The sequence below is a fragment of the Pungitius pungitius genome, chromosome 5 (genome assembly GCF_949316345.1).
Source record: "Pungitius pungitius chromosome 5, fPunPun2.1, whole genome shotgun sequence".
Classification (NCBI taxonomy): Eukaryota; Metazoa; Chordata; class Actinopteri; order Perciformes; family Gasterosteidae; genus Pungitius; species Pungitius pungitius.
Genome location: NC_084904.1, coordinates 8838337 through 8977122, shown reverse-complemented (window position 1 = coordinate 8977122; position 138786 = coordinate 8838337). Strand labels below are relative to the sequence as shown.

Sequence of the window (138786 nt, the reverse complement as noted above, 5' to 3'; positions counted from 1 at the left end):
GTGGAGGTTACTTGTCGAGCTCCACAAGGTTGAGTGTTATGCTCACTTATTTATTATCTTGAGCAAAAAAGATAAATGTGGAGGTTGCCAAAACCTAAACATTGGTTTGATTTGCAAATCATACGTTTAATTTTTTGTAAAGATATTTTATGCATACATCTTGTGGGGAGAATATAACAGGAATTTCAGTTGGTTAGGGTTATTAAAAAATCTACCTGATTTTCACAGAGATTACAATTCTGGGAGTGATAATAGATACTAAACTGAGCTGGAAATCATCTGATAACTGAATTAATGCAAATCTAACATAATATAATTTATGAAATGGGAAGACCATGCCATAGGACATTTAATTCAAGTACAGTGCCTTGCAAATGTATTGACCCCCCTTGGCGTTTTTCTTTTTTTGTTGCCTTACAACCTGGAATTAAAATTGATTTTTGAGGGGTTTGTATCATTTGATCTACACAACCTGCCTACCACTTTGAATATGCAAAATATGTTTTATTGTGAAACAAACAGAATACTTGAGCGTGCATAACTATTCTCCCCCCCCCCCCCCAAAATCAATACTTTGTAGAGCCACCTTTTGCAGCAATTACAGCTGCAAGCCTCTTGGGGTATGTATCTATAAGCTTGGCACATCTAGCCACTGGGATTTTTGCCCATTCTTCAAGGCAAAACTCCTCCATTCAGAAATGATACAAGTAATTGCAAGTAGCAGAACAGGTGTACGGCAGGACCACTGCAGGGACAACCACCATCAGGTCGAACCACCATCCACAGAGGCTTCTGTGGGGAGGGAGAGCAGAAAGATGTTGGTTTATGATGACAGTAATATGAATCATATTTAAAGTAATGATGATGGCAGCAGCAGGTGTCAGCAGAGCCATGCCAGCAGTCAGAACCAGGGTCCAGACGGAACCACCATCTACAGAGACCTGCTAGGCGAGAAAGCACAAAGAACTCCCGGAAAGAAGCTTAATTAGTGATGTACATTAATAAAACATGGATTATTGTGGAAGGAGAGAGTGAGAGTGAGAGAGGGGCTCGGTGTGTCCTAAGAAGTCCCCCGACAGTCTAAGCCTAGAGCAGCTTAACTAAGGGCTGGTCCAGACTAACCTGAGCCAGCCCTAACTATAAGCAATATCAAAGAGGAATGTTTTAAGCTTTATCTTAAATGAGCTGACCGAGTCTGCCCCCCCGGACTGAAAGTGGAAGCTGGTTCCTCTAAAGAGGAGCTTGATAACTGAAGGCTGCTGCCACCACCATGCTTCACTGTGGGGATGGTGTTCTCGGGGTGATGAGAGGTGTTGGGTTTGCGCCAGACATAGCGTTTTTCTTGATGGCCAAAAAGATCAATTTTAGTCTCATCTGAATAGAGTACCTTCTTCCATATGTTTGGGGAGTCTCCCACATGTCTTTTGGCAAACACCAAATGTGTCATTTTTTTTTTTAAGCAATGGCTTTTTTCTGGCCACTCTTCTGTAAAGCTCAGCCTTGTGGAGTGTACGGCTTAAAATGGTCCTATGGACAGAAACTCCAATCCCCGTTGTGGAGCTTTGCAGCTTCTTTGGTCTCTTTGTTACCTCTCTGATTAATGTCCTCCTTGCCTGGTCCGTGAGTTTTGGTGGGTGGCCCTCTCTTGCCAGGTTTGTTGTGTTGCCATATTCCTTACATTTTTAAAATGTAAAAAAATGTTTCTCTTAATCTCAAATATAAATAAAAGATGTATCTTTCTGGAAAAGTGAAATAACTGAACTGCTGTCATAGTCTCCTTCAAAGAACAGAGAGCAAAATAAATGTCAACGTAAAGATGAATCAGCTGGCACCGATCTCCATGCTTTTTTATTAGGGCTCCTGTTGGGTTTGCTCTGGCAGGGTCTTTCTACAAACACTTCCATCAAGGCGCTGCTGATGTTCAGGAGCTCCAGGTCCAACTTCAATAAAATTAGGCTTTTTAAGCCTGTGACAGATGTTTCCAGGTTGTCTGTCCACATCGTTCTTGAGAAATCTGTATCTCAGGAATCTGGCGGGAAGTTCTTCATATTTGCCACAAATGTCCACTTAATTGATTAAAATGTGCTGATCAAAGCCCCTGTAACATTGCACCAATATCTGTTAGGCATTCAGACATGAGGCAGTAATTATGTAATTCAGTAATCTTCTTAGTCTAATTACAGATGGGCAGGCGAATGAATATATATATTTTTTCTCCTCCATAATACAGACAATAAACCATTATCTAATTTAAACAGTGTGCATCTTCGGACTTCCAGGAGACTTGAAATCGGATTGAGTATATTTTCTTTAACCAAGCTAGTCTGCTAAACTTGTTGTTGCTTCTGCTGTTTTTAAGTGAAACTTGACTGCTACTGCATTATCTGTTACCGTTTCTTGTTTTAAGCTAACTTGACTGCCAGTTGTTATTGTCCACTGATTAGGGTGTCAAAGTGCTCGTCACATTGCATTTGGACAAGTATCGGCTGAGGGCAATCAACCTGTTGTTTCCTAACGACGGGGGAGTGATCAGTGCAGCCTTAGCCGACTTCCACTAACGAGGGAGTATTTAACAGGAGACTAGGTGAAGCGTTAGCGAAGACCCTCCGCACGAAGACAAGCAGAACAAAGACAACTAAGGAGTCTTTTGTGGAGTCTTCGGGGCGGCTGAGTGCGGCGCCTTGCATATTTGTTTATAACTATGTGTTTTATCACTGTACCTGTGTCACGTACGGGCACCGGAACAATTGTAAAATGTACAAGCAGGGCCGGGTCTAGGCAGGGGCAAGAGGGGGCCTGGGCCTTTTCTGTAACATGTTTTGAAACTGCTTATTGATGAAAATTGTACTTTCTTGTTACTTGTTCTTCTGAGTTTGTATCTCTATGTGGAAATGCACTTATTGTAAGTCATCAGGGCTCCGTCCTGGGTCCCCTCCTCTTCTCAATCTACACCAACTCTCTTGGCTCAGTCATTCGCTCGCATGGTTTTTCCTATCACAGCTATGCCGACGACTGCCAACTAATTCTCTCCTTCCCCGACTCGGACACTCCGGTGGCGGCACGGATCTCTGCATGTCTGACTGACATCTCCCAGTGGATGTCCGCTCATCACCTGAAGATCAACCCTGACAAGACTGAACTACTTTTCTTCCCTGGAAAAAACTCTCCCACTCAAGCGTTAGATAAATGACATGTAATGTAAACATACGTCTCTGAAGGGTAATGAGCTAATAATAATGCCACAAAACTTTTCATTTGTTTCAATTTAAGTTATGGATTATATATGAAGTACGGTGTTGGTCTTGCCCAGTTACCACGGTAATGATGTTCACATTTTAAGAATTTGCTTTATTTAAAAACGTTATGGGGACACAGGAAAAGAATACTGATCATAAAACAGACACAAAATCTGTGAATCACAGAAAAATGTAGGTTCCACGGGCTTAAGACTATGGAAATATCTAACAGATCGATAGTCAAATTTTACACATCAACTCATGTTAATTTTTTAAGATCACATACTGTGGTATGGAAAAGTTTGGGGACACCTGATCATTTTCAAGATTTTCCATGCATCATTGGTTGTTCGGAACAGCAATTTCAATTAAATATATCATATAGCAGACAAACTGTGATATTCAAGTGAAATGAAGTTCATAGGATTTACAGAAAGTGCAATAATTACTTAAATAGTATGATATATTTCAAAATGCTGTTCCAAACAACCAATGATACATAAAGGAAAATCTTGAAAATGATCAGGGATGCCCAAACTTTTTCATACCACTGTAACAGTAAGTGTGCCTGTATGTTGCCTGTCATTTGTCAGAATGGATGAAATTGTTTTGATATTGTTTAATACATAACAAAAAATATATAACACTGCACTTGCAATTTGCTGAGCAGAGGGAATCTCTATAAAGTAAAATCCAGATTTATAAATATGAACATTTGTGTGTCACTTTCTCTACAACAATGCAGGGCACTGCGGAGCTTTTACCGCAATATCTCACTGTGGCAAAAGCTGCAGAATAACGACATTAAATGCCGAAGTGGAAATAACAATTGATAGTTTGCACCAAGAAATGCAATGTTAATACTCTTTAACTGTACAAGACGAAGCTCCTATCGGATCCCGAGATCTCAGTTTGCATCCCGGCACTGAACAGATGGTCGGGTTCTTACAGGAAATAAGGAGTGGTGGTTCGAGGTGGAATGACCCTCTCAGAGTCAGGCACTGCTCTGAAGAGCTTGGGCTCTCTTGTGTTAGCGTCTTTGAAGACCATAATGGAGGCAATGTTGCCGCAGCGATAGCAGTAGTTGGGAGCCGACCACACCGTGACCAGCTTCTCATCAAACATGAACTTGAAGCCTTCGTGGACAAGTTGATGCGCCCTGCAGATCAGCTTCAGGTTGTTTATATGGACAAACTGCAAAAGAAAAAAATCATGGAGAGGCGAGAAATGTTGAAAAGTTAACAGCCAGTGAGAATCACGTAATTGTCTTTAGAGACCCTTGAAGACAGTGACAATCAATTGACACTTTCATAAGTCCCACCCTCAAACATAGCCAATCATAGCGCAGCATCAGCCAGCCCTGGCCAGGGTCCTACATCTAAATTACATTACATTTAGCTGACGCTTTTATCCAAAGTGACTTACGATAAGTGCATTTCAACCACATGTTGACAATATATCCTGCTCTGCTCCATAGACTCGGTGCAGAAAGGCTGTGCATATTTTTGACATGCTGCTTTTAAATGCATGTATTGTGACTAGGGTTGCCAACTCTCCCAGCCCCAAATCAGGGACACTTTCGCTGGCTGCGGGCTAAGTCATTGACTTTGGAGGCTGTGATTGGAAATCGGGACTGGAGCCGTCCCGGATGGGACAAAACAAAATTGCCCATAATTCGGGATGTCCCGGGTAATACGGGACGGTTGGAAACCCTAATTGTGACATAAATATTATCAGAAGCATAAAGTAATATTAGTATCTGTATTGTAATGGACGATACATGTAGTAACTTTGCTAGTTGCCACATAGCTGTTGTCATTGGTAACAGCTTGTTGTAATGCGCTAAATTTATATCAATGAAGAAAAAAAAAAAAAAAAAGACTAATATCTACATCAAATAAAATAAATTAACGTGCCCCTTTTACCTTCATGCAGTGTCCCATTCATTGATCAGTGTTTTTTGAAGACATGTGTGTTGGTAAAAGTGCTCTTGCACGTCAATATATATATGACATTTAACATTTCAGAAGCACAGTCATATTGCCTGGATCATTTGTATAGGTCTTTATTGTAAATTATAGAGCAACACGGGTATCTATGTGGTCCACTCAGTGTGTCCTCTGTGTAGTCGAAGCAGCCTACCTCGTTGGTCACCTTTGCACCAAAGAGCCAGCCAGCTCCTCTGGGGCTGATGGCCCACGTGTCCACGTCCTCAGGGTCCGACCACACCAGATCACAAAACGCTCCTTTGTGGGGGATCTCCTGGTTCCTCTCAATGGTTCGGATTTGATCTAGGGTTTTTATGTCTGGGGAGAGGCCCCCATGGACACACAGTATCTGCTCGTCCATCAGCTGACCACACAAAACGTTAGAATTAGGACGTCATATAAAACCCATGAATCAATTACCATGGTTACAGACTGTACAACTATATGAAATAAAAGCATTGGATTGTTGTGCAACATATGTACCAACAAAACAACTCTAACGGAGGAAAGAAATATGGACAGATAGGTCAGTTCAGCATCTCTCTGCTCGCTAATAACTGAATATCAGCCTAAATGTAGGCTTTTAAAGGACAAAGAAATGTCATTTAGAAGGTCACCTCCTCCATCTTGGTTTTGAGATGACAACAAATGAACACAAAGCCCAGTAGAACTTGAGTACTTACAGCTGCTACAGTTAGCATATCGAACACTTTGGTACAATAACGCCAGGCATTTGCGTTCCCATACTTGGTTTGGCACTCATCTGCAAGACAAACGGGCACTCACTTATTTCAGACTCAACGGAGTGGTGTTAGTCCAGAGAAGGAGGTCAGTGAAAATGTAGTCATCATTGAATGATTAATCAAATCTCACCATAAAAGCCGTAAACCTGGGTGATCTGTCGGCTCTCGTGGTTTCCACGAAGAAGCGTGATGCGGTCAGGCCATTTGGCTTTCAGCACCAGCAGGTAGGTGAATGTCTCAAGGCTGTAATACCCTCGGTCAACAAAGTCTCCCTGCAAATGGAACATTATTAAAACACTGTCAAAATATCAGGTGAATAGAATGAATAAAGTAGTGCAAACAAGTTAATGTACAGACCATGAATATGTAATTTGTGTCAGGAACCTGGCCGCCAGTTCGGAAAAGTTCACAAAGGTCATAAAACTAAGGCACAGACAGAGAGAGAGAGAGAGAGAGAGAGAGAGAGAGAGAGAGAGAGAGAGAGAGAGAGAGAGAAGTCATTGTAAGATACTACATTGCAGACACATGTTATGGAAACTGCAGGCTGAAGAGACAATGTTTTTATTTTTATACCTGTCCATGTATGTCCCCACAGACTGTCACAGGGGTGGACACGGGCTGGACATTCGACTCCTCCAGCAGAAGGTCACACACATAGTCACATAACCTCTGTATAGATAAAAACACAGGAGTCAGCATTTGATAATAGGTAATATTCTATCAATACAATGTGGGCCCAGGCAATTAATACCTTTGAAAAAGGTCAATGCAGGTGTACTGACAGGCCAGGGACCCCAAGTGTTCACTCAGACAGTGAGAATTACGGTGACTTTTACGAGCTCGTCCGGATATCACCAAATGCTTTTGGCTGACGATGGATTCAACACAGTAACACAAGCATTCAGAGTTAGAGGACGGTCATTTGGAGGGTTTCCCATGTGAGGGTTTAGGGACAGAGGATGTCGCATGTGTACAAAGTGTAAAGCCTTCTGAGACAAATTAGTAATATGTCATTTTGTGTTATACAAAATAAAAGTAAATTACACTCGATCACCTGGTGACCACCCCCCAGCTCACTGGGGATGAGACAACGGGGGACGTCCCTCTCATCTCGGCTTCGATAGCATCTCGTTTTCTAACGTTAGTTGATGTCGCGTTTACCTGTCGTTGCTAAACTGAACTTATCACTAGAAGGGGTTTGACTTCGCGGTCAAGAGACGAAGGCAGAAGGCTAACGTCACTAGCTAGCTATCCAGCCTAATCGGACAGTTATTTACGTTGTGACAGCGTAAATACCTGTTAACATTAGCTTACCTAACCTAAGCTACCAGCTAAGTTAGCTAAGGTTACGTGCTAGCTAGCCATAGCTGACAGTTATTTACGTTGTGACAAAAATAAATACCTGTTAGCTTAGGTTAGCTAACGTTAGCTAATGTTACCAGCTAAGTTAGCTAACGTTACGAGCTAGCTAGCCTCAGGTGAGTTATTTACACCATCAGCGTCAACACGGCGTGTTGAGCTTGCCACATGTCTTCATTAGAAACATTTCTTTGAATTCACGTTTACCTTGAGGTCATTTTCTGGGAGGTATTTGCACTGTTTTGCAATCTCTGCGTATTTATCCAAATCCAGAGGCGCCATGGTGCCTAGCTAGCCGTCATGCGCAACTTCCTGCAACAATTGAGCGAGTGTCCCCCTACTGCCACCTACCGTCTGTATTCACAAGCACAACGTAGGAGACTTTTTTATTACGCCAAGCTGCAAGTTCAGCACCATTCACTGATTAAAGATATAACCACCCCAACCCATGTGCTATTTCTTCCCCATTTATTAACAATAGAACGTCTGTTGCAGAAGTATCATAGTGAAGGATGTACTTTGAGAGGGTGTCAGCCTGACGGTTATCATTAACCTAGCTTACTGAGAGTTCCTAGAGGTGTTTATTATGACAACTTGTGTGTGACGTCGACGGCAGCCTAGAACACTGTATAATCAGATAGGATTTAGAAGACAGGAAAACAGTAGATAGTGAAGTAATTATATTGCTGATTAAAATAAAGAAAGTGGCTACACTTCTATTGAAAATGAACGGCGTTTAACGGAGATGAAAATGTATCGTATGACCACAAGAGGGCCCAATAAACTAAGTCATCTATTTATTTTATTTATTTATTTGCACATTTCAAGCAGTACGAAATTAACAACAAACAAATAAAATATGTATATACAATATATCTCACTTTGCGGGTAGAAGCAAAAAGCAAACTGGGGTTATTTGAAACCTGTACTATTAAAGTTTACAAAATTATAATATTAATATAGCTAGCTTATGTTTTGAACAGGTATGCTACACCCCAAGCCCTGGATCTGCTTTACACTTTGACATTTTAAAACAAACTATTTGCAAAAAACTTCTATATACCTATATCTCCAAGACCAAAAATACAAAAGAGCTGTTTGTATGACTGTTGTTAATTAGTAAGAGTGTAGAGTCTAAACTCCATACTCTTATCTATTTCATATAAGACATTCAATACTAAAAGCCTGTGTGTGTGCGATTTTCTAATCTATGCTATTGAAATACCACACTGTATTATCAAAACATCTGCACCCAGAATGCACCTGTGTAAACACCTGGAACCTGTTAGATCCCAGATAAATCTGAGCTGACGTAAATTACTCTAATTATATACTCGGCACTATATAATGTGATGTGCAGATAATGTGTTGTAGGCTACATGCGCTCCCAGACAAAGATCACGCAGTCCTCACTGAACGAACGGGCAGCCGATGGTTCCAGGCCTCCCATTGGCTTAGCAGTACGTCACTCTCCTGCGATTTACGGTAGGTTGCAGAGCAGGGGAAGTGTTGACTGTGGTTCATAGGGCAGCACACAGCAGCGTACGCCGCCGGCGACATCAATGGTGGAGTACGCGTCCATTGAGGGAGAGGTCTGACAGAGACCGCTGCTGGGGGTTACATGGAGAGCTGAAAGTAAATATGAGGCTAACGTCCTTAATGATGTACACATCCTCGGCTCTCATATTTATTTTGTATGTATATATTGGATTTTCTGAAGCGGCTCCGCGCATCAGTCCTTACGATGCGTTGCCTGTCTCCGGGAAGCCCGGCTCAGCCTCCGACGCCCGGGAGACCTTCCACGCCGACACGCCTCGCACATTCCGCGAACCCGCTCCCGGGCCTCTAACCGACCTCACACCGCCGCCTGCTATTGTTTCCCCCGGCCCGAGCACCACCACCACTAGCCCTGCGACTAAAGCTGCAACCACGGACCCGAGCGCCACCTCCGCTTTCACCACTACCGCCGCCCCCGAGCCCGGAATTATTGCATCCGTCAGGGGGCAAATAACCAGATTAACCAGCGCCCGCAAAAGATCCACCGATGCACAAACGTCACTTTTCTCCCCGGAGAAAATGCTGCAGACCATGGGGTCCATGGTGTCCCAGCGCACGGCCAACGACGCCTGGGCAGCAGATCCCATCGGCGCATCTGTTACCTCGGTAGAGAACAGTCAAGGTGAGTGACGCGGCCTCCCGATCCAACATCCACCGGACCACTCATCTCTTGTGTAATAACCGGTCCTGTCATTAACTGATGGCCTGTATGTATTTCTAGCACGTTAGTGTTCAGGGTAGGAGTCTGTGAAGGAGTCATCCGTGTCTGATGTAGAGCAGGGGGGGGGGGGGGGGTTGACGCAGAGAAATACCGAAATGAGCCAGAATTCAGCAGAGGCATCAGATCACACGATGTGTTCTCCGAACCACCCGGAAAGCAACAAACCAGAACCGCAGAAATGCGCCACCGGTCCTTGTGGGTAGCCTCGTGTTCCAGAGGACTTGTATTATGCCACATATTCCAGTGGGCATGGATAGGGCAGGGGGGTTGTGAGGGGGCGCATCCCGTTGTTGTTGTTAGTCAGTCTAGTCAGTTGGACACTGACAGGGATGCAGCGTTGGACACTGACAGGGATGCAGCGTTGGACACTGACAGGGAGCTGGAGGAAGCTGCTCAAATAGCTGCTCCCCCTCCTCTATTGTTGTTTGCATGGCACCCACAACAAGGCCCTTCACCCAAAATGGCCAGGCAAGCCAAGCCGTGAAGGAGCGCTGCCAGAGGACCCCCCACCCCACCCCCTCTCACACCTCCCTCATCAGGGTCTCCATTGGGATGTGTTGTTTTCTCCTGCGGGTGCAAGATGCTTCTGTGATGGATGGGGACGGCTTCTGAAGCCATGTTGTTCCCACTTGCTATCAGGAGCCTGTTCATTCTTGCATATTTGTTTGCGTCCGTTGGATAAGGGTCCTCTTCAAATATTAAGATGCATAAGAGTAAAATCGGTCTGATATTAAGATGTAACAAACCAAACAGGCATGTTTTGGCAATGGTTAAATATTGCTTTCTGTGCCATCACAGATGGTTTTAATGAAGTTCAAAGCCTATTTCAGTTCTATTTTGAAGTTGCACCTTGTGCAATGTACAAAGGGCATGGGCCACATATTGTTTGCAAAATCAATTTTGTTGTATTTTTAACTTGATGAATATGAATAAACCATAGAGTGTTATATTTGATATTGTAGCCCAATGACCCTTTGTTCTCCCCACTGTGCACTACCTTCCTGTCGGCATTAATCCAGTGATTGGAGGAGGATTAGGTTTGGTGTGCTGTGATCATAAATCACTGGTTGTAATGTTGAAGAGGGAGAAGCAGGGTTCTCACTGATCTCCATGCTGCATCCAGACGCTCCCGGCCCACAGTGGTTAAACATATCCAGGGGTTCAGTCCACATTTTAATGCTTGTGAACAGATTTAATTTACATTAGCAAGTTACTGTTTTGCGTCACACATGTCCTGCAATGAAATGGCGGCGTGTTAGTCCGTTCCCTTCATAGATCTCTCAGTCTTATTTATTAGCGTTTCATTGGACCCCAAAGGGAAAATATAATCCCAACCCTTGTGTGAGACCGCACGTGCCTCGCCGTAGCTCATTGAAAGCATCTTCAGGAAGCTCAGGCCGCTGCGTTGCTCTGGTGTGGAGGCCGTACGCTGTGAAACACCTCGCCCAGCTCCAGCACACATTCTCTGGCAGGGCCGACACGGGATGTGTCCTTACCTGCTCTCCTTCCTTTAACATCGCTCTCCACTTACTGGAAGCCCATAATGTGCTTTGGTGCCCAAAGCAACATTTTGAGTAGAGCGATTGTCTCCTTCTCCGCTGTGGTTCTGTCCGCTCGGCCGTGCATCGGTCTGGAGACGTGACTTGTTCTCAACAGCTTCCATAGCGCTGCGGCAGGCAAGTAGATCGGAGAGAGGTGAGCTCAGTTTCCCCCCCTTGTCTCTCCACTACACACAGGTCCGGTCCAATCCACATCCAGCTGAACACCCCCCCACCTGATACGCAATTCATATGCATTCCCTCACAGTCTGAGGCGTGATCAGGGCCAACCGGTCCTCAGAGAACGAGGGGCGTGACAGGCTACTCCACAGGCCCACATAATCATGCCCCCCCCCACCCCAGGTTGAGGAGATTAATCCGAGGGGATGCCGGCCGGGACGGGGACGCTAACATTCAGCCGTCCATAGCTCCTCGTCGCTCGCTGGCTGAGGTTCGGTGTGCTGTCGGTGTGCACACAACAGGCCTCTATTTACCAGTGTGTCTCTCTGGTCGGACTGGGAGGACACGGAGGAGACAGTGTGGCGTTCAGTCAACACTGGCCACACCTAACCTGACATGGGATGAATAATAGATGGGCAGCTCTACTCTACAGGGTCATCCATGTGTCTGTCATTGGATCCTCGGGTTCTTTGAGGGCGCCTTTGTCTTCTCACCGTTAAACAGTGGGGTTTTTTAGGTGAAGGGGGGGGGGGTTCCGGTGCTGATCTGAGGGTCCTAGTTTTTCAGATTGTAAACCCCTGAGTTTGGGCTATACATATCTAATATATATAATTGAGCCTGTTTGACCTGTACAAACTCCTCCATGTATAACTCTGCTCCGTTCACCATCTTTGTTTGAGGTGAATTAATGCGTAAGCATCGAAGAGGAAACCGTGACATTACGTGTGTTCTGAACTGCCTGGGTCAGTGAACCTGGGACACCTGGCTGTCCTTCTTGGGTCACCTGCAGCCTCATTTCATTACAGGCGCAATATTCCCCCCATGACCAATCGGATCAGACTGGGCTGAACTGGGAGGGGGTCTTAAAGAGACAGGCTCTATGACTGCTCAGTTCACACAAAGGCCGATGCAGTTAAATTCAAACAACTGTTAGTAGTGTAATATAATAGTATGAATAACAATGAGCATGATATGTCTCCTTTATTCATCTACTAAAGAGGCTCAGGCTCATGGTGAATTGCAATTGATTGCTCACATAAATAAGGTCAAGGAAAGTGAATTAGCAACTCCCACTTTGTACGAGGCTGCTCCCAGGGGCCCATGATACATGCAGACCGAGTGGGCCGAGCCCATAGTGGTAACTCTAGTGTTACTGTGTCTGCACTCCGCTCTATATATATATATATATATATATATATATATATATATATATATAGCTATATTGCTATATTTTTGGTCATTATGGAACTAGCCTGAATTGAACTGAAACCCCTTGTGTTTGTCTTAGAGAAGTATAAGGACTATTCCATTTTCAAACACAGTGTATCACTTTACATGTATTATTTTATTGATGTGCACCGTCCCTCCCCAAAAAATAAATTCTAAAATAATAAATGACTGAGATAGAATGCAAAGAATAGACTCTTGCTGTCCTGGCTCCCAGATGGTGGAATGAGCTCTCTGGTGACATCAGGACTGCAGAGAGCCTCTTATGGAAGTAAATCTGTGCCATCGGGGGTTGAAATAAAAAGTTGATTGAATTTCTAGCACTGAATATTTATGCATTGAAATTATGTACCTGAATGTTTTTCAACATTAAAACACCGCAAAAAAATTCAACCTAAAAAAAAAAAAGTTGAAATATTCGAAATGGAGGCTACAATATTCAACCGCAAAAAATTCAACCTTGGCACACCAACATCCGGGACACTAAGGAAGAGCAATCGATTCTAGATTCAAGATCAGGAGCGTGCGTCAAGCAAAAGGAGCGAGCACCCAAAACACCTTCGGCTTTGGATTGTAAACATGTCCAATAATAACGGGGCTTTAACTCTTCTTCATGTCATCAGTGTGGTTTGTTTCTGTAAGATTCCGTAATAGACAGCTGACATTTGTACATTAACAGACTGTGTTGGACATGAACTAAGCGGAAGTTAAACGAGAGCGTACAGCCGCTCACAATACGCCTCTTCTTCTAGTTTTGAATTCATTTAATAATGCTGAGATCCTTGGACAAGCTGTTAGGAGTGATTGGCGGAGTTTTGAATCCAGGAACGCGCTTGAAGAGGCACATGAGCACACTGGTTTGACTACCGGTGCGTGTTTGTTTTCCCCCGGCAGGCAGGTGTTGTCTGCCTCCGTCACTTGAGTCGTCACACATTTGCAAACATATTGTTCTGAAAATGTTCAAAAATGCATCCCATATCCATTGCAGCGATTACGATTGTATAAGTGAGCACTACGTCACTGCCACGTATGAAGAAATACATAAAAGAACATTTATTAAAAGTCCGCCACAACCGGGATTCGAACCGTGTCGCGCAAAATAACGTTGTGCCACAGAGCGGCTGTGCTACACACTCGGCCAACCGATCTTAAGGGATTTTAGTCGATTTGTAAATTTTAATAGAGTTGTATATCGTCAGTGGCAAGCAAACGTTTTGGTTCAGGGTGAGCATTATATGTTCTTTTATGTATTTCTTCATACGTTGCCACACTGATGGCATGAAGAAGAGTTAAAGTCCCGTTATTATTGGACATGGATACAATCTGAAGCCGAAGGTGTTTTGGGTGCTCGCTCCTTTAGCTTGACGCACGCTCCTGATCTTGAATCTAGAATCGATTGCTCTTCCTTAGTGTCCCGGATGTTGGTGTGCCAAGGTTGAATTTTTTGGGGTTGAATATTGTAGCCTCCATTTCGAATATTTCAACATTTTTTTTTTTTAGGTTGAATTTTTTTGCGGTGTTTTATTGTTGAAAAACATTCAGGTACATAATTTCAATGCATAAATATTCAGTGCTAGAAATTCAATCAACTTTTTATTTCAACCCCCGATGGCACAGATTTACTTCCATAGCCTCTACATCTTCTGCCGAACACACCACTTTAGACTCTACCTTGACTAAAACACTAGCAAACCGTAGCACTAACAAATTGTAGCACTTAAATTGTACTTATAATGACACTTATCTATAACATGTTTTGAAACTACTCATTTTGATGAAAATTTTCCTTTCTTGTTACTTGTTCTTCTGAGTTTGTATCTCTATGTGAAAATGCACTTATTGTGCATTAAGTCGCTTTGGATAAAAGCCTCAGCAAATGACATGTAATGTAATTAATAGAAAAGAGAAAATATGAGTGCATATAAAGTGCGTACAGATAAATACACTGATCATGCTAAAAGAAGCAGAGTAGACTCTGATGACGTGTTGTTCTGACTACCTCTGCTAGCACGTCTCATGATGTGACGTTTCTCATTTCTTGTTGTCTTTCTTGCACTCTGACCCCCCCTCCCTCCCCCATCCATCCAGCAGAGGCTCTTTGTAACTGCAGCAGTGGCGGTGAGGGGATTCTGGACCCGGACGATTGTGACCTGAGTACCGGTCAGTGTTCCTGCATTTCGGGCTACAGCGGCCTTCAGTGTGAGGACTGTGAGGAAGAACACTTCACCAACGGCACCAGCGGCTGCCTGCCCTGCGCCTGCGACTCCTCCGGCGCAGTGAACCTCCTGTGTGACAGGTCAGACTGAGGCAGAGCCATGACGCCCTGTTTATGTGTTCTGTGTTTGGCTGGAAAGTAGATGAGTTTATATTTGAATGAGACAAGGTGATACGAGAGATACGGTGGGGACAAAAACCCAGCTGAAAGCAGAGTGAATATTGCATTATTTTGCCTGAATTGAAAATCAAAGCTCAAGTCACACTGTACCTGTGTACTAACATAGACTTAGTGTGGTAATAATAATAATCAATACTATTTCTTCCTAACGCTAAATCAAAAACATCCAGGCATATGGACTAACCTCCCACGAATGAGAGTGGAAATATGTCTGGTCTGTGAAGGAAAAGCCTTTTTTATTTTGAGACACTGATGTGAGAGCACCCAGTACTGGAAGGACCTGCTATTCCACCTGCTCTAATTGGGCCAGTAGCTGCATGTGGGTCCTTTACGCATTATTCATAAATCATGTGATAAGATGGAGGAAAGGAAACCAGTTAGTCGGGTTGCCAAGTCTTGATGTAAATCGGGAGTGTCCCACCCACTTTGATTCGAAAGCAGGCCAGACCATTCAAATCATAGGGAGGGGTGACGCGGACGGTCCGGCTGCCGAGGGACGGGGGGATGCTGTACAAAACGAATCCTTCATATAAAAAAAGTAAAGCGGCCGCGCATGTGTGGGGACTTGTAATCCTCACAATAGCAAAGTCATCCACGAGTTTGACATATGTGATGCTATGAAGTTCCAATAAGTGTTTTACTGGATTCTTGCTGCTGACCCAAGACACTGGTTGAACGTGGACTTGGTTTGCATTAAAAGCAGCTCTTGGATTAGAATGAATGACGGTGCATGCCAGGACAACACTAGACTGTTCAGCTATCCTTCAGCAGATAAGACGGCCCACACTGCACTCTGCAGAGCGTGGGAAAAACCGTGTCACGGTGATCTAAACAAATCCTGTTTGTCACAATGTTGAGATTTATTTTGAGCATTACTGAATATTTTCAGGTATCTCGCTGTATGTGCAGTGGATTATGCTCCCAAAGGCTGATCAGTCTTCTTAGAGAAGGACTGTCTTTCACGTCCAAGACTGTCTGCTGTGAACATGTGTTTGTTAGCTCATGAAGTTCCGGGGCTCAGACATTATGTTTATCATAACACCGTGGCCCTGCCGAATGGAGCAAGCTTCCTTGAAGGAAGCTAAATTAACCTCAGACCCGGCTTACTCCTGGAATTCCGAGGAGTAAGCAGAGCTCATGTGACGCTTCATGCAGTTTGTTCTGTACTTTCTGCACTTAACCATGAAAAGGAGTGCAGCAGCTTTCAAATGCTGCACTCAATGTCCAATGTGTGGAGGATTTGTGTTGTCATGCTCTAGAAAGCAGACATCAGCGTATAGTTTACATAAGGTCAGTGCTAATAGGTCCTGTTCCATGTTGACGAAGCCTGAGGAGCTGTGGGTGGAGCTCAATGCGTAGGATGTAGGTGAAGGTGCAGCCAGCTTTCACACAGTCCTTCTCAGACAGTCTGAGCCCAGCCTGGCTAATGCTAACCCAGCTAGCCTAGTGCAGCCATTTCAGGAGCTTATCACCGTGAGTTACACAGAGATTAGCCAGCTTTCCAACCCCCCCCCCCCCCCCATCTTTCCCATTAAGTAATGAGCTGTCCAGCCGAGATTGAGCCGGTCACATTGCAATGCTATCGATGCTATGACGGTGAAAATGGAACCAATGACCCAATAGCATGGAGACAACCAGGTGCAGCTTTTCGGGACCAGGTGCACGTAGAGGTGCGAGTGATGTCTTGTACTGAAGTCTGGTAGAAGGTCCGCTTGGCTTTTGCCTTTAAGCTGATGGAAAATCAATATTTTGGTTGTGGTAAGTTTGCTTAAGATTAGTTTGACACTGTTACAGAATCAGAGCTATTGTGAGTCATAGAATTTCATTCTAGCCGAACGTACGCAGGCTGCACAGTGTGAGGCCTTCAGCTGCACCTGTAATTCATGGCACAGGATAAACATCCATTCTAAGCGTTCTCAGGGAACAGCTGACTAAGCCGGTATGCCGTCATGGTTTGTCCTTTACACCCAGTTGTGATGTCAGGGCCGTTGATCGGCTCACATAGAAGCAGGTGCACGCTTAGATACCTGAGCAAACATCACAATGTGCAACACATGATTCTCTAAGTTCATTGAATTCATTTTCAAAATGAAAAAGAGCTAATTCCTTCCCACAATTCCTTGCGGCGGCAATATTTTGCAGCGTCCCTAACATGTGTCTCCCATCCATCATAACTACATAGCTTAGTGGTAGTGGAGTCAAGTCTTTTCCTAACTCCTCATGAACTCTCCTAACCATCTTTCCTTGACCCTGTGACGTTTTCCACAGAAGTCAAGGAATAGTGGGTAGGAAAAGACGTTAGGAGGTTTTTAGACTTTTTGTGTGCGTTGTTTGCTCGACTATCAATCACCTGCACCCAAAATGCATCTGTGAGAACACTGCTAACCAATCAGAAGTCAGAGCATGAACACTATCAGGCTTTCTCTTGGGTATGGACAAAGAAAAGGTGTTTTAGGAGTAGCAACCACTTGTATTAGGTTATTCTTTTTTGGCATTCCACAAGTCTGATTTGTTGCTAAAGTATTCTTCGGAAAAATATAATGAGGATCGAGTAAAGTTAGAAATAACTAGTTAGCAGTTATGACGATATGGGAAATACACTTGGAAAAAAAATCGATTTATAACTGATGAAACAATAGTGCATGAAGTTCAAAGCTGTGAGGGGGGAGGCTTTACCAGTGTATGAAGCCTTAATGTCAAGCCTCATAGGAATAATAATGAAGTAATGTTTAGATTATTGCAAGAACTGTCATCTTTGTTCGAATATACAGTAGTGCAGTAATGTGGAGCTCTCTCCCTCTTTGTGTTATCAGTTTCTCCCTGCTTTGTTAACGTTGGAGTGCATGTTAGTGCACGTGAGCGTGCCCGTCTGGCTAGCTCCTTGCCACTGCTCTGCTCTTAATGGAGCAGTGAAGACCTGATGACGAGCCTCAGGTCTTCACTGGTGGCTCTGTATGCACTGTTGTTCTTGTTGGCATGGTAGCGCTGTTAGCACGGTTAGCTCCTAGCAGTGGCCTCAGCTATTGCAGTGTTAAGAGTTTTGAACTGAGCTCTATTAACACTTTCTAGAAATCCATTGTTAAAATCTTTCCTATATCCTTCCCATATTTACAGATATGTTAATTCATCAGTGTTATTCATTTGAATGAAATCTAACCGCCTTCTTCCATTGTTCTAAAACAACCCTTCTGGGTGTGATGTTTGGTCCAGTCTCTATTTGACAATGGAGCTTATAGAAATCATGTGTGGCAGCACTGTATTTGGGTCAGCTCCAGTGGGCTTTGCCTGCAAGGCATTGCTTGTCACAATATACTATGGAAGGCGTCACGGTCTGTAATGAAATATTGATTTTGGGTGCAGATGTTTCCGCCTCTGCATCATGTGTCACTGCAGTGGAGGCATCATTGCCATTAATGTATTTTGACTGACAGTGTCTGTTTGATGTCTAATTTGATGTCTAATATGTGTACTGCCCTGCAGTTCAAAGCTAAACCGTACAGCAACTGGAGCCGTTTTCATTCATGCATTTGAGGAAGGGGCCCACGTGCCAGACTGGACAGAGGGCCTCTCTGAGGGGACCTGCAGTCTGAGCCTCAGTGCCCCATCTGTGTGAGACGCAGTGCACTTTGATTAAAGGCCTCTCAGTTAAGGTGGCGCGTTAGAGGCTTTCCCTCTCACTTCAAGAGGACCTTGTCCTCGTGACGTCACTCGTGGTTTGTGGAAGCCTTGAGGTCATCAGGTGGGAGCTAAACACAACTGAACCATGTAAAATAGAGTGAACTGTAAGGCCAATTTGAAAGAACACATATGATGACCAACAAGCAAAGACTGTTGGTCTTTATAACAGATTATAATAGATTAGTCGAAAATCAACTCTCAACCAAACCCAGCTGACTCTAAAATGAATGCTTGCAGGCAAGATACAACATCTAAATCAGACAGGTTTGAAATTGTTGGAGAAGTTAAATCAACAAGGCTCTCAATGATGATGAATGGGATCAAACTGACCAGATTCTTTTCATGTATAATTGTATATTTCAACGCTGCTTTAAAAAGTCGACATAATATAATCGAAAACCTCTGACTCGGGCTAAGATGTTAAAAAAAGCATTTCCCCAAACCCTGGATTTCTTCATTTCTCAATCTACGTTTTGAACTTGTGACCTGCACAGTCGGCTCCACTCATCAATCCTTCACCATATAATGGTGGTGAGCAAACTAGAAAACATGCCCCTGTTGACTACACCACTTGGAATGTGGCCTGACAACATTGTGTGCGTGTCTGTGCATGTGTCCTGCTGCGGTCGGGGAGGGACCACCAAACCTGCTCCATGTTCTTCTTGTATTTATGCCAAGCATTTTCCCCTTGGGAATGGAACCTGGGATGACTTCCCTTGTTGCAGGCGGTGTGCTGTGATGTGACGCGTGTTGTAGCCTCAGAATGGGGTTAAGCTTCGTGGCCCATGTAATACTGACCTATTTAACACATCTGATGCACAACGGCTGGGCCAATCAAGTGAAATCACAGTGAAATGGTATCAACCAATCCTCTCCCAGCGGGAACAAATGAACATGAGATTAACAACAGTGGAGCTGCTGGGTTTATGGCCTTCATATTGGATGACACACGTGTTGAAAGTGACAGCCTCCGTCTTTACTAATGTACAGCGAATAAAGGCATGAACAAAAGCTGCTATGGGGAACGAACATATCTAAAAGGCATCCTACAGTGTTAGGAATGGTAGCCCAGAGGGGCCAGGGTTCTGTCTTGGTTCTCCTGGTTCCTCCCACAGTCCACACTGTGCAGTCTGCCTCCATCCACTGTCTCTGTGACAGTTGGACAGTGACTGACTGCATTGCATTCGGGTCACGACGCTGCAAGTGTGTATTTGTTATTGTTGATGCTGAAGAAAGAGGACTGTTGACCCCCCAGCAGTCCCACGCCCCACTAAGCATCTCCGTGGGCCTCTTCATTTGCATTAAGCGCAGTTGTTTAACAAAGCCTGGATTGTATGTGGACCCACACACACGCTCATGGCAAGTGGTTTCCCTGTCAGTCTTGATTAGCTTCAATCGTTTGGAAGTTATTGTCCTCCCATCATGTTCTGAGTCCATTGTCTGGGTTTAGGGCGGAGCAGGCTTGACTTAGTGCCGTACTTTTCCTTGGAGATTCCCTTCAGATCAGAGCGCCACGGGGGAACAAAGTGAGTGAACAGAATGTGTGCCAGGTGGTTCTCAATGAGCACAAACCCCTCATCTACACGCAACAGAAACACCTAAATATATACAAATCAAGAGCGGAACAATTGGTAGAGCAAGTGGCTCTGGCCCCATATGGTCACAATGTATCTGAGCCAAAATGCTGTTTAGTTTCTATGGTAACCGATCAGACGACTAGCTGAAGACTAACACAAATACATGAATGACTGACACAAAGACCCCCCCCCCCTGTTAGTGTGTGTAAATCAGTGGAGCTGCTAATTAAAATCACTGGAGCAGCTTCTTTCCTGCCGCTTTAATGTGACGGGGGGACAGACGGTTAGTTTCCATGTCAGTCAGCTGCAGGAGCAATTCCACTGATTGCTCACTTACATTGTCACAAGTGGGATGAGTGAATATTGCGTATGCATTGTGGAGAGACTGATGCATTTACAGCCTTCTGTTTGGGATAAAATGCTGTAGGTAGTAGGCGTATTTTGATATAAAAGACCTAATAAGGATTCAACACATGTTGGTACAAAGGATGCAAGGTGTTCCCCACATTCTGCATCCCTGCAGCAGAGTTCTCTGTTGACGGGTGAAACAGGAAGTACAGTGTGCATTCAGATGGCTGAACTGGTATTTTCTCATCTTCTCGTGGCTTCTCTTCTTTCAGCTCGGGGATATGTGTGTGCAAGACGGGAGTGTACGGACCTAAGTGTGACGAATGCCACCCGGGTTTCCACCACTTTAGCAGCACCGGCTGCCGGCCCTGCCAGTGTCAGAACCACACCAACTACTGCCACCCGCAGTCCGGTGAGTGCCCCTTGTTGTTTAACAGGCTCACTGCTTTTCTCAGAATGTGTGTTAATAATCAGTTAATAAATAAAAGCAACAACATACACATTGCCTCAAGTTGTGGTGGGGGGGGGGGGGGGGGGGGTGTGACACTGCAGCTCAGCTTTAACAGCGACCTTTGGAGACTGACCCCTGCCTTCCCCACCTACACAAAAACAAACATTGTGCAAGTGCAAATGCAAATGGCCCAGGGTCCCAAGCACTGTGGGCCGTAGACAAACATGACAAGGACCTGTCATTTCAGACAGCACAGAGAATATTTGTCCCCACACTGACCTGTTGTATCAACTGACTTTTTTTATGAACACTTTTTCTGAACCATGATTCTGATCAAAATGAACTTCAAGCTAAAGCTGGTTCATTAATCTTCGTACTTGGTACATGAGCAGCAGCATACTTCTGTGTGTTACTTCTCATCTCTTTGTGTAGTCCGAGGGACTTCCATTAGGTGCACTCAGCCTTGTGGGTATTACCCAAACATTGCAAAAATCACACAAGTCCATCAAATAACAACCAGCTCAAGTGGCACTTAGAGACCAGGTGTATTTTGAATGGGTCATAGCTGAACCGATAAGTGGGCCGTCTGCAGGGTTCTTGATGTCAGGGTGAGTATAAAGGAATGGGTCATCCAAAATGACCATTTCTCCCTTCACTTTACCTCACATGCCTCCATGGTAAACAGGTCGAGGTGAAGGGAAGTAACAGCTAGAGAATTAGTTGGCAGCTGGTGTTAGGGCCAGGTAAACATCCCAGTATGATTCAATGCAAAAAGGTATCAAACACACATTATTACTTTGCAGTTAAATATTTAACATGTATTCCAGCAGTTTAACATAATAAGGACATCTTATTCAAACAATTCAGTATAACAATGAATATATATATATATATAAAATCTCTTTTGTTTCTGACTGAAGTAAATCTCTTCTTTGGTTCTCTGATGAAAGAAATCTGATGTTGTCCCCTCCGTTACATTAGTATCTGAAATGACATCATTGGATTTGGCCTCTTTCTCTGGACTGCTGTGGTGATGCACTTCTCCTGTGTCCTGTATCACAACGTGTAGCGATTCACTAGGCTGAGGTCAACGGAGCTTGTAATTTGATAAGAACAATTCAACATGTTATGTTTCTGTTATGAAGTAGTCAAATTCAGAGGAAAGAATCAAAATATCCCTAAAAGCTGTTTGCCACACAAAGACAAAAACTACACAAAAGCCACACTGTGGAGGGATCAAGAGTTATATAACCCACTTGTCCTTTGTGTCGTGTGCAGATGGAAATGTCCATTAACCATGTTGCTTTTGTTGTATGCAGGAGTGTGTCTGAACTGTGAAGGCAACACCCAGGGAGCCAACTGTGAGGAGTGTAAGCCTGGATTCTACCGCAGCCCCGGGGCCCCCCCGACCCAGGCCTGCGCACCGTGTCCCTGCTCCACCGCCACCTCCACCGGGCCCTGTCACAGCGGTCAGTGTCACCACCCCCCCTCCCCTCACACACTGTCACTAACTGCGGTGCCTGAGTAAACCACCTGAGGACACGTGGCCTCTGAGCTGGAGGGGCCGGGGTCTGGTCCTCCTCTGTAACCCTGGGTTCCCTCTGTGTTCTCCTGTTTCCTGGTTATCACATAGTACATACTTCTTTCTCTACAGTGATTGGGGGAAGTTTACAGGATGGGAGCTCTGCAGTGTCAGGTTGATTTGTTACAGTTTGCTGCTTGCTTCCTCTTAAATGAGCAGTGAATGTTGTGTCTCTGTGTGTCGGCCCCCGTCAGAGCCTGGCCACCCTCCTTTGCCCAATATCAGCAAGAAGCAGCAGACAGAAGGTCAACATTTTGCGTCCTCAGCATTTAAACACAGCTTTGGATTTTCTCTCACTTCTCAGTACCCCCAAAGGTTTCCAAAGCATCTACAAACAACTTTGATCGATTCATGAGCCCATTTTGTAAAGGGCGCGTGTCACTTGTTTAGAATGATTGACCCACCAAAAGGAGCCCCCTCTTTATTTAATAGCGAGACAGGTAGGAAACTACTGGTGGTTACAATGACATGTTGTTGATGTGGGAACTAGAAAGGTTGCCATGATGTCATGCTCTTTCAAAGTATTGCAACGCTAAAAAGGGTTGCAATACTTTGAAAGAGCAATTTACATAAGAGAGTAGGTGGATTTTCTTATTAGGAGGTTACTTGCGTGTTGAGTGCTTGTGGCCATAATAACGAAGAATAATACATTTTATTTATAGAGCGCTTCCCCTTTCCATCCACACACTGGTAAACATTGTGGGCTTCCTGTTAGATAACGTTCATGACAGTGGTCAGACACCACAGAGGTCCTGTCACATGTGCCGGGTTATCTCATTGGTTCAGAGGGACCAACCCACACACACAGGGAACACAAAGCCATCGGAGTGCACAGTTCACTACACAACAAATGCACTCTCTGCGTTGGTTGTATGGATACTGTTTCCCAAGGACAGGAGTATCATGGGGGCCACTAGAGCCCCCTGTGCACACATCACTGAGTGCTTCTACACACTACGCTGCAACGTTTAAAACAAAGAACTCCACTCGTATCTTTACTAGATAAGACATTACAACCCCAAGCCTGTGTGTGTTTGTTTTATAACCTCGCACATTGAATACCACACTTTATTACCACAACACCTGCGCCCAGAATGCACCTGGAACCTGTTGGAGGCCTGAGAAATCCGAGCTGAAACACTATAAATAGGAAACGGTGTTTGTAAAAACGACAGCTGTTTGTTACTGCGATAATACAAAAGTGAATTAACGTTTTGTTAATGCTAACATAGTAACCTTCGCACACCGTAGTCACAGCTACGGGAGGTATTTGGGGCTCAGCCTCTTGCCCAAACTGACATGGACTGGAAAACCGGGGATTGACCGATCCTGTGACTATGTGACCCTGCTCTCCACTCAGCCACACACACCCACATCCATCCACTACTGTCCGATTCTCTGAGCCCTGTGGTTGTCTTTTTAAAATCCCCCATGAATTCTTGATTTTCCTGGACCCCATGAACATCCAGGTTCTGTAAACGTGGTTAGGAAATACAAAAGTCGTTATTATTTGACTATTTATTGCCGCTGTGCTCCCTCCACTATTTCTATACCCCCCAACGGTAACCCAGTTATCAAGTAATCTAGTTCATGTAAAGTTAAGTTCATTAGGCTTTCTGATTGCTCCTGTAAAAAAAAGCCACTGCTCATTCCTATTATTCATTCTATGTAGAGGTAAATAGAGGTTAAAGATGTGTCTGTAAATAATCAAAAATATATACAAATAATCTCATGCAACTTTTACCAAATGGTGATCTCACAAAAAACAGTTTTTGATTCTTTGTTTGGTCTGTTAAAAGAGGCCAAAATGATTGCCTTAATTTTCCTCTTATGTCCAAACTAGTCTGAAACTCAGCAATATCCAATTTACAACTAGGTGAGGTAACACATCCAATGGTGTTTCATCTCTAGATCCCACTTCAGATTCAGCTGAAAACCAGTTGACGCAGATGATGATTATTGCTGATCATCCGCCTTCTGGGGGTTTGATTCAACCATCACACCGTGAAACAGTGGCTCAGGTCACGGCTTATCCACTTCAAACTGCTCCGGAAACCCTTTGTGCACACTACCATTGCATCAGTGACTTCACTGCCTTTCCTCTTTCCAGACCAATCATTAACAGCACGTCCATGTGCTGACGTGACGACCTGCCATTGGCAGCCGCCTGCATGGCAACATGTATGAATGCACTTAGGTGGGCAGGTTAAGTTGGCTCCTGCCGGGGGGGCCTCAGTGGAGGTCATGCAGCGAGGGAACCAGCCAGGCGACAAAACAAGGCTGAGCTGGGACAGCGTGGGCACAGCTGGCCGTTTCAGTGGCAGTCAGGCAGCAACAGAACGAGGGGAGGGAGGGGGTGGGCAGCATCAGGGCCTCTGTTCAGACAGTAACACTGTGGAGCAGAAACATGAATCATGTCCACTGAGCTGCTGGGCTCTGAAGGAGGCTTCATAGGAGATGTTTGTCAAATGCCAAGATGATCATTGCTTCACAGCTTTAAACTTCAGTTCGTCACAAATCGATACTGCCACAGGCTCTTTGAGAATGGTGCTGTTGCCCCCCTCAAATGGCAACATGAAGGAAGTTCGCTCCTTGGTATAACCCTCAAACCCGGAACTTAAAGCAAACTGCGGAAACTTGAACGGTTATTGCGAACTGCACTCAGCTGGTTTAAATCCTATTTATCGGATCAATCCCAGTTTGTGTTTGAACGGTGAATCATCAAGGACCACCAATGTTGGTCACGGAGTCCCACACGGTTCTGTGCTTGGACCGATTTTTTTTACCCTGTAAATGCTTCCTTTGGGCGACGTTATCAGAAAACACTGCATAAACTTCCATTGTTACGCAGACGATACTCAACTGTATCTATCGATCAAGCCAGAAGATACCAACCAGCTTGTTAGACTTCAGGATTGTCTTGTAGACATCAAAACTTGGATGACCTGCAACTTCCTGATGCTAAACTCGGAAAAAAACCAAAGTTATCATGATAGGCCCAGAGCGCCTTCAATGTCACGTGATACAGTCTCTATGGATGGAATTGCTCTGGTATCCAACAGCACCGTCAGAAATCTTGGAGTTCTCTTCGACCAGGATATGTCCTTCAACTCTCATATAAAGAAGACTTCAAGGACTGCCTTTTTCATCTATGTAATATATCAAAAATCAGGAACTTCCTGTCTCAAAGTGATGCAGAAAAACTAGTTCATGCATTTGTTACTTCTAGACTGGATTACTGTAATTCATTTTAATCAGGGTGCTCTTGTAAATTGCTTAAACCTCTCCAGTTGATTCAGAATGCTGCAGCACGTGTATTAACAAGAACTAAGAAATGGGATCATATAACTCCTGTATTAACTTCTCTGCACTGGCTCCCTGTTAAATCAATAATAGCATTTAAGGTACTTCTCCTCACCTATAAGGCACTTGCTGGTGAGGCACCGTCTTATCTTAAAGAGCTTGTTACAGTTTTTTTTTAGAGTTTTAAAAAGTCCTCTTTTATAGAACTTTCAGTCCAGGAGCTGATTCGGTCAGCTCATTTAAGATAAAGCTTAAGATTTACCTCTTTGGTACCTTTTATAGTTAGGGCTGGCTCAGGTTAGCCTGGACCGCGCGAACCCTAGGCCTAGACTGTCGGGGGGACTTCTTAGGACACACCGAGCTCCTCTCTCACTCTCTCCTTCCACAATAATCCATGTGTTATTAATGTACATCACTAATTCAGCTTCTTTCTGGGAGTTTTTTGTGCTTTCTCGCCTAGCAGGTCTCCGTGGATCGTAGCTCTGTCTGGACCCTGGTCCTGACTCCTGCCTTTATTTACTTTAAATATGATTCATATTCCTGTCATCATAAACCAACATATTTCTGCTCTCCCTCCCCACAGAAGCCTCTGTGGATGGTGGTTCTATCTGATGAGGGTTGTCCCTGCAGTGGTCCTGCCGTACACTTGTTCTGCTACTTGCAATTACTTGTATCATTTCTGTTAGAGAAATTGAATGTATTGTACATCTTTTACATTGTTGAATTCTGTACACATGACATCCATTGCAGTCTGTCCATCCCGGGAGAGGGATCCCTCCTCTGACGTTCTCACTAAGGTTTCTTCCCTTTTTTCCCCATTGAAGGGTTTTTCATATTTTGGGGAGTTTTTCCTGTGCCGATGTGAGGGTTTTGGGACAGAGGATGTTGCATGTGTACAGACTGTAAAGCCCTCTGAGGCTAATTTGTAATTTGCGATTTTGGGCTATACAAGATAAAATGAATTGAATTGAGGAGAGATGCTTTCTGAATGTGCTGATGGGGTCTGTTGCAGTAATTAAATAAGACACACGGTGAGGTGGAACAGAGCATTGCACCGGTTCAGAATGTGGGTCACACATATTAAATCATCCATGTATGAGCTTTACTCAGTTCCCTGGGACGGCTGGACTCATTCCGTTCAGCCTCAGGTTCATCAAATATTTGTATTCCCGTTTTAATTGGTCTTTCACTCTCTAAGTGTATTACCGTGGCTACGTAGCCAGAAAGGTAGAGGGTGATGGTGGACAGGTAAGGTCATCTGGACCTCATGTTTCCTCCTGGTTTTATAACCCAGAGGGCCGGCTGCCTTTGACCCCACAGCCCGACGCAGGCACATGACCACAGTAGATAGAGACCAGCATCTAGGCCATGCCACCTGTAAATCATTCATCACTGGGAGCATTGGTGTGCAGAGGTGTTTAAAATGAAGACTAGCAACTGGGTTAAATAAGAATCAAAGGGGGGAGGGGGAGGGTTTTGGTTGGCCTGATCCAAGTCAGTGTCTTGTTTTGAGCTTGATGCAAAGGCCTTCAAAAGTCTAGCAGCTCTCCTGTGAGAGCTCTAGTCCTCAAAAACATCCATCCGCCTCCTTGCATGAACAGGAAGTACTTGAAGTGTTCAGGGCGCCAAGAATGCCATCGTGTGGAGGGATGACCCAAAACATGATCAAGAGGGATTAGAGGTCCCATCTGGCTTGAGATCCCCCAGGAGGAGCTGGAGGACATAACTGGGGAGAAGGGCATCTCTATTCTGGATGATAACTTCATTTTCCCCATTGGACATGGACCTAACACACGAAGGTGTACACCTTCAAATCAAACCTTTTTAGAATGTTTTAGATCAGCCCCCTTGGTCCTTGTCAGAGCGCTCCGATCAACTTTATCTTCCCACTCAGGAAAAGGAGTGGGAAGATGCTCCAGACATGAGGACAGAGTAAAAAATACATTATGACCACAACACATAATGAAACACATTTACACTGGGACAGAACAAACAGGCAATCCACTTTTAAATCCAATATGATGTCAAAGTGCACATGATCACAGGGTATGAGGCTAAAGTTGATCACAATAGCTATGGTATCTGTATTTACGTTGCTCCAGTGGCATGGGGTGAGCCAGGGACGGACATGAGCTGGTCAGAAGAAGGCGCTCACACTGGGCCACCTGGTGGTGCAGTAGGAGCTGATGCATCTGTCACTGCCTAATTCAAAAGGAAACGAAATGGCAAAATTAGACACATTTATTAAATCAACTATTTCAGTCTACTTAACTTTGAAGGACTTTTGTTGTTGTATCAGGTGCTGTTATTATTATTAGTTCTTTAGTCCTATACTTTTAACTTATGTTTTTATTGTCATGTTTAATGTTGGGTTTGGCTCGGGAAAGTGTTTTCAGTACATCCATCAGTTTGGTCAGCAGACATGCTCATGTGGTCTGGTATCACGTGTGCTGGTCTGGTCTAATTTGTGCTGGTCTGGTCTCATGTGGTCTGGTCTGGTGTGTGCGGGTCTGGTATCATCTGGTCTGGTGTGTTCTGGTCTGGTCTCTTGTGTTCTGGTCTGGTATCTAATGTGCGCTGGTCTGGTCTCATGTGTTATGGTCTGGTGTGTGCTGGTCTGGTCTAGTGTGTGCTGGTCTGGTCTCATGTGGTCTGGTCTGGTGTGTGCAGGTCTGGTCTCATGAAGTCTGGTGTGTGCTGGTCGGGTCTCTTGTGGTCTGATCTGGTGTGTTCAGGTCTGTTCTCATGTGTGCTGGTCCGGTCTCACGTGGTCTGGTCTGGTGTGTTCTGGTCTGGTCTCTTGTATGCTGGTCCGGTCTCATGTGTGTCCCCTTGTTCCTGTGCAGATCCCAGTGGCTCCCCAGCATGTGACCAGTGCCTCCCCCGGTACAGCGGCCTGCTGTGTGACCAGTGCAGCGCCGGCTTCTACAAAGCATCTGGGGTATGTGTACCATGTGACTGCAACGGGAACGCCGACCCTCAGGGCCCCCCCCAGGTCTGTCACCCCGACACTGGCCAGTGTCTCCGATGCATCAACAACACCAGCGGCCCCCAGTGCCAGCACTGTGCTCCGGGCTTCGTGGGGGACGCACAAGCCCACAACTGCACCCGCCCAAGTAAGACTAAATTATGTCATCATTACAAAATGTCTCCACTGCACACATCCTTTTTCTCTGAGAGCAAGAAGAACTACCTGAAGACCTTCATGTTCTAACTGTTGTCGGACACAGACTACAATCCCTCGGTTGTAAAGAAGCAAGACTCCCATCAGATGGTCAAGTAATAAACTAATTATAAGACTTTGTGAAATGGGTTAAGAGCACCTTCACTAAGACTGAAATAGTATTAAATAAGAACTAATACAATGAACACGGTCCCATGTGTAGCTGTGTGGCAGTGAGTTAGGTACAACCAGTATGAAGGGTTGTATATTAGGTTTGGACTCACAACTGATGTACTGTGCTGCTGTACGAAGCAACAGCATCGTGTCCTCACCACCTTTCTCACACTGCGTAGTGTGTGATGAGGCAATAGAACGATGATTACACCTTTTGGTCGTTGTGACATCACTAGTTCCTGTAGCTCACCAAGTAAACAGAATCATAAACACTAACTGTGCTTTCAAACTAGACAATCACCAGCTTGTACATTGTAAATAGGATTCAGGTATGTGTTTAAGTTGCATGGCTGCCTTAAAACACTCCCCTCCGGGTCAGATCTGCTGGGTCAGGTGTCAGGTTAAAAGGATCTTCCAAACCACCTGCACACTCACATTTATAGATTATTTTTACGGAAATGTTTTAGTTCATCTCTTTCATCTCTGTTGAATTCTAAAAAAACTCAGTTTTTTTGTGAGGCACTTTGTATTATTCATCATCTCATCTTCAACCACTTATCCGGGGTTGGGCTTTTGAATCACTAAGTTGTAGTGAGGACAGTTGTACACATTACTTACTTATGAAGATCAATCATATGTAGCTTCATAAAACCTCTTAATAGGAAAGGGAAGGTGTGTCTCCACCAAGGGGTAGTTGTGTCCTTTTGCCACATGGTGTCACTAGTTACTAGTAAGCAGCCTTCTTGAAGCAGCATTATGCTACCTGTTCCTCCCATTGGTCTGTGAGGATGATGAAATAAAACCATGACGACTGCTTTTTCTCTCCTCAGCACCTCGGCTTCTGCCCACACCAGCACACACGACCACATCGGAGACGGCCACTTTGAGTACATTGTCCCCGCCCACGACAGCCACCACTTTGACCTCCACCACAGCCTCCAACGCCAGCACGGCGCTGAGCACTGCTGCCACCACCCAGGCGCTGTTGAGCAGCCCGAGCAGCCCCACCGACAACACCACAGCCGCCCTGACGGAGGTCTCCTGGACTCAGTTCAACATCATCATTCTGGCCGTCATCATACTGGTGGTGCTGGTGCTGCTGGGTTTCGTCGGAGGCGTGTACACCTACCGGGAGTACCAGAACCGCAAACTCAACGCCCCCTTCTGGACCATTGAACTGAAAGAGGACAACATCAGCTTCAGCAGCTACCACGACAGCATCCCCAACGCCGACGTGTCGGGCCTGCTGGAGGACGAAGCCAATGAGGTGGCGCCCAACGGCCAGCTGGCGCTCACCACGCAGGGCAACTGCTACAAGGCTTAGCGCCCCATCCACCCCCGAACTTTACCGCTGACACACAGCTGATGGAAAGAACCAAATCCAAATCTCCTTCATGTCTGCCTGCTTGTCGTTATCCTGCTGGTCTGCGGCTCTTCCCAGCACAGTGCAATCTAGCTGATTGGATCAATGATGTGGAAAAGAGATGCAGTTTCCACTACCAACGTTTTCCCTCTTTGATATGATTTTGCGTGGGATGGATGATCAGTGAAAAGGGTCCAGAGAAGAACCGTGTTGGGTGGGGTTGTGGCTGCAGAGAGTGTGCACACCAGTGAGGTCATCGACCTAATCCCGACACTGGTTAGAGGACTTACAGGAGCCGAGCATTTTGAGATATTTTTAAAAAATGGACTCTCGACTGTTTAAGTTATAACTGGGTCACCTGAACAGTAATCCAAAACTGAGACAATGATTGTTATTTAATGCATTTTTATTCCATTCTTATTTATTGGTTGACGTTGCATTCTTGGGAGAAATGCTGCACATGTATGGTGTTTTTATTTATGGTGTTTGATCTTATGTGCTGTCCAATGGTAATTTGAATTGCCCAATATGTTTCCATGTATAGTTTGGTGTGTTTGGGAGAGAATTGTAGGGGAAGATTAAGGGGGCTGACAAAGCATTTGATTGACCTCATCTTTTGTTTATAGCTTCCTGTCTTTTGTCAAAGCGTGCCAACTCACTCACGAGTTTTTATGAGGAGTGTTTGTTTTTGATGCAACTGCCGTTCAAAAAAGTCACCACCTAGCACTACTGCACCGGAGTGACTCACATAAAACACCATAATCACCTTGGGATCTAATCTTTGCGACTCAACAAATAGTTAAAGAAAGCGTGTATCCGGAGGCGAGTTCAAAGTGTCACAGCTGATCCTGGACACAGGTCACATGGTGTTTTCTGTGTTGTCTAAGCTACCATTGGATAGGTGCACTTCCTTTTAACATAGATATGAGTGAAGCTAATTATAGAAACAAACTCCTCAGGTACTGGCTCTTTCCCTAATGTGATCACTGTAAATATGGTTATTGTACAGATGAATGTGAATAGTCGCACTATTATTGTACAGGTGGGATACTATGTGTACACTGCCACCCAACAAGCCCCCGCCTTTCACTCTCCAAGGTGTGATTCTGCAGTCAGCCCACAGCTTTTGTATTGATTTCTTTTTCTCAGTAAACATGTACGCAGCTGCAGGATGTAAATAATACCCCCAAATCAGAGGTCAACTCACAAATAAAATGGTTCCTCCCTCGCAAACCTTTTAATGTAAATTATTGCCACATTTTATATGATATATATATATATATACACACACATACATATATCAGGTAAAGCACAATTCACAGAACTTATATACACTGCTTAAAAATAGTAAAGGAACAATCGTTCATCGGAGTATGCGATGAATTCAGTTGCACTTCTCTGATAATGATAGTCAGGTAAGTACCAGAGGTTTAGCTGCATTAGTGGAATTAATAACCTGTGCACTAGAGGCGCAACAATAAGACAACCCCCAACACTGGACTGATTTTGCATGTACACGCGTCCTGTAGTGTGCTCAGTGCTCAGCACCGTGGAGCTCCAATGGCATTTGCTATAGAACACCAGAATCTGCACGTCCACCAGTGGCGCCCTGTGGTTCTCACAGAGAAGAGCAGGTTCACCCTGAGCTCCGGTGATAGACGTGAAAAGGTCTGGAGAAGCAAAGGAGAAGGCAAGCTGCCCGCAACACGGTTCAGCATGACCGGATAGTCTGGGGAGGCAGACCTCCACAGGCTAGAGAACGTCCGACTGCCAGTAGGTATCAGGATGTCCTTGGACCCATGGTCAGACCCTGATGCAGTAGGTCCTGGGTTCTGTTCTGTTCAAATAATGAAGAAACTCCGGACGGACGGGAGACATCTTGGAATAAACAGTTAAAATCACTTTATTAAAAGTATTATAATTATAAATATTATAATAAAAGAAAAGGTGTTGTGCTAAAAAGAACATCTCAGCTGAGGAGTCGCTGGTCTCCGCAACCAACAGGCCACAGGACCATCTCACGACCATCCCTAGAACATGCTGTTGTCTACAACCAGCGAAACTGAGAACAATGGCTGCCTACAAGTATTTATACCGATCAGTAAAGGTGTGAAAGTCAGTGTCCACGCTCCCTGGGAGTAGTGACCACGCCCCCTGGGAATGGTGACCACGCCCCCTGGCAGTAGTCTCCTGGTGAGTTCAAAGTAGCTCACTGTTGGAGGCCTCTCTGTCAATATCATTTGTAGTGTTATCAAGTATTACATGAATGCATTTCGGTAGATTACATTACATTGAATACAATCATAACTGTACATTGGTATTATTCTATTTTTAGTTTTTGTGGCTGCCTGGTAGGTCTATGTGTGAACACGTGACGGGACCCTCATGCTGAAAACGTGACTTAATTGTCGCATCTACGTGGCTTCACTCCCAGAGATGCAAGAAATCAAATATGTATTTTACTATCAATGACAAAGTAGTAACGCACAGTGACTTGGACGAGTAACTTTAATCTGATTACTGGTTTGGACAAACTAACGCGTTAGATTACTTGTTACTGAAAAAGGTGTTCAGATTAGAGGCATCATTGCCTGCCACATCATTTTTTCACTTTCACGGTGTTAAAAGCCCGCTGTAGGCTGAAACTTTTCCTTCCATCAACGTGGCCTCCTTTTGTCCCTTAGCCATTGAACTGTAGATATCCAATATCATGTGTGGAGACGTGCCTTTAATCTTTATGAGGCGTGTGCATGTGTGTGCGTGGATGGGGCTCCACCTGACAGGAAACGGGTTGCGGGGGCGGACAAGGAGTGCTCACCATAATCCCGTCGTCTTCGGAATGATAACCTCAAAAGAGGAAGTTCGTGTTTGGGTTTCATCTGAGTCAAACTCGGGAAAAGACTCTTTGCGGATGCATTGGTTTTGACGTGGGCGACGCCCGCGCTCATAAATAGAGATGAAAGCACGTGGCTGATCTGTCACAGGGACACCGCCTGCATGGAGGACGGAGGAGAACTGGGACTGCACCGGGACGCGTTGGTCCAACTCCTGCTCCGGAACGAGACGCGACACCGCCGCATGGCGCGGCTGCTCGGCCTCGCGCTGCTGCTGCTCACCGGAGCGCTGGCTTTACTCACCGCGGTGGTGTTCGGAGGGCGGGCGCGGCAGTCACCGGAGAGCCAGGTAAGGTTTAACGATCCGTACCCGGGTAGACCCCCGGGGGACAGACTCGGACTGAAGGCTTTGCTTGCTGCGCAAATCGAAATCAAGAGTTACAGTTTTTACAGCTAGGACACATTCCTCAATACAGGGCCGGCGCTAGCCATTTCGGTGCCCTAAGCACAAATGCTTAGTGGTGCCCCCTCCAACCAACCACCACCAAAGGAATAACAACCATTCAGAATTTCTTAGTTAGGTTCTCTTTATTCCCCAAATAACTTCTAAACATAAATAATTTACATAAACAAACATTAAAAGAAAAAAATATAAAAATATAAAAGATACAATTATAAATACCAAATACCACCACATTTACTAAACACAGATTTGGAACTGAACATTGTAAACGCAGAAAGTATTCAAGTATATAACCGTGTAAGCAATGTGCACATTTCTTAGTAAATATTATACACAAGTGCAAATAATAATAAAGTGCAAATTTTACAAACTGCACAGTAGAATTTATTTACCATCTCTATAAAAGAGACCATTCTGCTATCCGATAGAACTATATTACAAACATTTTCACTACCATCAGTTGTCAAAGGCCCTACAGAGGCACGCGCCTGCATTTCCTAGCTGCAAAATCAGCTATCAGCTATGTAGGTGAGGAGAAGTACCTTAAATTCTATTCTTGATTTAACAGGAAGCCAGTGCAAATAAGTTAATACAGGAGTTATATGATCCCATTTCTTAGTTCTTGTTAATACACGTGCTGCAGCATTCTGAATCAGCTGGAGAGGTTTAAGCGATTTACAAGAGCAGCCTGATAAAAGAATTACAGTAATCCAGTCTAGAAGTAACAAATGCATGAACTAGTTTTTCTGCATCACTTTGAGACAGGAAGTTCCTGATTTTCGATATATTACGTAGATGAAAAAAGGCAGTCCTTGAAGTCTTCTTTATATGAGAGTTGAAGGACATATCCTGGTCGAAGAGAACTCCAAGATTTCTGACGGTGCTGTTGGATACCAGAGCAATTCCATCCATTGAGACTGTATCACGTGACAGCTGACTTCGAAGGCGCTCTGGGCCTATCATGATAACTTCTGTTTTTTCCGAGTTTAACATCAGGAAGTTGCAGGTCATCCAAGTTTTGATGTCTCCAAGACAATCCTGAAGTCTAACAAGTTGGTTGGTGTCTTCTGGCTTGATCGATAGATACAGTTGAGTATCGTCTGCATAACAATGGAAGTTTATGCGGTGTTTTCTGATAACGTCGCCCAAAGGAAGCATGTACAGGGTAAATAGAATCGGTCCAAGCACAGAACCTTGTGGAACTCCGTGACCAACATTGGTGGTCCTTGATGATTCACCGTTCACAAACACAAACTGGGATCGATCCGATAAATAAGATTTAAACCAGCTGAGTGCAGTTCCTTTGATGCCAATCAAGTGTTCCAGTCTCTGCAGCAAGATACGGTGATCGATGGTGTCAAATGCAGCACTGAGGTCCAGCAATACAAGGAAAGAGACAAGTCCTTGGTCCGATGCAAGTAGAAGATCATTTTTAATTTTCACCAGTGCCGTTTCTGTGCTATGATGCACTCGAAATCCTGACTGGAAATCCTCGAACAAAGCATTGTTTTGTAGAAAGTCACATAATTGATTCGTGACAGATTTCTCAAGGATCTTAGCGAGGAAGGGAAGATTAGAGATGGGTCTGTAGTTAGCCAACACCTCTGGAGCTAGAGGAGGTTTAATTACAGCTACCGTGATAATATCCAGTAGGGATGTGCTAATTAACGGAATAACTTCCTTAAGCAGCTTAGATGGAATCGGATCCAGGAGACAAGTGGAAGAGTTGAATTTCAACATTGTGGAAGTCAGTTGATCAAGGTTGATGGAAGAGAAACCATTCAAGTAGGTATCAAGGCCCACGGCTGCGTCTAAGGTTCCTACATCCGAGGGCGGGTTGGCTCCGGTTGGGGGTAGTAGACCATACATTTTCTCTTTGATAGTCAGAATCGTATTATTGAAGAAGTTCATGAAGTTGTTACTACTGAGGTCCACAGGAATACACGGCTCGACAGCGCTGTGAGTCTCTGTCAGTCTGGCTACAGTGCTGAAGAGAAACCTGGAGTTGTTTTTATTTTTCTCAATTAATGATGAGTAATAAGATGCTCTTGCGTTACGGAGAGCCTTCTTATATGTTTTAACGCTGTCTTGCCAAGTTAGCCTAGATCCTTCTGATTTGGCGAGACCAACCTCGGTGGCAGCTGGTCCATAGAGGGCAATGGGGGGGGGGGGGGGGGGGGTGCCCCTACCATGAGTGAGGGGGGGAAAATAGGGGAAAAGAAAATGTCTTTCTTGTTTATTGTTTTAAAATACATTTTAGAAATAGTCAATATTTATGTTTATTTTTACGTGGATTATATATACACATATGCAACGCACACAGGACTGTGGATGAAATTGGAGACATCTAATCCCAAATACTTCATTGTGTGATGTTTTGTGGGGCTTTGAGTTGGTCTTTCCTCAACACACTGATCAGGTGTTTCCCCAACAAACTGGGTCTCAAAATATACATATACATGTTCTAATTTTATATACATATATTTATATTGTAATATATATTATCCTATAATAAGTATTATATTGGATATTTATAATAGTTTTTGTATTCTGAATATTATATATATATAGTTATATAGATGAGATTATATAAGATGTCCTTTATGTTAAACTGTACAGCTACATGTACAGCTTGTTGGTACATAAACGGGGCAGAACTGCCTCACGTTATTTCAGACTTTTTCAGGGTGGGAGGGGGGGGGGCACTGATCCGGTCTAGTGGTTCTGGTGGTCTTGGCGTGCGGTGTCTGCAGAGGGGAGGGGTCTGAACAGGTTGTTCCAGTGTGTGGAGGTCTGCAGGGATCTTTCCTGCCGTCTCCAGACTCCGCAGGTGCACAGGTCCACGATGGCATGATCCCTTGTAGTCCCTTCCTATCCTGTTTAGTGGGCGATCCAAACCACACAGTGGACAGAGACTAAAGGCCAGCCCCCCACTCATCATCTGTGACAGCTTCTACACGCTGTCTAAGCTGTCACAGATGATGAATGGATGGACACACACTGGAGAGATGTCAGAATGATCGGTTTTTCTGTGTGCTATTTATTTTTAATTTAAACAAAGCAATTTTGAATCATGTTGTCTGAATATATGATTTCATCACAATATGATTTCATTGAAGGGAAGATGATTTATCACATTGATGAAAATCAGGTGAACAGAGTAAAAAAAACTGACTGTGACTGACCTGGTCATGTTACGTATTAAGTATAAACCTGTGATCACTGAGCAGTATCAGTCATGCGTGTAATATGTTTTATATTTGTGTTTGTCTACTTCCAGCCGATGATTCATCCTCAAACGTATTCACCAGGTAAATATCTCATCAATATTCTATATTTATTGTGGTCACTGATTAATGTGCTGAATGGCCCTGTGGATCTCGGTCCTAGGACTCAGCGTCCAGCAGAAGCAGGACTTCAGCAACCCAAGCGCCATGCTAACAGGTAAAACCTGGATCAGGGCTGTCCCCACTGCTGCACTTCACGCTTCATTGATTGGCACTATTTAGTATAAATTACACAGTGCAAGAAGCCCACTGGGCTGATTTAAAGCCTCCATCTAAATAATATGTTATTTATGTTACAATATTGAAGAGAACATTAAATGAATCTGCATGAGATATGATCAAATAAAAACGTATACAAAAATATTATTGGCAATACATCCCAACAGTTTCATAGTTTCATTCATGTTGGTGTTCCATTATATTTAGACTGATGTCACAGTAATTAGTTGAATGAAAACGTACACACTGTTAATGTCGTCTAGTCTTCCCCAGCTGTACTCAGAGGGACACAGACAACTGCTCCCTGCTGGCTTCGCCTCTCATTTACCAGCTTTACAGAAGAACAAGAAAGTGCAACTTCATCAAATGAGCCGATTTACAACTTGTTACAGATAAGAGCCATTAGAAGTACAATTGAAGTGTGTCTTTACCAACGCTTCACCCAACCTCTGGTTAGATTCTCCCTCGTTAGTGGACGTCTGGTACGTCAGCACTCCCCCGCCGTTAGGAAACAAAAGAACTCATCCAAATGCGAAACAACGAGCGCTTTCACGCCCTAATCAGGGAACATACACCACGTGAGAGTTTTCCATGATTCACGTCTGCTCTGCTTCAGTAAAGAAGGCACAACAGAGTAAGATCTGGTCAAACCTAGCAAAGACAGTCAAAGACTGCGTGTACTCTGAGCTGTTGGCAGCTCAGATCACGGAGGTTTCCTGCTGCAGCCTGAGCCAAATACTGCTGAAGAAATGCGTCATCCACAACTCTGTAACAACATTCTCACCAGTTCAGGCACATCCGTCTGAAAGTCAGCCCTGTCAAAGTGACACTGAAGGTGGAACACTTGTAACATCATGTACCTCTCCTCTCCTCTCCTCTCTCTCCTCTGCAGCTCCCTTAGGCAACAGCGTTACCAGGAGTTATCTTGAATGGGAGATTGAGATTGGAAATGCTTTCTGTCGGGGAGGTTTCAACTACTCCAAGGGGAGACTCGTGGTGCCCAGGAGGGGCATCTACAGAGTCTTCCTGCAGGTCACCTACGAGGAAAAGGCCGACTTCATATGTAACGATACGCTGAGACTCACCAACACTGTGTTCTACTTCCGGGATACTTACAAAAAGAACGTGCCTCTCCTGACGTCGGTGGACACGGTGAACTGCAGCCAGAAGCTGTGGATTAAGACGCTCTACACGGCCGGCCTGTTCTCTCTGGACGCTGGCGGCCAGCTACACGTGAACTCCTCGCACCCCGAACTCATCGATAATAGAGAAACCAATGTGTTCTTTGGCGCTGAACTTCTCCCTCAGTGATCAGCTAGAATCCCCTGGATCTCATCTTGAAGTCCATGGAAGTTCAACAGTAGTTCAATGGTGTCCTTTACTATCACGGCTCAGGATGTTGAAATAGAAACAGTAGGGCTTGCTTCATCTTGAACTTCATCTATTGAAGTTCTAAGCTGCTTAGTTTAGAACTCGCTGTTATCAGCTCACAGAAGCGATGGCTACCAGTTTGTATTGAACAAAGCTGCAGGATTATGCTTTATGTATCTAATCTAAAAAAGCCAGCCCCGTGTTGCAAACTGTCCTCAAATGAAGGTAGCCGACAGCCCTTCCTTCTCCTCCAAATGATCATTATGAACATAATCAACGAGCACGCCTGTTAGCAGCACTCACAGCCAAGGCGCAAGCAGCTCGCCGAGGACCCTGGTCACGTGCACGGCCAAGTGAAACTTTCCAGCCTCCACGCCTAAAAAAGGAATCCAAAAGTTTGGCCAAAATGGGCAACAAGGTGGATGGTCTGCAGCGAAGGTGAAGCAGCAGGGCAGACCTGTGTAACTTTATGCCATTGTGTCATTTAAACAGTTACGTCGTTGGACCACATTTTAGTTCTGTTGTTTTACAGACCGTCCAAGAGGAGTAAACTTTTCGTTGATATCCATAAAAAAGTATATACTGGTGTGATCTCTAGCATGAACTAACAGTTGTCATTCATACATTTAAAGATGTCATTATATAGAATTGGTGGAGCTTATACAGACTCCGCAGTGCGGGGAGTAGCGGTGGAAATGTGTCAGGAGTTTGTGTTCAGATTTGTACACATACACCAAATGGGTTTGTATTGTAAGCTTCGCTGATTTGAAATATTTGGGATTTTTTTGTCTGTGTGTGTGTTGTGAAGATTTTGTGAAATAAAACGTTCAAATGAAAATGACCAAATGGCTGAGCTATTTCCTTCTGTCAGTACAAATGTGGGCCCTGGCATTTTTGCTCAGACCGGCCCACCACAATCGGTCAGACAACCACCGACCAGTACACTATCCTTGCGGTCCCTGTAGATATGCATATCTACTATTCCGTTCCCAAAAACCCATACAAAGCAAAGACTTCCATAGTAGGAAAAAAAAAAATACTATGGAAGTCAAGGGGGTCCATCAACTGTCTGATTACCGACATTCTTCAAAATATCTTTCTTTTTGTTTAGAAATTCATACGTTTCATAAGTTTGAAACAACTTGGGGGTGAGTAAATGATGACACAATTTTCACTTTTGGGTGAACTATCTCTTTGAAGAGCACAAACCCCTCTTTAATATGACACCAAACAACATTTACCTCTAATTGTTGAAATACTTCCCATAAAAAAACCAATACAAACAAATTACTCACACAAACGTCCTGATAATATATATACTGTATATAAGATTTAGAGTATTCAATATTGCATATTGATGATATTGGAAATTCAGAAGAAACATTAGAAATATCTAGTTAGTTGAATATACAGTTTTCAAAATGCAAAGCGGGTTTTTAATAACATACGTTAGCTACCTCTTCTAAGGTGTAACTCGTTGTGGGCGAGTAATAATTAAAATAATCAAACGGCATCATTTACGTTTTTTTCTAGAGAACAAGAGCCATCGACGGCCGTTATGAGTTTTAAATGGTTAGATTAGAATATCCCAAGTTGCAATTGACTAAGTGAACTCTCAACTCTGCTAGCTACAAAAACAGTGCAAAATAGCTTATGCTGTGTTATTTTACTTTAGCTGAGTGGCCATTCCAGTAACTTTGAAGTGACAATTTGACAAATGACAACCTGACACTCAGACTTTATAATAGCAACAACCGACAACAAATATTGTTTGTTGCCTTATTATAATATTCATTAATTGAGGTAACTGTTAAATCGTCATCACCTTCGTTGTGACCCAGCCACACACACTATCCTCATGCACCCGCCCTGATTAACACTCCCTCCCTGTTCATGGAGCTACCTGCTTGCTTACCGTTTCAATGACACTCTCCTGCTCACTCTGTCCCTCCTGGACTTCACTGTCACACAGACACCTGCTGCACCTTCTCCTCTGCTGCACCTTCTCCTCTGCTGCCTGCGAGCCGCAAGCACCGCTATCGCTGTGGCTAGTCACCTCTCCTCCTCCATGTGCTATGTTCACCTGCTGTTTCTGCAACATGTCGTCAGGTTCTGTAGTAGGTTTGGAAACTGAAGCTACAGCACTAAACATGTCGGTTATTTTTGAACATGTTGAGGCATCAACCTCTAGATTTTTTTATTTTTTTTTGGCCCGCAATTTCTCCGCACCCCCCTTGCTCTTACATTTTTGTTTCTCCATTCTGATGAACTGATTTCTTTCTGGCTCTGAGCCATTGACTGCATCTGACTGACACACGGAGAGGAAGGGGTGGAGCCTGCTAAGAGATGATTGGGCCAGTCCAGTGTCAGTATGGAAAATGAACCAATGGGCCGCTGTCCCTGCTTTATGGGCCGGTCGAAAGCAACAAAAAAAAAATGATTTCGTCCTATCGACCGGCCCCCAAGTGCGTCGGCCCACCGGACATTTGCACGGTATGCCAGATTACCAGTCCAGCCCTGTGTGTGGGTACTGTCACGGAATGACCAGGAGACCGACTGGAGTAAGTAGAACCGAGTTAATTTGACCACCATCCAACAGAGTGGAGCAAACCGGCTGGACTTCAACAGGTAAGAAAGTGAAGCTCCAGGCAGCAGCAGACGACAGGTATCTATCCAAAAGAGAGCGAGTCTAAGTGTTGTGGATCAAACAACACCAGACAAGGGGTGAATGTGCCTGTGCTCTTTCTAAAGGGGGTGACTGGTGACATGGCGTGTAATCAGTCCTGAGGCGATAGTGAACGACTGAGAGGAGTGGGTGATGAGGAATGTGAATGAGTGGGAGGAGTGAGTGCCGGTGGAGGTGGGACCCTGACAGGTACATTTTGGGCCCAACTGTGGACACATTGACACATTTCCCAAATGCCCCTCTCACTTGCTCACTGACCAATTAATAAAGGGGAATATTGACTGTGACGCTTTTGAAACGGCTCCAGAGATATAATAGAGAAGCATGAATCTCAGTAAAGAGATAAGAACAATTTATGTGGTCTTCCTGAAATCCACAACCATCTCCACTGTCTTCAGAGCATTGAGCTCCAAGTTATTTAGTCAGTAGATGGTCAGACTCACACCTCCAATGAGGGTGGTGTTATCCGCAAACTTCAGGAGCTTAAAGGAACAATCTTTTATCAGGCTATGCATGAATTCAATTGGACTTCTCTGATAATGATCTGGTTAGGTATATACATGTATAAATATATATGAACTTAATCAATGTGAAGAAAGGGAGCATTGTCTGACAATCATGGAGATGTTTTCCAAATTGAACAAGAGCATGAATGTTTTAACAAAAGCAGAAAGCCTCAACAGAAGGGAGTAGACCGAGGGTTGAGATACCAGGAAGAAGGTTTGGTTTTTCACAGCACACACTGAGTCAACAAAATCGTATCTCATTTAAATGTGATTAGAATATGAAATATTATTGCTCTTATTACCCACAGTCAGCAGGACTGATGGAACAAATAAATGGTACAATTAAATAAAAATGACTTACACAGAAATTAATTGGGTACAATTCATGCTGAGTAGGTCCAGTAAGTCACAAACAAGTAGCATTAGAGGGCTCTAACTTTAATCTGGCCATGAAGGCCACGGAGAGCCTGACGTGAACCGAGCACACCAACAATAAACCAGCAGAGAACCCTATTAGGGTCACTTTTAGAGGGGATTTTTGTTTTTGTTACATTAATGGTAATGGAATATATATATATATATATATATATATATATATATATACACACATATATTTAACAGAAGTGCAATTCCTAAAACAGAAGGATATATAGGAAAGAAACTGTAAACAAAGTAGATCTAGAATCGATAGAAAATAGTAGACTGAACTTGTTTGTGTTTTTATCTTACTAGGAACATGTTCCAGTGGATCCTGGACTGCGTTCCTCTTCACCACCAGCTGTGATCTCCCTCGGTACCGCCAACCTTCCACCACACCACACCAAGGATGAAGAACCAACAACTACAGCCCATCAATGAGCATTAAGAACTGCACAGCAACCCAGACTCATTTCGTGAGTCTGTAAATACACAGAACAGAAGATAACTTTTCCTCCTTTGGATGTTGTTATGAAATTAAAACGCCAAGGAAGCAGAACTCTTGGAGAACAAAGATTGTCTTGTCAGCACAAACGATTCCAAGCTGACAAAGTAAAAGGCCTGAGGAAACCAGCTGAGCAGCTGTACCAGGGATGCAGAAAGAAGAAGAATTCTCAACAGGACGATGAGAATTGGGAAAACTGCAGCATCCTGGGGGGAACATCTTGATCCCCTGAACAATTATATCCAGGCCAATTATTTGAATAAAATTATGAAACAATCATTTATGAGTCAGAAATTGAGATACGTGATAAAATAATGAATATTGTTGGCAAAAACAGTAGACAGCATGTTGTAAGTTTTTTAGACACAAAGTAATCCATGTGACATTCTAGCTTTCCTTTATGTCTTGGCAATCATTCAATTAGTTTGGTTGAACATTCTTTTATTTTAATTAGTAGTTAGTTAGTTCGTACTTAGTATAAACCGCCAATCTGCTGGTTCAAGGACAGAGTTGCTCTCCACTCACACAGTTAGCCATATAGAAATATGTAGATATATCAACGTGTAACGTTACCCTGAGCGGCATACAGTCTGCAGAGGACACCACGGTGTCCCTCAAAGCTTGTGGGTTGAAATCGTCCTGCTAAATGTGGGGACATTGTTGGCACTTGAGAGCAAAGTGCAGAGGACAGCAGGAAGAGTCGCTAGTTCAACACGTTCCACCAGGTGGAATTCTGCCTCCAAGAGGATCCAATGTGGGCGATGGTGGTCATGGAGTAGTGTGATGCGCTGGGAGCAGCAAGGTTGGTGGTTTGAATCCCGGCTGCCTCATGTGCCATGTTGAAGTGTCCCTGAGCAAGACACCTGACCTCTAATTGCTCCCCAGTCAAAATGTAACGCATGGGTAAGCAATGTAAGTCGCTTTGGATAAAAGCATCAGCCCAATGACTTGTGTTAAAAATACCATTACCAGTTAAACAACAGTGTCTAAAATACACGCTTTATGAAGTGATTACTCATTACCTGTAGGACAAACATTGTTTAAAAACACATTGTAACAACAACAACATTCATTTATTGCATTAATGGAGATGAATGATTTTCAAAATGTGTGATTAATTAGTTACGTTTTTTAAATCTATTGACAACCCTACTAAAAACTTCTCGCTCATTAAATCCAGATTCAATAACTTTCTGATACCCAGCTCCCACATACTAGTGTGAATACTAGAAGAATACTTGAAGCAAACAATTAAACAAAAGGACGGGATGTTGTGTTTTCAACTGTATTTAAGCGTGTGATGATGACATCGCAGGTGAGTGTGTTGTCTGTGAATGAGGATCTTCTACTGATTGTGATCACTAGGTTTCACTTACACCTACAGTATTTACAGTGTGGGTTGTAAAAGGAGAGTCAGTACAAAGGCAGTTTGGGGACTTCGTTTCATCTCACGGAAGCACCAACATGATTAAATGAAGAGGAATGTACATACCTTTGTGAACCGGATGTTCATGAAAGTTTGTGTGGCATAGATTGTTTGGATGAGTTTTGTTGAATTCCTTTCATTGTAAACCTCCCACAACATTCTTATCTAAACAACCCCGAAACAGGATGGCATTCAAAACATTTGAACCAAAACAGCAGTTGGGTATCTGTGCCTCTAAGATCAAATGTGTCCTGGGGCGGGGTTGGCTCAGCTGTGGAGGGGGAACCGAGCGACAGGGTGTGTGTGTGTCTCTTCCAGATAAAGGGCAGTAGCGATAATTCATAATATCCAGTAAAGATGTGCTAATTAAAGAAAAACTTCCTTAAGCAGCTTATTCTGAATCGAACCAAACTCGTTAAGAACTGTGAAAATTCAGATCAAAATTCAGAATAAGTAGGTACACTATTACAAAGAGAACCGGCTGGATTATTTGCAGGTTGGTTGTAAAAGAGTGAGAACCAGGCTTTGAAATGACTTATAATACACCTTAGGTTTAAGGTTTATTAAAAGTCCTGAATAGCTGCCTCGGCCTGTGCCTCGGGGGACAGGAGTATTATAGTTCTTTTTGAATTGCTAACAAGCCTTGTTCAATACTGAAACCATACGTTCAAAACTCTTCACACAGTCTGCATTACCAAGATTCATTTTGGCCAAAGAGTTAATAAAACCTACAAACCTCACCCAGACCAACAAAACACTTACGGGTCTCAAAATGAGCAACAGATCCTCATTCAGAAATCATGTCACTCATAACACACTGACCTAAAAAACACTAGCAACCCGGAGCATTACATCAATTATGAACTTTTGTTGAATGTTGAATGTGAATTAATGAATTTTCATTTTGGCTGTAGCCTCAGACTCTCACAGTGAGACCATGTTCACAAGATTTAGTGTATTTCATCAGATATCCCCGCTCTTGGTCTCCCTCTCCTTTGTCCTCCACACACTCTCCCTAGTACCACTCCTCTGCTCCTTGTTTCCAAACAAAATCAGTTCCAAGCTTCACCTTTTACTGAAACATGGTTATGAGACTAAAGCAGGACACCTGGTCGGCTTTGAGCTGAAATTGCTTTTAGCTTCGACTGATAAATCTTTGATTTTTATTTTTATTTCAAAATAATTATTGCAGAAATGTTTGAAATTTGATATATATATATATATCATATATAATATTTGTCATCATTCTGAATTGAATGTGGTGTTATCAGTTTTGAAAGCAGTGTGTTAGAATATGACAAATATCCTGTAAATACACATTGTTTTGCAGTTTGTGGAGTTAAATGACAAAAGTGTTTGTGGATGTTGAAAATTGTGGTGATTGATGCATTTTGTCTGAAAGCAATAAAATATTATTCACAGTTTTGTCCGTTTACACTGGGTCAATGAATGTGTGAAAAGTTTTGAAAAAGTGGTTTGAGTATTGAACAATGCTTTTTAGCAATTGAAAAAACTGTAACATAACTTAGAGGAGTCGCTTCATTTAAGCTAAAATACTCCCATTCGATAGCCATGTTTCAGTAACATGTATACAGTAAAATATATCAACATGGTTGTCAGATATTAGTTCATTTACTAAAACAGCTTCAGAGCACAGAGATCGTCTCTCGAATACATATGTAACCTTCGTTCCCTGAAGGGCACGAGACGCTGCGTAAAAACGCTGTGGGAACCCAATACCCACTCACCATATGAGCAAGTGACCGTGGTGTGAATTTAAGACGCACACTTGGCGAGCTGGTACGTCATAGGCGTGCGACGCCGGGACCAGGGCGCTATAAAGGGACCCGAAGTGCAGGACCATTTATCTCTGAAAGGCCGAATCAAGTGCCACGGGCAGGCCGGGAGTATGGCAAAAAGTTTACGCAGCGTCTTGTTCCCTTCAGGGAAAGAAGGTTACACACGTAACCGAGAGACGATCCCTCTCAGGGAACTCGAGCTGCGTAAAAACGCTGTGGGAACCCAATACCCACTCACCATATGACCAAGTGACCGTGGTGTGAAGTTAAGACGCACACTCAGACGAGAGCACCTGTGCTCCAGGCGTAGAGTTAAGGTCAAGGCGGTAAAACCTCACGAACGTGTGGGGAGAGGACCAGCCTGCCGCCATGCAAACGTCGTGTAGCGATACTTTTCCCGACAACAGGGCTTTAGAAGCCGCCATACCCCTAGTAGAAAGGTGCGGGCTGGCCAGCCGATTCATAAGCGTGTGATGGCCTCAACCACCCACTTGCTCATCCTCTGCTTAGTCACCGGGCCGCCAGTATTGGGGTGCCCGAAGCACAGCTGTTCGGAGAGCTTACACAGAGAGGTCCTCCGGACGTACAGGTCTAGGGCTCTGACTGGGCAGAGGAGGTTAAGCTTCGCCTGGTCCAATGCTTTTCTTTCAGGAACGGGGGAGGACAGAAAGCCTGCAGCACAATAGGCCCGACCGTAGTGGACGGAACCTTAGGAATATAGCCGGGGGAAGGTAGTAAGAACGCCTTCACCATACCGGGTGCAAATTCCAAGCACGATGGGGCCACCGAGAGGGCTTGCATATCTCCAACTCTTTTGAGAGAATAAATAGCAAGCAGGAAGAGGGTCTTAAGAGCCACATACTTCACTGCGACCTCCGCCATGGGCTCGAAAGGAGCACCGGAGAGACCCTCTAGTACGATGGCCAAGTCCCAGGACGGAACTCTAGTGCTGGCTTCTGGCCTCAGCCTCAGGGTCCCACGAAGGAAGTGGGATACTAGTGGGTGTCTCCCCAGAGAGCGCCCGTCTAGCGGGGCATGGGATGCCGACAGGGCTGGTACATATACCTTGATGGTGGACGGAGATAAACCTGTGGCAAAACGCTCCTGCAGGAACTCCAGTACTGAACCGACTGGGCAGTTAACTGGGTCCAGCTGTCGTTGCCCACACCAAGTGGCAAAGAGCTTCCATCTACCGGCATACGCCTTCCTCGTGGCGGGGGCTATGGAGTGGAGGATGGCCTCCACGACTTCAGTCGAGAGACCGGCTCCTAGGAGGCGGGTCCCCTCGAGGGCCACGCCAACGGTTTCCATAGCTCCAGGCGAGGGTAAACAATGGACCCCGACGCCTGAGACAGCAGGTCCACCCTGATGGGGGTCTCCAACGGAAGACGTGCGAGGAGCACCAAAAGGTCCGCGAACCATACTAGGCCAGAGCGGGGCTACAAGCAGTAGGCCACCTTCCTGACGGACCTTCTCCAGAACCCCCGGGAGCAGAGCAACCGGGGAAAAAAGGCGTACAGACATGACTTCGGCCATGCCTGCACCTGCACTGCATCTCCCTCACGCATCCTGCCCAGGCAACAGGTCTACCTCGGTAAGACCGTCTTTCCACAGGAGCTCCACCACCTCGGGGTGGAGTCTCCAGTCCCCGGGCCTCGGCCCCTGTCTCGACAGGGCGTCTGCCCCCATATGGCCAGAGCCCGCAGGCAACGCCGAGTGACTTTGATCAGACGGCGCTGGTTTCCCCGCGGGGAAAACTTCCTGTGTCGTGGGAGGATGGAAATATGAAAGTAAGTGTCCTGAAGCTCTACCGTGACAAACCAGTCCTCGGACCTGATCTGTGGCGCGATCTGTTTGAGAGTGAGCATCTTGAAGCTCAACTCCGCAACAGGGTGGTTCAAACGGCGGAGATCTAGTATCGGACGCAAACCCCCATCCTCCTTTGGAACGGTGATGTGGTGGCTGTAATAGCCCGACTCTCTGTCTGGAGGAAGAACTCATTCTGAGGCTCCCATCCGCAGCAGGGTCTGTACTTCTCGCTCCGATATCCGAGCCTGCTGGGGGTCTACCAAAGTGGGTAATACCCCGCGAAATCGAGGCGGACGCCACCTGAACTGGGTGGCGTAGCCTTCATCGATTGTGCGCAGGACCCATTGAGATGCATTGGGGCGTGCTCGCCACTCTCCCAAAATGTCTCTCAGGGGCACCGGCCCCTCTGAGTCTCTGGACGTCTCGGGTCTACAGACACAGCGCCCTGTAACAGCGTACTGGCAGTGAAGCGCTAGTGTAGTAGAGCCGGAACCCTCCTCGGAGGGGGCGAACGGCCCTCGGGCTCGCGCTCGCTGGACCCGGTCGTGCTCCGAAGCAGCGGCGGGGACAACGGACCGGGGAGAAGGGAGCACTGAAAAATGCGGTGACACCCTAGCCCCTCCGGTGGGGATATTCTCCGGGTAAGTAATTACCTGAAAATTTCAGGACAATTGGAAAGTGAGTCTGTGAGAAATAAGCTAAAATGTGTTTTTTAGTAATTTCGAAATGGCGGAAAATTTGAATAGGCGCATTTGCACACCGTGATTGCCTTTTATGTCGAGCATACGCATTAGCACCTGTGTGTAAAATTTCAGGTCAATCGGTGATCGGGGGAGAAAAGTAAGCCAATAGGCAAAAGTGCAAAAATTCAAGGGGGCACTAGAGAGCGATTCTTTCAAACCCAAACCTGACTGTTAACTTTGGCAACTCAGTGTTAACGCCCACTCTGACTGCTAGGAACCTCACTGTGACACTTGACAGCCTCCCAGCCTCCCAACCTCCCTGCCTCCCAACATCACATTACATTACATGTCATTTAGCTGACGCTTTTATCCAAAGCGACTTACAATAAGTGCATTTCCACATAGAGATATAAACTCAGAAGAACAAGTAACAAGAAAGTACAATTTTCATCAAATAAGCAGTTTCAAAACATGTTATAGAACAGTGCCATTATAAGTACAATTTAAGTGCTACCATTTGTTAGTGCAACTAGTTTGCTAGTCAAGGTAGAGTCTAAAGAGGTGTGTCTTGAGTTTTCGACGGAAGATGTAGAGGCTCTCTGCAGTCCTGATGTCATCAGAGAGCTCATCCCTCCATCTGGGAGCTAGGACAGCAAAGAGTCGCGATCTTGCCGAGTGCATTTCTCTCAGTGAGGGAGGAACAAGCAGCTTGGCAGATGCAGAGCGGAGTGTGCGGGTTGGAATGTAGGCTTTCACCATGTCCTGGATGTAGACTGGTCCCGATCCATTCACAGCATGGTACGTCAGTACCAATGTTTTGAACTGGATGCGGGCAGCCAGTGGTAACCAATGAAGAGAACGGAGAAGTGGTGTGGTAATATTTCGGAAGGTTGAAGACCAGTCGAGCTGCTGCATTCTGGATGAGATGCAGTGGTCGAATGGCGGTAGCAGGGAGACCTGCCAGGAGAGAGTTACAGTAGTCAAGACGGGAGATGACAAGAGCCTGAATCAGTACCTGTGCCGCCTTCTGAGTGAGAAGGGGTCGTATTCTCCTGATGTTGTAGAGCGTGTATCTACAGGATTGTGTTGTCGCTGTGATGTTGGCAGTCAGGGAGAGTTGGGAGTCAAGTGTCACACCGAGGTTCCTGGCATTCTGAGAGGGCGTTAACACGGAGTCGCCGAAGTTAACAGTCAGGTCCTGAGTGGGAGAGTTTTTTCCAGGGAAGAAAAGTAGTTCAGTCTTGTCGGGGTTGATCTTCAGGTGATGAGCGGACATCCACTGGGAGATGTCAGTCAGACATGCAGAGATCCGTGCCGCCACCTGAGTGTCCGAGTCGGGGAAGGAGAGAATTAGTTGGCAGTCGTCGGCATAGCTGTGATAGGAAAAACCATGCGAGCGAATGACGGAGCCAAGAGAGTTGGTGTAGATTGAGAAGAGGAGGGGACCCAGGACGGAGCACTGAGGAACTCCAGTAGTAAGAGGACAAGGTTCCGACACCGATCCTCTCCAAGTTACCCGGTAGGAGCGACCATCAAGGTAGGATGAGAGAAGAGAGAGCGCGGAACCTGTGACAGCAAGTTCCTGAAGGGCGGAGATAAGGATCTGGTAGTTTACTGTGTCGAATGCTGCAGAAAGGTCCAGAAGGATGAGGACGGAGGAGAGAGAGGCGGCTCTAGCAGCGTGGAGTTTTTCTGAGAGAGCAAGGAGAGCAGTCTCTGTGGAATGGCCCGCCTTGAAGCCTGACTGGTGGGGGTCAAGGAGGTTGTTACGATGGAGATAGGAGGAGAGTTGGTTAAAGATGGCTCGTTCAATAGTTTTGGACAGGAAGGGAAGAAGAGATACCGGTCTGTGGTTGTTTTCTTCAGAAGGGTTGAGGGTGGGTTTCTTCAGGAGTGGGTTAACTCTTGCCTCCTTCAGAGTGTTGGGAAAACAGCCAGATAGCAGAGCATTGTTAATGAGACAGGTGAGGACAACACAATCCTGTAGGTACACGCTCTACAACATCAGGAGAATACGAGCCCTTCCAACTCAGCGCAGGTACTTATTCAGGCTCTTGTCATCTCCCGGACTATTGTAACTCTCTTTGACCGCAGAGTCTTTACATCTCCTGCCCCAAACTAAAGTCACCCCTCTTCAGACTATAGTTTGACTAAAAAGTGTAGCACCCACATTGTACTTATAATGGCTCTTATCTATAGAAAGTTGTAAATCGGCCTATTTAATAAAATTGCACTTTGTTTGAGTTTGTTTCCCTATGGTTGAAAAGTCATGTAATACAGGAGTAATATGATCCCTTTCTTAGTCACTGAAATATGGTCTATAAATTATTTGTCGATTCAATTCAATTCATTTTATCTTGTATGGCCCAAAATCGCAAATTACAAATTTGCCTCAAAGGGCTTTACAGTCTGTACACATGCAACATCCTCTGTCCCGAAACCCTCACATCGGCACAGGAAAAACTCCCCAAAATATGAAAAAACCCTTCAATGTGGGGAAAAGGGGAAGAAACCTTAGTGAGAACGTCAGAGGAGGGATCCCTCTCCCAGGATGGACAGACTGCAATGGATGTCATGTGTACCGAATAAACAATGTAAAAGATGTACAATACATTCAATTTCTCTAACAGAAATGATACAAGTAATTGCAAGTAGCAGAACAAGTGTACGGCAGGACCACTGCAGGGACAACCACCATCGGGTCGAACCACCATCCACAGAGGCTTCTGTGGGGAGCGAGAGCAGAAAGATGTTGGTTTATGATGACAGTAATATGAATCATATTTAAAGTAAGGATGATGGCAGCAGCAGGTGTCAGCAGAGCCATGCCAGGAGACAGAACCACGGTCCGCACGAAACTACAATCCACAGAGACCTGCTAGGCAAGGCATCCAAAACATGGATGACTGTCGAAGGAGAGAGTGAGAGTGCGAGAGGGGCTCTGTGTGTCCTAAGAAGTCCCCCGGCAGTCTAAGCCTTGACCAGAAATTGATGAAATATGATGTTCTTGTGGGAAAGAATGATGAAGCACTTCTGCTTTGGCTTCAGTTGTTTGTGCGGAGGAAAAGACCATGAACTCAAATGAATCGGACTTTTTATTAAATCCCATACATTTCCTCCATTCAGCATGGTTAAGGAACAGGCGATACATATTTTGACAAAATATATAATAATTATAATAATAATAATAATAATAATAATAATACAAGATGAGATAAACAAAGTCACAAGAGAATAATTGAAAAAATAAATACAAACTGTGAAACGAGCACAAGACCAGAAACATGACAGAATACATCCTTCCGGCAACCAGAATAATTCTCATTCCTTCCCTGATCACAGGGACCTAAACCTTTCACCGCAACCAGCACATATGCAAGCAGTGTGCTCATTTACAATAAGCACAAAAAGGCAGCAGATGTGAAAAAAGCATGCATGTACATATATGTGATGTGGGAGAGCACATCATATTTCGTGGAGACAGACTGAGCTACACCATGAACCTGGTACGGTCCAGCAGGACAGGCTACTAGGAGAAGCACATGCAGCACCAAGACAGAAGACACTTTGGATCATTGACAGACAGAATAGCAACAGGCAGGAAGGTCACCAATGCAAAGGACAGGATCACACATACCGAACAAGCACACCATTAAAAGGAGTCACAGTCTTGCATGCTGTTATGTGGTCTTTGGACCTTTTGGTCAGAGGAGCACATTCTCATCATTTTAAGGCAGTTAGGACAGGGGTGTTTATTTACTGCACAGGTGTTCATATTGGATCTTCTGTACTGTGGAAAGGGCTGACAAGTCTAAAAATCGAGTACAACAAAAGATCAAGAGGACCACATCCATCAATCAAGCCAAAGAGTTGCTTGCAAAGCTTGATTGTACCGTCTACAAAACATTGGGGTCTCTTTGAAAATCATGGGAGTTACATTCTTTTAGCAGCAGGTTGATCTGCTTCCCACGAGTCTAGGACGATAAAAACAACATTTGTTGTTTTATGGTCATTGGTCTTTAGGAAGCTAATGTTTTCTTACTAAAAAACAAGAGATTAGCGATAGATAGCATTGGAAGACAATGGAAGAGGACTTCTGCAGGAAAACTAGGGAGCAGCCACATCTTTCATTTTCATTAACGTAAGTCAGCCCAACAGAACAGCGAGTTTGTCCCAGTCAGTTAGCCCGGGTTAATTTTCACTTCTTTGTCATAGTAACAGAAACTGCACTCAACTGGCTCTCTGATTGAGAGAACCAAGGAGGGGGGTTATTGCATGCTTTATCCATATGGCTATTATGAACACCTCTCAGAGACAATAATGAAACTTCTTAAGAACAAATCGGATCAACAACTCAGATTTGATGCAAACAGGCATTTCCTCACATTAGTGGAATGCACAACAATAAATAAGTAATAAATAGCAAAGAAAGAAAACATAGTAATCCACCAACCATATCGTAAAGTCATGTCTCCATTATCACTGCTGTCAGTGTCATGTGACTATACTTCAGTGTGATGAGAGAAGCACACAGGTGAGTGTGTGTGTTTCACTTAACACGTTTGATAATGCTTACTGTGGAGGACTGCTGTGGAAGGTTTTGTTAGTGGAACACTGTGAATTTGAATGAAGCGAATGAAAAATGCTCATGGCTTCAGTAGTCATCACACATGTCGCGTGCTCTTTAGCTGAGAAGCTCCAGGTATGTGACAGGCACTTTTCCTTTTTGGTTTCCCCTCTCTCCCATCAGCCAGTCGCAGTCCATCCCTGGCACGGTGTACACTGTGATGAGCTGCAACACACAGTGAACAGACACCAGTAAGACATTCAATTCAGCCCCCCCCCCCACCCCATCCTCTGCCTGGAGCCACAGAGTACATGGAGAGGTTGTGTTGATGTCACAACAAAACTATTTGTACAATGACTGATCACATCCCACAGGACAAGCATATCATTGCACAGCTAATCTATTGGGCGGTCAGGCAATAAAAATGTGTCTGATTTCCTTGAACGGCAAATACCACAGGGGTAAGGAAAGTTTTAGAGTGTGAAACAATTGAAAAACAACCAGCCCAAGACAACGGCCTTGAAAAGGTTATTCCAGGGCAGGATCCTCAGAAACTCCGCTGGGTTTATCAATAAATATCTTCTCCACCATTACAACAAATGCTGTGTACACTTCTAAAATAAAACATTAACCTTGCAGGCAAAGGGCAAACACACTACTTGAAACTGTAAACCATCCGTGAGGCTCGTCCTTGAACCTGGAGCCATTCTGGCCAGCATCCAGGAGCCATTATTTCACCCGGCAGCTGCAGGTGGATGATTAAACTTTACCTCATCAGCTAAAAGGGAGAGCTCACTGGAGTCAGCGGCATCGTAGTCGTAGAGAACTTTGGCCTTGCGGGTTCCTGTAGCTGGGGCCTGGACTTCCTCGATCTTCAGTGTGTCCGTCTCCACGGGGCCGCCCGGGCCTTCTGATGCACAGCACGCTGTGGCCTCACAGTTAGTGGAGTTCAGTGCAAATGCATCAGGAAGCCTGAGGGAGAGCAGACAGGTGGTGCTGTGATGATCAAAACATGTACATGGAATAGAAGCATCACATTATGAGTCATTCATGACAAGTGTTAGTAAAACGGTTGTAAAGACCAGTGTTCAGTTCCCAATGCATCTAAGCCTGACCAGAAACTAAATGGGAGCTTATCTCAAGTGCTACTTTGGTTCACAACAGTGCAGCAACACAAACCAGATGGAATATGGAGCAGAGGGTGTGGTGATTGATAAACATCCTCTGACACAGCTGAAAGGAGACCAAAGGAAAAACAACAGCTCAATAAATGCAGCCATGCGTCTTCAGGGGGGGACATATTGTTGGGAGACAGGGAGACACATGATTAGTCTTTTTACATTGAAAATAGCGAAATATAGTTTTGACAAGTTATTATCTGGCTAAGTTATTGGCCTCTGAATTGATTTAGCCCTCAATTTACTCTGATAAAGTGTTCTCATGAAATTCAAGAATAAAACACAAACACAGTACAGGAAAAGCAGAAGTGTGTTTTTCTGTGGCAGCGTGCTAGGGTCTGATGAAGGCGCACACTGTGCTAAGACACACCCAACATGTGTGTCCTGCTGCTTTCAGCTGGCTGCAGGCCTTTCATGAAACACCCTCCAATCAGTGTTTCTAAAACCTCATCAGATCTTTATTTGCATCAATGCATTGTAGCTACTTGGGTAAATATCTAAGCAAACAATGAATTTGGGTGATTTGTATCTGCTTCATACTATATGAGAACAGGCATTCCATTTAAAAAGGGCCATTGTGCAACATTTAGGGGAATTTATAGCTATTAAATAGAATAAAATATCAACAACTTTTTAAATAAGACACGTTGTGAGGGGGGGAGCTGCACTCATCTGATTGGCTACAGATAGGTCCATGTTGAAAAAAACAAATACATACACATACACAGAAATATATATAAATGTGATTAATATGTGTATTGGAATGTATGTGTAAATCCTTCTGTGTGCATTATTAAATCAAATATATTTGTGAATTTTCTGTGTGCGTTTGCAATTATTGAGACTGATCTGACCCTATAGTAATGTAGTTCTGATGCATGAAAACAATCTTCACCACACCACCAATACTCTACATGAGCTCTGTGTGCGTCAAAGCATACACACAAAGAAAGGGGCCCTACACATCACAAGTCCTCATCAGAACCAACCGAGGGCGTCAGACATTCAAAAGGGATTAATAACAAAACCCAAAAGTGACAATGACCGGCCAATCATTCATAGGACCTCTGAACTGACACACTTTATCTCATTGAGAAAATGAATATCCTATAATAGAATATATAATTCCATCATTTCTGTGCCCTTCATGCTAAGCCTGCTGTTACAAAATGTAAAAGAATATTACAAATTATACAATCATAGGGTGCCACTTTAAGGCTTCACTACTGGACATAAAAATGGGGTCAAGCTAAAAAACAACGCAGCCTAACACTGCTAGTAGCAAGGAATCTAAATAGAAAGTGAGCTTGATAAATGAAGCAGGAAAGCAGCCAGTGCATTCTGGGCAAACCCAACCAACATCTTCCCCATGCCATCTCACGCCGAGGTGGGTAGTGCACGTTACACACTGCTCACATATCCCAACGCTCAAATTAACCAATTCTCTTCTTGATCAATCCCGTTTTAATAGTGGTGATCGATACCTCTTGGTTAGCATGTTGTGTTTGGCCTGCAGCTTGTGTACTCACAGACCCGTCCGTATAGATATGGAATACTGTTATTTCGTCATCTGATACCATTACACAGTAGGAGGTATCTACAGGATGACACTTTACCACATTCCCTCACATCTCACCTTCCAAGCTCTTTCTGGAGTTCCTGCATGTGGAAATGACACTGCTTATAATAAGCTGCTTGGGCCTCCACAAACTCATGCAAGCAGCGTAGGTGGTTCACCTGCAGAATAGGAAACAACATACTGTATGAGCCATTATTGATGGAACACACACACACACACACGTGTGGCTGACCTACATGTGTACTACTGATGCCCTCCAAAAGCAGCCGGGTAACCTCCGCTTGGCGGTCAAACTCGGTTTGTGCCACTCGGAGCTCATGTTCAGCCTGAAAGCACAAGAAGGGTGTTAGTGAATCACAAACAACATATGGTATGACCTAGTTCCTTTGGAGACAAGGCAGTAGGACAAAGATCACAACCGCAACACTACTTACTTTTTCCACTTCCTCACTCCAGAGCTGAGAGGCCAGAGCATGCAACAGGAGAAGCAGAGAGAGATGCAATAAGTCAGAACAAGGACTTCCCAGGAGACTTTCACTGTTTGTATTTTATTTTACCGCTATTTAAATCACGCACTGGATTCGTTCAGCTGCATTTCCTTTCCCTGCTCTCCCTCCGTCTCTGTCACTCACGCGTCTCACATACACACACACACTGTGGCGGCAAATATGGCGGCATATCACTGTCAAAATTTGAGAGCGCAAATCAGGCGTAAATCAAACATTCGCTTGTTTATTATCTTATGTTTTGATCCTTTCAAATGGAATTTGAATGGCTAAGTTGTTGAAGTATGCTCTACAAATAAACGTGCCTTGCTGTGTGTGTGTGTGTGTGTAGGTGCCACACTTTGGAGATGCTGGGTGTGGTCAGAGCTGACAGGCTTGAAAGACTGCTTTACAGGCTTTGTACATATACATATGCATACTTGAACACTGAATTGAGAAACAAAAGGGTGTGTGGTTTCACCTCCCAGGCAATGACCTCAGTTAAGCGAGCTTACTGTCAGAAGTGCAGTCTTCTGAACACACAACGGGGCACGGTTCCATAATGAGAGCACTGTGTACGTCCAGCTGTGTTTGGTAAAAGACAATTGTCTCCTTACCGCTGAGGCACTGGCAGAGAGCACGTAGTTGCGGGGTCTGGTTTCCTGAAAGTCAGGAGCCATCTACGGAGACAGTGAGGTTGTTTCCCATTAACAGCACACACATGGGAACATACTCCAGAATACACTTCAATACAACAATCAGAGAGCACAGCAGATGTAAAACCAAGACCAGGCCACTTTAAAGGAGACATATCATCTTCCACGTTCACATGCTTTGCTGTTAACACAGCATATCCTTTTCTTTGTTTTGTCTGTGTGACTATCCTGTATTCTGTCTCAAACATTCCGTTTTAGCGCCGGTTTCCCCCCCTCAGTCCGGCGTTATATTGGCACAAACACAGCTTTTTCCCAATGCTTGATGGCACACGGTCTCCATTTGGGAATCCATTTGGGTGCCTTTTAAGGCTGTAGAAAAACATGTGGGACTGTGCAGCCGACTACAGCGCATTTTGAGGGTTGAGTGCTCCGGGGGTGATGGGGTGGGGGCCATGAAAAGGACTCTCCCTTGGTCTGATGATGGCGGCAAACCCAGAACATTAAACATGTTGTATTTATTAATTCATTGCAAAACATGCATTTTTTTGGGGGGGTGGGGGGGTTGGTAACATTAACGTGTAAAAGACCTATCAAAGTGGATCTTTCATAATATGTCCCCTTTTAGCTTCACAACACTAATCACTAGAAAATGTTCAGTCTGAAACCAGAACTTGTGGCATATTTACTGATAGCTCTAACTCACATTATTGCCTATACAAATACTAACAAACTTGACAAACTAAAAGCCTGTGTGTGTCGTTTTGAAAACTGGCCATTTAAATACCAGACTGTATTATCACAACACCTGCACCCAGAATGCACCTGTGATAACACCTGGAACCTGTTAGAGAAAAGTGATTGTAATACGGTACGTGGTTTACAGATCAGTACCAAATACATAGGGTACCTATGCACCCTATGTATTTGAATTCATTGTCTAGATTTACCACATGCTACAAATTATAACAAAGAATACAATATTTATAAATTTGTTTGGTGAATGGGGGGGGGTCTGTGATGTAGTGTTTGCTTTTGCTATTTGGTTTTTGGGTGTACAGATTCGACAAAGATACAAAAATATATAGATGTTATATTATGAATCAGTAGTTATTACTGTAGAAAGTCAAGTGGTCCACTTCTTATCCAGAGGCTCTTGCAGACAACACTGAAGACTTTGACTCAAAGTCAGATGTACTAAATAATAATACATTTTATGTATCCCAACCAACTGCAAAGAGAATGGTAATGCAAGTGTATCTACACACCCCTTTGGAACAGGATCAAGCAGTCATCATGCACATGCCAACATGCATGCAGGTTGCAAAAGTCTAACGTTGTTATTTTCACACTGAAAACTAAAGTTCTGACACAAGTGAGACTTTATGATTCGGTTAAACAGTTCCACAAGAAGCAGGCACAATTACTCACAGCATACAGTGGAATGGGAAAGGAACTTCATAAATTAGGACTTCTATTCAACAATTCTAACTTAATTTGTACTCGAGCAGCAGAAACAAAGTTGCATGATTCACAGCAGTCAGACATCAGCTCTAAAGCTGTTGGGGCTCTTGCAGTGCTGCACAACCACCTGCTGGCTAAACAATAGCATGTTAACAGCTTAAAGGCTTCTCTGCACCACAAAGAGTTAAAAAGCTGCCTAGAATCACACCCACTTTCCTTTGGTAAGTACCGTTGCGTTACTCTACATTGTTGATTAGTTTAGCCTCGAAGAACGGACGACTGTTGTCGACCATTCACAGCATTCTTAAAGTGCCACCTGAGCATTAATCAGAAGGAAGCTGGAGAAAGACAGAGGGTCCACTTTGTCTCGGTCTCCTAGGCCTGTCATTACTTACATCCCAGTAGGAGAGCATGGGACCATGGGCCTCTCATTATTGTGTGCATATTTACAAGCAGGGGTGGATCAGTACAACTCTTTGCTCTGTGTTTGTTGCGTTTTGGCCTTCTGTCGGCACTACATCCATTTCTTCATCTATGCCATCATAATGGATCATTCTAGGGCCGGTTTGTACCATCATGGTCTCACTTAATCGATGATAAGTTCTATTTAGACTAGCAAAACTAGGTTAAAAAACAAGTCTATCTAGATTTAAATACAGCTTGTATTTAACACAGCAATGTTACATAATTAAAACTCATCTCTGTTTAATAAATGGTAGTGTTTGAGCAATATAGATATGTTTGCTTGTCCAGAATGAAACATGAATAAATATATTTGCGTGCCGTTGGGCCGTAGTAAATTGGCTAGAATTGGTCCGGCTACTTTATGAGCCTAAGGTTACTCACGTGGCTCTAATGGGATCTTCAGATTACAGAGCAATATGACAGGGTGACAGAACCAATGTCCAAACATCCTGTTTTAAACCCATGTCAGAAAAGACATTCAGCACAGTGTTTGGTCTGTCCATAAAGTCTTTCATTGGCTCAGTCCATCTCAAAGTGAAAAGTTCAAAAGTAATAGGTTGTGGTGTGATGAAATTCAATAAAAAAAAAAAAACTAAAGTTAAAAAAACATTTATATGTAATATTAAGATGCTTGTAAAAGGTAGCTTGAACATGATTGAATATCGTCTTAAATCTCCTTGTTGCTGCAACCTACACCGCAAAATTTAGAGAGTTAAATTGACTCTGTGATATTCAGTAATCTCACACACATCTCACACCAGCCCAGTATTTTGATGAATTTGTTCAATAGGTCGATAGTCGACTTGTTTTTCCAGTCTATTGCTCAGCTTTATGAGTGATTAATTGATCAATGATTAAACGTTTCTTGTCACCAATTACTGAATGGCACAAAAACTGGACTCAAAGCAAGAGAGACGGGAGAAACTGGCCAACATGTACATCATACTGAAAGTCTTCCAAATGTGTTTGATACTCACTTCACCATCGCACTGCAGAGGTTATGAACACACAGACAGACAGACATGGTTAATCTCAGCACCACGTTTGCTGCATCATGGGTGGGGCAGTGGATCAGGAGGTACAAAGCACTCACCGCGGCCTTGGCCTCGGCCACCTTGGCCTTCTTCAGACGGGTTTTACAGGCGTCCAGGTCCAAGCGGAGGTTCTCCAGAAGACGTCTTTCTTTCTGTAATAGACAGTGGAGAGCAAGGACCATGAAGCAGGTACAGATACATATGTGGGGTGGACAGCCACAAGTTGTCATGACGGGCTCATATCCAAATAACCGTTGTGGTCAAGTTCACATTTCATAAAACATTTTCACTTGTATTTAGATTCATTTAAGCATATTGCACGTAGGGTTTAAGCATGTCTTGGAGGGGGATTTATACTTTTCTATGCTTTCTAGCGATGTCACAACTCATTAACACATAAAGATAAATACAACTTCTTAATCAGATTTTTCCATAAGGCTGCAAAAAAGGATTTGTCCCATTCCTGGTTTTGCATATTTGTCCAACTTAAAGGTTTCAGATAATTAAACAATTTTTATAATTGACAAAAACAAACCAAATAAATACAAAATACAGTTTATAAATGATAATTTCATTTATTAAGGGAAAACAAGCTATTTGAACCTATCTAACCTTAAAAAGCCGTTCATGCTCAAACCTTCCATGTGGCTGAGAAAAAGAGATTCTGCAGTGAAGAGGACCAAACATCTCCCACAGCGATGAGAGACTCGTGAACAGTTATTACAAACGCTTGATGGCAGTTGCTCCCGCCCCAAGGGGGCACAACAATTACCCTTTCACATGGATAGCTTTTGTCCGTCTGCCATTATTAGAGCGGATGTACTCACTGAAATGGTCCTCCAATCTCCTTCAAGAAAATTCCTGAGAGGGGTGAGAAAGCTGATAGCTGACGTCTGGACGAACTCCCTCTCTGCTGCTCCTAATCTCCTCTCACATTCGCCCACCTCGATCAAAGTACCCCCTGCAAGAAACACATTGGATGCATTCACCACAAAGGCTGGTGCAGCATCCATCTGCATGCCTTTTGAGGGAGGAGTCCCTAAAGAAGTACCATAACTTCATCTTCTCTGTCCAATGACTCAACATTATGTTACACACTTCCTTGATATGTTTTAGAGTTTCCCAGCAACAGCATGTAGGAAGGTTTTGGCACAAACATTGTACAAAAATAGTGATGCAGCAATCCCAGTTAATTTTTTTAATTTGCATTTATTGCTGGTGAAAATGTTTTTCTCATTGTCTGGCAGACAACCACAAAGCTTGGGCATGTGCACTGGGATTATGAATGGAACGAAACATATCAAAGTTATGGGTCACAGCTGGATGCATATCTACCGTATGGCGTTCCAGGACCAAACTCCTTTGCTGCATCCATCATGTATTGACCCAGCAGCTCTCCATTGGTAACTCTGGACGGGGCCTTCCTGTCCAACTTCTCATAGAGGAACTCTTCAATTCTGGCACCTACAGAGAAAGTCAAGAAGAGCTCAACACGTGGTGCAGCAGTGAAAGTACTAGACACTTTAGGTTCCTGAGTTTCTCATAATGATTAAATAATAGAGTGTATGTTATGTCTATGTCTGTGGGTGCTTACTCTTGATAGGGCCCTAGTAACATGGCCGGACAGGTACATTGTATGCTAGCTCCTGCCTTCACTGTGTGGATGCATGAATGATGACATGTGTGTTAAGAAGACCAGAAAGGAGAAATACCGTCTGTTTGTCTTATTCTACTTCTTGTGTTTCTGTCTTATTTGTGACACGTGTGTAGTTGAGCCTGAGCCACACACAGCACATGAGCTCTGCAGGGCAGAGACAGAATTACAAGGTGGCAGATGAAGACCACGAACCAATGGACTGAGAGAACACAGCTAAAAGGAACCACTTTTATCTTGCTTTCCACATTTGAAGTACAGTAAAAAGTCAGGCGTTAAGTCCAAAACTTAACTTGGATTAGGCAGCTAAAGAAGACTAATCCAGGGCACATTCAAAGAGAGAATAATATAGCGTGTGATGCTTTATAGAAATGAAATACGCTACAGATGACAGTATTGAAAGATCTAGACATCCAAGAAAAGCCATCAGCATGATCGAGCAATCTAATCGGGTTGAAAAAACGTGTTTTTGACACATGTAATTAAATGGTGGGGCACAAAAGTTTAACCCATAAACCTAAAACTAAAGATTCAATCATTAACTCATGTTTACAGAGGAGTTATTTTCTCCAAAGAGCATGGCTCTTGTTTACTTGTTTTAAACCAGAGTAGGAGACGCTGCTGTTTAAAGCCCTTTGCCCCCTGGTTTCCCTTTAAGTCCATGAGGTTGAATTCCACTGAAAGTAACCAACGCGTCATGTATTAAACTGAGACCCCGACATGAGTAAGTCTGGAATGAAAAAAGAGAAAGGGGTTTTTTTACAGGTCTGTTTGCCCGCAACAACCCTCTCCCACGAGACGCAAGGTTGTAAACCTACGGGAAACTCTGAAATTCAACCTATGCACACATTGTTTGATGATACTTTCAAACAGGTCATGGAAAACTTTATACAGGAGTAGTAATTTAACAAATCAATACCAAATAATCTGGTCCAGTAATGTTCATCAATGACATGTCTGTCCTGATAATACAGAATCACGAAGGGTTTCCACAGCACTAAAATAAGGAGGCAGAATACTTACCAGTGTGGTCTACTGTAGCATGGAGAATCAAAAAGTCACATGTTAGAGCTCCCTATTCTGCAGGATGTTATTGCATTTCTCTGTGCACCTATGAATTCTAATGTGGTACACCACTTTGAATCAAAGGGCCATTTCTAATACAGAACTCTTTAATATTTTCAGTTGTTTTTATATTATGTTGAGAATTGTAATAGGTTTTTTTTAACTCCAAATGAATTTGCATTGGTCATTGTGCACAGAAAAGTGCAGCGGTGTATCACAAAAGAAGATTACTTCTAGATAGTAAATATGGAATCTAGAATAAGCAAAAGAATTGAGGAGGAAGAAGCCTTCAACACGTTCGTCAGACCTTAAATTCACACTCTAATAACATAAATAAAACGAACGAAAACGCGACTGAAGTGTTAGACAAAAGCGGACTACAGTTGATACAAATGTATCCGGACCACATGTGAGGACTTCAGCTCAACGGCAGGGAGTCCAACTGTCGCTCTTTTTGTATAAGAGAACGTGCATTGCAGAGGGGACAACCTCTGCTTAACGTTTTTTAGTGTCTGCGGGTCCTCTCAGCATTATGTGATAAACGCATGAACTTCCTTTCTAACAATGAAAAGAATCTAGCTGGAGATGAAAAAAGAGGAATTTCTCCACTGCTGCAACAAACAAAGTAAAGGAACTCTACTTCCACGTGGTGGATCAAGTCTCCCACTACACTGCTGCTGCTGCTGCTGCTGCTGCTGCTGCTTGTTGTTGTTTTGTGGAAGCTCATGAAATAGTAAGACAGTCAGATAGAAAATACACTCAAAAATGATTCATTAAATAAAGCTATGTGTTGATTATGCTGCAGTCCTTTAGTTCATTGTGCGACCATAACGGTTTAATAACAGATGCCTTGTTTTACTTTTTATCTGTTCAGCTCAGAACTACTTTGTTGAACTTTATTCTGTATTGTTGTTTCACTACTGATACTCACTATGAACTTGTTAAATTGTGTAAAATGTTTATAGACGCTTTCCCACTATCTACTTACTTAATTTACAATTATCAGTTGCAACTACCCATTGTAATACATGCAGTGTTTATGGATGGTTCAACAGACACATAAAAATAAATAGTTATAAATATCTGGTCGATCTATGTTTTTTAATACGTTTTCCCAATACTGTCTTTGGTAAAATGTAGTGAGAGGAGCAACAAGCTGCCTCTCTAGGCCTCGGGAGGCAGAAGGTTACTTGGGTTGGGCTGCAGCAGGGCCTCCGTCTGCCTGTAGATCTTCTCGGTCCACAGCTTGGTGCAATCTGCGCGGCTCAGCAGGTTCTCAAAGTGAGCGTCTAGCTCGGTCTTCTCCGCCTGGCCCAGCTTCTCCTCTGTGAACTGAGCCAGAGCACACGCATCATAAGCACGCGCAGGAAACCAACGACATGGCAAGACGTCACGGAGGCTCCGATTGATCACCTGATCTGGCTCACCTGGCGGCGGCGACCCCCCAGTTTCTCTCTCTGACACTTGTCTGAATTATGTGAAGTTAATACCGCGGTACCATTCCCTGCGCTTTGAGCGAGTCAATAACAAATACATACTAGCAACTGCTCGAGTATGGCTTTGGCTTATCACGTGACATTCAAGAGACAACATTGTCGTGGTGACAAACAACGGCGCCATTGATCGCATGTAGACCCCTACGTACCGTTAGGCCTCGGCTACGTCTATGACGTGCTAAACTACGATGCGGAGACGTTACCCCGACAACAGCTAGCTGTCAAAACGGAATGAAGCGTAAGCGGAACCGAATACTGCGCTCGTTGGGGGGTGGGGGTACCTGCACAGCCCGCGTGAAGAACAGTCCGGCCCCGGAGGCTAACTTCTTCACGTTGAAGTCCATTCTGCTGGGGAGGTGACACTCGAAGCGGACGAAGCTGGCGTACGGCAGCGGCTGGACGTTGTGGCTCACGGCGAAAACCACGTGACCATTACCACCTCGTTACGTCAAACGTAACGTTAAATCAATCTACCAAAAATACACGATTGGACGAATTGGACAAACTGTGGGCAGTGTTGGTAATTTTAATAACATTAACATTGACTTCACTTTCGGCCTGGGCACCTATTTCAGGTCTCATGTTTCTTTTATTTTTCATTAATCGAAGACTACAGTTGGCCACTAGATGCCGCCACTTACCCAATGATTCAAAACTAAAACGGGTTGAAGCACAATTTAGTTCAAATTGGAACAGTACCTCGTTTCCCGAGTCCCCATTGACACAGACCTAATAAAACCCACAATAAAATCACCACACGAGGATTCAGGGTGTACCTGTCTTCTATCGTTTAAATAAACGTGCATTGTCTTTTGTATTCAGACGCTGGCATTTGTTCTGCACTAGTACTGTTTTGCAGTGAAGGACAAATTTGTAGAGCCAAAATATTTAATGTGTATTTTATACGTATGTATGTAAGTTGTCAGAATTATTGAGAAAAATATTTTTATTGCAGCTCACATATTGAGAAATAATATTTTTGAACCTGCAAATATAGGACTTTTATTTTTCACACGTTGTGCTAAACCGCGACTGGTTTGATTAAAATCTAGACCAAAACAAGATTACTCCGCCAATCCGTGCCGTTTATTCCCTTTAAAATAAAATATGCAATTGTCAGCGAGAGTGGACAAAAGTAGTTAGATGTTGTCATTTGTAATGGATTGATTGGTTGTTGCAGGTGTTCGTATCGTTTAATAGCTAAAGGAGTATAATGGTAATCCAGCTAGTAATTGTTGTTGTAATGTACCCAGAATTGATCTTTATCTCTGTGGCCGTCATAACAGTTGATATTCATGCTTACGTAATCGATAAAAGCACTTGTCGAAACATAGACTATATTAAGAGTTATTCGGCGATTATCAAGTAATTATGAGCTCCAGTTTTCTACGTATTGTTATTGTTGTGCAGTGGTCCCTGAACGCACCCTTCCGCCCAGCGATGACGTAACGACGCATTTAGTCCGGAGTCGGCGGTGGTTCCCATGTGAGTTTTGTTGATACGGATTTGTTCTGTGGATATTCTGTGTTAAACATGTTAAACCTTGACATTGCACGTGTTCTTCCCTCGCTGAATATCTGTTCACTCTATGACGTGTCTAACTGTTGATACTTTGGTCTCGGAGACTGCAGTTAATTGTAGTTTGCTAGCATAGAGATTAACGTTATTTAAGCTAACCTTAGCTCAGACTGGAGGTTGGCAAACGTTAGATGGGAATGCTCATGCTTTACGTAACGTTAGTATTTTATAGTGTACTTGTGAATTTACAGTACATCATTCTGTTTGTCAGTTATTACACCAGTACAGGGACGTTATGTAAAGCAGAAGGTCATGGCTTGGAAGTCGAAGACCCGCAACCTACAGGTGGTTGACACGGAGCTGAGTGCCGACACGGTGGAGTGGTGTCCCGTTCCATCGGGCCACGACATCCTGGCCTGCGGGACATATCAGCTTCAGAAAACGGTGAGATTACATTACATTACATTGATTCTGCACGTTTGGTCCACTGCGGATTACCCAGAGCAGAAATAACGGTAACGTCACGTGCTATGCTTTAACGACTAGGATGAGGCTCAGGGGGATTGGAGCACCCAGAGAACTAATAACTAATCTCCAGGTGCACCCTAGGTTAATTGGTTTGTGAAGGTTTATTGACTTAAAAGTCTGATGGAAACACAGAGTTAACACAGCACATTCATTATTGTACATCTGACTTTCATCCTGTGGGTGGGTGAGGAGCATGGCCGTCCTCCGATCAGAGGATTGGCGGTTCCTGTAGCTGGGACTTCTGTGTGTGACTGTGTGTGACTGTTAGTGAGCATAAACGTGTACAGGCAGGAGCAGGAGTTACTCGAGCTCCTGTTGGTCTCAGATGTTGGACTGATGGTGTCCCTTTTACCTACTTCCAGAAGATAGGGGAGGATGATGCCCCCCCGAGCCGGACTGGTCGTTTATACCTTTTTGAATTTCGGCAGGAGGGATCTGTGCGCCCTCCTCTCACACAGCTGCAGCACATAAACACAGCAGCCATTTTAGATTTGAAATGGTAAGAAGTCAGCTTTGACCAGTGTAGCGGTTGATGTAACTGTCTGCTTAATTCTGGTAGTCTTTTCCTGTTCACAGGTGCCATGTTCCGTTCCCAGAGGGGCCCGTGCTGGGAGTAGCAGCTGCCACTGGAGAGCTGCAGCTGCACACACTGTCAGACAGCCAGGTGAGAAATGTGGCACACACAGATGATGTTTGTGTACAAAATCTGCACGTAAGGCATTTGAAAGGACACATGATCGATGAACATGTCGGCTCCGACATCAATACTGCTGGAGGACTGCCTTTTCTACCTGTTACGCCCGGCTCAGTAAGCCGCAACATAAGGATGGACAACACGCCATGGTAGAGGCCAAACCCCCAAAGGGAACAGTTTACTGTAACACAGGACCAGCATAAGGTGCAACTCGAACTCGAGACCAGGGTCTAGTGGCAGGCAGAGGAAAGAGTGACGGCAGAACACGGAGGCACTTCTCTAGGTGAAGTCCACACCTTCACCCAGGTGCCCTCAATCACTCATCAGGGAGCTGCACCTAGGACTCAGACATCAAATACACACGTATGCTCACAGACACACATTCACAGCAGGACATAGCATTACACACAACATTACCACAGTACCAACTGGGCTATTTTCCTATCATAACCTATAAAGAAGGAACATAGAAAACAAGCACTTCATAGTTGATACTTGGTGTAACTGCAGCCTAATGTGAATAGTTATTTTTGAAGCTGTTGATTTGGTTTGTGCACAATCACATTATGTTCTGAACACGGAGGAGTTGGTTCCAGAGGAACCAAAGAACGTACAACATACTATTGTCCAATAAAACACATAATCCTACGCTGTCACAGCCTAAATGAACCAAGACACTTCTTCCAGTAGGCCGCAATCAAAGTAGGAAAAGCTAAGCTGTTCATTTCTCAGATGTGTTTTAACCTCTTACTACTATAAAACTGTGCGCCAATCGATGACCGCATGCATCCAGCAGGAAGGCGGCCGTAGGCTGCACCCTCTGTGCAGCGTGGAGGTGGGAGCAGAGCGGCTGGCTCTGTCATTGGACTGGTCCACTGGAAGAATGGACAGGTAACAAACTCGCCACTGTCCAAAGTTTTTCCTTTTAATGGTTAATACCACATTATGGATGACTGATGAAATTAACCTTATGTAGGTGCAGAAGAGACACGCTCTTATAGATAAACCAAATAATTGGGCTGCTGTTATGAGACGTGTACATGCATCATGTGAGTGTAGCGGCGGCTCTGTGGGGCTTCTTTGATTGATGCTGGTCACGGATAACGTCCTGTTTGTGTCAGCAGCAGTGACGTGCGGCTGGTGGCCAGTGACTCTGCAGGCTGCATCAGTGTGCTCTCCCTGGCTGAAGGTTCTCTGGCGACTCTGTCCCACTGGAAGGCCCATGACTTTGAGGCCTGGATATCAGCCTTCTCCTACTGGGACACTCAGATGGTTTACTCTGGTAACTTTCCTTTGAACCGTTCCGTTGCCACTTTGTATACAAATGATCAGGTCTGTCCCAATCATTAGCTGTGTGTTAGGGACTGTGTCTCCATACCGTAAAGTTAGTGTTGAGGAACTAGCAAGAGTACTCTCAATTTTTGGAAATAACCAACTAGCTAGCGCTACCAGCTCCAGGTGTTGCTAGATCTAGGGAGAAAGTTTCCAAGTGAGAAAAACGTACTGTTCCCCCCCCCCCCCCCCCCCCCCCCCCCGACTCATCATTCTGAACATAAAGAACAGAAGTCTGGGGAACGAGAGCCAAAGCAGGCCAGCTTTCACACCCTCATACACTGACGGCCCAGGCTGCCCTATGAGGTGGTACCTGACTACTTTATACACTCACACAACCATGGCACTTTTCCAAGGACACTAACACATGAACCCCAGGCTTTCCCTCGACACCTTAACCACAGCGGTCACATGCACACAGATTTCTGTATCGCTTAAATTTGTTTGGCATTGATCATTTCCTTAACTATTGTTGCCACGATATGTACTCCGTAGGACACTTTAGACAAATGACCTAACAGTCCTTCCTGACATCTTTTGTTTTTTGTATCGGTTTTAACACATGAAACTATGACATTTCCTTGCAATAGCAAGAAATGTTGGGATTTTTTGTTTGGATCTTCTACCAAACTTCTTCTTATTTTCCTAAGGGACATCCTGGTGAGGATACTCACTTTGTACAATGTTTGTTTGAACATGTCAGATGAAGTTAGCAGTAATACAGGAGAAGTGAGTGGCTACGGTACTGTTTTCACTTAGTGAGTCATGTTCAAATGGCCGACTGCAGCAGAACCACCACAGAGGAAGCTTGAGTCAGTAAGTGGAAGTGTTTATTTAGTATAGCCCAAAAACACGACTTGCCCTCGGAGGGCTTTACAGTCGGTACTCATGTGACATTGTCCCAGAATCTTCACATGGGCACAGGTAAAGAAATAAGGCTCAGGAAGAGAAACTGAGGAGGTTCCATCTATCCGGATGGACAGAAGAGGGAGAGATGCCCCATGTACAGAATGAACAACATTAAAGCAGATGAAAGAAAGGACTCATATTGACAGTAGCTAACATAATGATGATGGGAAAATGACCACTACTTACAACAGCAGCGGTTGATGTAGTAGAATAACTATGGTAACAAAGGCCGGGCTCTAGGACTATGACTAAGTACTAATAGTAAGCTCTAAGAATACTCCAATACAATTAAGGTATGACCGATTTACTAAAGAAAGTACACAAGTATTGTTAGCATATGTACTAGAAGTATCGGGGTGACAACTGTCTTTTATTTCTTATTGATGAATGTTTAATAATTGTCATCAATAATGAGTACTGAGCATTTTTAGATGGATATGAGGGAGATGTCTTAATGGATGAAATGTGTGTGTGTGTCTCAACAGGCGGTGATGATTGTAAACTCCGGGGCTGGGACCTCCGCGCTGCCCCCTCCTGCCCCACTTTCACCAGTAAAAGGTTGTGTCCACAGCAGCAGTCCGCTCTGTTGCTCTACATGGTGCTCACTGTTCTGTTCTCTTGCAGACACTCCATGGGCGTGTGCAGCATACACAGCAGCCCCCACCGGGAGCACATCCTGGCCACAGGCAGGTACGAGGACTCTCTGTGTTGAGTGAGGAGCACTGTTTAGCGCCCCCTGGTTGTCGTTAAGCTCTTGTGCGCTGGCTTCCTCTGTGTGCAGCTATGACGAGCAGGTGTTGCTGTGGGACGGCAGGAACATGCGGCAGCCGCTCAGTGAGACTCCGGTGGGCGGCGGAGTGTGGAGGCTCAAGTGGCATCCGACCGATCCGCACCTGCTGCTGGCAGCCTGCATGCACAACGACTTCCACATCCTTCACTGCCAGCAGGGTCTAGGTTCTTCCTCTTTCTGTGTCCTTCCGTTAGCTAACCCAGGCCCAATCTCCCTCTTCTCTTTGAAACCTAATGACACCAGGTCAAAAACAATCACTTTATTTATGTAATGATGCTTTGATTTGGGGTGAAATAAAAACCTTATTTTTCAGATGCCAATATTTGAGAGATGTTAAATGAAGGAAAGAGATACAACAAAGGCTCTTAGGGAGCATAGGACTGTTGGTTAGTTCATCACGCCTCCTCAACAAAAATCTAGTGACAGTTCTACTTGAAGTGGGAGTGAGGGCAGAGTCACATTGACCTGGTGTTGAAAGAGTAACTGCACACAGGGTTGGTCTGCCCCGTCGAGCTCAAGAACTATTAAATTAACAACTTTAAATTGTAAACAATATAAATCCTCTAATTGAATTCTGCTCTATAATTCACCCCACTGTGGCATCTTGGAGCCCATCATCTAGGACTAAAGAACAGAGTCAGTAATATCCTGTCACATAGTACGGTTTCAGTTCTCATGTAGTTTATCTAAACAACTTTATTCATGCTGAACACAAACAGATGTCCGAGGAGACAACGTGCTGACTGTCACGCCGCCTCCCCCGGTCGCACATCTGGAAAATGCTCTCATAAAAACATACTTCATATTCAACCAAGTTCAACCGGTCCAACGTGTGTATTCACATGATATCCAGCATGCAAGATACTGATTGTATTGATCGCTTGAAGCAATCAGTCTGATTGCTCTTAACTTCTCATTCATGATGGATGCACTGCCTTCAGGAGCAACCTCTCTGTGTCTCAAAGAAATTCCATTCCTACTTAGTCTTCCTCTTGGGATTTAAAGAAGGATATTGCACGCTAGCTGGTGAACAGAATGTTTTATAGATCTGAATCTACATTCTACTAACTGTTCACAAATGAGACCTTTGCTTCTGCCATAAGAGTTGGTTTCTCATACAGTGTTCTCCTGTCCTTTTCCAGAGGGCGGTGGAGGAGCGAGTCGTGTCGTAGCCTCCTACACCCTCCACAACTCCCTGGCGTACGGAGCCGACTGGTCCCAGCTGGCTCTGGAGGAACCGGCCCCCTGCTCCCCCGTGGCTGCAGAACCAAAGGAAAGCCTTGCTGAGAGCGGGGGTCACTTGAGGATTCAGTATGAATCTCCCACTACCAGCTTTGACACTTCCCTGGAGGATGACTCAGGACGATACATCCCAGAGGGCATTGCAGCGCCTCCTGTAACCACCACTGCGGGCACAGCCCTGCACCCCAATGCTGATGCCCAATCAGCATCTTACGTGTTGGCGAGCTGCTCCTTCTACGACCACATGCTGCATGTGTGGCGCTGGGACTGGACTCCAGATCACACTGCACTGAAACCCGATCGATGTTGACCAAGCTGGAGCATTGGCACAATAGAAACATATTGTATCCAATATGTACTGACCACAGTCACACAGACCTGGCACTTAATATGCAAATTAGAATAATCCTGTATTTTCCTTAAGGACACTTGATTTTTATAAGCTTGGATTTCAACATACTGCTTACAATCATCCCCATTTGTCTTCTAGCAGAATGATCGATACCAACCTTCACCCTCATCACAGCTGTCGTAAGCTGTGGTACTTTGTTAGCATCTTATGAAAGATGGTTCTCAAACATCGGGCTAGTTTCCATGTAGGAGGTGAAGTATTGATGATGTAGCCCAGACCAGCTGGTATAAAGGCTCCTCAATAGTAAAAGATGCTGATCTTCACTACAGTAAAACCAAATATAAAGAAGCTACTTAAATGTACTTACCATTATACTTCCTGACCAATAAAGCTATGAAACTGAAAAGTTAATGATTTGATCCTTTCAGAGATGCTCACGAGTCCCAAAGCTCGAGTCCGAGTCGAGTCTGAAGTCACGCGTGTGTGCGACTCGAGTCGCACTCGAGTCCGAGTCTCAAACTCGAGTCCCCATCTCTTATCAACGTCCCTTTTACCGTAAAAAAAAACATACCAACAACGTTTTACTCCTCCTTTACTCTTTACTTAATGTTTTTTTGTGGTTTTTCCCATAAAATGAAAATACGAAGCGTAGCCGCTAAACCGGAAGTACGCAGATTTTCACATTAAGAATCGACGCAACCTTCTAATGACAGCGGTTACCAGGGTAACAAGAGGAGAAAAGTTAATTAACGGATATAAATAAATAAGCCTGGTCTGACGGGATGTGTTAGCAGCAGTAGGTGACAACACTCGCTGCTCTTGTCCACGTATTGTTTTGCTTCAGTGAGCAGAGCAGAGACAGTTTAAGGAGATCGCAGAGTAAACGCATACGTCCCGACGTCAGCGAACCGTCGGTCGGACCCTCAGCCCCAGCCCCCCCCCCCCCCCCCCCCCCGTCAGCGCCACCCAGCAGCGGCTGCTGTCTTTCTCGTGTGAGCTCATCAGATTTTTCCTAAAATGAAACATTGTTCACGAGTCCCAAAGCTCGAGTCCGAGTCGAGTCGGAAGTCACGCGTGTGTGCGACTCGAGTCGCACTCGAGTCCGAGTCTCAAACTCGAGTCCCCATCTCTGGATCCTTTGTATAACAGTATGAACTATTAATAGCCTCAGCACAGTAATCCTTTACAATGAGTAACACACAACAGCATACATTATAGACCCGTAGGATTTATTTTGCCTGATGATCACGTAACAGAAAAAAATCAATCATTTGTACAGGAACATTTTAAAAGTATAATACAGTCCTATTGTCTTGGGGATCAGCCCTGGTTGGACTGCAGCGTTCAGTCTTCACAGCAGACTGCCTTTCTTTGCACGTACAACACTGAGTCCATCTTCAGCGCACATAGTTCTTGGGATACAGCTTGAAGAGCTTCCCTTCCTGTTTGGGATTAAAACCATATTTCTCCAGCTGTCCCCTGCTGAAAGAGCCCTCTTCAAAGTCTTTCTGTATACGAGGGGCCACAACATCAGAAAACACGCTTTGTGCCGTGACTGGAGGCTCAGTTCCTTGAGGAGCGCGATATGATACGTAGGGCTTAAGTTTAAATCCCTCCAAGTTTGGCACCACAAACTCAGGAATCATGCTGCGTATGGACAGGAACTTTCCACTGGAGAGCCTCAGTCCAGTGGGCCTTGCTCCTCTTCCTTTATTGTGAGTCCTTGAGCCGCGTTTGCTGGTGAACTCCGACATTCTGTCTGCTCCTCGGACCAGACCCCTCATCAAAGTGGATAACACACCCATCCTCCTCCCTGGACAGAGAAACCCTGTGGAGGAGAAAGCATTGTTCAACACATGTGTTCCAGTGAAGACCGCATTGGAGGCCACAGAGGACCAGGACTTTGCAACCAGCTGACGTTTAGTGTACGTCATAGCTGACCTGTGTCCTGGTAGATGCGTGGGAATAAAGTGTGACAGCAGGGTGTTCATGGCGTCCAAAATCTTGCACATTATTTTCTGACACGCTTCACTAGATTATCTCCGTTACTTTGATAACACGTACCGGTAACGTTACTGAAACGATGAAGACTCGTTATACACGCGTCGTTCCTCGTGTAGTAAAACGGGTTCACGTTAGCATCACTATTTTAGCTGACGTTCTTCAGCTAATGTTGCTACCTAACGATAACGTTCGAGCCCGATGACGTTGTTGTGTCGTCCACTTGCTGACTAAAAACATGCATCGTTAGCGTTTAGTTAATTGTTATACATTTTAACTGATCTTTAGTTCAAACAATGTTACAAAATGCCTCTCCTCTCACCTTGAGCTCACTGTCGGTCCGATGAAAGCAATGTACAGCGCTTTCCAAGGAGATGCTCAGTGATTGGACGAAAGGCGAAACCATTGACCAATCACAGATAAGGATACTAGGACTGAACTGTCACCGCTCGTGGTGCATCAAGCTAATCATAGCGAACTAGAACACATTTCTATTACCCTTCAAGATAAATGCTGAAAAGGCGCAATTGGTATGCATAATGTAAATATGTATCTAGTTCTGTGTGATGTTGAACTATGGCTGTGTACCACTAAATCATCTAATCTAGAAATTGAATGATTACTTTCCGCCCTTCAAACTCAGTCCATAATGCCTACATCACGTCTGTCACGTCTCTCCTACATTTTACTACGTATTTTATTTTGATGGGCAATACAGGATTTTGAATTTTTGTTGTGTTGTCTTGACACTCTCAATGCATGTAGCGACAGACTAAAACTTTGACACAACAAAGGTACGTGAAGAAGTTGCTTGGTCAATTCAGTTTAAAAGCTCTGTTTGTTCGTGTGAATGTGTTGTCAATGCATACTTGTTTGTTCAGCTTTTTGCTCGCAAACTGTAGCGTGTGACATTTAACGGGCAGCTACAACAAACTTTAGGTAAACATTAGGTAAATTTGAGCTATTGTGGAATTGCATGTCAGTTCTCTGCGTAACGTTGCTGTTAAAGTGGCATTATAAGCAACAGAAGTGTACGTTGTTTTGCTCGCGCAAGCCAGCAACATGAGACTCTTTAAATATCTGTGTCCCCTGACCGACACCCCCCCCCCCGCCGACCTCTGTTTGTGAGGCGCAGCACGTGATCTCTAACCCAGATATGTGGGACCCTGCCCCGCGTGGCTCTGTGTCGGTCCGGTGGGAGGAGCGGTGCACTAGGGTCATCGGTTCGAGTCCCGCACTACGTCGATCACAAAAGTATTCCCATTAGCAACAAATTATCTCGAGTTAAAGCACATTAACATCCTTTGTGAAATATACATCAGTAATTTCAATTATTTTATATCACTCTTACAGATTGTAATGTGCTTTACTGCTGCGTTATGTTTTCTGAACAGAAATGAAAGACGATGAAGAAGATAAGATCTGCAGTATATCTACGGTAGGTTGTTCCTATTTAATGCACGTCCTTTGCCTAAAGTGAGGCTCCATACCCCTGTGTATAGTATTGGATTATTGGGCCCCTGGGAACAGACATACAAAAGGCCCCAGCATGTCTCCTATAGAGGAGCAGGGCACCAACAATATGATTATTTAGCTTTCGTTTGTTGTTGTTTTTTTATGTCTTTTTGTAGTTGTTTTGGTCTTTTTGAAGTTATCTTTTTTCCCACATCTCTGTGTAGACATTTGGTGTCTGGTCGTCTCTTAGCAGTTGTTTGTCTCTCTGTACTCCTTTGTGTCTCTGGGGTTGTTTTTCCTCTTCTCCTAGTCATTGCGAGTCTCGTTCTTGTCGTTTCAAATCGCTTTGAGGTCATTGGGACACTGTGTAGGGGAAGGCCAGGGGTGTGAGACTTTGAGCCCCTGTGCCGGTGAGACCCATTCAGGCACCCATCCCTTCCGTGTCCTTGTCCTCAGAAAGACCTTTTATGCACACCATTTTTACAATCCCATGTCAGGTCGATGTCCTGCTCTCAATGTTGTTCTGTCCTGCATGTTTCAGGGCTTGGTTCCACTCGGTAGTGAGATCAAGGCCAAGATGATGCAGCTGATGGAGGAAAGGACAGAGGCTAACATGGTAACCGCCGACACTCAATGTCTCACCTAACCCATACCCTAACCACTTCTTAAGCGGAGAACTAAATATATTTATATATATATATATAAAAGATTTAGAAATAGATAGGGTGATGTTGAGGAAGTGCTGTGGGGAAAATAGACAGACGGGTAACACATACAGTAAATGGCTCCTGTCATTCAGCACGTAACATGTGGATTGCTTTATTTAAGAGGACATGAATGTGTTTTTCTTCCAGTGGACGGCTGTGCTGATTGGAGCTGCAACACTTGTTTCGGTCCTTGGAGTCGTTGTGTTCCTTCTTCATAGAAGATACAAACGTACAAGTCAGTGCCTTCTGAATCGGTGTTCATGAGTATCTAAAAGGATGCAGCATGTAAAATGTGCACAGTTAACGTGGCAATAGTGGTTATGTCAGAGGAATAAGTGTTAGCATATCGGAGGTTATTATTCTTTATTATATAATTATGTTCACATTACATACGAGCATTCATTTGAAATATTATGTTAAGATTATTTGTTATTACCAGTATTAATAATGTTGCAGTAATAAGAAGTTTATGATGCTGAAGTTGTCAGTTCAGGGATCATAGCCCATGAACCGCTGGGCGATGTAGTGCATGAGGTCGATGCTCGTAGAGTGGACTGCAGGGTCCTTGGGAGGCATCAAACGCTCCTACAGAACCCGTGTGGTGTGTTTCAGAGGAGGAGGCCGGCGTTCCACACTACCGCTTCAGGAAGAGAGACAAGGTGATGTTCTACGGCCGAAAGATCATGAGAAAGGTCAGTGTCTCCTTCAACGTGCTGCGCAGGGTGGCTCCTTTTACGGCCAATCACACACTCTGCAGGGGGCCACGTCTCAATTATGAGTCCCAAAGGTCTTACTATATAGCAACCACATAGGTCCCGTAAAGCTACAGATTTAAACCAAAGATGACTTCATTACATCGGGGGCTCAGTGGAGAGCAGGGTCGTTCTTCAACAAGAGGATTGGTGGTTCCCCGGCCAGCACCACTGGTCCATGCCAACGTGTCCTTGGGCAAGACACCTTATAGCTCCCACAACTGTGTCCACGGTGTGTAAATGTTAGTACATTTATCATATCATATCATAACAATAAGTGCATTCAATCATAGATGGTGTGATTGGTCGAGGTGTTCAACAAGGACCTTTGTCCTCTTCTCTTATTGGCTGTGTTTCGCTGGGTGCAGTGGAATCTTGCAAAAACCTTTCCGGAGGAGGTAGAAGAAACTTGTATATTAACTGTCAGAATATTGAAACAGATTAAGCAAATATGACAAATAACTTTTTATTATAGTTACCAACTGCAGATTTAATTTTTTAGAATCCTCAAAGACCCCTAAATTTCTTAATATAAAAAAAGTTAATTCCTCTTTTTGCTAGAGCTTATAATAACAGCTTATTGTCCTATGTACATTTTAGGAGTGTAGCTTGAGCCCACTGTCTCCAGCTTATCATAATCATGACCTGAAAAATGATAGCAAAAATAGTAAAATATTGTGTTCAATTGTCTTGAACATGTGATAATTCTGTGAGTTCAATAAACTGTGAATATCTGGTGATGTTTTTACATTTAAAATGACAGAAATGTATGTCCATATTTGTCTTTGTTTAAAATACATTTAGGATGTTAATCATCACTTGATGCAAACCCCTCCTGATGCAGGTGCAGACCTTGTCCTCAGCTCCTCCCTCTACTTCAAACCCCGCCTCCCGTCAGAAAGTGAGGAAAAGGACCAAAGTCCTATCTATAGCTCGCAAGTGAGTCTCGTTTTCAGCATTTGTTTTTCAACATTGTTGTAAGCAACAGTTTGTCGAAGTAATCTCAACCCGAGGTCCAAGTTAGTGGACCTTGAGTTATTTTATCAAAAAAGATAAGCTGGTATTTTAAGATACAAAGGAACAGGGAAAATTTCCAAATCAGAGCCAGCCAACACTACATGTTGGATATCTTTTCAATAATATACTATTTAAACCCTCATTAAACAATAAGAAGAAGAAGAAGAAAGTCGAATACACAGAGGTGATGTGTTTTAAGTCTGAAAAGAGCTCCGTTTCAGTTTAGATGTGAGAAACCTTTTAGAAAGATACAAATCAAAGTAGTTCATTTTGACAGGATGAAGAATACCTTTTCTAAATGTGTGTGTGTTTGCTTTAGGATCCTCCGCATTCGGAAGGAGCCCCCCACCTTGCAGCCCAAGGAGCCCCCCCCCTGTCTGCTGGAGGCCGACCTGACGGAGTTCGATGTGAAGAACTCCCATCTACCATCGGAGGTGCTGTACATGCTGAAGAATGTCAGGTAGGTCAAAAGGCCGCGGTTTTATTTCCATCAAAGCACAGTTTCTTACTAACAAAATGGAATCTTTTCTTTCTCTCTTATCGTTAAAGTCCTACAACTGCATTGTGTATGCTCGTGTGTTGTAACTAGGGTGCTCGGCCACTTTGAGAAGCCTCTTTTCCTGGAGCTGTGTCGTCACATGGTGCTGATCCCGCTGCATCAGGGAGAGGCCCTCTTCCGACCCGGGGACATTGACGACAGTATCTACGTGGTTCAGGACGGCTGCCTGGAGCTGTGCATCCGCGAGAGTGTAAGACACCTACCGATCCACTTACTACCAGTAGATCAGTGCTTCCCAGCTTGTGGGTGATGGTGGGAAGCGCTCGTGTGCTCTTGCTGCAGGATGGAACCGACGCTGTGGTGAAGGACGTTCTCCCAGGAGACAGTGTTCACAGTTTGCTCAGTATCCTGGACATCATCACGGTACGTCTTCCTCCCCATTAGATCTCAACTGGCCATTATATCAAGTGATATGAATGCCTTAACTGATGCATCTTTCTAGTTTATACTACTAGTTCAGTTTTTCTTTCAATCATTCATCTGCTAACATTATACAAATGTCTTAAAGGATCAAATCAAAAAGGAATGACATTTTGAATAGACATGCGCGTACATTTCAAGCTCATTGGTTTGTGGAGGCACACAACTGAGAGTGGATCATTGTAGCTTTTCATTCAACAAGGACCTTTGGGCAAATTCTCATCATTTTGTGTTCCATATATTCGCTATTGCCCTTCTTGTTATTCATGTCTATATTTTGAGCATATTACCACTGAATTTAGTAATGTTTTTTATAGAAGATTTGCATCACTCTCAATGGGGCTGTTTCTTCACCTCTTAAATCAGGGATACCCGGCACCTTACAAAACAGTGTCTGCCAGAGCTGCAGTTCCCTCCACCATCCTGCGTCTGCCAGCTGCAGCCTTCCAGTCCGTCTTTGAGAAGTACCCTGAAACCCTGGTCCGTGTCATCCAGGTAAATCGATGTTCCTTTTAGCATGGCATTAGTAATACCTGGGGGGCCTTTGTAATTCATAGCTGCCGTTCCATCAACAATTTTGGAGGTGCGTTCACTGCGTTTCGGCTGCAAATTTGGAAGGTTCATACAAGACCCATTCACACCACAGTGTTCAATAAACACAACTAGTGATGATAAGAACAATACTATCTGTAACATTACATGTAATTATCATGTAGTATAAGGTTCCTTCCCGTCTGAGTGTGTTTGTGTTTGTGCGTCTGTAGATAATCATGGTGCGTCTCCAGAGAGTGACCTTCCTGGCCTTACACAACTACCTTGGCTTGACCACTGAGCTCTTCAACCCGGTACGTTTTGGGCTGATTGGGCTCTGTGAACCTCCCTCCTGGTCCTGCTGTCAGATATGCAGCACTGTCCTAAAGCAGAGTCGTCCTGAGAGCAACTATTACATTAAGTCCTCAAGACAATAACCGAGTTATTGTACTGGACAAAAACCCAAGCACAGTCTGAGTTTGAGCTGGTCTACAAACTAAATACGGCTGCTGTTTGTGTGTTCCAGGAGAGCCAAGCCGTCTCCTTGGTGTCGCTGGCCCATGTTCTGGGGGAGGCTCATCCACAAAGAGTCCTCCGCAGGGAGCCGTCCCATTCTGATGAGCTCGCCTCTGAAAAAGGAGACGCGGGTCAGAAACCACAGCCTCCTCTCAACATTTCACCGATAGCCAGCGCTTTTGTGTGTGTGTGTGTGCGTGTGTGTGCGTGCAACGTTTTCTTTTTTCACACTTGAACAGAAAGGTCCAACTCGTCTGACATGTCCACGTCTGCCTACAAAAAGTCTCGCTCTGCCTCCACCCCGCTGGCTGTTACAGGTACACAAGCATACACACACTAAATATCAGCGTGTACTACTATACCACACTTCAATGTAGTCATTATGTAGAAGCCAATCCACAACACATTATGTACACCATCAGAGCAGCATCTGAATTTCGTCCTCATCTAGATTAGAAATGCTTACATGAGATCTGAGTTGTAAAGAAACCTTACAAATCTGGGTTGGGGAATGTTTTAATCATTTATTTTATTTATTCAAGACCAACAGAAGTATCATCAGTTTTCTATACAGCACATCGATGGATTCAGGAGCTTGTCCATCTGTCAATAATAATAATCAATGAATATTAAACCCTAATGAGATATGTGTTGCCTGTATGTTTTTTTTATTGCAGCTGAAATGTCAGCCGAACTCAAGGGAGTATGTGAACAGACTCAAGTTCCCAAAGAAGACACTCTGCCTCACGCTGTGAAGGTCTCTGGGTGGAGATGTTCTTTCTTACATTTGGAGTCCAGTTTCAAACATCTTGGAGCAGTTAAACAAAATGCGTTATAGTCTAAATGGGCAGGTCTTCGGTTTGCTCCTAGTTCAGGGTAATACATCTCAACAAGGCTGTAAAGCAGTAAGACAAGGGAGCGGGTTTATAAGCACAGCAGTAGGCTGCAAACCCAAAGCAGTACAACATCAGCCATTTTCCTTTGTCCAAGGAGCCCATGCATTCTGCTACCGGCACACTACTCCCAATGGTGCCAGTGTACTGGCTTTGTGTTTGTTTCTATGATTGAGCACATTAAAATGCCAGTTTGATGTAGACTTGGCTTAGTATTTATTCAAGCTGTACACAACAGCGTTACACAATAAAACATCCCTTTAGTATGGTGCATAGGTACAGACCTGGTGGATGTCGTTTAGCCTGTGCTTCTCTTCTGTCTTCCAGTCTATCCTGAAGAAGACTGTGACGATGCAGCCCGCTCCATCTGCCGTTTACCACTACAGTGATGCTGGAGGAGGCAACGCACAGAATAATAAAATTAACGCCATTTTCCAAGCTGCCAAAAAGGATCTGCTGAAGGTCATCCAAATACAGGTAGAGTACACATACAATTCTCCTTGTTTTAGATATGGAATAATCAGCAACCATAGAATAAAAACTATGCTGGTACGTTGGTTTTGGTGATCTGGCAATGAATCCATTCTTCTTGATTTAGTTGCTTTTAAAATGTTCTGTTATATCATCAGAACCCCGGTCTACTGGAGGGGAGAGTGATCCTTCGACAGGTCAAAGCCGGTTCTGTTGTGGCCCACCAGGGAGACCAGGTCAGTGTGTGCCGGAAGTGACGCGTGGGTTACAGCTGATGTGAAGTGTAGTGTCAGGCTAACACTGTTAGTGACCTTAGCACCGTGGAAACAGAAAAACTTCCACCTTCACCTTTACTTTACTAGATATTATTTTCTTGGCAACAAAGATTGTGTTCACATTCACTGTTTCTTAAAGGAAATTGTGTTTCTTTAATTCTAGTGAAACACGTTGAATGCATTTCTTTGCACTTCAAAATTTGCAAAGCTGATTGTTGTTAAATGGTTGAAACTTGCTTTTTTTTGGTAGTATACCTGTTAAAACGATTTCAGTAGGTCGGTAGAATGATGTTTCATCAGCACACCTGACTATGGATAGAAAGGACTTTTGTAGCCCTCTGAGGTGCTCAGGTGTTCTCACTACACAGGACATGTCAGGAAGCATAACTATAACATTCTCTGCACTCATTGAACACCATGCAAATAACATTAAGGGTGGCACCATGTCCTTCCCATTTCTTGCAGGATGCGAGCGTGGAATTTGTCATCTCAGGGTTGCTGCATGTTTACCAGCGTATGATAGACCGCGAGGAGGACACCTTGCTCTTTGTCACCCACCCGGGGGAGATGGTGGGTCACCTGGCTGTCCTCACGGGGGAGCCCCTTATCTTCACTGTGAGAGCTCACAGAGACTGCACCTTCCTCTCCATATCCAAGGCCCACTTCTATGAGTAGGATCAAGCTCACACACTAAACATTCAGCCGTTCTATGGGCATGCAGAGCAGCTTTCCATCACAGCTCTAGGATGCAATGACATCTGTGTTTTGGACTTGGCAGGATGATGCGGGAGGAGCCCAGTGTGGTGTTGAACATAGCGCACACTGTGGTGAAGAGAGTGTCACCATTTGTGAGGCAGATTGACTTTGCCCTGGACTGGATGGCTGTGGAGGCTGGCCGTGCCGTCTACAGGTATCTGCAGTGGATAGCAAAGCTATTAACACATTTATTGTTGTGTTTTGGAGACAATAGAAAAACAAGAGAACAGGAATAGAAATACGTCATGTTATGTGAAAGAAAATTGAAAAGTGTTACGTTTGACTTTCTGATCTCCTGCTTGTTTGTAGACAGGGGGACAAGTCAGACAGCACCTTCATCGTCCTCAGTGGCCGACTGCGCTCCGTCATCGCAAAGGATGATGGGAAGAAGGAGCTGGCTGGAGAGTATGGTCGTGGGGATCTAATTGGCGTGGTGAGTGGACACAATCTGCTCCACTGGAGCAATGGGCTTTCAGGCGGCGCATATTGCAGTACAACAGCTGTTCTGGATTGTCCAGGTTGAGGCCCTGACCCACATGAACCGAGCCACCACGGTGCACGCTGTCAGGGACTCTGAGCTTGCAAAGTTACCTGAAGGGGCTCTGAACTCCATCAAGCGGAGGTATCCTCAGGTCGTCACCAGGCTCATTCATCTGCTGGGACAGAAGATCCTGGGCAACATGCAGCAGGGCAGTGGCCCCCTGGCTGGTGATTACACACCCTTTTCCACAGTGGGTTTCAGGATGGGGCTGGTGGGATATGTTTAATTCTCTTTGTGTTTGCTGAACCGTCCTTTACACATTGAACTGGAACTGGCACAGCTGTTTGTATGATTATTTAACAGCACAGCAGCTGATTTGTGTACCCAAATGACACAGGGTGAACATGTCAGAGCCTCATTCTGCTGCACTATAGAAGCATACACAATATGCATTATAGACAACATTTATATCTGTGCCATCCAATGAGAAACCCCCGTTCCGCCCTGCAGCTCGAAGTCTGGCTCTCCACACCCCCACCAGTAAGTGGGATGCTGGCAATCCGGCGTCTAACCTGTCCACTGTGTCTCTCCTGCCGGGATCTGAGGAGGTCCCCCTCACTGCCTTTGCTCTGGAGCTGCAGCATGCTCTTAGTGGCATAGGTACACACACACACACACACACACACACACACACACACACACACACACACACACACACACACACAGTGCTTACTTTGTAAGTTACCAAAGGAGACAACTTCATGGAATATGAACACTAGTTATTTTCATAGCACATTTTACGGGCCATGTGTAAATGTATTTGATAGTACATAGAACAAGTAAGTAGATGTTTGTGTTATTATGCCGCCTGCAAATGTTGTGGCCAAAGGTCAAGGTCACTGGGACCTCACAGAACTTGTTTCGGGTTTTAACTCAAAGTGTCATGTTAATTATGACATTTTCCCACAAAATATGAAGTAATTACATTTTGTCAAACATGATATGGAGGTAAACTACAACTTGACAGGTTCTGCAAAGACAATATTTCTCTCCTCAAGAGCGTATTTACAAATGCACAAAGGAGGGAAGATTAAGAGTGCTCGTCAATTAAAGATAAAGATATTTCCTTTGATAAAACCTTTTCCAACATCAAAATGACTATAAGGACCAGGGCAGAAGGGAAGTGAATCAAATGTATTGCCAAACAATACTAGTGTGACAAATATGCAAAAACTTTACAACCAGGAGGGGGGGGCGGCAAATGCCTTTTCATGGCGCTGTATGTCTTAGGTCTACTAACTAAATGATGTGTTTCTGTTGTGTGGAGGTCCCACTCTTCTCCTGACCAGTGACATCATCAAACAGCGCCTCGGCTCTGCTGCTCTAGACAGGTACTTGTTGTTTGAGTGATTAAAAACGTAAATACTGCATACAGTACCAGTCAAAAGTACAGGTTTATGTTAAAGTTCATGACAAATGTCTTGTTCCTATGTTTGGCTCTTTCTGAAAGAAACTCTCTTAATCTTACGATCCACAGCTCATGAGGAACAGACATGATTTGTTTAACAGAAGGTATGTAATGTACATAGTGAACAGGTTAAACATTGTTTCATGTCTTTGTGTTACAGTGTCCACGAGTACCGTCTGTCCAGTTGGCTCGGGCAGCAGGAAGACATCCATCGCATTGTCCTCTACCAGTCGGACCCTCGGCTCACGCCGTGGACCCAGCGCTGCATCCGCCAGGCTGACTGCATCATCATTGTGGGGCTGGGTGAGCAGGAGCCCACTGTGGGTGAGGTCAGTCCAAAAACCCTCCCGACAGGTCAGCTGGGAAGAATGTGATGTGCCAACACACAGCCTGGATTCATATAATTAGTACAACAGTCACCTCCCAACATTGAATGCCATTCCCTCCTGTTGTGATTCAAAGAGGTTATGGTTATTTAAAGGATTTGGCTTTTTGTAGTGTTCCATGTGTTGGCGGATAGGTAGCTCAACATCGTGTTTTGTTAATCACCATAAGTGATGAAGTGCTGCATTGAAGGTATTGTTCATCTGTTACGCTGTTCATTCTGTACACATGGCATCTATTGCACTCCCTGCTGTCCTCCTGACGGAGGGAGCCCTCCATCAGGAAGCGTTTTCTCTCAATCTAAACAACAAAGGTTGATCACCTTTCATCACAAATGCCTCTACATTGTACTGACCAGCGTTGATGTTGATCCAGGTTAAGTCGTACAGCGCCTATGAAAACGCATTCCTTTCATACAGGACTTTTTAAAAGTCTACCGTTGATACATATTCGTACCTAATTTGGTACTTCTGAGTAAAATGTGCCCTCAGAGATGCTTTGTGAAAATATTGTGGGAGGTATTAGAGTCCGCTTTAAATGTGTGTGCTAGGTTTGTAGCGCCTTTAGAAGCACCTTTCTTGCTCGTGCCGAAGAATGTTGCTGTGGTGACCCTGATTGGCAAAACATCAAAAGCTTGATCATTTCTAATTTAAAGTCCATCGAATTTACTTACTTAAAACAAGCCAAAGCATAGAGACCAGTAGGTGGCGCTATGAATTAAATATTTGCTTGTAGATGTCTTTAACCTTTTAACGTAGCATTATAACCTTCACCAAGAAGCATCATCAATGTCTTAATGCCTGTCTGACCAAATTAAGGATGCATTTGATTCATCTGTGGGCGGAAGGATGTGACCAGAGACATTAAGAGCTGATTAAAGGACGTATGGCCCACTTCCAAGGTCTCTAGACCATAACGACCTAATTTCAGACTTTAGTGCTTCCCTCCAAATATAAATATATACATTCCAAATGTCAGCTAGCTGAAAACCAATATTCCTAGACTAGTAGTCTCACCTTGAAATGATATTGAAATTCGAAAGAGAAAAGGTTCTTTGCTAAATGAAATGAGTTAATCTGTGTAACTTGAAAAGCTACATCACAGTATTTCTGACCCACAATGTCCACAATGAGCTGAATGGAAGCTATAGTATGTCTTCTTCTTCCTCCTCTCCACCTGTAGTTGGAGCAAATGCTGGAGGGCAGTGCGGTGCGTGCTCAGAAGCAGCTGGTGCTGCTGCACCGGGAGGATGGCCCTCCGCCCAAAGGGACGGCCGAATGGCTGAACATGCGGAGATGGATCTCCAGTCACCATCACCTGTCCTGCCCCCGCAGAGTGTTCTCCCAAAGGAGCTTACCCAAACTGGTACTAACTGACAACCAACCAAAGTGTTCATTGGAAATTCTGCACCACTTTGCAAATGCCTCTTTGTTTCCAGAGAGAGTTGTACCAGCGCGTGTTTGAGAAGTGTCCAGATCGGCACTCTGACTTCTCGCGTCTGGCCAGGATTCTGACAGGAAACGGCATTGCCCTCGTGCTGGGTGGAGGAGGCGCCAGGTACACACACGTCCAACATCAAGGAGCAATCACACACTCTGCAATCCCAAAACGGAATGCAGTACCTTAGTACCTCCACATAGTAGCTAAATCAATAAATATGTTATATGTATGATCCAATAAGCAGGAATATAGTCAACGTTTGCTTTCTGATTGGCGTGTTTCTGTGACCTGGAGCTTTGATGAGGTAGGTAGCAGTAGTGTGCTCCTCTCAGCTACGACCTCACAGCCGCTAGACACATGACTACCTGAGACACTACGCTAATCACGTGTTATATGTGTTACTACATATGTTTACTACTAGCCGACTTGTAACCATGGTACAGGTTCTGTCAGACACATCTATATGTATATGAGATGGATAATGATTGATTGAGGACCGTCTGTTCTTAGAGGCTGCTCTCAGGTCGGTATACTGCGGGCTCTGAACGAGGCGGGGATCCCGGTCGACATGGTGGGGGGCACCTCCATCGGCTCCTTGATGGGAGCGCTGTATGCTGAGGAAAAGAACAACAGTCGCATGAGGGTCCGGGCTCGAGAGTGGGCCATGGTGTGTTTCACTGCAGATAAGAAAACACACAAAACATGTTTGAGTCTATTTGAAAACACCTGTTTAATGTGTATCCTCACAAGACTTCTCTCTGCAGAGAGAATTTCACTTTTGTGTTAAATTCCTTTACTTCTCAGGATATGACGTCTTACTTTAAGAAGATCTTGGATCTGACATACCCGGTTACTTCCATGTTTTCTGGGGCTTCCTTTAACTCGGGCCTCAGGTCGGTCTTCAAGGGCAAACAGATAGAGGTAAGTGAAGGCTTCTCCAAACAAACAAGGAACTGGAGGCACAAGGGATTAGCAGACTTTAAGGGGATGTGGTTCCAAAACCCCAAGGTTTCCTGCCTCTAACACATCAGCTGTGATGTGTGTTGATCATTTGGATTCAGTCACCACAGCTGTGTGTACAATGTGGCATTATGTATTCCCCCTTTATATTGAGCCCTGCTTTTTATTATTCTGGGGGAATATAAATATAAGTGTTCTCCCAGTTGTTGTTACAAAGTATCAGTGAGCACTTGTGCGATCTTTTCATAATATTAGTCTGATACTTTCCACTGATATTTCTGCCTTTGCTAGGACCTGTGGCTGCCGTACTTCAACATTACAACAGATATCACAGCTTCCTCCATGAGAGTTCACACTGACGGTCTGTGCAACTTTGGACTTTTTGATTCATTTCTTGTTTCTTTAAAAGATACGTTTTTTAAAGATTTCAAAATTTCCCAATTGTGGAATCCCCTCTTAAAATAAACATTTTTAAAAGAGATTCCTGGGGATCGGGGAATGATGGGCAACAAGCACATGTAGATGTAAATGAACCAGAACACAAGAGAAGTAGCTGTGATGTGTAATCTTTTTTCCCTTTGGTTTACCTTTCCGCTCTCTCTCCTTTTCTAGGGTCGTTGTGGCGCTACGTCCGAGCCAGCATGTCCCTGTCTGGCTACCTGCCTCCTCTCTGTGATCCCAAAGACGGACATCTCCTCATGGACGGAGGGTACATCAACAACCTGCCTGGTGAGAGACACGAACATGCTGCCACACAATATAGCAACACCACCTTTTTGTTTAAACATCGTCAAAGGTGAGTGGTCAGTAATCCATTAAAATGTTCCTCCATTTGACCCGATTTACTATTAAATTCGGGTTTGCACTGACCTATTTCTATTTATTTTTTGGTTTTAGTTTTTGGGAGGAGAGAATTATTATTAATATAATTTGTTGCTCTTACATTTGATCTAATTTGCTTGCAAAATTAAAATACTTGGCAAAATTGAAAAAATTGAAACGTAAAAGAATGTCAGCAATGCCTGCCAAAAAATGAAAGTAAAATATCTTAATTCAAATAACAAATCAAGGTTGCGCAAAGCAAGTTATTTTACCGCTTTTTCCTGTATTATTCAAACCACAGTCACCCTGTGTTGTCACTACGAAACTCATCACTCCTGCTTCTACTCTCTGTCTGGACTATTCATGGTTTTCCTCAGTTTACTTGTGTCAGACTCACAGTGCTTTTACTCACTGTGACATCACTGACCGGGTCTGGGCCAAGAATAGGATCATTTTTTACACTGTAAATTTGAGGACTTCTTTAGTCTCCAGATTAAGAATTTTCCCAGAACTATTTTTTCCCTGTGCCGTGGTGCACATTTATGTGAAATGAAATATGCCTACATGTCTCCTGTCCACGATTACTTCCCTCCTTCTCTCATTATTTTGATAGATTTTTGGGGTTTAGCGATGCAGGGACTCCAAAAAAGGTTGCCTTATCAGCAGGCAGAGCAATCTTCTTCTGAAAATGCCTAACCAGTACAGTGCTACTCGCTACAGAGAGTCCTGGGTTAAGACTCATCAACACCAGAGATGTCAAATAGATCACGGCTCATTGTGTGAACCTCTTTGCTCGTAATAAGAAGCTGATTGGTGAGATGTGCTATGTGGGCCCCTAAAACCTGGAGTGCATGTGTTCCTCTCATTTGGGGATCTAGCTGATGTGGCGCGTTCTATGGGGGCCAAGGTTGTGATTGCAATCGATGTAGGAAGTCGGGATGAAACCGACCTGACCAACTATGGGGACTCCCTGAACGGCTGGTGGCTGCTGTGGAAACGCTTCAACCCTCTGGCAGAGAAAGTGAAGGTACACCTTCCTGTCACGTGTCCTCTGTACTTATTCCGGTTCTAAGATTATTTGGACATCTGCTGAACTTATTTTGGAGGAACTGTGGAGAGTCTGTATGTTTCCTTCCAGGTCCTGAACATGGCAGAGATCCAGACCCGGCTAGCTTACGTGTGCTGCGTGCAGCAGCTGGAACTGGTTAAAGACAGCGAATACTGCGAGTACATCCGGCCCCCCATCGACCACTACGGCACGCTAGAGTTCGGCAAGTTCGACGAGATTGCTGTGAGTTTCCATGTATCCATGTGACTGCCCTGTGACGGCTGGAGCCTCCCTGTAAGCCTGCTTCACTGTGTCCCCAGGAGGTGGGATACCAGCACGGAAAGACCTTATTTGATGTGTGGCAGCGCAGCGGCGTGGTGGACAGCATGCTCAAGGACAGACATCAGGAGGAGTTCCACAAGACCAAAACTGGTCATGTGAGTCCACACTACGGACACTACTTTCAAAGCCATGGCCATGTTGTTTGGTTTTGTCTGACCTGTTTGGACTTTATGTGTAGACATGTAGTGTAATTTCACTATGAAGCCTATGGCTCAGGGGGTAGAGGAGCACTAGGTAGGGGGTCCATCCTGTCCTTGAGAAAGCCTATCGCTCCCAGCTCGGTGCCATGAGGTAAAACGTCTTTTCATTATTGATATTATGATTTTAAAAGGGTTCACCATTCAAAAAACAGTAAGTAATCTAAAGTAGTTACTACAGTACTGAGAAAGTATTCGCACCCTTCCTGGTTTCTTTTTTTGGCAAATTTGTCACACTGAAATGTTTCAGATTCTGTGAAAAGGTTCTTGCCCTTCCTGCACAGCGATATGAGAGACTCATGACCGGGCATCACAAACCAAGTTGTTACATTACATTACATCACATGTCATTTAGCTGACGCTTTTATCCAAAGCGACTTACAATAAGTGCATTTCCACATAGATACAAACTCAGAAAACAAGTAACAAGAAAGTACATTTTTCATCAAATAAGCAGTTACAAAACATGTTATAGATAAGTGCCATTATAAGTACAATTTAAGTGCTATCATTTGTTAGTGCTACGGTTTGCTAGTGTTTTAGTCAAGGTAGAGTCTAAAGAGGTGTGTCTTGAGTTTTCGACGGAAGATGTAGAGGCTCTCTGCAGTCCTGATGTCATCAGAGAGCTCATTCCACCATCTGGGAGCCAGGACAGCAAAGAGTCGCGAGTGCTTTTCTCTCAGTGAGGGAGGAACAAGCCGCTTGGCAGATGCAGATCGAAGTGTGCGGGTTGGGATGTAGGGTTTCACCATGTCCTGGATGTAGACTGGTCCCGATCCATTCACAGCATGGTACGTCAGTACCAATGTTTTGAACTGGATGCGGGCAGCCACTGGTAACCAATGAGGAGAACGGAGAAGTGGTGTGGTGTGGAAGTATTTTGGAAGGTTGAAGACCAGTCGAGCTGCTGCATTCTGGATGAGATGCAGTGGTCGAATGGCGGTAGCAGGGAGACCTGCCAGGAGAGAGTTACAGTAGTCAAGACGGGAGATGACAAGAGCCTGAATCAGTACCTGTGCCGCCTTCTGAGTGAGAAGGGGTCGTATTCTCCTGATGTTGTAGAGCGTGTATCTACAGGATTGTGTCGTCGCTGCGATGTTGGCAGTCAGGGAGAGTTGTGCCCCCTTTGTTGCTGCAAAGGGGGCACAACCGGTTCTTAGGGAACAAGTACAATAACAAAGGGCCACGTAGGTTCAGACAGTCAATCAATGAAATGATCATTTAATATAAAAATGTCTTTGAGAAGAATGCAATGTAACATAGCTTTCTAAATCATCAGGAACTGTGAGATTAAAGAGCATTGTGGCTGACTTAAACTAACCCTTGAATGACGTGTCTCTTTCAGGTTGTTACTTGTCCAAATGCCTCCTTCACAGACCTGGCAGAGATCGTGTCGAGAATCGAACCTGTGAAGAATGCCCTGATCGATGGTAGGTTATCAGTCAAATATGGAAATATCGACCCAATGCCCCAAAAATGAAAAGGTGGAATCCTTCTCCGGCTGCCGGTAGTATAACTAAACATTGTCTCAATCAGAGGAACCGTCTGATGAGTACCAGACGGACTACGATGAGGAGGCTGTGGAAAGCGCTCTGTCTGACTTTGAGGCGTTCGCCGCCGGCAGTGGACCCACAGAAGGAGAAGAGACTGCTGACACTGCTGAAACTGTAAGCACAAGCCAACACGTCCTCCATCCGCCGTGAAACCCCTGCACAGTCCTCCCAGCTCACGGAACTGAGCACTTTTGTTTTCCTGTTCCACAGGACGAGGAAATTTCAAGCCGAGTTCGACGCCGGCCGAAGAACGCCCCGCAAAGTGGGCGGCCATGACACCCATCGAAGCCGGGACCTTCTGCGTGGCCCCTGAAGATGGGCCACAACAAGCACATCTCAGTTCAGTGATTCTGGAAACCTGTGGTAGTTTCACTGAGTTAAAGGGACAATCCCCTTCCAAATCAACGTCTCTGGATGCTCGGAGGCGGGGACAGTTTTTATTCACACTGCTGCAGGCTCGCACCCGACTAGCACTGCAGAGTAGAGAGGCAAAGTAAACATGAAAACAAACTGTAACCACTGTAGTGTTGGTAAAAAGTGCAATTAGGAGGCTGGCTTGGACCCTTGTCCTCCTGCCCAGTGGCTCCGGAGAAGGACATGTGTTACCTGGGAGTCTTTTCTGCGTGTTGTACGTGTGGCAAACAGAGCCTTGTAAAGAACCGTAGCTTCATTCAAGCATCACCGTCATCGTGACAAATTACATATTATAAAACGTACCAATGTTTTATGTGCCTGGAATACTTTAGGAAAGGTCCAATGATGAAGGGATTTTATTTTTATACAAGCAAAGTGTCCGTATATCACAGTCCAACTATTTGCAAAAGCAAGGCACAGTGTGTGTTTTCCTGGTTCCTTCATGGCCTGTATTTTAGCTTTCTCCTACTTGAATACTATATTTCATACGTATTCTCCAAAATCCTCAACAAGGTGAGCAGCAAAATGGGATTTTTACAAATAAATATATATTTGTTTGTCTTCACAAAACAAGTAACTACATATGTTTTATGTGCAGACATTTTTATTCTTATTCATTGGTTGTTTTGGTTTGAGACAGCCTGATGTCTCCACACGTCCTCCAGGATAACTGGATAACTGACGTTACACATTAAAATGAGCTAAACACGTTAATCTGCCTCAATGTCTTACACCAGGTATTGTTACTGAACTTGGATAAACTTGTTTGCACATTTTGTTTCTATATCTATGACCGGAGAAATGAAGATCAATGAAGAAGAACAAGAAGCCGATCAATAACGACACCAGCTCCAGTATTGCTGTAAATAGACACTACTAAAAACAGAGACCTTTTCATGTCAAGCTGCTGTTAATATGATCATCATTTAGCCCAGAACTATCCAACACTGATACTGATAACCCTTTCATCACCGTGGTTACAGAGCTCCAGTGGTATTGACTCAGTGATCCCTTGTTTTAGGTTTTTATGGCTGTGGCATAAAAAAGAAAAGGGTTAAGAATATTGTGTCGTGGATCATAAATATACAATGTTTGTTTGTGTTAATGGTTTTGTGCTGAATGTTTGAATCTTTGAAAAAGACTTATCTCGGTTTGTTACCTACTTTGTTACTTTTTGTTAATTGGTTACACTGGATTATTAGTATTGTATCTAATGAAAATTATAGAAAAACTGAATGGAAAAGTCTGTAAATAATTTCCCATCCATCATCTTCAAATCTGTGAAACCTAAAATGCTGATAATACTGTTATTAATTCAATTAAATAAATAACCAAATGTTATTTACTGAACATCTTAGATCAGAGGTTTGATATATATACATATATGTGTATGTACACACACACACACACACACACACACACACACACACACACACACAATTGTGGTCAAACATTCACATTCACTAGTCATGAACATGTATATCATTTCTACAATTAATTTTACTGTGATGGAATGATTGGAGCACATACTTATTTTACTTATTTTCCACTAGACGTCAAACACAATCAGTTAATGAGCCATTAATTGATCTGGCTCCACACTGACTGGATGAGCAGCAGTAGTTTCCAGAAAACGGATCCGTAGGATGAAGTCATTACTTCCATTTTTTCCATTTGGTAAGTAAAGTAAAGTGACAGACAAGACATTTAGACATTTATTATACATCTACTAATGTATTCATTTACACTACTTTTGTGAACTTCAACCACGAAAATAATTCATCCACATAAGTGAATTCATGTTTTCACAAAAGATTAGAGGAATTTTACAAATCTGACTTCAAAAAATATTTTTTGTCGAGTTTTAAAGAGGAGCCATCCAAGCATCCAAACTGCAAACATCCCAAAACTATCATGGGGTGTGTACGGTCCAGCACAGGAGAGTGCTGCAAAGGGACCCAGAACATCATTGGTACCATGTACTGATCATGTGAGAAGAGGAGCCTGAGAAGAGCCCCAAGGAGCCTGATGTCATCTGGAAGGAGGCACAGAAGGATCAGCTTCTCTCCTCTGGCTGCCACACATGCTGTACATCTACTGCAACCTCCACCACAGGAAGCTGAGGGTTCTCTACACGTTCTCCTGGTCACTGTGCATTTAGTACATTAATGGATTCATGGAGATTATTAGCTGTGTGTCATTAAGATGTGAAAAACAATACATTTACCATTTGTCTAATTGGAAATAGCTGGAAAAGGACTAATTACTTTTATCAATAGTTTTTTGAGTCTTTGAGAAGTAGGATTTTATTTGATTATTTTCCTTGTAAAAGGTGTGAGGCAGGTCACCTGACCATACAGCAGCTGCTTGTTCAATCTGGTGGTGGGATAAAGTCTTGCATGTAAAACATAGATAGATAGAATCCTTGTTCTTCTGAGTTTGTTTCTCTATGTGGAAATGCACTTATTGTAAGTCGCTTAGGATAAAAGCGTCAGCTAAATGACATGTAATGTAATATAATGACTATATTTCATTCAAATAAATTATGAAATGATGAGTGTGTTGGTGTGTACAAAGAGTATGTACAAACCTTTGGACACACTTTGTCTGTGAATTGAATGAGAAAATGTGTCCAAACTTCTGACTGGTATGTTTCTTTTCTCTGACATCATCACCCCGTACTTATTTGGCCTGTTTTCTTGACCACAGTTTGGCTGTTTATTTCTGGACATGTTATGCGCCTTACATGCACTTTGCTGCTGTTATTTTGGTTCATTGTCTGCCCCACTTTCTGTCACAGTTTTTCCACATTGCTTTTGCTCAGAAAGAGGAAGTGAGAAAGAGGTGCTGAAAGCCCCACAGAGGGGAAGTGTGAACAGCAGCAGCACCAGTTCCCGCAACAGAGACGGCCTCAGCATTCTCCCAGCCGGTAAGAGCAATGTTTATTTCATAGCATTTACTTCTCTATTGAAAAATAATGTGATGGCGTCGTATCTCCAGAGACCACTGGTGAAAGAGGAGACCCGACAAAAAGGATTTGAAAAACTGGCTTAAAATAAGAGACATATTTACGTATTTAAAAGATTATCACATCTGGAATTGTCATCAGTCAGCTATGATACATGTCCTGTTCCACCCTGAGGTGTCTTTGGGCGTCTGCTCTGAAAACTCTGTAAATACTTTCTGGACAAGATTAAAGGGGAACCACTGAAAATCAGAGAAACAAATCAATAAATCAACATAACACACAGATAAAACCTTTGAATTATGATAATTTGCTAAAAAAACAAAACAATAAAAAGACTGTCTTGAACAGTGATAATTATCATTAATATAATAATAATATCATTACTATTTGTTCGTGATGAGTACAGGATATTCCGGTTGAAAGTTGGTTCTGTTCAAGTTTGGCCCCAAAATTGGTGGAAAATGTTTTACTAAACGCAAAATGTCTTCGTAAACTGTGAGGAAACACAGGAAGTGAGATGTTTCGGTATTTTACGCAATACGGTCAGCGCTGAGATCCAAAACAGTGTAATTTCGTTGACGAAAACTATGACGAAGATTTTTCGTTAACCTTTTCCCGCGACTAAGACGAGACGAAAACGGATCCTAAAAAATAAAAACTATGACTAAATCTATGTTAACTTTCGTTAATGAGACGAGAGGAAAATGTTCTTATTATTTCTTTTTGCGTGCACCAAACAGAGATGGGCAACTTACGGTCCCCGTACGGCGGTTATTAACGTGACATAATGACGTCATCCACGGACCCAGACCACTCGGTCACTGTGGGGGCAGCGGAGGTTCTTGTCACTGACACGGACCACGACGACTATTTAACGCTTCGGTGACTGTGCGCTTCCTTGGTTTAGCTGCGCTGTCTCAGTTTAGCTGACTGTTAGCAGGCTAAAGACGAGGAACTCCAGACCGATGTGGTGGAGATGAAAACCCGTTAAACAGTTCGGGGCTGGTCGGCCAGCAGAGATGTTCATGTGGACCTGGCTGCTCCGTTTTCTGGTGACGGAAGCCAGCGTTTGGAGACACGCGCACTTCTACCAGTTCACGCGCCACGTCTTGAGAAGACAGTGTTAAACCGTCTCGGCCACCGTACGTTAGTTGGTCGCGTCAAAGTTCTTACGAGTAAACAGACAAAGACTTTAAAGTGTTGCGTTAGGTTCTTGTTTCTCATGAAGTCGGCAGACCTTTACACTTCCTTTCATTTAATGATTTTGCACGTCATTTATATTAGCTCACACAAACACTGCATCCCTCTGTCAAATTTTAGAACCCATTGTGCCCCCTGCTATAGATCGATCCTAGGAGGGATATCTAATGGACAACTTAAGTACTGTAAGCTAGACTATTATGCACATGTAGACACAACACAGGGGGTCCCTGGGCCTGAGAAGGGAAGAAAAGGAGTTTAATATGACTATTAAATGTGATTAAAAGTAGACTAAAATGTAATTAGTTTTCATCGACTAAAACTAAGGATTAAAATGACTAAATGTGACTAAAACTAACATACATTTTCGTCTAAAAGACTAAGACTAAATCCAAAATCGCTGCCAAAATAAACACTGCATACAAGGACACACAGAATATGAAATGTGAATGTTGATGTGTTTGTTTCTTACTGCAGGTCTGATCAGAGCAGCGACAGAATGGCTCAAGGGTGCCTCAAGTGTTTGAAGTACACCATGTGCTTCGCCAACTTCCTGTGTTTCGTATGTATCAATCATCCGCCGCGGCCTTAGCTCACTGGGATACGTGTTGTGGCTGAAAGAGAACGTGAGGCAGTGGTTGAGAAAGTATTCCGATCCTCTTCTGAAATGGGCCTTTGACATTTCTCAAGTGTGTCTGAGATGAATGTGGACAACGTGTTCACAATGTGGTTCTGTGGGAAGGAGAAGGCTGGAGACTCAACTCGTCCCCTTCAATGTCCCTCCAATAGACCCACACCAATGGAAGCTTGTTCTCTGCTTTGTAAATGGATTTATGATTATGATTACAGCGGCTGTCCTCAATGCAACTCTCACTCCCATTTCCCAAGTCACATGATGCGATTTAAATGGTGGTTGGAAAAAGCTTCTTCTGTAGGGGTCCAGTGGCAGAAGCTTATATCTTAGTGGCTGTACATTACTGCCTGTTAACCACAACACTTAAAACTGATCTCTGAAGGGTCCTCATTAGTCCCACAAAGACCAGGCTGAAAAACACCAGTAAATGATGAACAGAACACGGCTCTTTGTCACAACATGACAACACACAATATTATGTGGTAATAAAATCTGTCTGTGTAATAATTGTAATAATCCCGTCAGATGTTGTTGGGCCTGGGATCCCCCCATCAAAGGTTTTTTTTCATTTTTTGGGATCTGTTTCCTGTGCCGATGTGAGGGTTTTGGGACAGAGGATGTTGCATGTGTACAGACTGTAAAGCCCTTTGAGGAAAATGTGTCATTTGCGATTTTGGGCTATACTAAATAAAATGAATTGAATTGAATAGTTGTGTGGCGTGGCGGTGCTGAGCTTCGGCATCTACATGATGGTGGACTTCCGGATGGCCGCCCTCACCCCGACCCTGGCCCGCTTCAACCTGGCCAACATGCTGCTGGTCAGCGGCATCGTCATCACCTGCGTGTCCTTCCTGGGCTTCCTGGGGGCTCTGAAGGAGAACCGCTGTCTCCTGCTGACGGTACGACTCACACGTCCACCTGCTCAGCTGTGGCGCTCTTTGTCGGGAAGATGACGACACTGAGAAGATGCTTTCTAACCGTTCTTCACACTCGTTGTGAAGATGTTTGACATTCCACATGAACCCGTTTCACCGCGTGTTCTGTTCTCTTTTTCCAGTCTTCTGATAATACACCCGCAGGGCTCGACATCACTAGAACAAAAGAGTTTCACACATGCTCGATTGTCACAAATCAGCTCTCCCAGCGCTACGAGAGAAGTGGTCAACATATTTAAAACACAAGTCTAGTTTGAGATCTTCTATCACCAGCAGTTAGAACCAAGTTGTACTCTGGGGACAAACCACAGTAGTAGGACATACTCTTGTACTTTGTACAGACATTCCTGGTCTCCAGAGAGCAAACTCTACAACTTCCCATCATTCCTCTTTTCTAGTCTTTTGACCAAAGCTCTTAAAAACGTCATGTCATCATTCACCCATTCGCAGCCATTCATACACTGATGGGAGGAGTCACCTGTCCATCAGTAGCACCAGTTTCACCAGCTCGGGGGTTTCGCCTCAACAGCTTTGAAAGTTAATTCCTAATAAAAGCTAATGACCATTTTAGGATTCCAACAGTAAAATCAGGCGGTGACCACGTTAATCCCAGCTTTATGATTTTACTTTGTTAAAACGCTGGTGTTTGCAGGAAGTTGCTCCGCAGAGAGATGGATGCCGCCCAGGAACCACTTGAGTAATGTTACAAACTGTCCCTCCATGTGTGTGTGTGTGTGTGTGTGTGTGTGGAGGGTTCTCGTGTGTCTCAAAGAGTAAACATACGACTGCTTTTGTGTTGACAGTTTTTCCTGCTGCTGTTCCTCCTGATGCTGGTGGAGCTGACTGTAGCGTGCTTGCTACTCATGTATGAGAGCGAGGTGAGGTCCCGTCCATCGGCGCTCGCTCAGAGGAAGCACGCTTAGACCGCGTGTCCAACCTGCACATGTCTCCTCTCTCTTCAGATAGGTAAAATGGTGGATGAGGACCTCAAAAAGGGTTTGGAAAAGGCCAAAGGAGAAACTAGCAACACAACCGATGTGATGAGTGAGTGGGACCTGCTTCAGGTTCAGGTGAGTGGACCGGAGATCTCGGACAGCTCACATAATGTCTCCATGTGGACGCTGTCCACAACGTTTGTCAAAACCTGTTTCAGTTGGATTGCTGTGGAGTCCACAACGCGTCAGACTGGGGAGAAAATGTGCCCCCCTCCTGCAAGAACAAATCCTCTCAGATCAGAGAAAAGGTACACACGCTCGTGTGCTCCGACTCACACCTTTTATAGACGGATGCGTGATCGTTGGTAACGGTTCAACGTCATGCTCCCTCCTTGCAGGGTTGTTTGATAAAGTTGAAGAACATGTTTGAGGACAACTTCCTAACCACTGGGATCTCTGTCATTGTCCTCTGCATTATTGAGGTAAACTGAAAACATCGAATAGCAAAGGAACACTTGAACATGTGGAACATGAGGATTGAATGCAACATTGACCCCTGTTTTCCTCTGGCTGGTGGACAGGTCTTGGGGATGTGCTTCGCCATGACGCTCTTTTGCCACATCAGTAGATCCGGACTGGGCTACAAGTTATAGACACTCTCTCCCAGGCAATATATCCCGTGTCAGCAAATCGTAAAACAGTTAATATTGTACAGTTCTTGTGTTTGCATGTGGCTAGAAAAAGATTTGATTTTAGTCTGCTTCTCCCAAAAATAATGAAAAGCAGCAGTTTCTGTAACAGTATAAACATATGGTACAACTATACAAGCTTGATAACTTTTGAATGAAGTATTTTCTACAGAATTAAAGACGGCACTCCTCCATTTTGACTAACTTTATGAACACATGTTCATCACTTCCTGTTTTGTGCCTCTGAGCTGTTCACTGATCTGTGGTGGAGCTTTTTTTATTCACCACTTCCTCTTCTGTTCCACCATCAGTTAGTTCCTCTAACCTCGTCAGGTTTTGGTTTGTCTCCATGCTATTTTTTAAGAAGTGATAAACAATATTATTGTTAAAGACCTTTAAACAAGGGTTGGAAATATTGTCAAGAGACAATCATATTTTCCTTTTTTTTTCAAAAGATTGCACAAAAAGCAAGTAACACAGATGTATTTATTTAAAGAATAAATCCTGCATCAATATTTTAAGACAAAAACCCTAAAAAAATACTAAGATTTCCTTTACACATTAAAATAATTTGTTCTTTGAAACCATAACACAAAAAATAGACAATTACAATTTTTGTAATTAAAAAAAAAAAAAATGTAACTGTACACAGAAGAATATACCATTTATTGCCGACTCAACACCCTGACACCTCAGAAACTATGAACACGTATTTCAATTCCCCTAAAGATATGAAAACAAACTACTCTGATACAGCCCCCCCAGGACGTCTTCAGGAGCAGCACGCTATCGTGAATGTGACTCAGTGCCAATATTGGTTCCGAACTGGGGACTAACCAAACCTTTGGAGAGGTGCCCTGAGAGCATCGACACTGGGAACCTGGGGCCATTAGGCCATTCAAATACTGCTGCACAGGTTCCTTTTTCAGGGGTTTGTGTTACCAATAACAAATCCTGTCATAGTGAAACCCCATGAACAAAGTATTGCTAACAGGTTTGATACCTAGTTTGTGCTCGAGATGTTTAAAGACAAGCCACTAGAAATACACCTGCAGGGGACGGCATCGGGACAGACGTCATTCGGGATGACGTCGGTGTTGCAAAGAGCGATGTCTCTCTGTAAACATGTACTCGAGAACATCTGCAAAGACATCAATAAATAAGAGAGACAGAAATAAAATATTTCCAAACCCGAGTTCACACACCCACCTAATGGACTGGAATGAGTAACAGGAAGGGAACCCAGCCCCCCCGTAACCACGCTGACATATCCGAGTCTAAATGTGTGATCTGCTGACACAATATAGAGAAGCAAGGCCAGTTCAAAGAACACCCCCCTCACCTCGACCAGGTGACTCAGTAGTATCTTTCAGCAAATACTTCCATGATGACCAATTATGCCCGAGAGCAGAAGATAGAGGGCAACCCACACTGATGAAGAGAAAAGGCTTGTTACCGTCAGATCCACACCAAGTTTCATCATGGACAACAGTTAGGAACCTGAAGCAACACAACCAGACGGAGGACACGGTGCCACAGATCAAAGCAGCTGGTTCAAGTGAAGGAGACACCAGCTCACCGGCCCCTCTGTGGGATTCCTTTTATGAGCCATGAATAATAAGAAAAACCGATATGAAATGACTACTTTGGTTTTTAAGCAGTATTTCATAAAGGACGTAGCACAGGTAATCACCCCACCACCTGAGAAGCTTCTCGATGTCCACCGTGGCATCTCCCTACACGGCTCACCAACGCCTCTCTGAGTGACGTCCTGCTTTGTCCTCCGGGGCCCCGCAGAGGGGAGAGTCTGCTGATGGACGAGCTCGGGACCACAGTCAGAGACGGCTCCCGTCGATGCTACTCAACTAGCCAGCTAGCTACATGAGCTCATTCAACTTGTAAGGCTTCATTATGCTTCAAAGCAGAAGCTGCCCACTCATCTGGAGCATCTGAAGCTTTGTGAAGGAACAAAGCTCAACTCCACTTCTCACACCTCCCAGTGTGTCTGGAGTGACGCAGTGTCCTCCATGTCCAACAGCCACAGTACTGTATGGAGTGTGGGCGGGTGACTGTGAAACATCACTCAGTGGTGGTAAGAACACACTTTGAAGACCACAAAGGAGCGGTGTGTCATCTCTGGATGGAGCAGCAACGCAGCTCACCATGTGCATTAAGACTCAAAGGAACTATGGCCTGTCAGTTCCACTTTAGGCTGGAATATAAGCATATATACACACGCCTCAGCAGCCCCCCTGTGGCCTGGAGCCTGAGGACATTCTGGGAGAGGACTGGACCTCACAGAGCGTACTTTGCTTCATTGACCAACACAGGGAGCTTTTTACACAACGTTGAGCAGTTGCTGTGCACTGAGTCTACTGAGCGCCTCAGAGCACATACATCACAATGTCATGTTCATACTCTGCTGCGTGGGAGTGGCCAGGAAGTTTAAAGCATTTTTCTGAAGTGGAAAAAAATAAAAACTTATCAATATCTTGAAATTGTGTATTTTTGGAATGAGATTGACAAGTTCAATTATGAGACCAACCCTTCTGTATACATTGTCAAAATATTGGTAATCCTGCATTCAGTGTGAACATATGAGAACAAGCGTTGTGGTGGGATACCATTTCAGGGATGTCCTAGTTACTGTGAGAATAAGAGAACCAGATGATATGCATTATAGGCCCTGCAGGGCTAACTGCTCCACTTCTACCAGCCAGGTGCTCATTCAGACTTTAACTCTCTTTTCAGTCCAACAGTTTTACTTTTTCAATAGATGTGGACCTTTGGAAACACTTCTACAAAGACACTATTGGACTCTAGTTGTAACAATCATTTGAATTTTCATTTAGAATTCCAATGTCAACGTTTTGACTGCAGCCTCCAACTCCCCTAAACAGTCCCAAGGTGCAGAGAAGCTGTCTCCAAGGTAACAGAAGGACTTAACGTTAATGTGTCGTAGTTTCAATATTTTGGATAAGATTACAGTCCTTCTTTAGAAGGGCTGAGTAAGACTACGTTACTACTGAAAATGGCCAACCAAATTTGACAGTATGTGCAAAGCATCGGTTTGATAGAGTACGTGCAAAAGGTCCTTCTAGAGACAATGATTTCCCCGAATGAGTAGATCTTTGTGGAACAGAGGATTCACTAGGAGACGGAGGAATGCGTTACAGTGACTGAGTTTTACTGAGTGCTACAGTCGCAGGGCTCCGCGGGGCAGGGAGTCGGGCCTCGTGGTCCCTCTGTGGTTTGGACAGGCCGCGCCTAAAGGGGCATCAGCCTGGTGGTGTGGAACAGGAGGGGGTTCAGGTCCTCAGCATGGACGGCCCGGTGGAGCGACGGCTCAGAGCGACTCCGCTCAATTTTTGGCAGCAGGTCTTGAACCTGCTCGATGGCCACAAGGATCTGATGAAGGAAAACCGGATGAGAGGCAACTGTTACAATGGTTTAAAAGGCCGGATGGAGACGAATGACATCAAGTGATATTTCAAACACTGCAGTTGGTGCTAGATGATGTGTGTTTCACATGGAACTGTACGGTAGTAGACTAGGTATAATAACTAAGCTATAACATTCTGAGTTGCTACTCACCTGTGGGAACAGGGGCCTCTCGTCTCGTTTGAACTTTAGACAGTCAACGATGAGCCTCTTCATGGACTTGGGCGAGGTACAAAAGAGCTTACTGAGGTCCGGGGACAAGTAACCGCGTCCAACCATGAAGATTATCTGAGAAATACAGAGGGAGTTCATGGATGGAGACCAACTAAAATACTGTTAATTAGTGACTTTTTGTATTTTAAAAGTATTCATATTTCTGACCAGCAGGCATGGGACTTGATAACAGGATGATAATAATAATAGGCAGAATGCTAAATGTTCAGTGATTGGCGAGCATTGACGTCAAGTGCTGCTTTGCCTGTTGGTCAGGTAGTGGAGAAGCTTCTACAGCTTCACGTTACCAGAGGAGTCATGCTGCTCGCTTTCCATCTCACTCACCAGTAGATCAAAATGTACACTTAACTAAGCCTCAAGTTAAAGACTCAACAACTACAAAAGACCAAATCATCATGAGATTGATGAAGCATGAAAGATTAAATGATTAAGGCAGACTAGCGCTGTATGAACACTGCTTGTTCCTCCCTCACTCTTTGCTCCTAAATGGTGGAAGGAGGTCTCTGATGACATCAGGATTGCAGAGAGCCTTCAAACTAAAGACACATCTCTTTAGACTATACCTAGACTAAAAACGCTAAAATTCTACTTCTAATGGCTCTTTTCTATAACAAGTTGTAAATCTGCTTATTTGATGAAATTGCCCTTTCTTGTTCTTCTGAGTTTGGACCTAATGGTTGAAATGCACTTGCATGTGATTGTAATGTAATGAACACAGAGGACTAGTGTCTCTTCACCTGGTCTCTGTTGTTGATATTGCAGTAAGGCAGAGTCCCTGACATCAGCTCAAACAGAACCACTCCGTAGCCGTATACGTCTGACTGGAAGGTGTAGGGGTTGGTGTCCTGCATTCGGATCACCTCGGGAGCCTCAGGAAAAGAAAACAGCTCAATGAACAGACTTTTTGTCATATTCAGTCCCTTCTAAAGTCAGAACCTGGGAAAACACAGTTCTCTCATTTGTATCTAAAAAACATTGAAAGCATTAAGCGCAGACCAGGAAGTCAAACAAATATTCCATCACAAAAAGCAGACCAACTAATGCTAAAGTTACTAAATCCAAACAAAAGACCAATTTTATGTTCATCAAAACTAAGAATGCCAAAGATGTTTGATTAAAGAAGTTGAAGTATGTTTTGGGTGAAGACCAGTAAGCTGTTAAGCCATTATTAATGTTCAGTTCTGTTTGATGGACGTCTCTTCACCAGATGAGTAAGAGGCTTACCATCCACAGGATGGATCCACTGGGCTGCTCCACCTGCTGAGAGCCGCTCCACCGAGACTTCACCGTGGCCAAGCCAAAGTCTCCGATCTTCACAGTCCAGCCCTCATGGAGAAAGATATCTAGCAGGACAGCTCAGGACACAGTACAACAAAGGTCTGGTGGACAATTCCATAGTAGGAGTAACCACAATCAAGCAAAGAGGGTGGAAGTGGACCACAGAAAGAAAAGGATACTGTTTGATTTCAGGTCTCGATGAATTATGTTCTTTGCATGAAGATAACTGAAACAGTGAAAAAACATCAGTGAATTCATGTGTGTGAGGGACGAGGCTTAGACACGACTCCACTTATAGCATGGTGCACGAAAGCAGAAAGCCACAGTGTTCAGCCCTCAGCTTCCTCAGAGACTACAGTATTAACAGCCTTTACGAAGCTGAAACATAGCAACACATTAAATCTCATCAGAGAAGGTTACGGAAAGTGAAAACAACCTAACACAAAATTGCCCCCAGCAAAAAATATATATTTATTTAAAAAAAAAAATTATATATATATATATATATATATGCGCTGTCAAAGTTTATGCGTTACTCTAAGATTATTGTGGCCGAGTTCAAATACTTTAATGCGGTAAATGCAACTTGGTTTTTACTCGCAGTGTTTGCTGACCCCGCTGCGTGCTATAGTCAGTTCAATGGAGAGAGCGAGGCGGTAGTGGAAGATGAAGAAAGCTTTTTGCATTGGAAGTGAAACAAACGGAAGAACTGTGCCGAGGGATTCCTCCATGTGTCTAACAGAAAGAGGATGAGTACTTCACACACTGATAGGCTAAACTAGCTGCTAGGCTACTTCCATCTCAACATCCACCCTAAAGAGGACCATCAGTGTCCCTAAAGAACCGTAGTTGGAAAAGGTCTTGGATAAATATCAATAGGTTGTTGGCACAAATGATGGAGAGTTGAGAGCACAGTGCACGAGGACAGCAGGAAGAGTCGCTGGTTCAACATGTTCCACCGGGTGGAATTCTAGTTTACAAAATACAAAAAAAATTAAACGACAGTGTCTAAAATACCCGCTTCCTAAAGTGATTGCTGATTTATTTATCAAATGTAGTCTTTAGAAGAAAAAAATCAATTTTAATTGGGATTAATGGATTTCAAAATGTGAGATTAAGAAATAATTTATTGACAGCCCTGGACACGTGCACACGCTCGCAGTGTGTCCACCCGGAGCGAACACTACCTCCCCCCTTTGGCCAGTTGCAGTTGTGAACCCCGGGGAAACACTGATGTGTAGTGATTGGTGGACTTACTCCATGCCCTGTGCCGTTTGTCTGGCCACATCGATGCGCCGCATAGTGTCAAACTTGGTTTCTGTGACATGCAGATGGCGGTACAGGCTGCTGCCTTCACACCACTGGGTGATGATGGCAAAGTTGGGCTTAGTCATATAACCCATGAACAGCAGGATGTTGACGTGGCGAGTCTTCCTGCGAAGAACAGAATTTACAGCTGTGTTAGAAATTCCACAGGTTAAATTATTGATTACATTCAGCGGTATTACCACTACCATTAAGTTGGGAGACGCGCGTGCACGCACACACACACACACACACAGAGCATGTGTTGGAAAATTAAAATGTGGCACTAAATAGGTTAGGAGCCTGTTTCTTTGGCAAACACCCAATAAAGTTTGTCCCTGTCTGAGGTGGTGATGATGATGAGTTTAGTGGACATTAGGAGTTTTGATATTAGCCGAGCTCTTTCAAAATGAAAAGTACCACCACAAAATCTTATGAGGCAAAAGCGGGAATGAACGCAGTGGTGATTGGCAAGACTCAAATCTCCTGCTCCCGCTTCAAATAAACAATCATAAATGGAATGGAAGCAAAGACTGACTCACAAATGCTGTGAACTGAAACACAGAGCCCAGTGTTTGTAAAAATGTAAAGAATTTAATCGTGGATGTAAAGAAAGGGGCCATAAGAATATTTACTCTGGAAGGGAGTTGATGGTCCCAATAAAAACATTTTACATTACATAAGAAACAAGAAACCTGGGGAACTTTGGTATTTTTCAACCAGGGCATAAAGTTAAAGTAACTAATAAAGGCAACTACTTGTGTACGTGGCCCAGTATCACGATGTCAGGCTGTGTAGTCAAGCAGCATCCTTGGATTAGGGCCACTGACGTGCTTTTTGCACAAAATAGTTGTAGCCACCAAACGTTGTGCATCACATTTCATCAGTCTAGAGACAAATGGTCCCCTACGTGCATGTAAACAGCGTTGGGTCCCTCACCATCTCATTCACATCATAACGTCCACCTTAATGTCCGGCTGTGAAAGCTCACATTGCCTTAAAACGATCATTTGTGGGATTTCAGGTCTTTTTTCAGCGATCTCCACCGAGCTAAAAGCTAAAATGTCAACGTGTTGGTGTTCAATAACCAGGGCGGCACCACTCTCTCGGTTGACTCCCTGACAGCACAGGGTCCAGCCATGTACCAGCTTTTGATCTTTCATGAGTAAGACTTCTCACCTTAAGACCTGCATTTCATTTTTGAAGGCCTGCAGCTGTTCGGGGGTTGGCTCTGTGACTTTAAGGATCTTGATTGCCACGTCTCCATGCCACTTGCCCTTGAAGACTGTTCCAAAGGAGCCGGCACCTATTCTCTTCTGGATGTTGACTTCTCTAGAGTGGACCTCCCAGTAGTAACTCGAGTCTCTGTAGCCCCCTCGGTGCTGAAACATTGCATGAATTTAATGTTTTGAACTACTGCCTGAGCATAAGTCAATCTCTTCATATACACTTGTCAGTAGAAACCCGAAGGTCAAAGTCTACATACCACTTTCTTTTTGTCGTCGGATGAGGAAGGCTTGCGCTCCTTGTGCTCTGAGGGAGACTTTGGCGGTCTCCTCCCCGGAGAGCCCAGTGAAGACGGTGGGCTGGTGGAGGGTTTTGGTGACGGTTCAGGGCCTGTAAGGATGAGGAAGCGGGACAAGAGAGTACTTTAAAAAACGTTTAAAAATGAATACAAATTGAAATATAGGAATAAATACAAAGTTCACGCACCCAATATGTTGTTGAATTTCAGCGCTTCCTAAAAAGGACGAGATACCCTGCATATTATAATCCTTTTTGGCTTTTAACAAGTAAAAGTTGTGGACGTCAGCAGTTTGACGACTTTATTTGGAACAACATTTTCAATCAGCTTGGTGTCGGGATGTTACCTTTTCACTCGTTATAAAAGGTAGGTAGGGTAGATTAAACCAAAACATGAAAGACAATAAAAGCGAGCAGCAAACACCGACCTCTATAATGCTGGCACCAGCTGGCCCCACTGTGCTGACCATGTGCACGTTGGGAGTGGAGGTGGAGCGGTGCCTCTGTAGGGACTGGCCCTCCCCACTCGGCATGGGGAAATGAAAAGCCGAGGTTGGGGACAGGAGGTCCATCCTGAGTGATCAAGTTAAATAGTCACAATTTGTACAGGAGTGGCACTGTCACAGACTGAGAGTACACTTCCCATTTGGGCGTAGTCTAAACTGTCGGAGGGGAGCCGGCACGGCTCAGCCAGCGCCTGTCGTACTTAGTCCTGTAACTCGGAATGTTTTTGCCTTTGCCCGCGCTGATGACTGTCACAAAGGGTTCCCTGGTAAAAGCTCTACACTTATACTAAACGGGTCAGTTCGCTTTGAGATGCTTTAGAAACAGGAGGTCTCAAAAAAGGTCATTTAAGTAAATATTTTGCAGCCAAATCGAATCGTTTACTCGATATTCAACCTGTGTTTCTTTATGATGAATGTGATACTTGACTGGTTTCTTTACCAGACTTGTAGAAAAGGAGATAAAGCAGTCTGTGAATATGAGCTAAAAGTCTACCCCTTCTCTCTATAGGGAAGTTTGGTTTATGGCATGTGGGCGTATCTATGGGTTACACTTTTTATTCTTCACTGTATATTTTGTTTGTTCGCCCCCTGGTGTTTCAGAGAATAACGCAGCGCACAGAGTAGAAACGCTTCCCTAAACACTAGCAGCTCGAGGGCCATCTGCAGAGGCTCGTGCTACGGCACCAAGTGCATAAACAAAGCTTAAATCTACTTTGTTTAGTATAGGAGCTTACCCAGGAGGCTCTGGGGTTAAGGCTAGGTTGCTCTGCGATGGGGAATTTTCTGGTAATAGTATCCGTGGGTACTCATCTGTGCAGGGATTAGTATCAATCCTGGACAAAACATGGGAGAAAAGGGATAGCACAAGAAACAATGAAACAATGTGTCAGACAGAGGAACACTCATTTACACTGAGAACTTTTAGTTGGAGAGGCTCTTATTACATATCTACATGCAACCCACAGACTGATCTATCATAACTTGTTTATATTTTTAGGATCGATACTTTGTACCCAATTGTTATTTGTATTTATTATAAATTTACACTCTACCCACTTTGTATTGCCACTACTGCACAGTAATTTTGTTTGCGATGAATAAGGTTTTATCTTATTAGTAATTTATGATTTTTCAAACTTGGCTCAAAGATGAACTCAGCCGATAACAAAAACAGGAACCACCAACTGAATAGTTGGATGCTTAGTGTTCATTTCTTTCAGAAACAAAAAGCATTAACCAGCAGACAGAAAAGATCAACACTGATCTCAGACAAAGAAAGGACACAGAAATGTATGAGACAAGCTGCTATGATCATGCCTATGTCTGGTCCTAAATGCTTGTGTTTTGCAGGTTGAGTGTTGACTCTTGCCCTCAGCAACAGTTCCATTAACTAGAAAACGTACTAAGCAAGCTGGGGAAGACAGTGAAATGTGGTTTAAAGCAAGTATGTGGACTTATAAAAGAGTTTTAAATTATTGGACATATTTTTAAAACAGCTGCCAGTTTGCAGAAATATTTCCTTATTCCATTCCACCATACTATAGAAGGTTGCTATGCTAAAGAGACAGTGTCAAAGTAGTTGAAGTGAACTGAATGAGTGCAGGAGACTGAACCCTTCTCCCTCAGCTCACCGTTTGGTCACTGTGTCCATGTCCACACACACAGTGGGAACCTTGCTACTGCAGTGCTGGTGGAATTTGTAGCCACATGTCTGACATCTGAAGCCGTTAAAAAGAAACTTGTGGCAAAAATCACAGTAAGCCAGTTTGAAGAAGGTTTTCCGTACCTGGGTGGATAAAGAAGACACCATCGTTGTTTTTACACCAGCAGTGTGACTGGGAACCCAAATAGCATGTGGAACACCAAGCAATCCACTTCCTGATAAGTAGGTTGGTAAATAAAAAGGTATTTGCCTAAAGCCCTGAACATGTGTATGTGTTTTCCAGCTACTTACAAAGTTGTGCATGGTGAGGGGTATATCATCCAGGACCTCGACTAGAAGCTCCTCTCCAACCAGAGGGGTGATGTCTGTGTCCCAATCAGTGAGTCTCTTACGACTGGAGGGGCGAAGACATGAAAACCATCAGCACTTTTAAAAGCGTTCAACTTACCTACAGGTTTATTTACATCACGCCTCACCAGGATGATCTAAAGCACTTTATTCAGGTCAAATTGAATGCAAGGTTACCTAAAATGTTGACACTAACTAAAGAAAAGAAGGTATACGGTGTTGTCTGAGTATCTGACTTCTTGGTAGATCTATCACAGCATTTACAAATGCCCAAAATCAACATGATCAGTGCAATGTCATTAATGTAATGAGACAGATAGCCAAAGCTATGAAAATGACATCCAGCAACTTCCCAGTAAAATAAATCACACACACGTTACTAGAGTGATGTAAATTCAGAATGTATAAACAACAAACTAAATTTGAGTTTGCACCACACAGTCTGCCTTGCCTCCTAATGTTCAACAAATATATCAACACACCATACTGAAGAAAACACATATGATAGACTTTAGCCAATTGCTTGCTTTTGCCTTTGGATCTTTTATGCTGGCAATGATGAATGCCACCCATTTTCCCTATATGGTGTGGGAGGAAATTCTGCAGACAAGAATCAAATCCTACCCTTCTAGAAGACGAAATACAGCACAGCAGTCTTGGCTCAGGCCTCTCACTTTGAGCGCTTTATCTAGACTCTCGTACACAGTCTGTCCTTGGCGAACATTCACCTGGAAACAGGAAACAGCATTTGAACAAATGGGACTTTGAAAAGACATTCATTGGCCAGGTACAAACAGGTAACAAGGACGAATGTTAGGAACACAGAGAAGCAAAAAAACTTTTTTCACAATTACAGAATTTCTAACAGTAATACAGAACAGACATGATAAATAGTGATTTCTGTTAATTTCCCACAAAAAGTGGAGCAGGAAAACAAAGAGCTCAGATGGATCCTGCAAACAACCCTTTTTTACTCTGTGACAGTAAATATTGCAGAGCAATCCACTCAGATTTTCCCAAAAAGGAGCGAGTCTGCTGAGCTCATCACAAAGTTCGCTAGTTAACAATAGAAAGACAGGAACAGCATGAGAAGCTTGTTGTCGCCACATCATTTGAATAACCAGAAAGGGAACATCTACATGTAATAGGAATAATAAGCTGAATACATTTTGGTGGCAGACAACACCTGTGAAATCTCACACCAAATCTGTCAATCGTAACCATGTCATATTTTGTGTGAAAAATTACACTGACAACCAACAGTGCTGGTGTCTTTTCTTTTCTTTTTTTACAGGTGGTAAAAGTCAGCTGTCACTTATTGTTACAGCCTTCTCACACTTGTTTTGCGGCATCACTGATTAAGAGCACCATACAGACAACCATCTTACCACTGTCCTCTGTTTGTTGGGGAGGTAGACTCTGATGGTGCCCCCACCTCGGGGCACATCCTCTGGACTAGTCTCCCCTGAGGAGGAGTAGGAGGAGGAGGTGGAGGACATGATGAGAGGCAGGAAGAGATGGGACACGGAGCACTTAGACAGCACAACCTCAGGAGAGCTTCATGCACAGTGGAATGCAGAAGAGTTGGCCCTTGTCTAGTTTCCTGCAATGACATGGACATATTTCAGTGTGGACTGAATATATATCCTGTGTAAATAAAGTGGATCACATTGTTGGGAGAAAAGGTTACTGCTGTTCTAGACAATATGGTGATAGCATGTGTAGAGGATGTAGAGGCCTCACCAAAGTCATCAACCACAATACAACAACATTAAGCACAAAACCTCTATCAAAGCCCATTGACAGTGTGCATGATTCGAAAAAGATAGCTAAAAAGCACATCCAAAAGCTGTACATATCTATATTAAAATGATTTAATTAGTCTTCAACAACACAAATGTACATCCTATAAATAATATGTAAACACATAATACACAAACACACCGATTTGAGTTGTTTGTGACTTTTGAATGATTATTTTAAATTAGGTAACATTGAATGAGAAACGGTATGACAGTGTGGCTGGGCAGTGGACATATTATGACGGGTAAATTAGGTTCATACTGAGGAGTTGAGGAAGGATCACATATTATCCAGTAGATAAAACATTTTCACTGACGAAGAACAGCTGATTGCCTACGTTTGGAATTATGTCTGACGACACAGGACAGAATAACACTTGACATTACCCGGTCTCAACCTAAACGCAATGCCTGAGGAATCTCGCGCCAGTCGATCGATCACATCTAACAAAAATAACATGAATTTAACCTTTAGAATGTGACCAAGTATGTGTCGTGCCGATCATCAAATCCGTGTGGAATGGGAGCGCTGACAATCAAAGTAGCAACCTGCTAACCACTCGCATGCTAATCCCACCCAACGTTAGCCACTTAGCTTAGCATGGGATTTGCCTGCGATGCAATATGACATTTGGAAGGCCATGTTTCTCTCGAGGCGGCAGTCAGACGATTTAAGTGAACTAACTTACTACTTGTAAATGTAGACAGTTCGGTAGTGGGGTAAAGGTAACTCGATAGCAATATAGCGTCATGTTAATGCTAACCAAAGATTTCAATCCCTTGGTATATTGCTCTCAGAACGACTCGCACTGTGCGTGCTAACGCTAGCTGGCTAAATGCTGACTGTAAGAGAGGAGATTATCTGGCTAGCGTAAACTCGGAGGCTAGTTTATCACACTTTAATGTCCAGGACTTCCCACCAGCTAACATTAGCTTCTTTTGGGGGTTTTACCACCGTGTCAGCTTGTTGGATCACTTCTACTGTCTTTCCAAAATATAGAGCAGAGACTTATTCAATTCACACGAGCAAAACATCACTTAACAGTTGTTTATATACATTCGCGTGGATAACGACGGACGCAACTTCCGATAGTGTGTTTAATGCACTTTGGATAGAAGTTAAACGCTTACCTGTTGCAGCCATCTTGAATTCTTTCAAGCCAAAGTCGGATCTGTCAAGAACTTCGGTGAAAGCGGAAAACCTCCGAAATGCTCTTTCCTCATTGGTTCGTTCTCAGCTGCGCGAGTCAAGCGCAGCACGCGCTGCAATTCCCATGATGCTCAACCAGGGGCGCCAATTCACCGTCACGTATGTCCTGCATGGGTGCACATAGCGCTGTGACCAGAGACAAATTGGCATTGTGATTACAGGAGCGAGTGTTGTGTATTATGATAGTTGCTGTAAAGCTGGATTGTTAGCCTGGAAAATCCAAATTATAAACCTGGAAAAGCAGTGACTGTACACACTCCCTCACAGCCGGTGGCGCTGTGCAAAGCACTCCGCTTTAAACCGACGAAGAAGACAGCTGTCCCACAGTCCGACATTACCAAACCGGGCAGACGAGATGCTGCCGGAGGTTTGTTTCTGCAGCAACTAGGAGTTATTCAGCGGACAGGTACTCCACGATGAGCGCCATGCGAACCATCCTGAGCTCCGGGGCGCTCGTCGCCGTGCTGGGGCTCGGCTACGGGATGTGGGCCATCATATCTCCAGGAGAAGAGAGGCGCAGAGAGCTCATCAAGGTGATTCACCTGAGTAACATTCAGGCGAGAAGCAAACTATGTGTGAGATAACACGGAGTGTGTCGAGATACAGAGATCGAGCGGTATCGGATTCATTTGGCAAAAGCTTCCCTTCACGCAACTCAGGCTCGGAAAATAGGCTCCATGTCAACAAAACCAAAGCATTAAGAAGGGTTTAACCTGAAACAATTCATCGTTCATTCAAAAACGCCTTCTTGGTCAAAACTTCAAGGACAAGTTACTGTCATCGTGTTGCACAGCCAAATACAGTCAGAGCTCATCTGCTGCACAAGCAGAACGACAAAGAAGGTTGTACATTCCTTTAAATTACTTAATACTTGCCCTCCAGTGCATTGCATCATCAACAAAACAGTTCTCTGGTTAGTCGGGTCTACATGCTAACAGTAAACATTCAACATCATGGAAACAATCTGTGTATACAGACAGGTGTGAAATGTGAATAGTTTCACATAGTAAACTGTATTTTATGTGGAGGGTGGTGAGAGGAGTCTCCCAGCCAGAGGAGAGAAGCTGATCCTTCTGTGCCTCCTTCCAGATGAGGCTCCTTGGGGCTCTTTTCAGGCTCCTCTTCTCACATGATCAGTAGATGGTACCAATGATGTTCTGGGTCCCTCTGCAGAGTTCTCCTGTGCTGGACCGTACACACCCCATGATAGTTTTTGGATGTTTGCATTCTGGATGCTTAGATGGCTCCTCTTTAAAACTCGACAAAACTCAATTGGGCCTTCATCGTACTTTAGATATGAAGCGGTCTATGATCAGCCTCAGCCCCATTGATGTAGACAGGTCTGCATCTTCGCCTCCCTTTTCTAAAATTGGTTTTACTGACATTGAGCAGTAGTTTGTTCTCTGAGCTCCACTCTGAAGGTTATTGATTTCCTCCCTATGAAATCTCATGGTTGTTTTTGATCCGGCTAATGGCTGCAGTGCCATCTAGAAACTCCACAACAGAGATTTCTTCATATTTGGGGTAGCAGTTGTGGGTGGACCGCGTTACCGGAGGGGGCTGAGCACGCAGTCCTGGGGCGCTCCTGTGTTCAACACTGGAGATGCTTGGCTCTGTTTGTGAGTAAATGTTTATCTGTTTCATGGAGGAGCTCGTGTTTAAGGGCCGAGCTGAAATCAGCAAACACCATTCTGTTGCTGTCACTTACTGGGTCCTCTGTGGATGCAGACAGGGGGGGATCTCTGCCAATATTGATAGTCGGAGGTCCTCTTTACATACTGACAGTGGACCGTCCTGTGTGGATACAGATTGTGGGCGATCAAAGCATTGGTGAGCTTTTATGCCTTCATGTACAAGCCATTAGTTCCTGTGCATAAGTACTCACCCCGCTTGGACCACTTCCCATTTTGTACTGTTTCAAACTGGAATTCAAATAGACTTAAATATACCTTTTGTTTTGATCATTTGATCATCACAACTTTGAAGGTGCAAAATACCTTTTATTGTGACACAAACAATAACAGATAATTATGACATCTGTTGAATGCATAGGTATTCACCCCCTGTGAGTCAATACTTCAATCACTGCTCTAGGTCTTGTGCAGTGGCATTCTTTGTAGTCATGGTGATGTCACTGGTGTGTGGCAGCAATATATTAATTCCTTACTATACATTCATTTTTTCCCCTACAATTTTTACATCTGACATGGGCAAGTGCAAGTTATGCTCATATGCTTCTATTCTAGAATTTGCTTCTGTTGAACACAAACAATATTTTTATCTGTCTCTGCCACCCATCAGAATCTGCCTGAGTCGAATCCGGTGAGGATGGAAGAGACGAGGAAGAGGAACATTCTGGTGATGCAGGCGCTGAAGGAGGCGGCTGAAACCAGCGACAACATTGCACGAGGATTTGGAGGACCTCCCAAATAGAGCAGCTCTGTGACCTGTTTGGAAGTGCTCTGCGCGTTAAATGCTGCCGTCATGCAGCTGCAGATAAAGATGGACACAATTTACCGTTGTCTGTTAAAGTTGTTTATTAAAACTATGATTTCAGTCTCCGTTATGATCAGCTTCTATTCAATTCATTTGAATTCCATTTATTGTATATATCCCAAAATGACAAATATGCCTCATAAGGCTTTACAACCCTCTGTCCTGGGACCCTCTCAGTTCATTGGAAACCTGTTTTGCTAAGTGCTGGCACCTGACAGTAACACAAACTCCAGAATAGAAATACTCTACTGTAATTGGTGCAAACACTTGCTCCAGGCTTCTGATCCCTGAAGCTTAGTTCCACTGAGAAGAGGTAGACCTCTTGGTCCGGTGAGTTTGTAATGAAGCAATAAGCTGCAACATTAGGGTTCCTCACAGTAGGAATACATTTCTAATCACATTTCCATTTCAAAACAGACCATTCAGTGAACGCTTGGTCTTTAAAAAGGTGGTAAAACAGTTCTCAATAGTTCTCCAGCATCATTGTGGCTAGACTAAGCTTAAGAAAGCTCTCCTCTGGTCATAGCTCCTTCATGGTGGTGGTGTCCATCTTTGGGTGGATTAGTGGGATCTTTTCCTGTTTTTTCTGATGGGTAGGACAACTACAAGTTTCCAACATCCTTGTAATATTCCTTCCTGATAAACGTTGTATAAATGTAAAATCCCCTATATTGCTTCATCAGACATGTTGAATGTGGTGGAGCAAATCTGGTCTTTTCCTGGAGCAGTTAGACTGGATGGAGCGTTTAATTTTATCTTATGTCTTCTTAGACATAGAGAAGACACATGATATGGTGTACAATATATGCACATTGACGGTTACCACAGTTCTATGTCTAGGCTTTTACAGGTGTATGAGTTACGTAAACAAGGTAGGAGTGGCATTTTCTCTGCAGAGTTGGATGTCAATATGGAAAAATGGAAAATCACTAAGGGGATATTAGGGGACATTATGGCAATAATGCTAGCTCCTTAGTGGATGCAGTGCCATCAAGGGGCTTTACTAGGAAGCTCAAACTGCAGAAAGAGCTCAAGCAAAGTGGGTTTACTCGGTAGACAGGCGGTCCAAACCACAATACAAGGGAGACAAATCCCAAATGTGGCAATTTTCAGGCGTTTATTAAGTCCATTAACACCGAACAAGGTTTACACACTGTAAAAAACGTAAAAAGAAGGTCAAATGACTTAATTCAAAACCATCAATTTACAGGAATAATTTTACAGAGAAACAAATTTATTTTATAGATTTTCTCTGTATTATTACGATCAAACACCTTCAATAAAGTGATAACACCAAAGGTGTTGCAGTAAAACATAATTTTACAGATTTGTCCTGTAGTTGCCAGCTAATCACAGGGTTAACACAGACACATACAACCATCAACACTCACATCCACACACCTACAGGATATTTAGAGTCACTGATCAGTTTACTTGGGGAGAACATGCACTGTGGTGGTTGCATACCCAGGACCTTCTTACTGTGAGGCGACAGTGCTAACCACCACAACACCGTGCAGCCAATACATATATATTTAGATATGTATATATACAGAATACCCTCTATTAAAGGTGTTTCATCGTAATACTACAGGCAAAATCTATAAAATAAATGTGTTTCTCTGTAAAATTGTTATGGAAAATTCCTGGTTCTCGCACTTAATTCGAATGAAGTTTTTTTTACCTTAATTTTACGGTTTTTGTTTGGCAGCCGCTGTTGCCAGTTATTTGACTGTTATTTTACCTGATTTGAATGTAATTTAAAAAAAAACAGTCAAATATATTTTATTTTATTTTAAAAATTACAGTATTTCTTCTGTAAAAAATGAGATAAACATTTAATTTGTCACTATTAGCATAATACTTAAATTTAGAGTTGGACTGTTATTGTACAGATATCTGTTTTTACAGATGATTTTGATAAACAGAAAAATTACTGTGAAAATGCTTAAGTTTTTTTCCGTAAAAATAGGATCTTTTTTTTTACAGTGCAGACAGATGTATTTGTAGACTTTTTAATCGTCATTTATCAAAACGATAATCACTTATGCAAAACAAGTATGAGATTAAAAGTCTTAACAAATGTTTCTCATTTCTTCTCAGAACAACAACAAGCTGTTCTGTGCTTTATAAAAAAACAGTCCCATTAGTTAAAAACCCACCACACCTAGCTGAACTTAATCGAAAAAAGGTGGTTTGGGGGAACTTTCCACTTTGACAGTTTTTTTTCTTAGTTTTAACAGGTAGTCCGTAAAAACAATTCTCACAACACTTTCCCGTGGAATACAGTATTTTCTCATAAGCTGTGTATATCTTGCTTGATGTGGCAGGCCAGATTCATCAATGACTACTAAGGCAATGCGCTGCAGGTGTGAAGGGTGGGAGGAATGATTCGGGGTAAGAGGCTGGATCTAAAATGAGAGAGTTGCGCCCAATCCCAGTCCCCCTCCCCTAACGGACTCACAGACTTTGTGCTGTTTGAGGGCTCTCTGGCAGACGCTTTGAGCCCTTTGTGAACCCTTTCCCTAAGTCAGCCACGGTAATTGCCCACAAGTCATTGTAATGTGACATTAAAATAGGGCAGCATGGAGACATAAAAAAGGTGAACTAGGAGGATGGCACATGTGTGGTCAGACTGTTAAAATACATTCATTTAACACATTCAATCAAACAATATTTATTATGTATTTTTTCATATTAATAGATATTTTTCAAACATTATTGGTGGCCTGCCGTCCTTTGAGGAAAGAGCCTGATAGATGTTCCAATCATAGAAAGTATGAAATACCCTTAAATGTAAATCATCTTTTTGACGTTCACGGTGAGGTGATATGTGGCAGCAAAGTGCTCTTCATTCATATTCGCCCATTTTAAGCCCTCACAGACATTTATATTTCCCAAGGGTTAGGGTTTAGGGTTGGTGGACAGTGTGAAAACAAACTATGATGACATAAAAATGGTGACAAGGGGAATCATTTATTCAGTCTTAAGTTTGCTATTAGCCACTCTTCAGAACAGCTATTTCAATATCAGCACCTATTGGGATCAAACTATGGAAACTATTGTGGGCAAGAGGAAACAATGGAACACAGTATTGTTTAATGCCAGATGAGCAAGGCAGCTGATTGGCACAAACAATAGAAGTGAGTGATATCTAGCACTATTTCTGTATCTTCAACTAACTGGAATGAGTTTGAAAATTTGAGCCCGTTGCTTTTGAACCGTTTAATTTAATTTAAATGAAGTAGTGAACGTCCTGGTCAATACTCCATACCAGTTAGTGGCGGTAATGCGCGAGTTCGCTGTTTGCCAACCGCCAATCAACCTCAATAGAGAGGACGAAGAAGAAGAGAAAAGCGAAGAAGAAGGAGGAGAAGAAGAACAAGGAGGGAATTCAAACGCCACTGCTGTGTCTCCGCCTCTTCAGAAACGCATTACTAAAGCAGCCGCGGTCCTCAACTCTCTTCAGAAACCGTGTCTTCGTTGTCTTTAAGGACTACTCAACAACAGCAGAATGGTGAGTGTTGAGTCATCTCAGCGCCCCGCGCGACCACGCAGCACCAAATTTATCCCGCGTGCGTAAGTGCGCAGTTACGGGCGGTCAGACTACGCAGCTGATATTGCGCCAGCCGCACCGAGCGGTGTCCTATTCTCACCGGCGGCTGCAGAGACGCGTAGGAGTAACTCGTGCGACATGTTTGCGATGGGTTTCTACAACACTATCGACATTTCGGAGTTTGAATTTGAACACAAATATTTTGGCCATTTTGTTTTTGACTCCCCTCCCCCAATAGGTTCGGATAATGGATGTTGAGATTGTTATCATGTTTAAATTGCAATAAAATGTACATGATGTTAATGATTGGCACTGCAGAGGTCTATTGATGAAAATTGCGTTTTAAATAAAATATAATCTTTTATGTAAAAAATTCGTTTATATTATAATTTAGAGCGATAAAAGGGCAATTTCAGCTTAGAAGAGCATTCTTTGTATGAGGAAAGTGATCTTTGCTTTTCTGGTCCACAGCGTGAGTGTATTTCAATGCATGTCGGCCAAGCCGGGGTCCAGATGGGCAATGCATGCTGGGAGCTCTACTGCCTGGAGCATGGCATCCAGCCGGATGGACAGATGCCCAGCAACAAGAGCATAGGAGGAGGAGATGACTCCTTCAACACCTTCTTCACCGAGACCGGAGCTGGGAAACACGTTCCCAGAGCTGTGTTTGTGGACCTGGAGCCAACGGTCATAGGTCAGCTGGGTTATGTTAGTGATGGGGGGGGTCCTATCAATTCCACCTATTTCAGTTCATTCCACTGACTTTAAGGTCACAGATGTATCTGTTGTTGCATCTGAAGTCCTGAGAAGAGCAGAAACCTTACATTGTTGATGCATGTCTTCGTGAAATGCCACATTGCTAAAAAGCATTTGTGTCGTTGATGTACAGATGAGGTTCGTTCAGGAACCTACCGCCAGCTCTTCCATCCTGAGCAGCTGATCACTGGAAAGGAGGACGCTGCCAACAACTACGCCCGCGGTCACTACACAGTCGGCAAGGAGATCATAGACGTGGTTCTCGACCGGACACGCAAACTGGTTAGTGCCGATATTCTATAAACCTTTCAATTCATTTTATTTTGTATAGCCCAAAATTACAAACTTGCCTCAGAGGGCTTTACAATGTGTACACATGCAACATCCTCTGTCCGGATTGATGTTTCAGATGTCGTATTTTGTAATGGAGACCTCAAAAACGCGTATTGTGTTGTCTTCTTTTTCCCAGTCTGAGCAGTGCACCGGGCTCCAAGGTTTCCTTATCTTTCACTCCTTTGGAGGAGGAACTGGCTCCGGCTTCACGTCCCTGCTAATGGAGCGTCTGTCTGTTGACTACGGCAAAAAGTCCAAGCTTGAGTTTGCGGTCTACCCAGCCCCCCAGGTGTCCACTGCCGTGGTGGAGCCCTACAACTCCATCCTGACCACCCACACCACCCTGGATCACTCTGACTGCGCCTTCATGGTGGACAACGAAGCCATCTACGACATCTGCCGCAGGAACCTGGACATCGAGCGTCCCAGCTACACCAACCTGAACCGGCTGATTGGACAGGTTGTTTCCTCCATCACGGCCTCCCTGCGCTTCGATGGAGCGTTGAACGTGGACCTGACCGAGTTCCAGACCAACCTGGTGCCCTACCCCCGCATCCACTTCCCCCTGACCACGTACGCTCCAGTTATCTCCGCGGAGAAGGCCCATCACGAGTTGCTCTCCGTGGCTGAGATTACCAACGCCTGCTTTGATCCAGCCAACCAGATGGTGAAGTGCGACCCCCGCCACGGTAAGTACATGGCCTGTTGCCTCTTATACCGCGGCGACGTGGTGCCCAAAGATGTCAACTCTGCCATCGCCAACATCAAAACCAAGCGCAGCATCCAGTTCGTGGACTGGTGCCCCACCGGCTTCAAGGTGGGCATCAACTACCAGCCCCCCACCGTGGTGCCCGGGGGGGACCTGGCCAAGGTGCAGCGGGCCGTGTGCATGCTGAGCAACACCACGGCCATTGCCGAGGCCTGGGCCCGCCTCGACCACAAGTTCGACCTGATGTACGCCAAGAGGGCCTTCGTCCACTGGTACGTGGGGGAGGGGATGGAGGAGGGGGAGTTCTCCGAGGCCAGGGAGGACATGGCCGCCCTGGAGAAGGATTACGAGGAGGTGGGCGCCGACAGCGTCGGAGACGAAGAAGAGGAGGAGGGCGATGATTATTAACATAAAATAAATGAATATACCAATACTTGATCTTGTTCCTGAATTCTGCACGTTCTACATTATCATTCTTTCAGTTCCAAAAACCAATAATTGGAAAATGATGCATGTATTATTCATTTGAAAGGGCAGCAGGTTCTTCAATGACCAAGGGATAAGAATATCTGCAGCGAGATTTGGAAAGTGAGTGCTTTGATCCATTGCAGTACGGCCAGTCTCAGCCTAGAATTCCACCAAGTTCTTTTCTTTAAGAGACGTAAAGTGCGGGCTGCACCTTCAGGTAAAAGGAAGTCGTCACACAACAGATGACACCAAGTTCACCTGAAATAAAACCAACTGCTGAATCACTTTTCTTCCTCCTCGTCTGGACAAACGTTCATGGAAAAGAGCCACCAGCTTAACTCATACATTACGATGCTGGCTCCGCTGTGCTTTCAGTCAGGTACCAGGAGGTAAACACTACATGCTGCCATGGAGACGGACCAGGCTCTGCTGCAACCCGGAGCAGGAAGATGGAGCGACGTTAACCAGGAGCACCACAAAATATGACTGAGCGCAAATTATAAATAAACCATTCCACCTACCCACATCAAATGTACTCAAACAAAACAATAAATGCAGGCTAGATTCCTACTCTCCACTTGATCCCCTTCAGCACAGCATCAAAGCCACAAGGCCATCAAAAGAGAGGATGGCTCCTCAACGAGTTGGTTCAAATGCAGTATACTGTATATACACAGTCAGAAGGGTGCTGCAGCTTCCTAGACTGGAACACGTGTTCTCCCCAAAGACCGGCAGACGACTTGAATCACTATAAAGAGCCATGTTCAAATTGTGTTAAGGGGACTAAATGTACAAACATCTGTCCTGCTGAAGAATACCTTTCCTCTTCCTGATGTGCCTGAATGATCCGTCCGTCGGCTGAATAGCTCCTACATCTTCATTATATTATTGTGTAAAAAATGCAGAAATACAACTGCTCTGAATGCAACACAACAGGTTCAGCTGAAGAACCAGGAAATGACTGGGTCACTTCAGCTGTATTTGTTCTGTATTTCTTTCATCACATGACATGTCATTTAGCTGACGCTTTTATCCAAAGCGACGTACAATAAGTGCATTTCCACATAGAGATACAAACTCAGAAGAACTTTCAGTTGTAAAAGGCTTCAACAGAGCGTTTCCTACCACGTTTAATTATGATTTGGTTGCTTTTCAATTTATTGTCTTTGTTTTTCTTTTGGAGGGATAGTTGTAAAACCACATGAGAATTAACGCCCTTTAAAAAAAAAAATCCCTGTTCCACCATAAAGACGCGTTGAGGCTCTACGGTAACCTAGTTAAGACCTTCAGCATGTGTTACTCTCGTCCCAGTGTCACAAAGATGTGAGTGTGTTAACTTCAGTCTCACATTCATGTGTCCTGCATTTATCGTCACAGATGAGCAAATACAGATCGGATCATTTACAACCAGGTTTCAAGAGTCAGAACAGATGTAACCGGATACATATATATAAATATATAGGTCTCGGGGGTGAGACGGCACATAACACATCTGTAATGATTAACGTCCCATTAAGGGACCGACTGTCATTAATCCAACAACAGTATTTTAGGCCACCTGAAGGAGGTCGTTGCAGCATGCAAAATGTCCTTTTCATTTTCTAACTATTCGCTTGAAAGGGAGCTCACATTTCACTTATTTGTCCCAAAGATTTTAATGAAACACCATAGATTATTTCCTCCTGTTTACCTGCACAATGCAGCCATTGTACTGAAGTTCGTCGGCTGACGCCTAATTTGAGGCTAAAAAAGCCGTCGATGAAAACCACTTTAAAGATTCTTGAAATGACATGAAAGTGCACTCCTACTCTTCTTCTTCCTCCTCCACAGTAAACTCAGGACAACTCGTACTTTACCAGGATGGCACATATAATGTTTAAATGTATATATTTCAAATATTGTGGATTGAAAAACAATGTTATTTGTTTAATTTGGCATGTAAAGCTAATTAGAGGAAAAACATTTTTTAACCATCCTATTAAGGATGAGTTAAACACACACACACACAAGTAGATAAAAAGACCTCAGTAGTGTGACTCCTCTTTGATATTGCTTATAGTTAGGCCTGGCTCAGGTTAGTCTGGACCAGCCCTTTGTTAAGCTGCTCTAGGCTTAGACTACCGGGGGTCTTCTTAGGACACACCGAGCCCCTCTCTCTCTCACTCTCTCCTTCCACAATAATCCATGTTTTATTAATGTACATCACTAATTCAGCTTCTTCCCCAGAGTTTGTTCTGCTTTCTCGCCTCGCAGGTCTCTGTAGATGGTGGTTCCGTCTGGACCCTGGTCCTGACTCCTGCCTGGCCCGCAGACACCTACCTTCTAACACCATTGATATTCCTATTTGTATAACTGTAAACATGAATGTGCTTCACTGCTATCATTATTATTTTAAATATGAATCATTTTCTATTCCTGTCATCATATACCAACATTACCCTTTACTAAAGTCTTTGTACTTTCCCTCCCCACAGCCTTCCATGGATCATGGTCCTGCCTCCTGCCCTGCTGACACCTGCTGCTGCTGTTGATTCTGTACACATGACATCCATTGCAGTCTGTCCATCCCGGCAGATGGATCCTCCTCTGACGTTCTCCCTAAGGTTTCTTCCCTTTTTTTCCCCATCGAAGGGTTTCACTTTTTGGGGAGTTGTTCCTGTGCCGATGTGAGGGTTTTGGGACAGAGGATGTTGCATGTGTACAGACTGTAAAGCCCTCTGAGGCAATTTTGTAATTTGCAATTTTGGGCTATACAAAATAAAATGAAATAAAAAAAAATAACTTCATATTATTAATATGGTCAAACCAAAGACTTATTATTACAAAACAAGAAAGAATCATGTTATTTCCTTATCACTCCCTGCATGTCTGTACATGCATACTTCCACTTGTGTGGTTTTACCTCTAATGTCCTCCATGTTATTCATACAGTCAGTCGGTCTTTCTCAAGTATTAGTCCTATATTGTTAAAAAGTTCTCTCAACACTGGTGCAAAATCATCAGACGTTTATTAAATGCTGGTAAGCCTGGAGAGGAAATTGTCTGCTGTGTGTGAAAGAGACTGTCTTACTACTGACTAAGGTGGAACATTATTGCAGTTTTTCCAACAATCATGTTTTCCCTGCATATCCTCAGAAGTGATTTTAAGTCCGTCTTTATGATATTTTATCCATCCAAAGTTTTAGACACATTCTCAAATGACAAGGTGACAATGACAACTTTTGAGTGGTACAGAATTCCAGATTCTGGATGCCTTTATTAGTTTAACCAAACATCCTCTGTATCTGCAGCTGAAGAGGATGCAGCAAAAGGCCAGGGGTCAAAAAGTCCTACTAAACCTTTTTGTCATTACAGTTTTTTACAGTCGCTAGGACACATTTCTCAATACTTAGATTACTTTTTCAAATCTCTTCACACAGTGAGCGCAACAGAAGTATATGTGGGCAAAACTGAGGATCAATTATCATTGCTTTGGCACAAAATGCATTCAATGATGCATTCAATGACTACATCTTTGAAATGACATCATTTCTTTTCTCACTCCGTGTACCTACAGGCCAATTTCTCATTGTAGATGAACATCTACACAGGTGTTACTCTTTCAATTTCATTACAAAAGTGAATGAACATCACAATGTGCAACAGCAATAGCCACTGATGGACTCTCTTACACAAACCACTGATTGGCCCATACAACCCTGAACGTCTCCTTATGTTCCTGCATGATCTCCATGGAAGGCTTGTGCTTGGTGAGGAAAGGGATGCAGAGAGAAGAAATCAGCTGAAATCCCAGAATGGTGTCACTTTCCCTCCCACCTTACTCTCCATTCCTCAACCCCATAGAGGAGTTCTTTTCCTCATGGAGGTGGAAGGTTTATGACCACCATCCACATGATCAAATGTCCCTCCTGGACCCAATAAATGCTGGATGCTGCATACCAGAAGGTTCTTTCCTAGGTGTATTGCCCTAGATTACATAAGATGTGATGTGGATGAGAACCTGTGGCCAGATAGAGAAGACCGAGTAGATCAGCATTACTATTGTATCTGTATCAGTGGATGGTGTGGATACAAATTCTAGTATTTTGGAATTACTCAGTGCAAAAAATAATAAAAGACATAAAATATATTGAAGCATTCTGCGTCCTGTCTGATTAATTCCAGTTACATATGTTACAGTGAATTTAAACAGATGTTTTACACAAGAAAACATTGTATAATGCTATATGTTGTTAGTGTTTTTTAGGTCATTGTTTTGTGGGTGACAAAGTGTGTTTGTTGGATGTCAACCTTTGCTAGTGTTCTGGAACAATGAGTTGATTTGAGACTGAAGTGTTTTTAGTGCAGAAGGTGGTTTTAGTGCATTTTGAATGTGAAATGAACTGCTGTGGCGAGCTGAAAGCTGGTTAGGAGAACTGTGTGAATAGTTTTGAAAAAGTGACCTAAGTATTGAGAAATGTGTCCTAGTGACTGTAAAAAACTGTAATAAACACTCCACCTTAGTTAATATCTAATAATTGAGCTCAGCTGTGCGTATTGCTGCAAAGGTTACATTTGGTCTTCTGCAGCCAATGCCTACACATAAACAAAACTAACCTGGACTACAGAGAAAGAAGTTGTTTCCAACAGGGGGCATTAGAGAGTTGCTGTCTGCCATCTCCTTCCCGGGGAGGGGATTCTTGACATCAAGTGGCTGCGCTCCGGCCTCGTGGCCTTCTACAAGTCGTAGTAGATCCTACTGCTGTCAAAGTCTGCTTTATAGGCCAGTAGGTCCTGTGGTGAGAACTTGTCCTCCTTGCCGGTCCACACTGTCAGAGTGTACCTGTGTAGGACAACGGCAAGCAACAGCATTAAAGACCTGTGAGGTGGGAACTGAATGTCAGAGAGAAAGTACCTGCGGTTCGTAGCTGTTGGGAGAAGCAGTGTTTTGTGTTTTCTAAATGGCAGAGAGCTGAATGCGAAAGGACACCAGGATCACTCCTTGTCCCTCCACTAGCTTGTCTAGGTTTTCAACCATCACCTAAAAGAGGAAGGATAAAACAGCCCTCTGTTCGTCCTCACCTGTCTGACTGCTGGAGCAGCCATGAGAGCTGGGAGAATGACGGGGCCAGGAGAGCTGCACGCACCGGGAAGGTGACGGGGTGTTTAAGGGCTCTACAGGTCTCCTCCATCGTACGCACCATATCCCAGCTGTAGCCTGGAGAAAAGTCCAACCACACAAATCAACATGCACGCCTCTACTAGCGTCATCTGCTGGCTCGCCCTCCTGCTGCTGCTCCACATCTGGATCGTAAGAGCAGAGCTCACTCACATTAGGTGCAGAAGTTACTCTCCTTGACCCTCAACAGACTTTCTCCATATGTGGTTTTGCTCGTCTTCAAGCTTTTAAAGTTTAGAGCACTGTGAGATCCATTTCCCACAAAGTAATAGGGGTGCGTTGCGATGGGAATTTCTACACGCGTGTGATGAGGTAAGAGGGGCAGAAAACATATTTTCTAGCTGCCTTCCGCTCCAGCAACTGTTTTGAAGTTGCCGCTTGTAAGTGCAGCTTTCCTCCAATCGGTGCCTCCTGGAGGTGGATTGAAGGTGGGGCCCGGAGGGGGCTGTACCTCTGGAGGGTGTGATGTAAGGCTGCAACAACCAATCCATGAAATTGATTGAATTGGATGATTAAAGGAGTTGGAAACGTTTCCCGGGCCACGTCTACCAGCTCTGACTGGGGATCCCAAGGCGTTCCCAGGCCAGGGCAGAGATCTCCACCTGGTCCTGGGTCTTCCCAGCTGGACGTGCCTGGAACACCTCCCTAGGGACCGGTTTCATGTTAGTATATAATAACCAGCCGGGGGGAGACCAAGGGGACTGGGACCACCAGAGAGTTCTGACATGTATTTTTCTTTAATTTTTATGAATTATTTATTCGGCCCCTTTAAACAAACAGCACATGGATGTTCAAAGGCCTCCCTGTTTGTGCGCTTTCTGAAGACTATTCATCCTGTGAATTTGTCTCTTCAGTTTTTGGATAAACTGTATGCGGAAATGTATGCTTTATTTATTTTATTTGATTAATTAATTAATCGAAAAAATAATCAACAGATGAATTGATCACTAAAATAACCGTTAGTTTCCGCTCTAGTGTGATGGGAGTGTGCGTTCTTTGAGGAACTCTAAATGGCTCTGGTGTCCCGGTCATCTGCAGCACCAAAGTCTGTCAGATCGCTCCTTTGGACATGTCTCTCTGGAGCTTTGGTGTACAGATGGTCATGAGAGATAAAAAGATAATTGTGTAATGTTTTGCCTCTAGGTGGTTCACCTTCGTCCTAATAAGCTGCTTCAAGGACTTAAGCTTCTCAAGGGCTTGCTACAGCAGGGCTATGCTTGGTATATGTGAAGCTAAACCTTCATCCCTCCAACAAGGAGAGACAGAAAGAAGACTTACAAGGGGGGGGCCTACATATCCTTTACATCCAACGAGAGACATCAAAACAGCAGCTACTTCAGAAAGAATAGCTGTTGTCCCACAGTATATTTGTTATATGGTCCCTAAAAGTAAAGTAGCTCACTCTTTAATGATTCTAACCAAACACACAACACAGCGAGTGGTCTTCACCTGCGTTGTCAGTTCCCGGCGTCCACCCCGTCGTCCAGCCCAGTGACAGCACGGTGTGTGAAGGGAGCGTGCTCACAGAAGAAAGGAAAGCCACGGGTTCCAGAGGTGTGGCCACCCCCCCAGGACCAGAGAGGATGTCGGCGTTGATCCACACAGGACGGTTGGACCGATACACCTCCTCCAGAAGAAGGACGGATGGAGACACCGCCTCCAGGCTGCATGGAGAGCACACCAATGTCGGCCTGACACACAACGCCACGTTGAATTCAACGGGAAGATGATGTGTCTCACCTCTTGAAATCTAGTTTTATCCCCTTGTCAGAACCCCCCACTGCTTCCAGCCACTCCTTCAGTGTGACGTCGCTGTCTGTGTCCGGGGGGTGGGCCATGATGGGCTCTTTGGGGTCCCCGCCTCGGATTATTACGTCCGCCTCCATCATGTGAGTGGGACCTGAGGGGGAAAGTTGGTGGTCAAAACCAGCATGTCTCTCCCTGTTCATGTCCAGCTGGAATTGTCATTGTGATCAAGCCTGTTCAGTCCAAACATGGGAAAACGTTCGCTCTATGCTGACTGATTTTTATATATATGTATATTATACTGAAAGAAAAAAGTTCAGTCCAAAATGCGATTCAATGACTGAAAGTGTGCAGGAGCCCACAGCACCTCAGCCACACAAGGGGGGGGGACGACACCGTATGTGAAGGCTAGAAGAAGCGGTCACTTGCTGTGTCTCAAAGTTGCTAGGCTGCATCCATAATGACCTTAATGAGCCCACCCATTTAGCCCATTTAGAGGACACATCGGATCTATCCTTTGCGGCCCAGCATGTCCCAGCACGCAGTGCGGGCCGATGAGGGCGCTGGCGGGTGATCCGACAGCGCGAAAGAGGTCACTTTTAAGTAATAGAATTTACTCAAATATCTAAATCGTTTTATAGTTTATGAAATAGCTTAAGTTACGTGAAGTTAACGCATATTTATACCAAATACACAAGGACCAGCTCAGGTAACAGGGAGCCGCTGCGCTGTCAACGGCAGCTCGTCTGTAGTAAAAGTCACTTTAATGACTTAGAGGCTGACTAATATCTTACTGAGGCGGTTTTATATGTAGTTTATACTTCATATTATGAACTGAAATGGATCCAAGTGAGCTCAGGTAAACAACCACAAATATCACTTTATAAGTCAGTAACGTTACAGAATAAATACAAAGAAAACTTTGCTCACTTTGCTCCTTGTTTTGTGGTGTGATTATGAACTAACTTTACATTTAGTTGTGTTTTATGGAGCCACGAGGAAGCATCAAGCTGAAGGAGAACAATGCGTGTGGTGACATTCATCTACTGTAGCTTGGACACATTCTGTAATATCTTATGTTACAGTTAATAGCTTGTATCCTATGCAATAGAAAAATAAAACGTCCTTGCATACAAGTTAATAAATGTGTTTTTACTGAAAGTATTGATGGAATCTCCTCTGCCTTGAGATTGCATTATTACTTTTAGCTGAAAGTTAACCAAAACGAGTTCTTCTCAGCCTGAAATATATCAGAATACGGAGGAGAACATTTTCTTCCTAAGGTTAAATAAAATAAGAAATGTATCTAATGTATCTGTACTTTTTTGCATTTAAGGGCTTTTACTCTCAAGCGCAGCAGGTTGCTAAGCAACGGGAGCAGCGGAGGTAATGCTGATGACGCAACCAGGTAGTCTCCCCGTAGGACACACCGTCCCATTTCAGAGACCGCTCGGTTCAGCCTATGAGGCTATTGGACGACGCAGCCCAAGTCTACGAAGGCTGCTGAAGGCTGGAGGCTACAAGGATGCGGACTAGCTACTGAATGTGGACACGGGTTTCAGGTACCCCCACCTGTCAGAGCCTCCGTCAGCCTGCTCCAGCTGTTGACCGCGTGCGACCACGTGACGTCAGCAGCGTCCCTCCTCTGTAAGTGACGCAGCCTGATGAAGTACTGCAGCGTATGGTCCGACATCTTCCCTCCTGGCGGAAATGCACATAGACGAGGCGTGACGTTAACGTTAGCTCGTAGTTATTGGCTGTTTAACCCCTAAGCGGCCAAGTGACGTAGGAAGATAACCAAGCTGCGCCCGGTATCTTCCTCATAGCTCACGTGATCAATAACACTGAGCTCCTTTTTCCTCTTCCTTTTCTATCTTTTCTTCTTCTGGGGTTTCACGGCAGTCGGCATCCATCATGTTACTTTGCTGCCACCTTCTGGAAGTAAAATATGGCTGCAGCCCAAGTCATTTGATTATGAACACAACACTTCACTGCTATTCGTTTGAGGTCTTAACAAGTACAAATTATCAAAATATGATCTTAAATGGTACCCCCAAAAAATAATTTTCCTCTGGCGTTGGCTTATTGTTATAAGCCATTTTTTGTAACGTGTGAGTATTTTGAATGAAGACCACTCCTTCAAAAGAAGAGTGATCTGCACAATACAGATCTGGGAGACCCAGTGAGTTTATTATTCAACAAATAATTAATTTATATTACATAATATATTATATTCAACTGTTGTATCTCAATATGATTTCCTCACAATACCAGAGAGAGAGAGAGAAAGAGAGAAAGAGAGAGCGCGAGAGAGAGAGAGAGAGAGAGAGAGAATGATCATATTATCATTTATAATATTATCATTATTATCATATCAAATTATTAGCATTTAAATTGACCATTTCTGTCCCTTTCCATTTAATCCTCTCAATGAACTATAAAATACATGAATACTATGGATGTACTACTGACAAGCCCTTGGAGTAGCTCCTCTTCTTCCTACTCTGGAGGCTGAACTGGACGCTACATCGATTTACTGTCGTCTCTCAAACCACAGAACAGAAGTAATTGTTTTTGGTAACAAGGATCAATGATTGAAAGCCAGCGCTGAGCTTCTATTTTCAAAACCAGTGTTTCTACAACACTGTTCTCCTGATCTCTGAATCATCATTAACTGTAAATTATTATTTATATCTTTCAATACCACAATATTTTGTAAAATGACTAAAAACACAGAGTTTGGTTGCTCCATCACACTTTATTTCTATTGATAGTGTTGCACCCCAAAGGTGTATTGATTAATTTAATGAGTCATTTATTTTTTGGTTGCAATCTTGATTCTAAATGACTTATCACCGATTTGCGATGATGAGGATGAAAACAATCCTCAGAGCCAGTCTGAGTGAATTGTAGGTTATATGTGATGACTTAAGGTCAGTTATAGCTGCCTCATCAGTCGAGTGTGTAGGTATAATGGAGGGTGCCCCCTTCCTTCAGGAAGCAGTCATGCTTATGTGTTCCCAGTTTGATCTGACGCTGGCAGATCCCCAGCAGGTCGTCTTTGAGGAAGTCACTGTCGAAGACCTCCAGCCTCAGCAGGTCATTCTCCTGGACGTTGTAAGCGCTGAACTCCTCCTCCCACCAGGGGTTTTTGTTGTTGTCGCGGACAGATGTTTCACCAAGATTGGCGGAGCCGCAGAAGACTTTGACGTAGGCGTCTGGCTTTCCCAGGATGTGGGTGTAAAGATCGCTGGCCCGCAGGTTAAACAGCTTCAGCTGAGCATCAGTGAGAGTCAGGCTGCAGAGGACCAAGAGCAAGAGGGGACGAGTGGACACCATGGCTTCTCAGGAGGCTGTGCAGGAGCAAACGCTGCATTTTTACATGTATCAACCTTTTGAGTTAGTAACCTTGACCTTACCATGAGTGCCTTTGGATTGTCGGATCACTACTCTGTTGCACCTGAGCTTTGTGCCAAAAAAGGTTACATACAGCTCAGTGCCCTCATACAATACCAGTATCACACTGAGCCTTTGTCCCGTGCAGTTATCTAACCTACTGCGTGGTGTAAGCTTTTTTTTCGGATATGCCTCCCAACAATGTAAGAAACCCCAGCAAACCCATCAAGACCAATGGGAAAAAAGACATTTGACATTTGCTTCAATAGCTAAACTTGCATTGTATGGAATTGCAATACAATTACGTCACTAGAATATGTTAGAATATAAAATATGGACAGGCATGCACAAGTGTTATTGAGTTGGTAAACTTTGGGAGATAACATTTTTTTTTATTATTTACCTTATTATAATGTTCGTCAAAATAAGGAAATGTGCTAGTAAATAGGGCAGTTCAACATTCAATTTGAAAAGGACGCAGAGAGGAAAGTGAGGAATGGAAAACCCATGAACAGTATCTAATAATCACCCTCACTGTCTGTGACTCAGTGAGTTTCCAGGGAGCAGTGTAATCATTTACAAAGGAAAAGAGTGGGAAAATGTCGCACAAAAACAGCTGTGTTTGAAAAGGAAAGTCCCTTTGGTCAGTTTAAAGCGGTGACCAGCAGTTTATTTCACCACAAGAAACAAGTACAACTCTTTTGAAACTGCACCTTTTGCATGTGTGAATTAATTTTTCTCTCTTTGAATTCAGACTTCTGGAATCCCGGCCGCTTTTGGTCAGTATTGGTCACAGTGGACAGAAATAAGAATTTAGAGCCCGCCTCAGAAAAATGGTCCATTGTGTTTTAAAATGTAATTTTAACTACAACTGGCCGGCATTTTTATAATGTCATCAGACTGTGAAGTTTGAATTTTAATGTTTGAACTGTTTTCCAAAAGCAGTAAAGTGAGAAAAATGAGCAAATATACCAGATTGTGAGACTTGATAATAGGTGATGAATAGTGTGGAAAATGAAAAAATTAAAATCAAAAGTACAGTTAGGTCTTACCTGAAGTCTTGGAACGTTGTCCCGTCTCGTCTCGTAGGCTGTCCCATGGGTTTTAAAGGCCAGCATATCAGCTTCACCCTCCCACGAATCAACATGCAACACTCAGCGTTACACAACGTGACGGATCCGGATGTGTGACTTTTGGTTGGGTTGGACTTGTACTCAATTAATAATCAACAAGGGCCAATTAGAGAAAATGTTCTAATGCCAGAGTATGGGGAGTAATAATGGGTAACTTTTATTTATTCAAGTGGCCTGACACCTGAATTCATGTAGTCATGTAGTCAACAACTGATGGAATTATGCTATGTATTGTCAGCTTTTAAATTTGAATCAATACTTAAAATGATGCCATCCAATAAGCCCCAATGTTTGATTCCTATTACCTTCTAAAGTGAGAAATGTGTTTGCATTGACTAATTTTTTATCTGTGGTTATAAAAACACTGTTTCAGCTTTATTCTCATCCATGTTAAGGTCAGCGGTGGAAAGTGAATGCATGATTTTCAATATATATTATATAGGTCAAAAAAAGTTTCCTTGAAGTGTCATTGATCTGAGAGTTAAAGGACACATCCTGATATGGTGCTAAAGAGCAAAGCCATCCAGAGAAACTATATATCCAGGTAACCTACTTGGAAGGCACTCTGAGCCGAACAAAATAACCTCAAGAATAACCTAAACTTTAAATAATAAGGTTTAATATTGTCACGACTCTAAGAGACTGGAAATTATAACTTCCTGTTTTATTCTTTTAACCACTGTACTTTCCTGCCCTTTTTTCCCACCCCACCTGTATTTAAGCACCAATCACCCACTCATCCATGTCAGGTTATATGTTGTCCTAACCCAAGTTGTATGTCTCTAGCCAGTGTTCCTACTGTTTGTTTATGGTCTTCCTTCCATCCATCTTCAACCGCTTATCCGGGGTCGGGTCACAGGGGCAACCGCTCCAGAGGGGACCCTAAACTTCCCTTTGCCGGCCTCATCTACCAGCTCTGACTGGGGGATCCAGATTAGGGAGGCCATTCCTCCCAATCCCGCCTCTCCAGTTATCTCCATCGTCGCCCATTGAAGTCTCCCAGTAGGAATATGGAGTCCTACAAATAATTAACATTTTTACCACTACAGCCCTGAATATAATTATTTTTAGAATTATCACCGTTGTCGCATCATCAGAAGCAATTTAGGGTAAAATGTCTGGTCCAGGGACATGTTACGGAAATTGGCCAAGATTTCCTTGCTGTTTATATATATATATTTAAAAAGAAAAAAGAAAATAGAACAATTATTCAGAATGCTAAAGTAATTTTGGTTCATTTTCTTACGAGACTTGTATTACATTAATTGGTGAATGTTTTCCCTTTGTTCGATCTATACAACATAAAAACTTAATTACATCCACTCATTAATATTAATGATAAATTATAAATAAATGATATTGCTAATGACCAGACCATGTCATAACCTTTTCTTGGAGTCTCTTCAAAAGCAATGGGCTTTAGCTTTGTTGTTAAGTGCCAATGAGAAGTCGTACATTTTATAATATATCTGCACAGGACAAGAGAAATTGAAAATGGAAAATGTTATATAGAGGTCTGTGACTGGAGGTAATTCTCTGATTCCCATTTGGAAATACACCAATCCAACCAGTATGTTGTGCTGTGTTGTTCCTGTATGAGCAATGTGGGTGATTATTATTCACAACTATCAATTCCACAATATTATGTAAAATAACTGAAAACACAGTTTGGTTGTTCCATCACACTTTATTTCTTTTTGACGATCGAAGAAACGTAATGACAGTGTTACAACCGAGATTTTTATTGGTTGAGGTAATGAGTCATCAAAGATTTGGAACCATTAGGATGAAAACAGTCCTCAGAGCCAGTCTGAGTGAATTGTAGGCTATATGTGATGACTTAAGGTCAGTTATAGCTGCCTCATCAGTCGAGTGTGTAGGTATAATGGAGGGTGCCCCCTTCCTCCAGGAAGCAGTCATGCTTATGTGTTCCCAGTTTAATCTGACGCTGGCAGACTCCCAGCAGTTCGTCTTTGAGAAAGTCTTTGTCGAAGACCTCCATCCTCAGCAGGTCATTCTCCTGGCCGTTGTAAGTGGTGAACTCCTCCTTCCACCAGGGGTTCTTCTCGTTCCTGCTGACAGATGTTTCACCAAGATTGGCGGAGCCGCAGAAGACTTTGACGTAGCCGTCTGGGGTTCCCAGGATGTTGGCGGAAAGCTCGCTGGCCCGCATGTTAAACAGCCTGAACCGAGCTTCAGTGAGAGTCAGGCTGCAGAGGACCAAGAGCAGGAGGGGACGAGTGGACACCATGGCTTCACAGGAGGCTGTGGAGGAGCGCTGCATTTGATAGGAGATACGGATTTACAAGGGTTGTCTGGAATCGTAATACAATGACGTCACTAAAAGAAGTTATAATCATATGTATTAAATATGGACACTAAGAAGGATTTTCAGGAGTATTCACCATGTCATTGAATACTTTGGGAAATACATTCATTATTTTATTTTATCTTTTACTTTATTATAATGTTTGTCGAAATAAGGAAATGTGCTAGGATATAGGGCAGTATAACATAACATCCAATTTAAGAGGATGCTAACAATAGTGAGAAATTAACAGTATCTTGTAATATATATCTTAAAAAAAACAAGCTAACCACACCTTGTGACTCACTGAGTTTTCCTGGGAAAATGTAATTATCTTCAAAGGAAAGGAGTGTGAAAAAGTAGCACAATAACAGCTGCATTAGAAAAGGAACGTCCCTTCGGTCGGTTCAGGGTGAATTTATTTATTTCACCAAAAGAAACAAATGATGTCCATTGGAAATGTCTTGTTAGGCTGCTTCACATCTTTTCCTATGGAGATCTATGGTGCATCCTTTAAAGAAAGTAAAAGGATTCAAATGCTCTACGAAATCAAAAGTACAGTAACAATGTGATGTCTTACCTGTAGTCTTGGAACTTTGTCTCGTCTTGTCTCGTAGGCTGTCCCGTGGGTTTTTAAAGGCCAGCATATCAGCTTCATCTAACCCTCCCACACAACATGACGGACCGGAGGTGAGACTTTTGGTCGGGTTGGAGTTGTACTCAATTAATAATCAACAAGGCCAGTTAGAGAGAATTTTCTAATGCCAGGGTCTGGAAGATAACAATAGGTAACCTGTACTATGATTTAGTCCCAAATATATTCAAGTGGCCTGAAATCTGAATTAATGTAGTCATGTAGTCAACAACTGACAAATAAAATAATGATAAAAAAAAAAAAAGTTCTGTTGACAATATTTATTGCCAGCTTTTTAAATTCAAATTAATGGCTTGTATAATGGAGATATGTTCTTTTCTCATTACATTAACAAAAAAGGGATTGATTCAAACATTTGAATATGATATCATTGAAAGTTGCTACTCTTTATTAAATATTAAAATCCAGTTCATTCTGGTGTGAAATCATGCCACCCAATAAGCCACAGTGTCTGATTCTTATTACCTTCTAAAAAGAGAAATGTGTTTTAATTTCAGATTTACTCTTTTCTGTCAATTGTCAACATGACTCATCTCATATTTTCCCCAGCCTTGTTCCTGTTTTGATCCTTTTATCAATAACTCTATTAATGTCAATGATTTAATTTCACACTAGCTATCAACCTAAACAACCCCGTACAGCGTGCCCATCACATCTAAGTTCATAAAATAAAAAGCTGCACCACATTGGTAATGGATGTTGTGTTTTTAAATACATAAAGACGAGAGAATAAACTGGACTCCATCATGTTGCACTCTTTAGAGGCTGACTAATATGTGTGAGGGTTGGTACTTCATATTACGAACAGAAATGGATCAAAGTGAGCTCAAGTAGAGAAGTTATCAACCTGCAATTTCACTTTTTAAGTCCAGTAACAATACAAACGTTGAGATTAAATACACAAGGAAACTGAGTTTTGCTATTTTTGTTTTGTTGTGTGATCATAAACTCTACATTTAGTTTTAATTTAGCGAGCCAGAAGGAAGGAGAACAATGTGTGTGGTGACATTCAGCTCCTCTAGCTTGGACATATTCTGTAATATCTGAAGGTCACAGTTAAATTAGCTCATATCCATGGTATAAAGAGGTCTGGGCATACATGTATTGTATTCATTCTGCCATAAGATTGCAATATTGCAACTGAGAAAAATCCACAATCCCAAATTTACTTTGGGATTCTGTTAACGAAATAATATAAGTGTAATAAGTCTAATACATATAATGAACAGATCATGAACATTTGTTGAATGAAGATTGTGTGTGTGTGTGTGTATTTTCCCATTTTTTTGGATATGGAGCACACAAAGCATTCACCCCGAGTACACCCAAGAGGCAAAGGGTTCTGGGAACAGGTGGTCCTCTCCATGAGGTCAGTGACAGATCACAATCAGGCTCCATTTTATTTGCTTCAGAATCACAATCCAAAGCCATTTATTGCCACATATGTTACAAAAAGAGGAATTGGACTTGGCTTCTCCATGGTTAAACCATTAGGGTTTTTATACAAAATGTGACATTTAAAGGCAATTCTAAGACTTGATTCTTGAGGCAAACACTTTCCGGAGATTCTATTGTCACAAATGTATCACACATTCTAATTTTATTCCAATCTACACATCGTTCCCACTCTATCTTTAGGGAAACACTGACACAATACAAATATAAATGTTAATCGTAGGTTTGTGACAGGATGAAAAGTCTCAAACATGCTACTGCTCTTGACCTACATTCCGTTATTATCTACACTTTGCTAGTAAAAGGTTGGACCTTCAGAACTGCTTGTAGTCTACACTGGGCCCTAAAGCGATGGACATGGTCAGCAACAATACTCTACTCAATAGGCAGCATTTAAACCATGCTCAATTGGTACTAAGGGGCGCAAAGTGTGCCAAGTAAATATCCCCCACACCATTACACGACCACCAGCAGCCTGAACCGTTGATACAAGGCAGGATGGATTTATGCTTCCATGTTGTTTTATGCCAAATTGTGGCCCTACAATCTGAATGTCTCAGATGAAATCGAGACTCCAGACCAGGGAACATTTTTCCAATCTTCTATTGTCCCATTTTGACGGGCCTCAACGAATTGTAGTGTCATTTTCCTGTTGGTAGCTGACAGGGGTGGCCCTGGTGGTCTTCTGCTGCTCTAGCCCATTCTCTTCACGGTTTGCGTGTTGTGCGTTCAGAGATGGAATTCTGCTTTTCTTGGTTGTAATGAGTGGTTATTTGAGTTACTGTTGGCTTTCTATCACATGGAACCAGTCTACCCATCCTCCTCTGACCTCTCACATAAACAAGGCACACAACTGCTGCTCACTGGATATTTTCTCTTTTGGGACAATTCTCTTTAAGCCCTAGAGAGTTTCTGACATACTCAACCAAGCCCGTCTGGCAACAATAACCACATTCAAAGTCACTTAAATCCGCTTTCTTCCACATTATGATGTTCGGTTTAAACTTCAGCAAGTTGCCTTGCCCACGTCTACATGCCGAAATGCATTGAGTTGTGGTCAACTGGTCAAACACCCGTCCTATGGTTGAAAGTCCTGTTTATATTGGATACATCCAGCCTCTGAGTTGAATATTTCATGCTGAATTACAAGAGGTGACCATTACATTATTAGTTGTGCGCATTTAGTGTGGGTGTCCACCTGAAAAACACATCCCCGTTGCCATTGAAATCCTGCAGATGGACACACAAAAACAAAACAAGTTGTGACCATGAACAGGAAACCAACAGATAAGATGTTGTGACTATTTCACAGTTTTCAGCTGTCGTGTTATCCCCTTCAAAGGAAAAGAGTGTGAAACCGTAATGTGGTGACAGCTGGATTTATTTGGATTGTTGTTCCATTCACTTTGTTATCTCTAATCATTCCAAACAAACATTTATGCAGCGGACACCTTCAACTTGTGACCCATTTGTGTCAGACCAACTGTCCAGTGAATTCATTAATCTAAAAGTCGGCCTATGCCATATCTATTTCTAATCATATTCTGAGCTTCATCTGAGGTGAATAAGAAACTTGTCTTTGGATCAGGTTAACTGGGGGACGATGTATTTTCATATTGTATTATTTTATTCATTAGCTTCAGACTCTTAGTTGCTTGTCAGTGTTAGTCACAGACAAAACCCTGAAAAAGGTGCAATTAATAATAAGTACACAGAAATGGAAAATAATCCAAATGAAGGCTACTGAAGTGTGTATATTGGTTGTTTGGAGTTTTGGAAATTCTGATGATTTGGTTTTTCATTGGTTCATGTGTGCAGGAGCTGAAAAAATGTGACTTGTATTATGTTGGATCGACGCTGCCTTTATTAACTCGTCATGATTGCAGCAGGTGCCGAGCCGTGGGACTGAATGTGCTTTCTCTGCGTTTAGTTGACCATTTTGTTGCGTGAAATAAAACCAAGTTGAAAGATCTCCTGTCATTTGGATTGAGGGAATGAAATCACTGTGCCTAAATTTACCTAAGTTACATAAACACATCTACTGTACATTTTTAGAACCTTACACATGAAGCTCTATTAGAAATGCTATCAGACTAAAATGTGTATATGTAGGAGCCATTTTGCGGCGAAGTTACTATGGTAACACCTGCTGACGAATCCTGACCTTGAGTTAAAGTTGCACACCTGTGCCAATTAGCGGGTCAGAGGAAGACAAAGGATCCTTGAGAGAGTTTGGAAGTTGTCTTTTGGAATTGAGTGTTGGAAAGACATGGACGCCAGCAGGCATATGGTTTTTCAATTTAATAAGGGGTCCCCAAACTTGTTCCTGTGAGGGCCAGATAACTTGTCCCTTCGCTGGAGGGGGGTCAGAAAAAGTGTGACGATTGCAGTGGGTGCCTAAATGTAAACATTTGTTTTCCAGAAAGCCACATATAACCAAATATTAATAATCCAGGATCTTCACAGAAAAAAAAGTCAGGAAAATAAATAATATCACTTAATGAAATAAATAATAACCAAATAATCTTCTCTGGGATCTTTACAGAAAAAAATGAAATAAATAATAACCAACCGCCTGTCAGTCAATATCATTTGTGGCGTTATCAAGTATTACATGAATGCATTTCGGTAGATTACATTACATTGAATACAATCATAACTGGACATTGATATTATTCTATTGATTACACTTTCAAAATTACAGTGGTTTTATGACATTCCCATTACTTTATCGAATACATATCCCCAGAATCATGGTTGTGTTTTGTTGTACACTAAATGCATTTTATTTATAATTAATTTATGAACCTGGTCGTCAATTCATTTTTTAATATCCTACACTCCTCAAGACTGGACTACTGTAACTCTTCACTGGAATCAGTCCGTAAGT

The 138786-nt window shown here is 43.6% G+C and overlaps 14 protein-coding genes across 31 annotated transcripts; 7 read left to right on the top strand and 7 right to left on the bottom strand.

Moving 5' to 3' along the window:
- Positions 1-3327: 3327 nt before the first annotated feature.
- Positions 3328-7690, bottom strand: LOC119224713 (serine/threonine-protein phosphatase 6 catalytic subunit). Of its 2 annotated transcripts, XM_037481955.2 has the most exons (8): positions 7534-7667; positions 6719-6835; positions 6541-6636; positions 6325-6390; positions 6098-6239; positions 5908-5987; positions 5379-5588; positions 3328-4430 (listed from the first exon to the last, which is right to left on the bottom strand). In XM_037481955.2, the coding sequence occupies exons 4-8, from the start codon at positions 6325-6327 to the stop codon at positions 4182-4184; spliced, it is 684 nt and encodes a 227-aa protein (XP_037337852.1). In that variant the 5' UTR covers positions 6328-6390; positions 6541-6636; positions 6719-6835; positions 7534-7667; the 3' UTR covers positions 3328-4181. The 2 variants fall into 2 exon arrangements, with proteins under 2 accessions (XP_037337852.1, XP_037337851.1); XM_037481954.2 differs by lacking the exon at positions 6719-6835 and having other exon boundaries at positions 7534-7690.
- Positions 7691-8196: 506 nt separating this feature from the next.
- On the top strand, positions 8197-31816 carry si:ch211-158d24.2 (multiple epidermal growth factor-like domains protein 9). 2 transcript variants are annotated; one of them, XM_037481951.2, is made up of 6 exons: positions 8197-9505; positions 14638-14845; positions 20820-20959; positions 22318-22467; positions 28730-28999; positions 30051-31816. In XM_037481951.2, exons 1-6 carry the CDS (start codon positions 8968-8970, stop codon positions 30542-30544), a joined length of 1800 nt encoding a protein of 599 aa, XP_037337848.2. In that variant the 5' UTR covers positions 8197-8967; the 3' UTR covers positions 30545-31816. The 2 variants fall into 2 exon arrangements, with proteins under 2 accessions (XP_037337848.2, XP_037337849.2); XM_037481952.2 differs by having other exon boundaries at positions 8199-9505; positions 14641-14845.
- A 1343-nt stretch (positions 31817-33159) lies between these two features.
- On the top strand, positions 33160-39597 carry LOC119225556 (lymphotoxin-alpha-like). 2 transcript variants are annotated; one of them, XM_037483498.2, is made up of 4 exons: positions 33162-33766; positions 37161-37191; positions 37271-37324; positions 38279-39597. In XM_037483498.2, exons 1-4 carry the CDS (start codon positions 33581-33583, stop codon positions 38695-38697), a joined length of 690 nt encoding a protein of 229 aa, XP_037339395.2. In that variant the 5' UTR covers positions 33162-33580; the 3' UTR covers positions 38698-39597. The 2 variants fall into 2 exon arrangements, with proteins under 2 accessions (XP_037339396.2, XP_037339395.2); XM_037483499.2 differs by lacking the exon at positions 37271-37324 and having other exon boundaries at positions 33160-33766.
- A 12073-nt stretch (positions 39598-51670) lies between these two features.
- Positions 51671-64680, bottom strand: LOC119224628 (endophilin-B2-like). 3 transcript variants are annotated; one of them, XM_037481775.2, is made up of 12 exons: positions 64510-64680; positions 63923-64064; positions 62691-62702; positions 61349-61477; positions 60841-60974; positions 60073-60165; positions 57015-57077; positions 56347-56370; positions 56149-56238; positions 55970-56070; positions 53926-54127; positions 51671-53380 (listed from the first exon to the last, which is right to left on the bottom strand). In XM_037481775.2, exons 1-12 carry the CDS (start codon positions 64570-64572, stop codon positions 53273-53275), a joined length of 1161 nt encoding a protein of 386 aa, XP_037337672.1. In that variant the 5' UTR covers positions 64573-64680; the 3' UTR covers positions 51671-53272. The 3 variants fall into 3 exon arrangements, with proteins under 3 accessions (XP_037337672.1, XP_062418297.1, XP_037337675.1); XM_062562313.1 differs by lacking the exon at positions 64510-64680 and adding an exon at positions 64160-64241; XM_037481778.2 differs by lacking the exon at positions 62691-62702.
- A 169-nt stretch (positions 64681-64849) lies between these two features.
- On the top strand, positions 64850-72257 carry dph7 (diphthamide biosynthesis 7). Of its 6 annotated transcripts, none has more exons than XM_037481771.2 (10): positions 64850-65713; positions 66018-66190; positions 66640-66773; positions 66851-66938; positions 67765-67859; positions 68093-68250; positions 69695-69767; positions 69834-69899; positions 69991-70163; positions 71142-72257. In XM_037481771.2, exons 2-10 carry the CDS (start codon positions 66059-66061, stop codon positions 71549-71551), a joined length of 1329 nt encoding a protein of 442 aa, XP_037337668.1. In that variant the 5' UTR covers positions 64850-65713; positions 66018-66058; the 3' UTR covers positions 71552-72257. The 6 variants fall into 6 exon arrangements, with proteins under 6 accessions (XP_037337668.1, XP_037337666.1, XP_037337667.1 ...); XM_037481769.2 differs by having other exon boundaries at positions 67762-67859; XM_037481770.2 differs by having other exon boundaries at positions 66637-66773; positions 67762-67859; positions 69991-70157.
- Positions 72258-72801: 544 nt separating this feature from the next.
- Positions 72802-74052, bottom strand: mrpl41 (mitochondrial ribosomal protein L41). Of its 3 annotated transcripts, none has more exons than XM_037482765.2 (2): positions 73917-74052; positions 72802-73421 (listed from the first exon to the last, which is right to left on the bottom strand). In XM_037482765.2, exon 2 carries the CDS (start codon positions 73396-73398, stop codon positions 72991-72993), a length of 408 nt encoding a protein of 135 aa, XP_037338662.1. In that variant the 5' UTR covers positions 73399-73421; positions 73917-74052; the 3' UTR covers positions 72802-72990. The 3 variants fall into 3 exon arrangements, with proteins under 3 accessions (XP_037338662.1, XP_037338661.1, XP_037338663.1); XM_037482764.2 differs by lacking the exon at positions 73917-74052 and adding an exon at positions 73535-73910; XM_037482766.2 differs by lacking the exon at positions 73917-74052 and adding an exon at positions 73658-73910.
- A 270-nt stretch (positions 74053-74322) lies between these two features.
- On the top strand, positions 74323-91242 carry pnpla7b (patatin-like phospholipase domain containing 7b). Of its 2 annotated transcripts, none has more exons than XM_037483063.2 (35): positions 74323-74388; positions 74989-75032; positions 75591-75665; positions 75904-75991; positions 76369-76448; positions 77353-77447; positions 77845-77985; positions 78115-78274; positions 78367-78447; positions 78871-78999; positions 79269-79349; positions 79562-79682; positions 79791-79868; positions 80229-80308; positions 80772-80921; positions 81074-81151; positions 81656-81861; positions 81969-82100; positions 82256-82379; positions 82465-82654; positions 82938-83087; positions 83755-83818; positions 84056-84224; positions 85462-85644; positions 85718-85836; positions 86230-86386; positions 86524-86640; positions 86971-87040; positions 87292-87408; positions 88380-88528; positions 88640-88792; positions 88870-88986; positions 90434-90518; positions 90625-90755; positions 90852-91242. In XM_037483063.2, exons 2-35 carry the CDS (start codon positions 74991-74993, stop codon positions 90915-90917), a joined length of 3978 nt encoding a protein of 1325 aa, XP_037338960.2. In that variant the 5' UTR covers positions 74323-74388; positions 74989-74990; the 3' UTR covers positions 90918-91242. The 2 variants fall into 2 exon arrangements, with proteins under 2 accessions (XP_037338960.2, XP_062418290.1); XM_062562306.1 differs by having other exon boundaries at positions 74351-74848.
- A 2624-nt stretch (positions 91243-93866) lies between these two features.
- On the top strand, positions 93867-98621 carry LOC119224748 (leukocyte surface antigen CD53-like). The gene is made up of 8 exons (XM_037482024.2): positions 93867-93984; positions 95701-95785; positions 96568-96756; positions 97596-97670; positions 97755-97862; positions 97946-98035; positions 98126-98209; positions 98309-98621. The coding sequence occupies exons 2-8, from the start codon at positions 95723-95725 to the stop codon at positions 98378-98380; spliced, it is 681 nt and encodes a 226-aa protein (XP_037337921.1). The 5' UTR covers positions 93867-93984; positions 95701-95722; the 3' UTR covers positions 98381-98621.
- Positions 98622-98928: 307 nt separating this feature from the next.
- On the bottom strand, positions 98929-111742 carry araf (A-Raf proto-oncogene, serine/threonine kinase). Of its 2 annotated transcripts, XM_037482022.2 has the most exons (16): positions 111649-111742; positions 110104-110318; positions 109340-109443; positions 108659-108761; positions 108336-108490; positions 107439-107537; positions 106627-106771; positions 106388-106415; positions 106161-106291; positions 105854-106056; positions 104627-104803; positions 103549-103595; positions 103316-103434; positions 102829-102960; positions 102011-102145; positions 98929-101824 (listed from the first exon to the last, which is right to left on the bottom strand). In XM_037482022.2, exons 2-16 carry the CDS (start codon positions 110212-110214, stop codon positions 101684-101686), a joined length of 1830 nt encoding a protein of 609 aa, XP_037337919.1. In that variant the 5' UTR covers positions 110215-110318; positions 111649-111742; the 3' UTR covers positions 98929-101683. The 2 variants fall into 2 exon arrangements, with proteins under 2 accessions (XP_037337919.1, XP_037337920.1); XM_037482023.2 differs by lacking the exon at positions 107439-107537.
- A 125-nt stretch (positions 111743-111867) lies between these two features.
- Positions 111868-114288, top strand: LOC119224751 (ubiquinol-cytochrome-c reductase complex assembly factor 3). The gene is made up of 2 exons (XM_037482026.2): positions 111868-112260; positions 114029-114288. The coding sequence occupies exons 1-2, from the start codon at positions 112144-112146 to the stop codon at positions 114158-114160; spliced, it is 249 nt and encodes an 82-aa protein (XP_037337923.1). The 5' UTR covers positions 111868-112143; the 3' UTR covers positions 114161-114288.
- Positions 114289-117539: 3251 nt separating this feature from the next.
- On the top strand, positions 117540-120013 carry LOC119225390 (tubulin alpha chain-like). The gene is made up of 4 exons (XM_037483210.2): positions 117540-117740; positions 118251-118473; positions 118669-118817; positions 119005-120013. Exons 1-4 carry the CDS (start codon positions 117738-117740, stop codon positions 119983-119985), a joined length of 1356 nt encoding a protein of 451 aa, XP_037339107.1. The 5' UTR covers positions 117540-117737; the 3' UTR covers positions 119986-120013.
- A 3248-nt stretch (positions 120014-123261) lies between these two features.
- On the bottom strand, positions 123262-128859 carry fam151b (family with sequence similarity 151 member B). 2 transcript variants are annotated; one of them, XM_062562316.1, is made up of 5 exons: positions 128522-128859; positions 126944-127103; positions 126653-126894; positions 125107-125242; positions 123262-124867 (listed from the first exon to the last, which is right to left on the bottom strand). In XM_062562316.1, the coding sequence occupies exons 1-5, from the start codon at positions 128640-128642 to the stop codon at positions 124762-124764; spliced, it is 765 nt and encodes a 254-aa protein (XP_062418300.1). In that variant the 5' UTR covers positions 128643-128859; the 3' UTR covers positions 123262-124761. The 2 variants fall into 2 exon arrangements, with proteins under 2 accessions (XP_062418300.1, XP_037339295.2); XM_037483398.2 differs by having other exon boundaries at positions 126653-126867; positions 128522-128854.
- An 812-nt stretch (positions 128860-129671) lies between these two features.
- LOC119224397 (perforin-1-like) lies at positions 129672-131501 on the bottom strand. Its single transcript, XM_037481303.2, has 2 exons — positions 131398-131501; positions 129672-130302 (listed from the first exon to the last, which is right to left on the bottom strand). Exon 2 carries the CDS (start codon positions 130286-130288, stop codon positions 129902-129904), a length of 387 nt encoding a protein of 128 aa, XP_037337200.2. The 5' UTR covers positions 130289-130302; positions 131398-131501; the 3' UTR covers positions 129672-129901.
- A 1644-nt stretch (positions 131502-133145) lies between these two features.
- Positions 133146-134385, bottom strand: LOC119224405 (extended synaptotagmin-1-like). Of its 3 annotated transcripts, none has more exons than XM_037481320.2 (2): positions 134367-134385; positions 133146-133743 (listed from the first exon to the last, which is right to left on the bottom strand). In XM_037481320.2, the coding sequence occupies exon 2, from the start codon at positions 133727-133729 to the stop codon at positions 133343-133345; it is 387 nt and encodes a 128-aa protein (XP_037337217.2). In that variant the 5' UTR covers positions 133730-133743; positions 134367-134385; the 3' UTR covers positions 133146-133342. The 3 variants fall into 3 exon arrangements, with proteins under 3 accessions (XP_037337217.2, XP_037337216.2, XP_037337213.2); XM_037481319.2 differs by having other exon boundaries at positions 133146-133756; positions 134367-134379; XM_037481316.2 differs by lacking the exon at positions 134367-134385 and adding an exon at positions 134082-134105.
- Between the last annotated feature and the right edge of the window lie 4401 nt (positions 134386-138786).

Excerpts from the sequence above, each read along its gene's own strand:
- LOC119224713 (XM_037481954.2), bottom strand. The coding sequence starts at position 7,608 with ATGGCGCCTCTGGATTTGGATAAATACGCAGAGATTGCAAAACAGTGC. Across the intron at positions 5,988-6,097 it reads CCAGGTTTACGGCTTTTATG|ATGAGTGCCAAACCAAGTAT; the intron begins GTGAGATTTGAT and ends TTTGTCTTGCAG. Across the intron at positions 4,431-5,378 it reads GTGCAAAGGTGACCAACGAG|TTTGTCCATATAAACAACCT; the intron begins GTAGGCTGCTTC and ends TTTCTTTTGCAG.
- si:ch211-158d24.2 (XM_037481951.2), top strand. The coding sequence starts at position 8,968 with ATGAGGCTAACGTCCTTAATGATGTACACATCCTCGGCTCTCATATTT. Across the intron at positions 9,506-14,637 it reads CTCGGTAGAGAACAGTCAAG|CAGAGGCTCTTTGTAACTGC; the intron begins GTGAGTGACGCG and ends CCATCCATCCAG. Across the intron at positions 14,846-20,819 it reads GTGAACCTCCTGTGTGACAG|CTCGGGGATATGTGTGTGCA; the intron begins GTCAGACTGAGG and ends CTCTTCTTTCAG.
- LOC119225556 (XM_037483498.2), top strand. The coding sequence starts at position 33,581 with ATGGAGGACGGAGGAGAACTGGGACTGCACCGGGACGCGTTGGTCCAA. Across the intron at positions 33,767-37,160 it reads GGCAGTCACCGGAGAGCCAG|CCGATGATTCATCCTCAAAC; the intron begins GTAAGGTTTAAC and ends GTCTACTTCCAG. Across the intron at positions 37,192-37,270 it reads TCCTCAAACGTATTCACCAG|GACTCAGCGTCCAGCAGAAG; the intron begins GTAAATATCTCA and ends TCTCGGTCCTAG.
- LOC119224628 (XM_037481775.2), bottom strand. The coding sequence starts at position 64,572 with ATGGACTTCAACGTGAAGAAGTTAGCCTCCGGGGCCGGACTGTTCTTC. Across the intron at positions 54,128-55,969 it reads CTCCAGAAAGAGCTTGGAAG|GCTTCCTGATGCATTTGCAC; the intron begins GTGAGATGTGAG and ends GCTCTCCCTCAG. Across the intron at positions 53,381-53,925 it reads TCTCCCTTTTAGCTGATGAG|CTCATCACAGTGTACACCGT; the intron begins GTAAAGTTTAAT and ends TGTGTGTTGCAG.
- dph7 (XM_037481773.2), top strand. The coding sequence starts at position 66,059 with ATGGCTTGGAAGTCGAAGACCCGCAACCTACAGGTGGTTGACACGGAG. Across the intron at positions 67,860-68,092 it reads TCCACTGGAAGAATGGACAG|CAGTGACGTGCGGCTGGTGG; the intron begins GTAACAAACTCG and ends TTGTGTCAGCAG. Across the intron at positions 70,164-71,141 it reads TCACTGCCAGCAGGGTCTAG|AGGGCGGTGGAGGAGCGAGT; the intron begins GTTCTTCCTCTT and ends GTCCTTTTCCAG.
- mrpl41 (XM_037482765.2), bottom strand. The coding sequence starts at position 73,398 with ATGGGTGTGTTATCCACTTTGATGAGGGGTCTGGTCCGAGGAGCAGAC.
- pnpla7b (XM_037483063.2), top strand. The coding sequence starts at position 74,991 with ATGAAAGACGATGAAGAAGATAAGATCTGCAGTATATCTACG. Across the intron at positions 78,448-78,870 it reads GTATCCTGGACATCATCACG|GGATACCCGGCACCTTACAA; the intron begins GTACGTCTTCCT and ends CTCTTAAATCAG. Across the intron at positions 83,088-83,754 it reads GCATGCTCTTAGTGGCATAG|GTCCCACTCTTCTCCTGACC; the intron begins GTACACACACAC and ends TGTTGTGTGGAG.
- LOC119224748 (XM_037482024.2), top strand. The coding sequence starts at position 95,723 with ATGGCTCAAGGGTGCCTCAAGTGTTTGAAGTACACCATGTGCTTCGCC. Across the intron at positions 95,786-96,567 it reads TCGCCAACTTCCTGTGTTTC|TTGTGTGGCGTGGCGGTGCT; the intron begins GTATGTATCAAT and ends TGAATTGAATAG. Across the intron at positions 97,863-97,945 it reads GGGACCTGCTTCAGGTTCAG|TTGGATTGCTGTGGAGTCCA; the intron begins GTGAGTGGACCG and ends AACCTGTTTCAG.
- araf (XM_037482022.2), bottom strand. The coding sequence starts at position 110,214 with ATGTCCTCCACCTCCTCCTCCTACTCCTCCTCAGGGGAGACTAGTCCA. Across the intron at positions 108,491-108,658 it reads CCCTCACCATGCACAACTTT|GTACGGAAAACCTTCTTCAA; the intron begins GTAAGTAGCTGG and ends TTATCCACCCAG. Across the intron at positions 103,596-104,626 it reads CAAACGGCACAGGGCATGGA|TTATCTTCATGCAAAGAACA; the intron begins GTAAGTCCACCA and ends TCACTGTTTCAG.
- LOC119224751 (XM_037482026.2), top strand. The coding sequence starts at position 112,144 with ATGAGCGCCATGCGAACCATCCTGAGCTCCGGGGCGCTCGTCGCCGTG. Across the intron at positions 112,261-114,028 it reads GGCGCAGAGAGCTCATCAAG|AATCTGCCTGAGTCGAATCC; the intron begins GTGATTCACCTG and ends GCCACCCATCAG.
- LOC119225390 (XM_037483210.2), top strand. Across the intron at positions 118,474-118,668 it reads CCTGGAGCCAACGGTCATAG|ATGAGGTTCGTTCAGGAACC; the intron begins GTCAGCTGGGTT and ends GTTGATGTACAG. Across the intron at positions 118,818-119,004 it reads TCGACCGGACACGCAAACTG|TCTGAGCAGTGCACCGGGCT; the intron begins GTTAGTGCCGAT and ends TCTTTTTCCCAG.
- fam151b (XM_062562316.1), bottom strand. The coding sequence starts at position 128,642 with ATGTCGGACCATACGCTGCAGTACTTCATCAGGCTGCGTCACTTACAG. Across the intron at positions 127,104-128,521 it reads GCTGACGGAGGCTCTGACAG|GTCCCACTCACATGATGGAG; the intron begins GTGGGGGTACCT and ends TTTCCCCCTCAG. Across the intron at positions 126,895-126,943 it reads ATAAAACTAGATTTCAAGAG|GCCGACATTGGTGTGCTCTC; the intron begins GTGAGACACATC and ends GTTGTGTGTCAG.
- LOC119224397 (XM_037481303.2), bottom strand. The coding sequence starts at position 130,288 with ATGGTGTCCACTCGTCCCCTCTTGCTCTTGGTCCTCTGCAGCCTGACT.
- LOC119224405 (XM_037481320.2), bottom strand. The coding sequence starts at position 133,729 with ATGGTGTCCACTCGTCCCCTCCTGCTCTTGGTCCTCTGCAGCCTGACT.